This window comes from Eubalaena glacialis, chromosome 18, assembly GCF_028564815.1.
Source record: "Eubalaena glacialis isolate mEubGla1 chromosome 18, mEubGla1.1.hap2.+ XY, whole genome shotgun sequence".
Classification (NCBI taxonomy): domain Eukaryota; kingdom Metazoa; phylum Chordata; class Mammalia; order Artiodactyla; family Balaenidae; genus Eubalaena; species Eubalaena glacialis.
The window spans coordinates 34,120,265-34,263,581 of NC_083733.1; the positions used below are offsets into that span (position 1 = coordinate 34,120,265).

At 48.5% G+C, this 143,317-nt stretch overlaps 2 protein-coding genes across 7 annotated transcripts; one reads left to right on the top strand and one right to left on the bottom strand.

The window, feature by feature from the left end:
- The first annotated feature begins 38,101 nt into the window (after positions 1-38,101).
- BRD7 (bromodomain containing 7) lies at positions 38,102-76,504 on the top strand. Of its 6 annotated transcripts, none has more exons than XM_061173302.1 (18): positions 38,102-38,397; positions 38,845-39,053; positions 51,035-51,164; positions 51,518-51,575; positions 54,242-54,386; positions 55,023-55,109; positions 58,307-58,417; positions 62,872-63,056; positions 64,077-64,200; positions 64,858-64,933; positions 67,420-67,527; positions 68,257-68,392; positions 70,531-70,642; positions 72,587-72,643; positions 75,008-75,122; positions 75,454-75,597; positions 75,811-75,954; positions 76,267-76,504. In XM_061173302.1, exons 1-18 carry the CDS (start codon positions 38,349-38,351, stop codon positions 76,320-76,322), a joined length of 2,046 nt encoding a protein of 681 aa, XP_061029285.1. In that variant the 5' UTR covers positions 38,102-38,348; the 3' UTR covers positions 76,323-76,504. The 6 variants fall into 6 exon arrangements, with proteins under 6 accessions (XP_061029285.1, XP_061029286.1, XP_061029287.1 ...); XM_061173303.1 differs by having other exon boundaries at positions 75,011-75,122; XM_061173304.1 differs by lacking the exon at positions 72,587-72,643.
- A 3,721-nt stretch (positions 76,505-80,225) lies between these two features.
- ADCY7 (adenylate cyclase 7) lies at positions 80,226-105,964 on the bottom strand. Its single transcript, XM_061172598.1, has 25 exons — positions 105,726-105,964; positions 104,183-104,386; positions 102,894-103,055; positions 101,889-102,038; positions 101,422-101,570; positions 100,272-100,383; positions 96,480-96,607; positions 94,903-95,061; positions 94,554-94,686; positions 91,199-91,390; positions 90,785-90,819; positions 90,181-90,264; positions 89,965-90,037; positions 88,612-88,709; positions 87,588-87,672; positions 87,067-87,192; positions 86,118-86,216; positions 84,897-85,090; positions 83,887-83,974; positions 83,348-83,503; positions 82,504-82,650; positions 81,812-81,916; positions 81,317-81,431; positions 80,586-80,710; positions 80,226-80,384 (listed from the first exon to the last, which is right to left on the bottom strand). Exons 1-25 carry the CDS (start codon positions 105,894-105,896, stop codon positions 80,238-80,240), a joined length of 3,237 nt encoding a protein of 1,078 aa, XP_061028581.1. The 5' UTR covers positions 105,897-105,964; the 3' UTR covers positions 80,226-80,237.
- Positions 105,965-143,317: the final 37,353 nt, after the last annotated feature.

Here is a 143,317-nt window from a genome sequence, read left to right on the forward strand (position 1 = left end):
ACCAGACACAAAAGGGCACATATTGTATGATTCCATTTATATGAAATATCCAGAATAGGTAAATCCATAGAGACAGAAAGCTGATTGGTCATTTCTAGGGACAGTGGGAAAGAAAGAATAGGAAGCTGTTGTTTAAGGGATACAGAGTTTCCATTTGGGAAGATGAAAAAGTTTTGCAGATGGATGGTGATGATGGCTGTACAACATTGTGAATGTACTAAATGCAACTGAGTTGTTCACTTTAAAATGGTTAATTTATGTTATGTAAATTTCACTTAAAAAAAAAAAACCTGGGAGACAAACTTTGTTGTTCTTTATTTATTGGTGAGAAATCTAATCCCCCAGGAGGCAAATAACTTGTTCAAGGTCACACAGGTCTTTCTTAGCAGCCAAGGTCAAGAATCAGTTTCTGAATCTAAGGGCAAGCCATGGCTGCCCCAACTTCAGGAGAGGTGACAGTAAAATCAGGAGGATGGGGGAGAGTGAGACACAATTTGTAGACTCCATCTAGATTTTACCAGCCTGGTGGGTTGTTGGTTCTGAGGTTTTTTCAAAGATTTTCCAAGGGCACACTTACCTTTCCAAGGGCACATGTGTATTTCTTGTGCAGGAGCCAAAGTACTGAATGAATTTTGTAAACGTAGGCATAACCCCAGCAATGGCTCCCATAGGAGCTGGCGGGCCACCAGCATGGGGGATCTCATGCACTGTGGCAAAGTCACCCCGCCACTCCCAGGCCTCACCACCCACATCTCCCTCAGTTTATTGTCGCTGTGGGGACCATAAAGTCAGCATTTTATAGCATTAGCCCACTTTTTTTTCCTACATCAGTCACTGCTCTATATTTTTGCTATTTGTGACCAGACTATTAAGAGATTTAAAGGTTTTCATATGCACTGGCATATTTTTATTTTTAAGTTTTATGAAGACATGTTTGAAATACTGAAAAATAGAACAGCAAAATGAACATCCATAAAAATCCCTCTGGAGTTAATATATTTGCTTCAACCAAATTTTGTATTTTTGCTGAACCATTTGAAAGTAGATTGCAGACATCATGACAGTAATACTTCAGCTTGCATTGTCAAAAAATAAGGATATTTTCCCATAATACCATTACCTAGTCTAACAAAACCAACAATAATTCCGTAATAGCATCTAATAACCTGTCCATATCCAAATCCTCATTTGTTCCAAAAATGTCTTTTATGGTTGTTTAAACTAGGACCCAATCAAAGGTCATACTTGAATTTGGTTGTTATGTCTCTTAGGTCTTTTTTAGTCTAGAACAATCCCTTTAATTTTGTCTCTTTTTTTTTTAACCTATGACATTGACTTTGTTAAAGATACTAAACCTTTTATCTTAAGGAATGTGGCACATTCTGTATTTGTCAATCTGACTGTTTCCTTGTGGTATCATTTAATTTGTCCCTCTGTTCTCTACATTTTCTATAAATCAGAGTTAGGGCTAAAGAGTTGATAGAGGCGTGTTCAACATCATTGACAAGAACACCTCAAAGGTGAAGCTCATACTTCATCACGGCATCCCATCCGGAGGAACAACAGAGTTCCCACATTAGCGATGCTCAGTTTGATTCCTGGGTAAGGTAGCAACAGACAGATCTTGCCATTATACAATTACATATTTCCCTTTGCAAGTGGACTTGAGGGTCGGTACCCTGACATTGTGCAAAACTCCAGTTCTCAGTCAACTTTTTACTTAATGCTTCCAACATCCACTGATGATGCTTGCCTAAACCAATTATTTCATTGATAGTTGCGAAACGACCACTTTCTAATTGTCTCATTCCTCCATTTATTAGCTAGAATTGTTCCGTAAAGAGATTTCCCTCCTCAACTGGGGCTATTTGGCCACAATGAAACACAGTTCCTAAAGAAGAAGCAGGATAAATGTTCAAACATAGTAAATAATCTTGACAGAAAATTCAGAGGCAGAGACGGGACACCAGCAGTGGCTCAGTGGGCAGAGCCAGGCCTGGCACTGTTGAGGGGAGGGGAGTATGTGGGAGGTGGGTGCACCCAAGACCCACCAGCATCCTTCATTTGTTTGATAGACGTCTACAGCTCCAGGTGAATTGGCAGATGGAACAATGGTCAAGGCAACAAATTGTCAGAAGTAGCCACTGATTTTCTTTTCTTGCTCTTTTGTTTAATATCTCATGGATTGATTTTTTTTCCACCATTGAATAGTTTGACAGCACTTTAAGCTCACTCAGCTGTTTTCAGAATTTGGGGGGCTTTTGGTTTCTTTAAATTCTACTCTCATACAACATTTTTAAAAAGCACTCGTCAGTCTTTTTGTTCAGCTTTAAAGTTTTAGATTTCAAAATCATTTTCAGGCAGTCTTGGCTGCCCCAGTGGCTTTACAATGTTGTCATAAATTTTAAAATTTGTCTCTAGTGCTAAGTGAAATGCCAAAATGAAAGGTCATAATGAACATTTTCTTTAATAACTTTGGTTACACCCAATGGTTTTTTTTTTTTTTTTTTTTTTACAGCTTTGTAAAACTTATTTCAGGGACTACTATCTGCAATCTATTTTTGCCTTTAAATTTTTAAAATGCATTTAAATCGGGCTTCCCTGGTGGCACAGTGGTTGAGAGTCTGCCTGCCAATGCAGAGGACACAGGTTCGAGCCCTGGTCTGGGAAGATCCCACATGCCACGGAGCAACTAGGCCCGTGAGCCACAGCTACTGAGCCTGCGTGTGTAGAGCCTGTGCTCCACAACAGGAGAAGCCACGACGATGAGAAGCCCGCGCACGGCGATGAGGAGTGGCCCCCGCTCGCCGCAGCTAGAGAAAGCCTGCACACAGAAACGAAGACCCAACACAGCCAAAAATAAATAAATAAATAAATTTTTTTTTTTAAATGCATTTAAATCTAATACTGCTTACTTTATATATTCAGCAATATGTCTCACACTTTTATTCCATATTGACTTTGTATTTAAGTGGTTTCCATAAAGAAAAACAAAACTTCCAACAGTGACAAGGGCATGACAAGCCTTTTATTGGCTACTCCTGAAAACAACCTTAATATTTCAAATGTTATCCTAAGACTGGAACGTGAAATAAAGAGGTGAGAAATCATTGCATAAGTCATTTCCAAGTTCCATTCGTCAGAAGCGTGCCTGTAGCTCCCACCCTGTGCGTGTTCCTCACTGTTGGATGGTGCTGTGACTTCAGTTGGACAAATCATTGTCAGAAAAGCACTGAGTCCTTCATTTAGCTATTCTTTGTTTCAAGCAGCAAAGTCACTATTGTGAAAAAAAATCACTCAAGATGGGACTTACTAAGGGTACCCTGCAGTGCATTGGGAGGTCTGCAGCAGCTTTCCTGGACCTCCTATTTGTGCCAGCTAATTTACATGAGGTCAGGGTTGGGACTGAAGGGCTTTCTAGGAAAGAGCCAGGATCCAGGTTTGGGCATATTCAGGCTGTTAACAGGCTGAGAGGCTTGTGGCAGATGCCAAATCCTGAGACAAGAAGGGTCTCTCTCTCTCTCTCTCTCTCTCTCTCTCTCTCTCTCCCCCCACTCCTTCCTACCCAGAATCCAATGTCCTTCCTATTTTGAAACAACATCCCTTGTTCCTGGACTCTGCCCTTTACATCAAAGGACTCCAACCTTCTATTGATTCTATGAGCAACCAACGTTCTTCCCTTCCATTCCTCATCTGCTTAAGTTTGTCATCGCCCATTTCTGTTGTATGAGACCGGAACCCAGACTGAACTGGGACCCCAAAAATATAAATCCTCCTGAAGGAAAGAAAACTCTGTTGTTGTAAGCCAAACTTGGCAACTGAGCCTGAGAGTGGGAGAGGAATAATGGTTCTTACCCTGCTGGCTCTTATTCAAGCTCCTTCAAAGCCAGTGATCGTGGCAACAAGAGCTGAGACACCCGGGGCTCAAGCATCTCTGCCGTGGGTCCCTCTGACTCGGTCCAGGGGCTGATTTCCCTACACATTTCCTGTGGAACATGAGCCCAGCAGTTCACTGGGTGGCAGCCAAGGGGTGCCAGGGAAGGGGGGCCCAGACCAGCACCAGATAGTGGCCTGAAGACACAGGATACCCTTGAGGGTAGCGCCTAAGTAGAACAGGGACAGCGTGGCTTTCGCAGAGGGCCCAGGAGAGGAGGAAGTAGTGGCCCAGAGGCTATGGCACGAGAAGATTGAGCTACTAGGCGGTGCGAGTTGATGGTGAAGGAGAGAGGCTCTGGAGACAGCCTTCACGGAGTTTAATATCAGCACGGCCACTTCCCAGCTGTGTATCCTTGAACAAGTAATTTCCCCTCTCTGTCTCCATTTCCTCATGTGTAAAATGGGATGATATTGGGTTGGCCAAAAAGTCCGTTTGGGTTTTTCATAAGCTGGTACGGAAAAACCCGAATGATCTTTTTGGCCAACCCAATATGAAGTGTACCTGCGTCAAAGGGTTGTTGTGGGGATTAAATCAACTAATTCTTGTTCAGTGCTTGTACCACATACCTAGCAAGTACTCAGTAAATGTTGTCATTAGGAGTGATTGATAAATGCACTGTTTTAGTATCTATGGTTCTGTGGAGGAAGGCGGGAAGGGAGGAGCTAGCCAGTCAGGGAAAACCCACTAGATGTGTTAGGGTGACCTCGTTTGAACCCACAGGCTATTGAAGCTTAAGGATATTCAGAACACCTGAAAACTCAGCTGGTTGCAACCCTAATGCAGTCTAGAGCAAACGGAACTCTCACGCACTGGGATGGGAACATAAATTGTTTGGCAGCATCTAACTAGAGCTAAACATTTGCTCCTCTAGGACTCAAATATTATACACCTACATATACACCCAACAGAGATTCATGCATGTGGCCACCAAGAGACCCATGTAAGAATGTTCATAGAAGCGTTATGCAAAATAGCCCCAAAAAGGGAAACAACCTAAATGCCCAGCAACAGTGGAATGGATAAATTCAATTGTGATCTCTATCTATCTATCTATCTATAGATAGATATCACAATTGAATTTATTTATTTAAATTAAATTACTAATTTATTTATTTATATATGTGAGACTATGTATATATAGTATATATAGTATTGTATACAGTCTCACATATATAGTGAGGAAAGACACACACACAAACACACACACACACATATATATACACTTCTTCAGTAATGAAAATAAGCAAACTAAAACTATGCCCAACCAACAACATGGATGAATCTCAAACATAATGTTGAGTAAAAGACACCAAGCAAGCACCAAAGAATGCTCACTGATGATTCCATTTATAGAAAGTTCAAGTTCACAACCAGGCAAAACTTATGCTATTAGAAGCCAGGAGAGTGGGAGGTATCTGGCTGAGAGGGGACATGAAAGGAGTTTCTGGGGTGCTGGTGCAGTTCTGTTTCTTGATCTGGGTGCTAATGGGTATGCTCACTTTGTGAAAATTTATCATACTCTGATGATTTGTGTATTTTCCTGTATGTACATTACACGTCAATAAAGATTTACTTTTTTAAAATGGCTGGAAAACATTGCTTTTAATTAGTTCATGCTCAAGCAACTTATTTGCTTCTTCCCATTAAATGTCAGGCACAGCACTAAGCACAGAGGGGATCCAAGGTGGCCCAGACACAGCCCTCACTCCTCAACACGGCACATGTGATTGAGCCTCTGCCCTTTCTGGTCCAAGTCCTTCCCTCATCGCAGGCCTGGGTCTCAGGTTGCTGATTCCACAGAGGAGTTTTCCACCATGGGCTTGAGTATCAGAACTGTCAGAGCAGGCCCCTTAGCCAGAGACACCTCCAAGTTTCCTATCAGCTCCTTCCCCTTCCTGCTCTGCACCCTCCTACCTCCCATTTATTGTGTGCCAGGCGCTGTGCTAAGTACTTTACATGGACGAGCCCCCACTTGAACTTCCTGGACCTTCCTCTGTTGGGCCCAGCCCTCCCCACACACCCCCAGGGAGAGGGATGAGAGTGGAATTCAACTTGGCTTTAAACAGATGTGGTTTCATGTGCTGGTTCTACCTTGTCCTAGCCACGTGACCTTGGGCAAGTCATTCCACCTACCTGAGCCTTTGTTCCCTCATCTGGTAAAGAAAATTCCACTGGTACCTACTTCACAGGGTCGTTGGGATTACCAAGGGGGCTAATACATAAAGTGCTTAGCACAGCACCTGGCACACACTAAATGGTAGTGACAATGGTTCAAATGTCCCAGATATACATTAATTTAAATTTCATAGGGAAAGGTCTCAAACAACAGATGTAAACAGCCCAAACCTCACAGTGAAAGAAAGTCTTAGCCAGAGGATGAGGGCACAGGCATGGGCCCCCTTGCCTCCTCCTTGCCCTCTGAATCAATGACTTGGAGAATTCTGTTAGGAGGACATGGGGGAACAGGAACTCATGGGCATTGCTGACAGGAGAACAGACTGTGTAGCCAATCTAGGAGCAACTGAAGGGACTCAGCAACATTAGGTCTACTTATGACCTGGTTCAGGGGTCTACAAACTTGCAGGCCAAATCTGGCCAGACCCTGTCTTTGTAAATAAATATTTATTAGAACATAACCATGTACATTCACTTACATATGGCCTATGGCTGCCTTAGTGCTACAACGGCAGAGTTGGGTAATTGCAACAGAGCTGTATGGACCACAAAGTCAAAAATATCTACTATCTCACTCTTTATGGAAAATTTGCCAATAGGTACAAGTATATGTATAACTGAATCTCTTTTCTGTACACCTGAAACTAACACAACATTGCTAATCAACTATACTCCAATATAAAATAAAATTTTTTAAAAATAAATTAAAAAAAAAAGAAAGAAAGAAAATTTGCAAACCCTGACCTAGGACGCATTGACCCCACTCCTGCAGGGAGAAATCCTCCTGCAGATCTGCAAGAGGTGCTCACTGTTACATTGCCAATTGGGGCTCCATCTCTAGGGACTCAAAAAGTAAAATGTAGGCAATACGCAATGTGGAATATAATTAAAAGCAAAGAACCAGATATACATACAGCAGTATGGGTGGTTCTCAATATTGGGCTGAGGGATAGAAAACCAAAAAATGAGAAATAGAATAATGAAAATAACTAACACTTTTTGAGCATTTAGCATATGCCAGGCAGTGTTCTGAGTGCTTCGTATTACCTCACTTAATCTTCCAGATAGTTCTACGACGTAGGAACAAATATACCATCCCATTTCACAGGTGGAGACATTGAGCCACCAAACGGCTAGTGAGAGACAAAGCTGGGGTTTTGAGCTCAGGCAGTTTGAGTCCAGAGCCTGTACTCTTGACTGCTACACTGTACAGAACACAGTACTTCTCTCTATATTAAAATTACGTACACCAAAAAGGTAAATTTTATGTGTATTTAACCACAATAAAAAAAAAAAAAGAAACACACATCCACATACAAAGCAACATTATGTATTCAGGATGTTTATGCAACACGCTGAGAAGGCTGCCTCCATGCTGGCAGAATGGGGGGAGGGATGAAAGTGACGGGGTGCGGGGGAGGGGGTGTAAAACGCAGACAAATGGTAGTTGCCTGCTATGAACTGAGACTCCATTCGGCGCACCTGAGATCCATACTGTCTTCAGCTTTAAGATGTTTAAAGAGAATTCTAGCACTCCCAGTCCAGCATGAGGGTCCGATCGCAGACCGTGCCCGGTGTTGCCAGCTGCCTGGTCCCCCACCCTCCTCGCCCTCACCTGCGGCCTGGCAGCTCGGTGGGCCATCCCGGCAGCCACCAGCAGTGTGGGAACTGGGGCTGGCACAGGGGGCCTGGCAGGGCACGGCGGGCTGGCTGCCTTATCGCTCCGGACAGAACAAACAGCGTGGGGCCTGACACGGGCCTTCCCCGTGGCCGCAGCGGGGCAGCCAGCTTTTTTTCCTGACCATCTTTGAGCTCGAGATCAGACACAGGGAAAGATTAAAACAAATATGAATTTAATCAAGGGATTCTGCTGTCCTGGGGTGGAAACAGGAGCCTGCTGACATAAAGAGGGGCTGAAGCGCTGGGGAGCCAGAGTCGAATCAAAGCCGCTTGCTTACCACTAACCGCTCAGATGATCCATATCATAACAACAAAAAAGAAAAACAATTATTTATTCTTTTTGATGTTGCAGCTCAGCAGCAACTTGCTTTTTGAAGAGAGCAAGGTCAAAACCAAGTTATTGTTTTTGCCTGAAACTTTGACAGGAACTCTGAGTTCTTCCGTGTGACCTACTTAGATGAGGGATGTGGGAAACTTGGAGATGTTCATTTCTTCTGGGCCACGGATTAGGGCCTCCTTTCTTCTCCTGCCCTCCCTCCTCCTCTCCGTTCCTCGAGCCCCTCTCTTCCCGTTAAGGACCTGAATAAGATGTCCTGGGGAACACAAAGGCCGCCAAGCAAAAGTTGTCTCCTCCAGGAGAGCCTCAAGCCAAGCTCTCTGGATGCACTCCTCCGGGCCAGGCTGGAGAAAAGTCACCCTTCCACTGCCTGAGTCACTCCCCAGACACTACTACATCCCCAAAGGCCAGGGACACGACCAGGAACAAATCAGATGCGGCCTCTGTTCGAAGAGATCTCACCTTGCATGAGAGCAACGTGATTAAACAACAGGTTATAATCCAGGGGATTACATCACCACAGGGGTTCCTGAGAAAACAGCCTCCTGTAATCCAGACCAGGGATCCAGAGGCACCCGCTCCATGGAAGTGGCATTTAAGCTAAACCTCAAGGATGAATCGAGGCTGGCCAGGGGAGGTGGGAAGAAGTGTTGGGGGCAGAGAGAAAGCAAGCGTTAGGCCAGCAGGTGAAAGAAAGTGAGTCCAAGGAACAGAAGGCACTTCTGCCCCGTGGGCGTGGACCTCCAGGTGTTAAGGGGAGGGGAGAGCCTGGGTCCTGGAGGTTGGACAGGGACCAGCTCCTGGGACGGGGGTCAGGGGGAGCTTGTTAGATCACAGCAAGCAGTTTGAGTTTCCTCTTCATGGAGATGGGGAGCCACAGCCGAGGCCTTTCAGTGGGGAGCAATGTGGCCAAGGTTGCTTCAGAAGGAGGGGTTGCAGGTTCACAAGACTGGAGATGAGAGGTGATGCTGGCAGGGGCCAGAGAGGTGTCAGGGGAGGTGGGGAGAAGTGGAGAGCTTTGGGAAGGATGCACAGATTACCAAAACAAGACCCTGTGGGACCGAAGGCGAGAGGGGATGGCGCCAGTGTCTGCCTTCGTTGCCTGAGAGGAGGTATGCTGGGCGGGGAGGTGGGGGAGGGGTGATAAATTACATTTTGAGCTTCCACCCAGGTGGAGGCATCTGGTCGGATGCCTGGGCCTGGAGCTCAGGAGACAGGGGCCTGGGCATGCAGATTTAAGAGGACGCAGCACCTGTAGACCTCATAGTCCCTGTCTGCCCTTCAGCCTTTAGCTGGTGCCTCCTTGGATTTGGATTTTGAAGTTGAAACCCTGGTGAGTCCCTCATACTGTGCCAAGCCCTGGGGGGGAATCAAAAAGCACCATCAGACACAACTCCCACCCCATCAGATCAGTCTCGTTCAGAAGCCAAGAGGCATGACACACTGTGTCCCAGGATGGGTTCCCCTGAAGCAGAGCCTGAGACAAGAATACGACTAGTCCCAGGAAGCCCCAGTAGGGACGTGGGGAAGTGAGGCAAGAGAAGAAGCCAGCCAATACGAGATGGGTTACTGAGCAGGTGACTGCTGTGGGCGAAATGGGTTCCATCCCGACCAGACCCCTGGGACCTGCCTGAGGGGTGTCCCACCCAAGGCGTAATGAAGCTGAGAGATTCATCCACCATTTGAATCCTCCACTAAGGCTGTCCTCCACTAAGGCTGCTCCTGGGACACTTTGGGCCCGTCCCATGTGGGGCCAGTCTCCCTCTGGCATTCAGAGAATGAGCTCAGATAGTTGCACAGTTCTTTGTGATGAGAAGCAAGAAGTGGGAGCTGTGAGTAGCAGGGCATCCACCATGTCTGCTGCAGGCAGCAAATCACCAAAATGAGTGAGTTCCCAATAAATGAATGGATTTTTGCTATTTAAAAAAAAAGACTATGGAGAGCATTTTCTCCAGACTCCCCAACCGCAAGAAGGAAATATAAGAGGGCATAAGAAAAAGCAAGAAATAAATATAATTGACCCCATTTCCACCCCATCAAGGGCCAGATAGAAGCCCAGAGAAGGGACACATCTGAAAATATTCCAGAGAAACACCTCCACATCCAGAGAACAACAAAATGGTTTCATTGAATATGTTAAAGATGTTTACGCCATTTCTTGCTCGAGGGAAGCAGGTAATGTTTCTTTCAACGAAGGAGTGGTATGCTGGGGGAGAACGGGGTCCGGAAGCTGGTGAGGGGACCCTGGAGGCTGGCATGTTGGACACTTCATTCTTTTTTTTTTTTTTAGAAAAGTGAAATTTTTTTAATAAAAATGCAAAATTCAAGGTTTTTAACTGTTAGAGTAAACAGATATACAATTACTCTGGCAAATTGTTAGCAAAGTTTCTCAATGCTTATTCTTAATGCCATACTTATCTCCCCATGCACCAGTAACTGGCACCTGTCTAAGGACCATATGTTAAAGAGTACATATGCTAAAGAGGTTGTATTATCTCATTTAGCCCTCGTAGAAATCCTACGATGTAGTTAATATTTCCATTCTACAGATGAGGAAACCGAGGCACAAAGCAGTTATCTTGCTAATGAGGCCAAATTAGATCCTTCAGCGGTCAATTAGCTTTGCAAAGAGGAAAACCTCTATTTTATGACCGTGGAAGTGTAGCTCACCTAGTCATTGTAAAATTAAGAGTAGCTTAAGAAAAACAGGATGCTGCATTCTTTGCTGGCGATTCTCCAGTGGCCCCCATGGCAGACCTTACCATTTCCACATCCTCTGTGGCCCAACTGGCAACTTCCAGCCCCTGTGCAACCAGAGCCCCGGCCAGAAGTGCCAGCGAATTACCATCCCCTAGGGAATAGCCCCCACGAACAATGGACAGGGAGTTGGTGGGTGGTTACCCCAGCCCCTCTCCCCATGAGGTAACACAGAGGGCTGTGCTTCACGCCATTTCCAGCCGTCCCAGTGGCACTGAGCTCTAGGGGTTCGCCTTGGAAGCTGGCTTCTGGCCACCTTCCTTCCCTGCCTCACTTACAGAAGTGTGCTGAAGCCAGCTCAGACCAGCCCATGAGAACCCATTCTCCCATCTCTTCCCAGCTCCTCATTCAGGTACATCGTGCCAGTAGCTTGAAATCAACCATGGTGGAAACGTTTACACCATGAAAACTGGCAGACACTAGAAATCAGGGTTTGTTTTTTTTTTTCCAGAGAGCCAGTTTACTAGCACAGCATGGCTCCCCTATCAGTGTTTCTTGGCATTACCTCCCAGATAAATTAACTTGCACCCAAACCCTTGCTCAGGATCTGCTCCTGGGGAAACGAAAACAAAGACAGCTCCCCTGAGTCTGGAGACCAAGAATAGTCATCTGGGTCACACGGTGGTGTCACAGAGGCAGGAGGCCTTTTTCCAGTCCTTACATTATACTCCAGCCTCTTCTCCTGCAGGCCCTCCTTCCCCGCTACCCACACACCCAGCACAGCCACATCTGTCCCCCTCCCTACCAACACCCTCAGTGGACATCTATTGTTTATACCCACTCAGTAACCATTCTCTTTCTGCTACTGAATGTGCCCTGCTTTTCTTTAGGGAAGGTGCTGATTTGTTTCCATGGTCCCAATTCTTCTCCCCTCTCCACATCTAAACCCTTCGCCTTCGGACTTCATAGTTTATCTCATTAAAGAAGCAAAGTGTATATTCCCACCCCTGGAATCTGGGCAGAGTCCTGTGACTTGCTCTGGGCAATGAAATGAGGCAGAACTGATGGTGTGTCCAGTCCGAGCCTAGGCCTTATGAGGGCATCACTGTTTCTCATCTTGTGACTTTGCTGTCACCCCAAGGAGGACATTCTGGGCTGCTCAGCTGGTTCCAGGAGGAGAAGAAGAGAGAATGGGAACAGAAGCATCCCACCTAACTGCCTCAGATAAGCCCAGCCTGAAGCAGAGCCTCCAGCCAAACCACAGACATGAGAGCAATAAACATTTCCTGTTGCAGGCTACCAGGTTCTGTGGTTGTTTGTTACGGTAGGGAACCATCCCCACCCATTCTTAGTCCACGTGGTTCAGGGGGAGGGAGAGCTGACCCCATCTCCCAGCTCCAGAAAGGACAGGTACCAGTACACTCTGATACACAGGTATCAGTACACTCTGTGCCCTGGCACCCTGGCCTCAGTTGCTATTTCACAAAAGGGCATGTGATCCAAGCCAGGCCAATGAGACCCAACCCTGGGACATTTTCTGGGACTCCTGGAAAAGAGGTACTTGCTTCCCACTGGGGTTGCATAGGTGCTGGGAGGTCAACCAATTGCTGTCGGCAGACTTCTTGCCACTACAAAGGAAGTGACTTCTGGAGAATGGAGCCATTGTGTGCTTGTGAACTAGCTCTCCTCCCACAAAGAAAAAAGAAGAAGAAGAAGGAAAGAAAGCCCTGGTTTGCAGCATTTGCCAGTTTCCATGATATAAATACTCCCACCATGGCCAATTTCATGCTACCAATGATTTAACAACACTGCCCAAAATTCCTGAATGTTTTACAGTTGGCTCCAGCGCATGCCTGGAATGAAACCTATACCATGGAAAACAGAGCCAAAAGATGGAGAGATAGACAGTATCCTGGTGATATTATTTGAGCCTCTGGATCAAGCCATGCCTGAAATTCATTAGCGCCCTTAGACTTTACTCTCATGTGAGCCAACAACTTCCTTTGGTTTTTTAAGCCAGTCTGATTTGGTTTGCTTGTATCTGCAACTGAAAGAAGACTGATTAATACACACCCCCTCATGCTCCTCCATGCTTCCATACCTTGAGAAATAATAATAAATAATTTTTAAAATAATAACAGTAACAAAGCAAGCCTTTATTGAGCACCAACTATGTGCCATGCACTTATAGAGAAGTTCAACCTTACAAGATAGACATCATTGTGTCCACTTTTTAGATGAGCAAACTGAGGTATGGAGAGGAACTTGCCTTAAGGTCATCCACTTGAGCCATTCTGCCTCATGGGGGCCCCCAAAGCTCCAGACTCACTTCCTCTCAGCCATAAGTCTACTGGAAAATAGAATTCCCTTCCCCTAACTCACAAAAACAGTGGGCCTGACCTTCATTGCCCCAAATTGGGACAATGGGCATACTTGAACCATATCCTGTGATCACGGGATGGATATATGAGTTAGCTTAGGCCAGGGTCACAATCCATGCCCTAGGTCTGGGTGTGAGGTCAGTCCCACCCAGACTATACAGACTGAGTCTGGAGGAGGAGTGGTGTCCCCAAGGAAAATGGGGACATTCTTACCAGAAGAAGCAAGAATGATTGCTGAACATAAAAACAACAAATTCCCGTGATATCCGTATCCATTCTAGGCCACCATCCAACTCTAGACGGCCATTATTTCTCACCTGGTCTTCTGGACAACTCCCTGACTTCTTCCTCCCCATCTTAACTGTCCTCTACACAGCTCTGAATCTTTCCACTTCACTCCAAAAGAAAAAAACAAACACACACTTCAATGGCTCTCTATTGTCTAACCCATAAAAATCCAAGGCCCTAGACCTGAAACTCAAGACCTTCCCTGCTCTGACCCCAACAAAACTCTCCAGCCTCATTGCCTCCAGGTTTCCTTTCCCCACTTACCTGACATTTCATCCAAACCAAACTAGCTGCTGTTCTTCTAACCTATGTTTTCTCTCCTCTGAGCCTCTAGCTCATGCATTGCCCTTCCCCGGGAATGCTCACCTGTTCCCCTCTTCGTATCTCTGAGACCCTGAAATCAAGCCCATCAGGAGGGTTCATATTCTGCTAAATCCATGCCAACTCCAATTCTCCAGCCCAGCCACTCTTGCTTCTGACTCCCAGCCCTTCATCATCTGGTCCTCCTCAGCGTTCGTTTCCTGGTGTAGCTTCTCTGTTGAGGAAGCTATGAGTTCCTGTGAGTGACAGTATCGAGAGCATGAGATCAGGCCTCCTAGGCAATCAAGCCAGCCTTGCCATTGATCAGGACTCTTTCAATTGCAAGAAACCCAAGTCAAACGCTTTAAGTACAAACAGCAATTGGCTCAGCTGTTTACACACATGCAAAACGGGGATACCTACACAGCTGGATTCAGGGTTTCATTCTCTCTCCCCCTCTTCATGTGTTGTTTCTACTTTCCTTGACCTGATGGCCTCATTTCCTCCTACTATAGCTTCCTTTATGCAGCTGGAGAAGGTGGTTTCTAGGGATTCCAGCTTACAGCATCCTTAGAACTTGGGTCTCAGAAGATGGAAAACCATCTTTCCTGACAATTCTGGCAGCAAAATTCTGGGGAGGACTCTGGCCTGGTTTGGGTCCTATGACCCCCCTTAAGCCAGTCAATCACTGTGGCCTGAGGAGTAAGGTTCTCTGATGGGTCAGGCCTGTGTCACATGGGCCCAGCAGGTGCCACACCCTCTTTAGAACTACACGGAATAGGCCCCCAGGAAAGAGGGCCTGTTGTCAGAAGACAAGGAGAGAGAGAAAAAAGACAGTCGACTTACCCCAGTACCCCAACATCACCCAAGCAGGAGAACTGGTTCACAGCGTGGATTGTCAACTTGGTTGCTGCTGACAATGATGGCTGAAGCGATCTAGATGGGGACAACAACAACAGTAGTTCAGATTTGTTGAGTACCAGCGTGCGGGCACTATTCTAAGCACTTTACATGTCGTTAAGTCATTTATTCTTCATAACAACCCTATGAGCTAAGTACAATTATTAGTCCCATTTTACAGATAAGAAAAGTGAGGCACAAAAAGGGTAAGTCATTTTCCCAAGGCCCCCCAGTTAAGAAGTTGAGGAGCCAGGATTCAAACTTCAGGAATGTGGTCCCAGAGCCTGTGACCCCCCCAATGTGCATTACTGTCCACAAGGGGAGCTTGGTGGTGTCGGGTGTGCACCATACACACAGGAGAGCAGGAGAAATCCACCCCCACACAGTTAGAACCTCTAATCTGCCCAAATTCTCCTTCATTAAAATAGCCCAGGGGCCTGGCAGGCCACCTCTGCCTGGCTCTGCCCCAAGGGAGGAAGAGCGATGTGACATCCCAGCCCTTGCCACAGCACCACCCCTCCCCCCCTCCAGCGAGCCTGCACCCCTCAGTATCCAGGGGTTCTCCACCTCTCAGCACCCCGAGCTCCTCACTCAGCAACAGGTGCAGCAGGGAGATGAGGCACCAGAAGTACTGGGAGGCTATGGGGACACAGGATGCTACAGAGGCCCCAGTGCCAAGAACAAAAACCAGAGCCCCACGGACATGATGGGAGAGGGATGGGGAAGAGACAGGCAGACAGACAAACAGACAAAGTGGGAGACACACAGGGAAAGAGCAAAGGCAGAAAGTAAAAGAAAGAGATGGGATTACCCCCTCCCTCGTCCACCTGTCAACACATCTAACTCTCCCCTCGCTGGGGCTGAGAACAAGATGGGGAAAAAGGAAGACCTTTTAACACCAGCAGGTAAACGTTGGGCGGCTACTTTTCTTTAGTTTCAATTCTCCTCAAATCTCAGATGCACGGCAAGAGCCTCCAGAGGAGAAGTGAGTAAAGACACGCCCACGGGGGGATGTCCCTCACTTAACTGCACCCTGGGCAATGGACCTGATGCTCAGGGAGCCCCAGGAACACCTCTCGGCCAAGGCTCCAGAGGCCAAAGCCCATGGCCACTGAGACCTGCAAAGTGGCAAAGGGAGAAGGCGGACGGACAGTGTGGAGGGAATGTGCCAGACCCTGTCCAACTCTCTCATCAGGATCTGAACTCCCTTCTGACCCCACGTCACACAAGTCCCCCATTCTCGCAGAATATCTGAGTCCTCCTGTGGAACATGGACTTGAGGGCTTGCTTGTCCCTAACCTGCCGTGTGACCTTGATTAAGCCCTTCCCCTCCCAGGACCTCAGTCTGCCACCTGTACAGTGAGGGCCCTTTTAGGGCTGGCACTCTGGGGGGTCTGTGAGTCTGTCGGCCTTCACCAACCTTCAAAGCCAGTGATGCCCTCACAAGGACGCTGCAGCATCCCCCAAATGTCCACCCGGCCCCTCCCCTGGAAGCCCCCTTACACAGTCCAGTTTTCTGCCTCTTTCCTTCCCCGCCTATAAAATCTTAGCTGTCCCATTCCCTCAAGGCCTTGCCAAGGAGCTGACCAACCATCCACAGGGACTAAGATGACCCCTGGGGAAATGGGAGGGGAGGCAGGAGCTGAGTGCAGTCCGGTGCACCACCCCTGCTGGAGAACACGGCGGCGGCACAGGACAGGCCAGGCCTTTTGGCTGATGGTGGGCATTTAAGACAGTACGTGCCGTGGAAGGATGTCTGTAGGCTCCCCCACCCCTCTGAGTCCCCTAGAACAGCGGTCCCCAACCTTTTTGGCACCCGGGACGGGTTTCCTGGAAGACAATTTTTCCACGTGGTGGTCGGGGGCAGGGGTTCAGGCGGCAATGCAAGCGATGGGGAGCGATGGGGAGTGCAGATGAAGCTTCGCTTGCTCCGCCGCCGCTCACCTCCTGCTGTGTGGCCCACTTCCTAGGTTCCTAACAGGCCGAGGACCGCTACTGGTCCGCAGCCCGGGGGTTGGGGACCCCTGCCCTAGAACAGGGCTGATCCCTGGCTGAGAGAGAGTGTGCGGGCAGAATTGCAGGTCAGAAAACCCCTCCTCAGGTCCTGAGAGACAGACCTTGAAGCCTTAAAGAAGGGCGAGCGGGAAGGGAGGCTGACCCGTGGGCACCTTGGCCTTCTTCTCACGGATGACGGGCGTTGGCAGCCAGCGATGGCGCCCGGACCCTTATGTGATGGAACGACGCATCGCACAACACAGCCTGTGCCAAATGTCAGCCACGTGGCACAGCTCCCCGCCCCCATTCCCAAAAACCAAAGGCATCCCTTCCAGAGAAGAAAGAGGAGGGAGCCTCATCATTAACAGCGCTGGAGGCAAGGTAAAGGCACCCGCCCGCTCAGCGCACCCTCGCCCATAATTATGCCAGCCAGGCTTTCATCCCCACGCGCACGCGGAAAGTTTATTGTTGTCTTTCGGCCTTTTTTCAGTCTCCTCTGCCTTTTATGCAAGGGGAAGGGTGCTGAGGGGTCAAAGCATCCTCCCCCAGCTCCTCTCCTTGCTTCAGTCCTTTTAGAAAAACACCCAAAGCCATAATTTGTCTTAGAATTTCTTTTGAAACAGCTACAAGAAAGACGAACGACTGCTCTTTTCCCTCTGTTTCTGATTCCAGCCATCCCTTTATCTGGCTTTCATTAGAGCCTCGGCCGCGCCTCTTTTGTGGGAGAGACTTGAGGGAGCCGAGGCAGTTTCCCAGCCGCTGTGATGTTGCTAAAGATTAAAAAGGAGCTTTGAAGCTGCACCAGTTCTCTCTGCGCCCCCTCGGTACAGGACCTCAGAAAGACCCAAGCCATCTGGCAAACCTGACATAAAGACAAAATAAAGTGATTGAAACAGTCTCTTCAAAGCCACAATGGCAGATTTGTTGATTTGGGCGTTATCTTTCATGCGAGGCCCTCAGAAGTCACCAGAACACCTAGGTAATCTCAGGCAGGCCTGACTGGAGTGGATGGAGCTTCCAGGCCGAGGCTCAGAGAGGGGCCTGGCCATGCCGGGCGGGACTGAGGGATGGATGGAAGGCCGCTGGAGGTGGGCCCTGCGCCCCCAGGGAGACTCCACAGTTGGATCCAGAGCCAGGCCCTGGCAATGGTTTCCAGTTAGGGCTGCTCACCCGGGCCCCCCTATGGTGTCCCACCTCAGGAGGGGCGCCTGACACCGGCCAGACAGAGTCAGGACAGGACGGGAAGCTGATGCGAGGCTGTCCTGAGCAGGAGGGGAGTGGCAGGGAGATGAAAGGCCACTGCCCTAATTGCAACCGACAGCCCGTTAGTAACGCCCTGGCAGCTTCCATATCAGAACCTGCTTCTCACAGCTCCTGGCTGGGCGAAGCCTGGGCAGATGGCTGTTTGGCAGGGCCCTTGGGAGGGTCTCCATTGGCCGACTGAGCCTGGGACAAGCGAAGATCTGGAGGAACAGAACCAAAGGCAACTCTAACCCAGTGCTGCATTAACACCCTGGCTGACATCCACGTAATCCAGAGGCTGGCCCTCTTGGGACCTCAGCTGGCCCTCCTGCAAAAGGGACAGGGCCTACCCTCATAGGCAGAGTTTCTCTTATCCTGTTGGGTAGCAGTGCCCAGAGACCAAAGTCTTGGTCATGGGTGCTCCACTGGCCTGGATGGGGAGCCTGGAGGAGCTGGCACCACAGCCAGTAGTACAACTGAATAGACACCCCCATCCACACTGACTTTCAGTCCAGGAATTTGGGAGATATCACCCCGCATACCCACTACTGATGCAACTTCAGACAAATCATTGCTCTCTCAGTGCCTCGGTTATCCTAGTAAAATCTGAGAGTTGGAGTTCACCAGAGACATTCAGGTGCTGGGAAGAATTGGGTTCCATGAACATTCCTCAGGGGGCCAAGGTGGGGTCAAGAGAAAGCTGAGCGGGCAGTCCTCTGGGTCCCTGCTTCTCTGCTTTTATCTGTTAAACACATTAGGCTTCAGGTAAAATCTCCAGACTTGTTTTAAGGTTCTGCTGATAAAAACACACATATAATTTAAAAGTCGCAGATCTAGAGGGTCTCTGCTCCTTCCTTCTGACCTCCTTGAAGCTGTGACTCTAACTGGACCCTGATGAACTCAACTAAGAGCTACACTTCATTCTACCCAGTTTTAGCAAAATGATGAATTCGCAAAGTCTGACCATTGATCAACAACCAAGAATCTATTGAAGACCTACTCTGCACTCCCACCCAGGAGAATGTAACACCTGTCTGTCTCCAGAAAAGATATCTAAGGGATGTCCACACTCACAGGGGGATGCAATAAACTGCCCTCTGTTTTCTAAACCACAAAGAGAGGGCCACTGGTCACAGGTCTGGGGGACAACTCGCCCATCCCCATCTTTCTTTACCTCCTCCCTCTGACCAGATGCAGGACTTGGGTCCCAGCTCCTCCTCCACTGCCCTGCCCTTTTCAGAGGGCCCAAGAGGAAATTTCTCATCACAGCTGGCCCCCAACCACCCTTCCTTCTTCCTAGAAGCCCAGCTGGCCCTGGCGCCAGGGTGGAGGCTCACAGCACAGACTTCCTGGCATCTCGGCAGTGATGTGCCAGCATGAGATTAGGCTGTGTGTCCTCTCGAAGAGAGGGAGGAAGTCCAGCTCCCGGAAAGGCAGGGCCACAGAAGAGCACATGAGGGAGGGGGCAGCTGCCCAAAAACCCCATATGGGAGTCTTCCAAGTAGACAAAACATCTCTCCTTTTCTAACCATGCCTCCCTATCTTCTTTGTCTGGTGAACTCCTAGTCATCCTTCAAAACCCATATCCAATATCACTCATTCTTTGAAGCCTTTCTCTCCCTCATTTCACATGCCACTTCATACACACCTGTCTTAGGTAGCTCTGAAATTAAATGACAGTAATTTTTCCACGAAGAGGTCCTATGTCTGGAAATCAAAGAACCTCAGTTCAAATCTCAACTCCCTTATTTACCAGCTGTGAGACGTTGGACAGGTCTCTGAGCCCCAGTTCTTCATCTGTAAAGTGGAGAAATAAAACTTTTCCTCTAGGGTGGTTTTGAGGATTAAATAAGGTAATATACATTAAAGAGCCTGAAATTGTGTCCAATGCATACAGGTATGCAAGAAAAGTGAGCTTCATTCCTTCCCTAGCAGAGGGTGAGCATCTCAAGGGCAGAAACCAGGTCTTCATTCATTCATTCATTCATCATTCAGCCATCATCACTGAGCTCCTGTTAAGGAGCAAGCCCTGAGCCAAAAGCTAGGTTCTCCAGCAGGTCGCAAGACAGACACTGGCCAGATGCCCATCAATCTCACAGTTGGTCTTCTTCTCCATGTATCTCCAGCACCCACTTTGGCTGACACTGTCCCACCCTTCCCAGGTGGTTGGCTAAGGGCAGGCCTGCAGAGTCCAGTATGAAAGCTGCCTGCCCCCTAGGATTGTCTGCAGACATTTCTCCTACACTAGACCTCCTTTGCAGACAGATCCTTGTCTGAACACTCTTGGAAGAGAGAGATGAAGAGATGCCATCACCCCACTCTCAGGGAGCTCCTGGTCCGATGCGGGAGACACTCACTTCATCCCTGGGGAGTTTTCAGCCTAATGGAAGAGACAAATACATAGTTCTCAACCTTGAAAACTCCCAATCTGATGAGAGAGTCACATTTTCCTGACTTGGGGAACTCCTAGTCTGAGAGCAGATAGCAGACTCTCATTTTCCCTGATGGCAGAGACATATTTATCCCTGGACTGTAGAACTCCAAGTCTGATGGAGGAGACATATGGCTCCTAATCTTGGCCCAGTCTATCACTGATGGGGACGAGATTGTTCCTGTCACAGGAGGGCACCTCCTCTGATGGGAAAGGCAGTCTGTGCCCATAGATAGCTTGAGAGTCAGATAAAACAACATGCATGGAAAAAAGAGATCAATCTAGAGTCCCTTTGAAAAGCTAGCTGTGCAGTGTCTCTGTTTGTCTGTAGCCTCAGAAGTGATATTCCTGGCTCTGCAGATGCACCATCCTAATCCACAGGGCTGGACACAAATGACAGAATCGTCTGCCTCACAAGCATCCAGCCAAGGCCCCTCACCAGAGGATCCCAGCCAGAGCTGGCCTGAGGCCCCCATCGCTGGCATCTTATGCCAGTCTTGCCACGGGAGCCTTTCTCAAGATCAGGGACATCTGGGCTGGCCCAGCTCCCAGAGGCCACCGACATGAAAAGAGAGGGGTCGGCGGAAACGCCATCTGCACATCATAAAGCCTCTTGGTGGTTCCCGGAGACTGTCTCCAGCTGCGGCTGTGCTGCCCGGAAAAGCAGAGGAAGGTACCAAGTGGCCACGAGGGGGACAGGGGGAAGGATGGCCAAGAGGAGAAAGTTGGGCTGCAGTTCTTCCACCCAGCACCTGACACACTTTGTAAATGAATGTCACCTGTTTGTCTCCCTGTCACTGCCCGGGACCACAGGTCATGCTTATCCCCGGAGGTGACTTGGTGACATGAGCAGTGTACAGGAGTGGTCATGCACTCCGATTTTAGAGTTGTGCTGCCTAGGTTCAAATCCCAGATCCACTCTCTAGGCGAGTGAATGGACTTTGCTGAGCCCGTTTTCATACCTGTACATTAAAGATAATAATCATCACACCCGTAATCATGGAGTTGCTATAAGAATTGCAAGAAATAATACACGTTTGAGCTGTACACTTTATATTCATGCACTTGTTATACTCTGATAAAATGTCATTATAAAAGAGGTAATGTGTGTCCCGTGCCTGATTTAAAGAAGTACTCAGTCTCTACTGACTCTTATTAATCATTGTCTTCCCTCCCAGATACTGTCCTGAGGCTCAGGAAGCAGGCACCTAAAAGGGGTGGAGCTGTTGGGGATATTTCATTGGCCACCCACCCCCAAGGCCTCGCCCCCAGCACCAAGGCTACAGCTGATTGGACAGGAGGTGGGACCTGGTCCAAGGGAAGCTATCTATTGGCAGTTGAGCAGAGCCTGTCAGATTCTCCGTGGAGAATTTGAACTGGGGTCAGTCTGTTAGGTCGTGTGGATCGATGGTCCTCTGAAGAACAGAGGAAGAAGGCAGAGAGGAGGAGAGAGGTACAGAAAACTGAGAACAGCAGAGATGCGAGAAACAAAAGGTTCCTAAGAGACAGGAAGAGATGGGGGGGAGCCCCCGGTTTGGGGTTCTCACGTGATTTCCCAGTAGACAAATCTGTTCCGTAACTCCTGACTTTGGAGCCTGTGAGATGAATCCTGCCAAGAAGCACAAACATATGTGCACAAACACAAGAAGAGTACACACATGTGCACATACCACACACACACACCATGTCCCATCCTACCAACGTTCACGCACTCCTTTTTACTTTTTCTTGACAATTCCCTCCCACATCTGAACAACTTCCAGAATGGTAAATCTCAAAGGAGACTCATTTTGTTGAGTGGGTGCAAAAGCTGAGAGACGGAGATGAATCATTCTGGACAATAGAATTTTTGGAGAAGGCAGAGAGAGAAGAGAGGAGGTGGCTGGCTGTAGGAGACGAAATACCGGCGCACAGAGAGATCTCATGGGGAATTTCATAAAGTGTCTGAACTGTGGTGTGTGATCCTAATAGCAAAACTTCATTAAAATCACCTCACTTGAGTAGCATTGACATATATACACTACCAAATGTAAAATGGATGGCTAGTGGGAAGCTGCTGCATAGCACAGGGAGATCAGCTCGGTGCTTTGTGACCACCTAGAGGGGTGGGATGGAGGGGTGGGAGGGAGGCTCAAGAGGGAGGGGAGATGGGGATATATGTATACATATAGCTGATTCACTTTGTTGTACAGCAGAGACTAACACAATATTGTAAAGCAATTGTACTCCAGAAAAGATGTTAAAAAAAAAAAAAATCACCTCACTTGCCATCTCGGTTCTGCTCACCTCCATGTTGGCTCCATTCTTGGAGGGTCTGCCCCCCATGGCTGGCAAGACAGCTGCTGCGGCATCTCCTAGAGCTGCACCATCCCTTAACCATAGCCAACAGGGGTCTTGGTTTGGGTTCCCCCAGAAGCAGAACCCGAGACAAGTATTTGAATACGAGTCATTTATTAGGAAATGATCACAGGAAATGCTGGTAGGGGAATGAGAAAGTGAGCCAGGGAAGGAAAAGAAGCCAATAAAGGATGTGTTACTGAGCTAGTTATCTCTGCAGGCGTCCAGAGCCTAATCTTACTGAGGAGCTGTGAGAAACAGGGTAGAGCATGCATCCAAAAGGGAATTGCAGCATTTATCTACCAGCTCCCATCAGCCATTGGTTGAGGGCTGCTCCAGGGCTGGGCCTAGGACTCCTTACATTTTACACATGAGGCATGCCACTCTCCTCACCCTAATCCCAGCCCTGGCAACTCCCTGGTAGAACTGACTCTGGTACTTGGGCCTGCTGCACGCTTGAGCACAGTGGGCTCCAGCAGCCTGAGAGAGCCCTCAGGCAGAGTCCCAAGGACTGGCAGTTGGAAGTTCAGTCAGCGTTCATGGAAATGGCAGATGCCAGGGGTCTATGGTGGAGGCACAGACAGCAGCTACACCTACAAAAGTCTCATTGTATCTCAAAGGTTCTGACTGGGTCATATGTTCATCCCTGGACCAATCACTGAGGCCAGAGTGATGTGCTATGCTAATTATATTAGGCAAGGTGTTGGGGGGGAGGGGGGAGGTCGGGGGGCAGGGACATGAGAAGGTGGTAAGGAGGTGTTCCCTCTGTATTTCATTTAAATGGGTGAGGGTGGACCACAGCAGCCCTCAGCAATAAGGCTGATGGATGCTAGGTGGCCAGAAAAACAAAACACGCAAAGGACCACTCCTCAATCACCAAGTTAATTGGAAGGTGAGAAGGTTGTGTTTGGCTTGTCAAAAGTCCTTCTGGTCGAACATTTGAGCTGGCCACTTGCCCTTATCAGAGTATAAAGCATTAATTGAGTGCTGATTTGTGCCAGACACTGTGCCGGGCTCTGAGGGGGCACACACAAAAAGGTGTCACTTCTATTCTCTGAAAGCTCCTGGGCAAGGGTAGCAGTGGGGGAGGAAAAGACAATGACTACTGTTTCAACTACCATCTCATCATATCTGTTCATGAGATGCCCCTGATTGCAATACACACAGTTTTTATGAACCACCAAGCAAAACTAAAAGCCACCAATTAAATTAGGTTACACCACGGATTGTAATTCCTTCCAATTTCAGAAATAGGAAATGTTTAAAAAGCCCATCTTAGAACTGATGGATTACAGTAATATTTTTATAGTTCATACAGGGTTTTTCCCAGGCATTATCCCATTAGATGCTTTCTACAAATATCAGGGGTAATATCGCTGCTATTTCCATTCCATGAAAATGCACTCAGAGAGGTCAAGTGACTTGCCCAAGGTCGTTAAGCTACTAAATGATCAGAACAAGACTCCACCCCAGGTCTGTAGCTGCAGAGCCAGGATACCATCAACCCTGCCTGGCAAACTTCTTTGAATCCTGGTTCTTCTTTTTACCAAATGTCAACTCCTCCCACCTCTGCTTCTGTCCTGCTCAAAACTGACAGGGAGCCCAACCAGCACCCCCTCTTTCTGCTACCACCCACCCGCTTGCCCAAGCTTGAGATATTTCCAGTCCCAGGACCCTTACTCCTGAGAATATCTTCAATTAGAACTGCTTAGTAAAGGTTTATATGATAGTTTACTCACATATATGCCTAAATGGTCCCAGGTTGAGAACCAGGGCTGGCTTCATGAGCAAGGCAGAATAGGCAAGGTCTCAGAACAGATGGTCATGCTGCACAATTACCACCAGAGGGCAGCTCTGCCTGGAGACAATGGTAAACAGGAGGTTAACACTAGAGGGCTGCAAGTGACTCCCAACCCTGCCTCAGAATAGCAAATAATAATACTTACTGCCAACCCTTACTAAGCCCAGCCCTGTCCTAAGCACTTTCTGTGCATCAACTCACTGAATTATCACCCATGTGGTTGGTACATTTATTACCCCGTCCTACAGATGAGGAAACTGAGGCTTTGAAAAAGTTAAGTAATGGGTCCAAGGTCATACAGCTAGAAAGGCGTAAGTCATGTATCTGTTCTACTAAAATCTGAGCCTCCTGAGCTCAGGGGCTGTGTCTTGTTCTTGTCTGAGGCCCCACAGACTCTAACACAATCACTATTTGCTTAATGAATTCTGTTGAAGTGAGAGCCTAGGGGCTCAGGGGCTGTTGCTGCATTCCCCCCCCCTCCCCCCCCAACTCATCCCTGCCCCCGAAGGAGATCACTAGGCTCAGTTCAGGCACTACCTCATCTAGGTGTGCTGTCTCTTGGACAATGATTCTTAGAGCTTGTCCTGGCTCTGTTGTGCCAGAATCTCAGGATCCACAACTCACCAGTGGAAGAGAGAGTTTTACATTTTGCAGTGGCTTGGCAACTCTGAAGTCTCATCCTGTAGGTTGCTATCTTTGCCACTTCCAAGAGTTGCTGGCTATGCAGTTGAGGGGGCAGGGGAAGAGCACAGGTAATGTGAATTCATTCAGCAATCCCCACTGGGCTCCCAATGTGAGCCAAACACCAGGTAAGTGGCTTGAGGGAGATAACAGTAAGTGTGACACAATCCCTAATCCCCTCTTGGAAGAAAAAATCAGTGGTAGCCAGAAGGAAGAACACAGAAGGAAGTCCTGCCTACACTAAGAGAGAACCCCAACTCTCTAATCATTTGGGCAACAAAAATGTATTATGCACAGGCTAAGTGCCAGGTGCAGGGGATATAGCAGTAAACACAAAAGAAAAATAGAACAGCTCTTGCCCTCATGAAGCTCTCTGTCTAATGGGGAGACTGATAATAAATAAACATGCAGTTGCAAATGTGATGTATTTAAAGGAAACAGGAAATGCACAGAGTGGTAGGAAAGAAACTATTGATAAAAGAGGCTCATGTCAGCAGGGCTTAGGGGGTTACCTTTCTGAGAATGATAAGAAGGAACCTACTGTATGAAGAATGTGGGAACAGCTTTCCAGAATAAGAGAACAGCATGTATGAAGGCCATGCATTTAGAAGCATGTGGCATGTTTAAGACTAAAATTAGGGATATTATATCTGGAGTAAAACAAGTCAAAATGGATTATGGCACAAGACTGGGTCAGAGAGGAGGGCCCAGGACAAAAGCTCAGGTTTTTATAATTCAAAGATACATGCACCCCTATGTTCATAGCAGCACTATTCACAATAGCCAAAACACGGAAACAACCTAAATGTCCATCGATGGATGAATGGATAAAGAAGATGTGGTACATATATACACTGGAATACTACTCAGCCATAAAAAAGCACAAAATAATGCCATTTGCAGCAACATGGATGCAACTAGAGATTATCATACTAAGTGAAGTAAGTCAGAAAGAGAAAAACAAATACCAAATGATATCACTTATATGTGGAATCTAAAATGTGGCATAAATGAACCTATCTACAAAACAGAAACAGACTCATAGATATAGAGAACAGACTTGTGGTTGCCAAGGGGGGCGGGAGGGAGAGGGATGGACTGGAGTTTGGGGTTGGTAGATGCAAACGATTACATTTAGAAGGGATAAACAACAAGGTCCTACCGTATAGCACAGGGAACTATACCCAATATCCTGTGATAAACCATAATGGAAAAGAATGTTAAAAAAGAATGTCTATACGTGTATAACTGAGTCACTTTGCTGCACAGCAGAGATTGCCACAACATTGTAAATCAACTAGACTTCAATTTTTAAAAAGCTCAGGTTTTATTTTATTTTATTTTTTATTTTCTTGGCTGCGCTGCGTGGCATGCAAGATCTTAGTTCGCCGACCAGGGAATCAAACCCGTGCCCCATGCTCCAGTGGAAGCTCAGAGTCCTAACCACTGGACCGCCAGGAATTCCCCCAAAGCTCAGGTTTTATCTGAGTGTGAAGGAAGGCCACGGAAGGGTTATGAACAGGGTGAGGTTATGGTCTAAGCTAATCTGTGTTTGTAAGGTCACTCTGGCTGTCATGGGGAGAGTGGATGGAGAGTAGGCAGAGTGGAAGCTGGGAAACATGGTGGCTCTTGCTAAGTCAATGTCAAGGACACATAGATGAGGGGGCTATTCCCTCCTAATGGGGACATATGGGAAGGCTTTGAGGAGGGGATTTTTCCCCAAGTGAAAGCTCAAGAGGCAGGAAAAAAGGAGAAGGCTGCATTCCCCCTTCCAAGCTTTTTCCTCCTGAATAAAGGGAAAACTTGTTTTTCCTTTTTCTGCCTCAGAAACTAGAAAGAGATGAGCATTCATCAATCAGTATCTTCCAAATCACCTACACGGAGGATTAAACAACAATTATAACAAACCATCGGCAATTCCAAGTGAGAATAACCCAATGACATTATCAAATTTGGCATAAATAGATCTGGCTGAGCCTCACAAATTTTGTCCTGGGGCTGACAATGTCAGCAATTCCAAGTCTGATCCCCGCTGGCCTCTGAAAGACAAGATCACAGGAGAGCGAGAGGCAGAAAAAGCCTCCCTGGTTGCATTTCCCTGAGCAAATGGGCACATTTGCCTCTGGGATGAGCAGGGCAGTGTCAACCACGCCGATCAGAATGTGATTAGTCAGGAAGAGTCTTTCTGCCAGCCCTTCATTGGTGACCAGCCTCATGAGGGCCAAGAGCTCACATTTTGTGAAGCCTGTTGTGTTCATTAAATACCGTATGCTTCTGTTCAACCAGGTATTGCCTGCCAGCCAAGTTTGCACAGCAACATGCCTCCAGCCTGCATCCATCTCAGGACAGGTACCAGTCCTCCCTGTTGTCTACATCCTCCTCTCACTGGACCCTCACAACAGTGGTCCCCTCAAGGCAGGTAGAGAAACTGAGTTTAGAAACTGTTTTGTTTTTGTTTCTACTAAATTGCTTTGCCTATCCAGCATCCATTCTCCAATCCTGTGGTAACAGCACCCTAATTTTTCTTGGGGATCTCAACTTAGGCCACATGGTTTAGGTGGCACCGGCCTCCCACCCAAGTTCCAGGGCGGACTTATGATCTAGACTTGGCTTGTCATTGAAATCCACAACGATCAGGGCCACCTCCCCCCACCCTGCCCCTTCATGGTAATTGGTTCAGAGTGGACACATGATCGAAATCGGTTCAATCAGGTAACCCCATGACTTTTTGCTGGGCCCCTGGGGGAAGGAGCATTCTCTTTTCTCTGAATTGGGATCTATGAGGATGTCAGCTTGGAGCTGCTGAAGGCCATGAGAGCCTGTCTGAGAATAGGACCAGTGCAGAGGAAGCAGAGCCAAGACATAGAGAAAGCATGAATTTTTTGACATCATTTGAGCTTCTGAATGGAGCCATACCTAAAGCTCAACGTCATTAGGGGTGGGTTTCTGACACCGCCAAACAGAAGCATTCTGACTTTCACATGAAGGCTAAGCAATGCAAGGATGAGGACCAGGCATTCTGATTTTTAGTCCAGTGCTCTCACCCTACATCATGTTCCAGGTGACTTTATCCAACCACATGTCCAAACTTGACTAATCTGTATGGCTTTACGGTTTACTAAAAGAGAAATATTTTTAAAACAAAAACATCTGATCACAACATTGTTTAATCTAACTGAATCACAGAGCCATGGGAGGGCCCCTGGAGATCATATCATCGAGTGGTTTTCAAAGATTTTTAGCAACTTCTTATTTCAAACGAAATATTAAGCAGAGCTCTTGTGTGTAAAAAATAAAAGCAGTGTCTCTTTAGTGCAAATGTATTTTATCTTTTAAGTTAAAAGTTTTAACATTTACTTTTTTAATAATCAATGACCTAGGGACTTCCCTGGTGGCGCAGTGGTTAAGAATCCGCCTGCCAATGCAGGGGACACGGGTTGGAGCCCTGGTCCGGGAAGATTCCCACATGCCGCGGAGCAACTAAGCCCATGTGCCACAACGACCGAGCCTGCACTCTAGAGCCCGCGAGCCACAACTACTGAGCCCAAGTGCCACAACTACTGAAGCCTGTGCGCCTAGAGCCCGTGCTCCACAATAAGAGAAGCCACCACAACGAAAAGTAGCCCCCGCTCGCTACAACTAGAGAAAACCTGCACGCAGCAACGAAGACCCAAGGCAGCCAAAAGTAAATAAATAAAAAATAAAGAAATTAAAAAAAATAATCAGTGACCTAAATTTCAATGTGTTTGTTTCCAAGGTATAAAAATTGGTTAAATAGAGAATCAATAGAGAAAAATCAATGAAACCAAAAGCTAGTTCTTTGAAAAAAAATAAATAAAATCAATAAGCCTCTAGCCAGGCTAAGAAAAAAAGAGACACAAATTACTAATATCAGAAATGAAAGGGGTGGTGGGAGGAATTGGGAGATTGGGATAGACACATATACACTATTGATACTATACTATGTATAAAATAGACAACTAATGAGAACATACTGTATAGCACAGGGAACTCTACTTAATGTACTGTGGTGACCTAAATGGGAAGGAAATCCAAAAGAGAGGGGAATATGTATATGTATGGCTGATTCATTTTGCTGTACAGTAGAAACATAACATTGCAGAGTAACTATACTCCAATAAAAATTAATTTTAAAAAAACAAAAAAGGAATGAAAGAGGGGATATCATCACAGCTCCTACAGGCATTAAAAGGATAATAAAGGAATACAATGAACAACTGTATGCCCACAAACTTGATAACCTGGATGAAATGGACCAATTGCTTGAAAGACAAAATTTGCCAAACTCACAAAAGAAGAAATAGACCATCTGAATAGGTCCATATCTATTAAAGAAATTGAATCAATAATTAATAACCTTCCAAAAGAGAAAGCATCGGGCCCAAATGGGTTCACTGCTGAAATCTACCAGAAATTTAAGAAAGAAAATATACAAATTCTCTATAATCTCTTTTAGAGGATAGAAGTAGAGGGACTATTTCCTAACTCATTCTATGAGGCCAGCATTAGCCCAATACCAACACCAATCAGAAACATTATAAGAAAACTACACACCAATATCTCTCATGAACATAGATACAAAAATCCTCAACAAAATATTAGCAAATAGAATCCAATAATGTATATAAAAGAATTATACTCTACAACCAGGTGGGATTTATCCCAGGTACTCAGACTGGTTCAACCTTCAAAAATCACTTAACATAATCCATCACATCAACAAGCTAAGGAAGAATTAACATGATGATATCAATAGATAGAAAAAAAGCATTTGACAAAATCCAACACTCATTCATGATTTTAAAATTCTCAGTAAACTAGGAATAGAGGGGAACTTCCTCATCTTGATAAAGAACAGCTACCAAAAAAATCTACAGCTAACACCATACCTAACGGTATGCTCTCCCTCTAAGATCAGGTACAAGGCAAGGATGTCCCTTCTCACCACTCCTCTTCAACATTATACTGGAAATTCTAACCAATGCAACAAGACAAGATAAGAAAATACAGATTTGGAAGAAGAAATTGTCTTTCTTCACAGATTACATGATCATCTGTGTAGAAAATCTGAAAGAATTTTTTTAAAAGCTGGAACTAATAAGTGATCATAGCAGGTTGCAGGAATTAAGGTCAATATACAAAAGGCAATCCTTTTCCTGTATACCATCAATGAACAAGTGGAATTTGAAATTAAAAACACAATACCATTTATACTAGCACCACCACCCCCCAAAAAATGAACTACTTAGGTATAAATCTAACAAAATATGTACAAGATCCATATGAGGAAAACTACAAAACTCTGATGAAAGGAATCAAAAAAGAACTAAATAAATGGAGAGATATTCCATGTTCACAGATAGGAAGACTCAATATTATCAAGACGTCAGTTGTTCCCAACTTGATGTATAGATTCAATGCAATCTCAATCAAAATTGCAGCAAATTATTTTGTGGATATTGACAAACTGATTCTAAAGTTTATATGGAGAGGCAAAAGACCCAGAGTAGCCAACACAATACTAAAGAAGAACAGAATTGGAAAACACACAGGGACTTCCCTGGTGGTCCAGTTACTACTGGACCAGAATCCACCTTCCAATGCAGGGGATGCAGGTTCAATCCCTGGTCAGGGAACTAAGATCCCGCATGCTGTGGGCCAACTAAGCCCGCACGCCACAACTACTGAGCTCGCGTGCTTCAACTAGAGAGCCTGCGTGCCGCAAACTACAGAGCCCACATGCTCTGGAACCCACACGCCACAACTACAGAGCCCTGGAGCCTGCACGCCACAACTAGAGAGAGAAAACCCTCAAGCCACAACTAGAGAGAAGCCCGCACGCTGCAACGAAAGATCCCACGTGCCGCAACTAAAGCCCAACACAGCCAAAATAAATAAATAAATATTTTTAAAACAATAGTTGGAAGACACACTACTCAACTTCAAGACTTATCGTAAAGCCACAGTAATCAAGACAGTGTGGTGTTGATGAAAGAACAGACAAATAGATCAGTGGAACAGAATTGATAACACAGAAATAGATGCCTATAAATATAATCTACTGACAGGAGTAAAGGCAGTATAATGGAGAAAAGAATCTTTTCAACAAATGGTCCTGGAACAACTGAACATCCATATGTAAAAAAATGAATCAGGACAGAAACCTTACACCCTTCGCAAAAATTAACTCATATTTCCTATTTGATCGAGGGCTCCAGGTTTATCTTTATCATGGCAGAATCTGAGTCCAAATGACTTTGCAGTTGTCTGCAATGGGCACCATGGCTTGGATTTACTGCACTTGAGCAAGTGGCTCCGGGGCCACAAGGGCAGAGGCAGCCCAGGATATCTACATGGATAGCTGCCATCTGCCACCTCTCTTTTGTTCACTCAGAGGCAGGCAGCTGGGGCCTCATGAACAGCCCTGGAAGCTGCACCATCGACAGCCTGTCACAGCGAATCACCTCAGGCTGCTGCATCCCCAAAGAGCTGCTCACCGACCCAGCCTCGGCCCCCTCTGGGGCTCTCCCAGCAGCACAAACAGGCTGGTACCAGGTAGGCCCATCCCTGCTGCCAAACTGGGGCACCTGCTCCAGCTGCTGGGGGTCTGGGCTCGGGAAATGCCACCTCCCCCTTTTCCCCCAGGGACAGAGTGCAGGGCACCCCCACAGTATCCAGGAGAACAGCAGTTTCCTGCCCCATTATATTTACTTGGGAAGGCTTTCACTGTGCAAGAAGCCTTTTCACTTACCCTGACCCTCATGCCAACAACACAGGCTGCACAGGGCAGGTTCTGCCCATTCCTCACAGGAGAAAACTGAGGCTCAGACAAAGGAAGACAAGAGAAGAAGTAGTAGCCCGAGGACAACTGGTCATGGGAGATCTTCACCCTGCCTCACTGCTGCATTAGGGGGCTGTGGGGAACACAGCAGGGCAGAGGGGAAGGTCGTGGGAGCCCCTGATGCTCAGGCCTTTCAGTGTGTCTAGATCAGGGGGTCGGCTCCCAGTAAGCCTTTTTCGTCTGGCAGCTATAAGGGGATTCCTGTAAAGGGTCCCCACCAGCTCTCGCAGAACTGCCCCAACCAAGGGAGACCACACTCTATCCCAGGGTCAGGTGTCCGGGACATCAGCTGTGTCCCAGGGCGCCCTCTCCACAGAGGCGCCAAGGTCAGAAAGAAGGCCCAGCTGTGGTGGGAGCCTGGCACACCTCAAGGTAATGAGCCTGCTCAGGGCCTGGCCTGCCCCGGCCTCAGGCCCACTGGGCAGCTGCAGAGAGGCCTGGGCCTGAGAGAGCCGGTCAGAGGCCATTTCCTGGGAATGCCACACCCCCCAGTGGCCAGCCTTCCCCAGTGCCTCTCTCCTCCTCCTCCTTCTCAGATTCTCCCAGAGGCCACCAGTTACCTCCTGTCCCCAACTAAAAGACCCTCGGGGAGGACAGAGCGGGGAAATCATCTCACAAAACAGTGGTAATTATTCATTCCTTCATCCAACAAATATCTCTTGAGGGCCTGCGCTGAGCCTGGCACTGTGTTAAGTGCAGAGGACACAGTGTAAGGGAGACAGACCCAGTCCCTGTCGCAAGGAGCTGGGAGTCCAGTGGGGAGAGTGGACAAACACGCACACAGACGGGTAACTGATACGTAACTCCACAAAGAGAAGCAAAGCCACTCGGGGCTGAGGAGTCAGAAGTGCTGCTGAGGCAGTCACCCTGGAGCCCAGGATGACCCGAGGGCAGGAGCCAGGCCAGGAGCTGAGGGGAGAGTATTCCAGGCACAGGGAAGAGCAGAGGCTGTGGTCCTGGGTGTGTCAGAACAAGTGAGGAGGCCGATGTGGCCCAGCCACGGTGACAGGGGGAAGAAGTGGGGCTGGAGAGATAATGAGACCAGATCAGGCCCTGAAAGCCAAGGTAAGGGTTTGGCTTTGACTCTGAGGAAGATGGAGAGGCACGAGACAGTTCTGAGCAGGAGAGTGACATTATCTGAATCACGTTTTTAAAGAATCATAGAATATTTTAAAATTAGGACTTCCCTGGTGGCGCAGTGGTTAAGAATCCGCCTGCCAATGCAGGGGACACGGGTTCAAGCCCTGGTCCGGGAAGATCCCACGTGCTGCGGAGCAACTAAGCCCATGCACCACAACTACTGAGCCTGTGCTCTAGAGCCCGCGAGCCACAACTACTGAGCCCGCAAGCCACAACTACTGAGCCTGTGGGCCACAACTACTGGAGCCTGCACACCTAGAGCCCGTGCTCCACAACAAGAGAAGCCACCGCAATGAGAAGCCCGCACACCGCAACAAAGAGTAGCCACCACTAGCCGCAACTAGAGAAAGCCCGCCTGCAGCAATGAAGACCCAATGCAGCCAAATGTAAATAAATAAATAAATTTATTTTAAAAAATTAATGCTAGCAGCTGACATTTACTGAGCACTTACTCTACACCAGGTCTCATTCTCGGTGTTTTGATTCTGACTTCCACCCTCTAGCTGTGTAACATAGGTGGCTCCTGTCTGGTCCTGATGCTGCCTCTGTAAGATGGACATGCTATCTCCTCCTCTGGGTGTTGCAGGGAGGACACTGAGGAAGGGTCCAGGCTGGTGAGTGCACAGCAGATGCTCAACAAGCGTCACAGCAGTTATTCATGCCCAAAGCATCAGGGGCTGTGTTCTAGGAATCTGGGGAAATGCATCAGGCCAATCCACCTTGGAAAGAGAAAGCATCCATTCAGCCTCCACGACGGAGGTGCAGCAAACCAGGCTGCAAGGGAAGCGACAGAGGCCCACAGATGTAGGAAGGTGCTGGGTGGGACTAAGCAAGGTACAGAGCCAGCCTTGTCCTCTCCCATTGTGTTCCTCTTCTTCCACCAATAAGGATGCACGAGAGAGAAGCTCCCTCTCCACATGAGGGGTGAACAGCTCCTGGCAAGGAGCCTCCCCTCGCAGCCCAGGTCAGAACCAGGCCCCTACACAGGTCTCACAAAACCTGAAGTCTGGGGAATTCCCTGGTGGTCCAGTGGTTAAGAATCCACCTTCCAATGCAGGGGACGCGGGTTCGATCCCTGGTCGGGGAACTAAGATTCCCACATGCCGCGGGGCAACTAAGCCCGCACGCTCCAGAGCCTGTTTGCCACAACTAGACAGAAGCCCACGCGCCACAAGGAAAGAACCCACATACCACAACTAAGACCCGACACAGCCAAAAAAATAAATAAATACTGAAAAAAAAAAAACAACTGAAGTTTGGCCATTAGAGAGCTGGTCCATCAAGTCAAGCAGTCATCTTTTGTTGGTCAAGTACCCCTTGCTCCATAACAGCAAAACTATTTCCATTCTTCAACTTACCTTCTGATCCTTTTCAAGGCACAAACATCCATTTCTACACGTTTATGTGAGTACATGCATCCTCTTCTGGAATTTGTTTTCATCCAACGCTACTCCAAACACGCAGGAAGGGACTTTGGAGATTATCTGACCCTCTTTTTGAAGAGCAGTATGACCTAATGGTTAGAATGTGGGGTTTGGAGGTAGGCAGACAAGGATTCAGATCCCAGACAGGCAAGCTGTGTGCCCTTGGATAAACCACCTAACTTCTCCAGGCCTCAGTTTCCTCACCTGTGGGACAGGGATAAGAGTGCTCTTCTCACCCACCTAGAAGAGGATAAAAGGGGATGGCAGCGTGGGCAACACTCCAGCCAAGTCCCCTGCACAGGCAATTTCTCAGTTTCTGTCATTTCAGTCCTTCTTATTGACATATGTAATAGGCTCAGAAAACTTAGTTGTATAAACTTTTTATACAAATACTATATAACAAATTACACTAAGACTTGGCGGTTTAAGTAAACATACATTTATTATCTTACAGTTCCTGTGGGTCATGAGTCTGAGCATAGTTTCCCTGGGTCTTCTGCTTTGGGGTCCCTCCAAGTCTGCAATCAAGGTGTGAGCCAGGGCTGAGGTCTCATCTGAATGCTCCACTGAGGAAGGATTCACTCTGAAGCTCAGGTGGTTGTTGGCAGGACCAATGGCTCAAGGGCTGCTGGACTGACAGCCTCAGCTCTTGCGGGGTGTTGGTTAGAGGCTGCCCTCCATTCCTTGCACGTGAGCCTATCCAACATGGCAGCTTGCTTCACCGAAGCATGCAAGCCAAGAAGACAATAGAGTTGGCTAACAAGACAAAAGTCACAATCTTCTGGAACCGAATCACAGAAGTGACATCTCATCACTTCTGCCATATTCTGTGGTCAGAAGTAAGTCTCTAGGCCAGTCCACAGTCAATTGGAGGAAGTGACTACCAGGAGGCAGGAATCTTTAGGGGTCATTTTAGACTCTGCCTGACTCTAAAATGTTCATTTCAACTAGAATTTTCTGGTGCCTTTTAGGTGCCAGGCACTATCCTTGGGCTGGGAATAAAAAAGTAGATGAGTTGAGGTTTCTATCTCCCAGGAACTTTTTTCTGTGAAGTGTTCTCTGCTTCAGGTTCTTACTCACTTTTCACTGCTGTGAATACTTTGGGACCTAGGTAAGATCTCTGTTGAGGAAAGGAGGGAAATTACTAACTCCCTAATGTAAATGAGTTAACTGGGCCCTTTCCCTCCATCACAGGGTGCTCAGAGGGAAGACACACACACACACACACACACACACACACACACACACACAGACTGAGCTAGTTCTGAGGGGCCTTTGCAGAGTAGTGGTCACTGTGCTGGGTGCTATGGACACAAAGGTCCTGTGCTCTCCAGACCAAACCCTGCCCTGGGGGAGCATACTGGGTGATGAGGAGAAGGCAGGAAAACTCACAGGTTCAGCCTGGAGTGAGGCCAGACCCACTCCATATTGGAGGCCAGACCCATAGGGGGAGCTGGCATAGCAGTTCTCCTTAAAGCAAAAACAGTTATAGCCAGTAGTTGAAAAGCTGAAACCAAGCTTTGCTCTATACTTAGGGGGCTTTGGTGGCTTGATTTCAGAGCAACAGAGGTTCCCTTCTCCAACACCCCTCTTGCTCCACTCTGACATCCACCTCACAGATGCCAGAGAGGCTTGTTACAGGGAGCTAACAGACACAAACTCTTAGCCTTTGTGAAAAAGCAGCTCCCCTCCTCTAAAGGAACCTCATCTTCACTGACTAATCACTGGGGTCTGGTGGGGACTGCCAGTCATAGACTCTAACTCCTCTTGGCCATAGGGGTGGACTTGGTATCCAAGCTGGATCAATCTCCCATTCCCTTGCCTATAAAACATGTGACCCAAGCCAAGCCAGTCAGAGCCCTCCCCTGAAATTTTTTCCTGGGTGAAGCTGATAGGGAAGAAAGAGACCCGTTTCCCAATTGGTCAGGATACAGCTGCTGGTAACTGTGTTTTCAGCCATGCAGGGGGAAAAAAATGGAGCCCAAAAAAATGGAGCCCAAGGGATGAGACAAAGAAAGAGAGAGAGACCTCACAGCATCAAATCCCTGGTTCCCATCTTTCTTCAGGCGAGCTTTACTCCTGTCCTTCCTGGACATGTGACCCAATACATCTTTTTATTTACCTGAAATAATTCAAACTGGATTTCTGTCATTATCCAACCATAGGGCTCTGAATTACAAGTCTACCATTTCACCACTGCAGTTCAAGTTAAAGCTACAGATCTTCCTGGGAGAAGTAATCCAGAGGTCCAAACTCTTACTCAAGTATAAATGACTAATGTCAGCTCCTTTCTTGAGAGCAAGCTGTGATTATAGGTTTATCTGAAAACAAACAGGGCACTGTAACTCTAAAGGTACAGACAATCAAGACCTCCTTCATCAGATTCACAAGATTATGATGCAGATTCAGAAAACCTGGATTTGAAGCCTGGCTCTACCACTAACTGGCAACCTACTTAATTTCTCTGGGTATCCATTTCCTCATCTGTAAAATGGGAATAAGAATATTTCTGCCCTTCCTACCTTACAAGGTTGTCATGTAGAAAAATATCAACATCATTTTGTTTCCCTGCAGCCATAATCCCTGGATGTGCTATCTTAAACACACCTTAACATTTTATTTAGGTAAATGCCAGTGAGCAAAAATGTGAATAACTCATCTCACCAGTAAGGCTCAGCATCTAAGGATAAAAGTGAATGAGAAGAAGGGCTTAAAACAGGATTGAGGAGTAGACATCCATCTACAGAGCAATAGTGTTAGTCTGGAGCCCCACTTGGTGTGGATCCAGATATATTTTCATCATTTTTTCAATCTAATTTCTAAATTTTCTTTCTTTTTATTTCAAAAAAATTAAACATGCACATGAGAAAATTTTCAAACCATACAGAGAAGCATAAAACTAAACCAATCCACTCCACCTCCAGTCCTATTCACCGTTAACAGTTCTTGAGTATCCATCACAGCCTTTTAATCCAGATGAGAACATTTATTTCCATAAATGCATCTTACCAAATACACTCTGCTCCATACTTTGTTGATGTTGTTTTAATTAAGGTCTTGGAGGCCTTTACATATCATCACATTAGTTTTTTCTTGTTGTTGTTTTTTAAGTTACAGTCCTTCAGTTACCAAGGTGCTGGATTTGCTGGATCTGGCATCCAGTACAGGGTTCAACAAATACTGTTAAAGGGAAGATAGAAGCTAGGGAAAGTGGGATAAAAGGGAAGAGTCAGGAAAGGAGGAAGGGTGATGAAAAGAAAAAGGAAGAAAGGAAGGAGGGGGCAAAGAGGAGGGAGGGAGGGAAGGTATCAAGGGAGGGAAGGAAGAGAGAGATGAAGAGGAAGGAAGGGAGAGTGACGGAGAAAAAGGGAGTTTCAGAGTGGTGGATCCCACCCTGGCCCCGCCCCCGGGCCGCAGGCTGCAGCGCCACCTCCAGCCGCCAGGGGCCGCCACGCGCAGCCGGCCGCTCTCTGCGCGCGCGGCAGGCCCTCTCTCCCGCCGCCGCCGGCCGCTCGCCGACCCGCAGCCGCTCTCGGGCTCCGGCTGGGTCTCGCGCGCTCGGGCACTGCTGGGTCTCTTCGTGAGAGGCCTCGCGCCGTTCGGCGCACGCCGTACCCCTGCCTCGAGGCGCGGGGTCTCGTGGGCCCCGCTCCCGCCCTCCGCTCGCCTGGCCCGGACCGGAAGCGGCGCCGCACGGCCTGGGCCTGGCGCGGGGGGCGGGCACCGGGGCCCGGTCGGACATGGGCAAGAAGCACAAGAAGCACAAGTCGGACAAACACCTCTACGAGGGTGAGGAGTGGGCCGCGGTGGGGGGCGGCGAGCCCGCGGTGGAGGGTGGCGAGCCCGCGGCGGCTCGGTGGGGTTTTCGTGCGTTCGAGACTACCCTCGAGCGTCCGAGGCGGGCCGGGGGCCGCACCTCCCACGGGCAGGCCCGGACCCGCGAAGGGGGCGCGACCCGCGTGAGCCGCGCAGACCCCAGGCGAGTGCGGCATTCGAACCCGGGACCCCGGGCCCGGGCGGGTCTCTTGTTGAGAGGTGTGAGGCGGCCCGGGAACGTTCGGGGCGTCCACTCGGCGAGTGCCCGTCATTCAACAGGTGCTTCGTGGGCCGCCCACTGCGTGCCCCGGGCCGCCTCGGTCTGTGCGCCTCCTTTTCTCCTGTCCAGCGGTCACTCTTCGTTGTGGATACTGCCCCGCGAGGCCCTCCTTTAATTGAAGCCCTTTTCTTTCATTTAAGAGTATGTAGAGAAGCCCTTGAAGCTGGTCCTCAAAGTGGGAGGGAACGAAGTCACCGAGCTCTCCACGGGCAGCTCCGGGCACGACTCCAGCCTCTTAGAAGACAAAAACGATCATGACAAACACAAGGACCGAAAGCGGAAAAAGAGAAAGAAAGGAGAGAAGCAGGTTCCAGGGGAAGAAAAGGGGAGAAAACGGAGACGAATAAAGGTGAAGGTCGTTGCGTTGCTTCAGCTTTGCAGGTGGTGCCAGTTGCTGAGGGTTGCCGCCTCCCGCTGCCAACCTTGCTTTATTTTCTTTGTGTCTAGTGAGATGCTGAAACGCTTGTAAAATCGGACTTGTCTTGAGCAGGAGCAGGGCAGAATAGAAACATGAATCATCTGTGAGCTTCAACAACTCTTTCTTTAATTATACTCTTAGTTGTACTCACACATCAGGTGAGTGAGCAGCTAAGTCCTGATTTTCAGGAGCTGCTTCCTACCATCTAGGAAAGGTAAAAGTCATGCTCAAGAAAGCCTCAGTGTTCGAGGTTTGTGGAAAATAGTCATTTCAAAAGTAAATGGGATCTATTGGGATTCAAATTTTCTTCTGAAATAAATACTACAGTGCCAAATACATAATGAACAGCTTTCATATTTTAGAACAAAGTTTGAGTCTATTGATGGGATAATTTGATCAGAGACCTTTAAGGGATATGACACCAGTGATAAAAATAAGCATTTTCATAACCATTTGCAGTTAATAGAAAGTAAAAAAGAAAGTAGCTGCCATCTCTATCTGTAAGCTGGGTAAAATAGTAATAATAATTAACTTTCCTTCCAAGGATGATCACATACCTACCTGGAATTGTCCTAGACTTCTGCACTTCCCAAATTTAACCTGTCACGAAGTGACTTGTTGAATCAGTTACTGGATCTTGAAGCTAGATTTCTGTAGGTTTAGTTTTATAATTTTTTTATATTTATATATACAACAGAAATGTTCTAGTCCATGTGATTAAACACATCGGTAAGTCACTAAATCGTAGAGATTCTCTTTTTGGAATTTCTTAATTATGTGCCTTTCTGCCCCAATGTCTATTGCCTTCGTCTAGATTGTGACAATATATAGAACTGTCTAACGTTTTTTTTTCCCTAAACTATAAAAGCCATATATGCCTATGATTTTTTTTTTTTTTTGAAAGAAATTCAGGTAATACAGAGGTGAACAAAATGGAAGGGAAAAAAGTTTTGCTCACTCAGGTACCTCATTTAGTCTTCCTCTTCAGAGGTAACCAGTTTTGTTTCATTTTTTTTACAATTATTTACTATTAGGAGTAAGGTAATTCATGAGTAGGTTTGACATAAATACCATGTGTGAAATAGATAGCTAGTGGGAACTTGCAGTATAGCACAGGGAGCTCAGCTCAGTGCTCTCTGATGACCTAGATAGGGGGGAGGGGGGGAGGGAGGTCCAAGAGAGAGGGGATATATGTATACATATAGCTGAGTCACTTCGTTGTACAGCAGAAACTAACACAACATTGTAAAGCAATTATACTCCAATTGAAAAAAAATTGTATTAAAAAAAAAGTCAAGAGTACTACAAGGCTTTTAACATAAAAGCGGTGTCCTGCTCCATCCTGGAGTTTTACTTCCCAAACTTTTTTTTTTCTTTGGATGTTTATCTCCATTTCTAAATGTAGGTTTATATTGCTGTTTACTGATTTATGTGTACATCTTTTACTGACATCATGTTGCACAAGATGAGAATTTAAATTAGCATCCTTATATTGCTCCACGCCCCCAATTTCCCTTCCTGCATTCTCCCCGTGTAGATACAGCTCAATATTCAGTGTTTATTTCTAATTATTGTTCACTGGAGACAAATGGAATGTACAAATACAGATCTGATCTTGACCAGTTGATTAATTGCTTTCATTTGTTTGGTTATCGTGTACTGATTCTTCCCAAACTTCTAACAGATTTGTAAAACCCATCTGATATCTGTTTTTCACATGGTCAGACACTTCTCCTTTTTTGGAAACATCCATCTTGCAGCCCTCTGTCCCCTCCTGCTCTAATCTGGACTAGTTGTTCTCTAGGCCTCCTTTGCATTCTTTCTGGATCCCATGTCTTCCTCTTGACTTACTCCTTTGTTCTGGTGGAGGCTTAACTCTACGAACTTCCTAAGAAAGCATTCATAGGAGGTAGATTTTTGTAAGTTCTTACATGTTTGAAAATCTTTATTCTACTCCCATATACTCTCCTCATGTAGATTGATGGTTTGACTCAGCATGGAACTCCAAATTGGAAATTTTCTCCCAGAATTTTGATAGCGTTGCGTGCTGTTTTCTGGCTTCTAGATTTGCTATTGAGAAGTCTGTTGCCTTCTGCTTCTTAGTCCTTTGTACATGACCAGTATGTGCTCTCTCAAAATGTTTAGAATCTTCCCCTTTATCTTCAGTGGTCTGTTGCACAATGGATATTCTTGCCTTCAGGTCTGAGATGTTTGCTTGAAGTATTTCTGTGATAGTTTCCTTCCCTCCGTTCTCTCTCTTCTCTCTTTCTAGAACCCCTGCCATTTAGATGTTGGACTTCTGGACTGATTCTCTAATTTTCTTATGTTTTTTTCTCCTCTTTTTCCTCTTTGTTTTTTGTGTTCTTCCTTCAAAGAGAGTTCCTAAACTTTGTCTTCTGGCTCTGCTCTTGAATTTTATTTCAGACCTTGTATTTTGAATTTCCAAGAACTTTTTCATGTTTTCTAATTGTCCTTGTTTTAATAGCATCCTGTTCTTGTTTTTACGTGCAGGATCTTTTATTTCTCTGAAATATTAATTGATGAGTTTTTTTGATATTTTTCTTTTAAGTTTTTTTTTTGCTCCTTGCACTGTCTCTATTTCCCCTCAAGTTCTTCATTTTATTTGGTCTCTTCCTTTTGTGTTAAAAGCATCATTTAGTTATCTGTTGAGCGTTTGTAATCTATTTGTATTTAAATGTAAAGCACAAAAAGGCTGATTATATGCTTTGTGCCTAGACAAAGTTTGTCAGCTGATGGACTTCACTGTGGGCATCACTAAACAGAGACCTAATCATTTTGATTGGGAGGCGCCAAAGTTTTGCGCTTTTCCAGGTTTCTGGGGTTAGAACTTTTCTCAGAGGTGTCTCCTTCCTTGCATGCAGGAGGTATCTTGCTTTCTCTGATCTGCAGACTCCTCCACTTGCCTTTCATCTCCCAAGTGTGTTGACATCTTTCACCCACTGTCGTCTCTTCTGTACTCTTTTTTTCCCGCCATCATCTCGTTTAACTGGAAGTTGAGGTAACCCCTTTTAACCACTTCTGGTTTTAGTTCTGGCAGTTACTGCTATTATGCCAGCTGATACACTCATACTCCTCGTTTCTTGTTTTATCAATTATCTCATCTTTTTATTAACTACATTGTATTTGGTTATATTGCTGTGCCATATTTTATTTTATATAACTTTTAAATGTTACAAATAATGCTGCATTGAACCTCATTGTTCACATCGCTTTGTATACTTTTATAAGGATATCTTCAGGATAGGTTCCTGGAAGTCTCCCCCTCTGCCCTTTCTTGACGGTGGCTCTAAGTATCATTAGCCACCTATATATTTTTATTTCATTGCAAATTAAGATGCTTTCGCATCCACAGTTTCATTTGGAAATAACACCCTGCAGAGTAGGGCAGGGAGGTGGATGATTTCCATTGTACAGAAGGTAAAGTGGAAACTCAGAATTGAAGTGAATTTGCCCAAGGTCCCACTTCCCCAGGACTCAGGGCTAGGGACTGTGGGATACTTCTGGGGTGTCACTGGTTCTGTAGAGCATGTTTGGGTTATCCCTTTTTTCCAGGCTGGACTGGGGAGGGGGAAGAGGGGTTCCTTTGCTAGGGAGACTTCAGAAGGACACTTTTCTTTGAGCTGTACTCTGGATCTCCAGGGAGTTTTAGGAACAGCAGTTGCTTCTGGTCTTTTCTTGGGAAAGTCTGCCGTGTGACACCTGTGGGCCTGAAAGGGGCTAGAGTATGTGTGGTTCTGAGGGACTGGTGACTCTTCTGTCAGTTCATGTAGCAGGAAGGGGGAAGGGCACAAGAAAAAGATAAAACATGCCCTTTCCCTTTTAAAGTGTTTTTCTAAAAGGCATTCATAACTTCTGCTTATATTTCATTAGTCAAAACTTAATCACTTAGCCACCCTTGCTGCTAGGGAGGCTGGGAAATGTCTTTTAGTTTAGGGAAGGGGTTGGGGGCATTATATCCTAATAAAAATCAGGAATCTTTTACTTAGGAAGATAAGGAGAAGATAAAGTTTTGGGGAAGCACAGATGCTTACAACACAAAACCCTGTAATTTTTCAAAGATGTCATATAAAGTTAAGTAATATTCTTCTTTTGAGTAGGAAGGCTCTGATTATACTAGTTTAAAATACCCCAACAGATAGGATCAGTATTGTTTCTCCCTGTAGAGCAGTGGTATTTAATACCAACCACAGCATTAAGAGCACACCATGCTTTAGTTTTTTTGGGGGGGGGGGTTGTTTTTTGTTTTTTTAAGATTTTTTTGATGTGGACCATTTTTTAACGTCTTTATTGAATTTTTTACAATATTGCTTCTGTTTTATGTTTTGGTTTTTTGGCCACGAGGCATGTGGGATCTTAGCTCCCTGACCAGGGATCGAACCCATACCCCCTGCATTGGAAGGTGATGTCTTAACCACTGGACTGCCAGGGAAGTCCCCATGCTTTAGTTTTAATCAGACCATAATCTGCACAACACCGAAGTGTGTTGGCTTTTTTTTTTCTTAAGCATTTGAATGCCAAGCAGTTGGCAAAGAATTTGCCCGCTGGCATAACTCTAGTCTTTAGAAATCAGAGTACAGTGATGTTAACACTACAGTCAACATGGGGTCAACTATATATTCTGAGCTATTACTGTAGTATAGTAGAAATATTCTTTTATATCGAACTATTAAACATAAAGGATCATAGGTATAAAGCCATGAGTATTATACTTTATGGGCTACTTCAGATATTTTCAAAGGTAACCTGACAACCCACTTTTCATTTATATGCTGACTTGAGAAGCTGATCCCTGAACAGAATGGTACATTACTGCAGAAGTAAGGAAGCTTGCACACCGTGTGGAAAACTAAGAACAATAGCATGAAAGTGGGCAAATGTGAGGGTGTGTACAAGGGACATAAAGTAGTTCTCTTTTTGAAGCACAGAATACGTGAAGAGGAGTATGGAGTACGATCTGAGAGGCAGTTGAGATGTCAGAGTAGGGAGTTTGAACTTGAATATGTAAGCAGTAGAGAGTCAAAAACTTTCTGAGTGGAAGAATGATAAAAAGTTGAGCCTTAATAACAGTAATCTGTTAACAGTATCTAGCAGATATTGAAGAGAGTAGAGACTGGGTGTAAGGAGACCTACTTAGAAGGCTTTTCATTGAAATAGCTCAGATGAGAGGTCTAAATTCTTTCATTGAAACTCAAACCTGTTCTTCAGAAAAGCATAATCCTAAACCGAATTCTGTCTTAACAGCTTTGCGAGTCAGCTTTAGGTTTAGATGCTCAAAGAAGTTAGGCTAGTCCCGTTGCTAGGGATGTTATCAGAATAAAATGACAGGTGTTTTTCTTTAATTTTTTTAAAATCATGAGCATTAAATATATAGGATATTATTCACAATGCTAGAGTTAAGTAAAATTTTGTTTTATTTTTTATTGATGTAACATTAGTTTATAACATTATATCAGTTTCATGTGTACAGCATTATATTTCTACTTTTGTATACAGTACAGCATGCCCCCCACCAAAAATTTAGTTTCCATCCATCACCATACAGTTGATTCCTTTTACCCATTTCACCCTCCCCCACCTTCCCCTCTGGTAACCACTACTCTGTGCTTTGTATCTATGTGTTCAGGGTTTTTTTGTTTGATTTGTTCATTTATTTTGTTTTCTTGTTTGTTTTTTATATTCCACATATGGGTGGAATCATAACAATATTTGTCTCTCTCCGTCTGACTTGTTTCACTTAGCATAATATCCTCAAGGTCCGTCCATGTTGTTGCAAATGGCAAGATTTCGTCTTTTTTTATGGCTGAGTAATATTTCATCGTGTATGTATACATGTATATATATGTGTATATATACACACACACACGTGTGTGTGTATATATGCATCCTTTTTTTTCCATTCGTCCATTGATAGGCACTCAGATTGTTTCCATATCTTGGCTATTATAAATAATGCTGCACTGAACATAGGAGTGCATATATCTTTTCAAATTAAGTAAAACTTTTAAATTTTTTATTTATTTACTTTTTTTGGCCGCGCCGGGCGGCATGTGGAATGTGGGATCTTAGTTCCCTGACCAGTGATCAAACCCGCGTCCCCTACAGTGGAAGCGTGGTGTTTTAACCACTGGACACCAGGGAAGTCCCAATGTAAGTAAAACTTTTAATGAAAATTTAAAACTTACTCATATACAATAAATTCCCGTTTTTATTAAATACTATACTAGGTCCCAAGGGGCATACATACTCATAAAAACTAACATTTGAGTGTTTACTATATGCTAGGCATTGTTCTGACTTCTTTATATTTACTATTTTAATACTTAATAGCTTTATGGGGTAGGTACTATTAGTATCTCATTTTGTTGTTGAGTTAACTGTAAAGTAGCTTATAACTAGAGAGGAGAAATGAATGACTGTAATTGTTGAGCAAAGTGGGAATTCTCTCAAAACACAATTCATTGACTTCTTTCATATGAATCTGCCACACCCAAGGTCTCAGGGCTGCTATGGCTTATTTGGGCTGGCAGAAAATCCTCCCCACTTTTTCCCATTCTGCTCTTCCCTCCTGAGGTGGTCCTGTTTCTTTTTTTTTTTTTTTTAATAAATTTATTTATTTATTTTTTTGGCTGCATTGGGTCTTCGTTGCTGCGTGCGCTTTCTCTAGTTGTGGTGAGCGGGGGCTACGCTTCGTTGCGGTGCGCAGGCTTCTCATTGTGGTGGCTTCTCTTGTTGCGGGCACAGCTCTAGGCTCGCGGGCTTCAGTAGTTGTGGCTTGCGGGCTCTAGAGCGCAGGCTCAGTAGCTGTGGTGCACGGGCTTAGTTGCTCCGCGATATGTGGGATCTTCCCAGACCAGGGCTCGAACCCGTGTCCTCTGCCTTGGCAGGCGGATTCTCAACCACTGCGCCACCAGGGAAACCCCCTGAGGTGGTCCTCTTAATCACAGAAGATCTCCCCAGAGAAGAAAGGACTCTGACTAAGGGCATAAGAGTAGTGTTCATCCTCTGATAGAAAGATTATTTATTTGTTTGTTTATTCAACAAATGTCTACCAGAAACCTATGATGCGCTAGACTCAAATGATAAGTAAAATATAGTTCCTACTCTGCAGGAACTCAAAGTTAGGCTGGGAAATCAGACACAAAAGGATAAATAAACTTCATGGCCTGGTAAATTCTAATAGAGGTATGAATAAAGTGTTCTGGGAGTCCAGAGGAAAGTGTTTCTCATTATGCCTTGGGGAAGTAGGGGAAAGCATCATAGAGGTAAGAGCTGAATTGTGTGGCAGATGCAGTTCTCAACCGAGGGCCAAAGATGAGGTGTAGCTTCAAAGTAATAAAACTGATTTTCTCAGTTGAATTCTAAAATCAGCTGTTAAAGCAAAGTTCTGAAATTGTTTTGTACACTGGAAGCATTGTTTGAATATAGACATAGATATCTATGTATATATATCTCTCCTACAAAAGTGACCAATCTGAAGGATAGTACCTAGAACTTCAGCTGTTACTTCTCATGCTTTCACGTTCCTATTTCACGCTGTCTCTTGTGATTAATTAATTCTACAAATATGTATTAGGCATTATTGAGCTTGGGGGTACAGAGCTGAATAAGACTTAGGCCTCTGCCCACCAGGAACTCCAGAAAGAGGCAAATGTGTCTATGACATGCAATGAGTGTTATAATATTAATAATATGAGCGAAGATTTACTTCAAAGGTGTTATGAATTAATAAAATAACTTGCCATTGAGTCATGGATAAATTAGAATCTAGTCTGACATAAATGCAATGTGTTTGTAGTTATGGAAATAGCCACTTTTTCTCTCCTGCCTCAGACCTTCATACACACAGGATATTTACTCTCCCTGTAATTCTGTTCCCACCCCCAGCCTGGCTAAATTTTCTCTCCTTCAGATCTCAACTCAGATGTTACTTCTTCATAGAAGCCTTCCCATACTTCTCCAGTCTAAATTAGATTCACCCAACAATTATTCTCTCCTTGAAATCTGTTTGGGTTTTTTTACTAAGTTGTTTGATGTCTGTGGCTTTTTACACTGTTGGCTTCCTAAGGGCAGGGCTGTGTTTGTTTATCCACCAGTACATATCCACACAGTAGAACCTCATTTATTTATTGAATGCATGAATGAATGAGTATTCACCATGTGCTAGGTAGGCACTGTGCTAAACATTCACATACACTATCTTATTTAATCCTCAGAACACTCTTCTGAGGTAGGTATTGTTGTGTCTATTTTAGGGATGAGGAAAGTAGTCCCCCCACAAAAATTATGTAGTTGATCCATGATCTCATAGCTAATAAGTGGCAAAGCCAGAATTTGAACCCATTTTATAAACTGAAATTATAAATCCTCCTACCTGAAGTTAAATGGCTTTAGTATTTTTGTTCAGTTTTCTCTATGTAATTAGCAAAATAAACTGCTCTTAACCAGAACTGTGCTAACTTCCGGTTTTATGTATCTATTACTTTCAGTAAGTGACATTAACAATAGGGTTCTGTGGTATTTTGGAATCATAAAAAAAGAAAATTGGAAGGTAGGAATCAGAATGTTAGGTAGAGAGAGAACTATAGAGATCAAAGCCTCTTGTTTTACAGGTGAAACTGAGACTAAAACAGTGGAATAACTTGTTCAGGTTTACATTCTGGTAAATTAGCAGCTAGATCTCCTAATTTCTAGTCTGGCAATAACATGTTACAATATCTCCTTTCACTTTAGGGTAGTTTCCAAGTATATGTTTTTTATATTCTTTTTTTCTTTTGGACTGTGGCCCAGAAGGCGGTATTCTCTTGCCATACCAAATAGTAAAGTGGTCACTGTAAACCAGTCTAACTAGATAAAGTTACCAGATAGGGGTAGTTCAGAGACATTATACCTTCCTTTGGTACTTTTTCAGCTTTTCTGTTTCATGGTCATTTCACCATCTCATAAACTCTAAGATAAATAAGAATCAACAGTTGAATCTCTATCTTGCAGGTGATAAAGAGGGCTAGTGAGAGTAAATGAGTGCCTAAGAAGGTCAGAGTGTGTTAAGGGTGAAGCTAGAGCAAGAACTTGAGCCTCTAGACCATGTGTCAGCAAACTAGAGCCAACACCACCTGATTCTGTAAATAAAGTTTTATTAGAACACAGCCACACCCATTCATTTACATATTGTCTGTGGCTGCTTTCTTGCTATACCAGCAAAGGTTAGTAGTTGTGACAGACATTATGGACCACAAAGCATAAATTATGCTACCTGGCCGTTCACCAAAAAAAAAAAGTTTGCCAACCCCTACTCCAGACTTCTTATACTATGGCCTTAGTTCTTTCCACCTAGGAGAGTGCTTACTGCCTTTCAGGCTGTCCTCTATCCACAATTTACATTTAATAGGAAGAAATCTTGTCTCTGAGGGTCTTTTTTCCATTGAACAGATGTTCTAAACCTGCCAACCTACAAAAGATTCCTGCTAGTTTTTCTGGGGAAAAGATACAGAACTTTCCTGAGTCAAAAATTGCTGCTCCAAAATAAGTCATGAGGCCATAAAAAAGACAGCAGTCAACTTAATGGAAACTGACATCAGGTGCACAATGAGTACAGTTTATAACATTGTTTTCTGGAGCTTCAGTCAGTCATGTATTCTGTATTAGATGCTTTGGACTCTGAGAATAGAATGTGAAGCTCTGTATCAGTGATACTCAAAAGTGTGATCACTGCACCGGCAACACTCACATATCCTAGAAACTTGTTAGTAATGCAGATTCACAGGCTCTACTCGACCTACTGGATCGGTAATTCTGGGGACAGGGCCTAGTCATTGGTGTTTTAACAAGACCTTCAGGTGATTCTGATGCACACTGAAGCTTGAGAACCATAATGAGACCTCAGAGTTTGCATTTCTAGCAATTTCCCAGATGTTGCTGGTCTGGGAACCACACTTAGAGAACCACTGCTCTAGATACTAGAACAAGAAATTTGGACATGGGCCAAGAAAATTAAGATCCTATTGAGAATATTGAGCATAAAATAGACATTTTTGGACAATTTTACTATAAAATTTAATTTTTAAAATTCAGAGAACAGAGAATTAAAAAAACAAAAAACAAAAACTACCACCTGGATACCAACCATTCAGCTTTAACAAATCGTAACATTTTGCCTTTTGCTCGTATTTTTGGTTTTTTTAAGAAATTGGAGTACAGACACAGATGAAGCTTTCTGTGTACCCTCCCAGAATCCATTCCTCTTCCTCATTCCCTACAGAGGACCATGAATTTGGTGTGCATCACATGAAAACTTGTTTTTATAATTTTACTCCTTCTGCATACGTTTGTAAAATACACTAATATATTTTTAAAACTTACATAACTGATCTTGTAATAATTCTCAACTTTTTCTTCCAGAAATTATGTTTCTGAATATAATACATGCTGATACAGTGTAACTTTAGACTATTAATTTTACCTGCTGTGTAAATATGCCATAATTTATTAATCCATTTTCCTTTTAGTAGGTTGTTCCTAATTTTTTACTATTTCACAGAGTCCTGTAATAAACTTGCACATGTCTACATGTACACTTGTGAAAGGCAGTTTCTCTAGGGTATATGCCCAGGAGTAGAATAGCTGAGAAGTAGGGTAAAGGTAGCTTCAGCTTCATTAGATATTGTTCTCCTAACGGTTGTACCTATTTACTCACCAATCTGCAAGGTATGAGAGCCCCATTTCTCCACATTTTCATCAAAACTTGACATTTTTAGACATTTTAATTTTTACCAATCATAGAGATGTGAAATGCCTTCCAGTTTTTAAATTCATAATTCCCAGAGTTCCAGGAAACCTGAAGCTAGTTTTCATGTTTCTTAACATTTCCAGTTTTTTTTCTGGGAATTACTTATGATACCCTTTACCCATTTTCTATTGGGTTATTTACCTTTTTACATGAATCTGTAGGTGCTCTTTATGTAATCTTTGCTAATACTTTGAGTTATTTGTGTTTCTCAGTCAATAGGCTAGTCTTTTAGCTTTATAGATAAGAAAATCCCTCCTCTTGAGTCATAAGATTCTTTTACTTTATCTCAAGTTATAAAATTAAGTCTTTAATTTATCTGAAATTTACTTTTGCATGTGGTATGAGGTGGAGATCTAATTTCATATTCTTTTTAAATGTAGATAACCAGTTGTCCCAGCACTACCCTTTTGTCATTGATTTATAATGCCAATCTGTGATATATCAAGACTTTTCTATGTGCATGGGTCTGTTTCTGGGCTCTATGATAACGTTCTGTAGGTCCGTTTGTCCCTGTGTCAGACCCAGATTGTCTTAATTATCACTTTATACAAATACTTAATATCTGATAAGACATTTTATTGTGACCTTTTTCAAAACTGTTCTGACTATTCTTGATGATTCACTCTTCAAGATAGATTATACAATTGGCTTATCAAATTTCATGAAAAATCCTGTCTTACAATTTTGATAGGCATTACATTTTATTTATAGATTACTTTGGAGCAAATTGACTATCTTTCAGTTCATGAACATGGTATATCTCCTTTATTCAGATCTTCCACAGTGGCCTTTCAGTAATGTTTCATAATTTTTCCTAAAAGGTATTAGTCATCTTTTATTAGATTTACTCATGGGTATATTATCTTGCTTTTGTGAATAGTATTATTTTTCTAATTGGTTATTTCTACCATATAGAAGCACTTTTTCCCCCCCTTTATGAACATATTATTCTCTCATTTTCCAGTAGATGGCAGTAAAATACATTAAGATTTCATTATTAGTAATCTTTTCAGTGGTGTCTTCTTTTTTTCCACTGAAATTAAAATGATTTGTTTTAGAGGTATTGATTCTGGAGTATTTCTAAATTATCTCCCTTTGTTCCATTTAGGAAGATAAAAAGAAGCGAGATCGGGACTACGTGGACAATGAGGCAGAAAAAGACCTCCAGTGTCAGGCCCCTGTAGGATTAGACTTGCCTCCTGAGAAGCCTCTTGCAAGCTCTTTAGCCAAACAAGAAGGTTGGAATAACTCTGAATTAACTGTCCTGAATGAGGAGGCTGAAATTATTTTAAAGATGATAGCCAGGGAAAGTGACTGGGTTTTTAGCTTTTAAGTTAAAGTTTAAAAGCTGTTAAATTAAAATTTTTTTTAAGTTTTCTTATTTATATCACTGCTTAAGAGCTTTAAATTAGCTTCGGTTTTGAACTTGATATTCTCATACTTCACCATATTTGAAAGATAAATGGAATTTCTCTATGAGATATTTAATGATGGGTATGAGATAAGTCATATATAGAAAGAAAATAAGCTAAACAATACTCTCTAGAATCTTCCTTTTAAAAACACTCTTTTCCTTTCTTCTTTACTTCAGAAGTAGAACAGACACCCCTTCAAGAAGCTTTGAATCAACTGATGAGACAACTGCAGAGGTGAATGTTTTTTCCAACATTTTTATAACATGGAAATTGAAATGGGAAATACAGGATCCAGACCACGTCTTTTTATTATTGTTATTTGTTAAAGCCATATTATATGGCCTGTATCCAAATGTACTTGATTTTAAAGTGGATAAATATTTTGCCTGGCAATAGAAGTACTCCAAGAGGCTGACTTTTAGATGTTCTCATTTGGTTTGTTTTAAATGGCAGCTTGAAGAGTGTTACTTAATACTCTTAATGGCAAATTTCTCCTTAATCTAAAGTAACTTCTGATGTTAAAGCTTTAAACCAGGATTAAACCATATAGATATTTCCATTTGCTAATACATAAACACACCTTCGGTATGTTTGTGCAGTGCTTATCACTGCTGTGAATATTCAACAACTACCAAGTCTGGGAGAAGAGACAAAATGCCATAAATAAGATTTGTGACCCTCTCTTAAATGCAGAAATTTGATCTAAAAATTACAATATCTTGATAACACTAATGTTAAGTTCTTAGAAAAGAATAACATGATCTTCATTAAAATATTTATTTTGATACCTCTCTTTACTCAGAATTTGAATTCTCAGCTCAAAGACATTTACATTATTGGAAGAGGATTCATGGGTATAGGGCATGCATTCTAACAATGAGCTTTCTTCTTACCATGTTGGCCTTACATGTCAACCCCAGAACATATCATAAATAATTTTTTAAGGTAAAGCCTCTAGTGCTATCTGTATTCAACACCTATTCAGCTTTGCAGTGAAAATCAGAAATTAGTGGCCTCTCTTCTTTTTTGGTGTTACAGAACAATTGAGATATTTACATCTCAAGTCTTTACGCTTGAGTAAATCATTCATTACTTGTCCCAAAGGAGTGAACAGGTAAGTATTAAGCATTCCAACTCAATTAGAATGTATGACTATAAAGCATTTTGGCTACCTTTTAATTTTGTTTCTTACAGTGTAAGACCGGAATGTAGGGTAATGACGTCTCCTTAAAAGAAATCTACTTATCAGAGTCTCTCTTAGTCTAAGGATGTTCACATTGCTCAGAACATTTTGGGAATTAGAACCCAGAGCCACATTTTTTGGAATAGCCTTAATGATTCTTCATCCTTGAGGCTCAGTGCAAATGCTGGTAAAGAATATAATTGACCAAGTTTAATAATAGCATTTTTGGTCAAACCAAGTGGGACTCTATATTAAAATGACTAATTTTAGGAGGTGTAGATAATTTGCTCTGAAGAGGCCCTCCAGAGATGCTTCATGGTGTTATTCACAGTAGCTTTCATGGACAGTATGCATTTGGATGTATAAGTTCCAGACTGGACATTTTTGCTTATTCTTGGTACTTTTTAATCTCACTGCTTAGGCGTCCTGCTGGGAAGAACAAAGGCAGATGCACACACACCTAAATTCAGCTTCCATCTCTATATTTTATCAGATTTATGACCTAAAACAAATCATTTGACCTCTGAGCCTCAGTATTCTCATCTCTAAGCGAGGATACCACCTCCTTGATGGCTTTTGTGAGGATTAGATATAAAATACCTCAATTACCTACCACTGGCCTTGGCATGTGGTAAATACATTTTTTAAATTGCTGCTATTATTATTTTTTAATAATAATAAATATATTTATTTAATAATAACCATTTTTATTGCTGTGATTATTTGGAGTAAGAAAGCTTTGATATGCCAGATTTCCAGAGGAAAATAACAATCTAATGAACTAATCTTATAGAGCAGTGGTTCTCAACCCTGTCTATCCTGGAAATATCAAAATTCAGCCCTAGGAAAACCATTGCCTGCACCACCCTCCTATAAGAGATTCTCATGTAGTGGGTCTAGGGTAAGCCTCCCACCCCACTGGAATTTTTTTAAAGCTCCTCTAATGATTCTCATGTGCAGCCAGAGCTAAGAACCTATGATGGAAAGCACTGGGTCTCAAGTTTGGGGGTATTATGAGGACCTTTTTAATGTCAGTTTTTTGAGGACCCCCCCCCTACACACACAATAGAAGTTGTATCCACTGATTAAGAAAATATATATAGTCATCCCTTGGTATCCACAGGGGATTGATTCCAGGAGCCCCCATAGATACCAGAATCCAAGGATGCTCAGGTCCCTTATATAAAATGACAGCAGTCCAGTGAATACAGCCAGCCCTCCATATCCACATTGAGAAACCCACGGATACAGAGGGCCAGCTGTACTCATGAGGAAGCAACAGCTCTGTGGCCCAAGAGTCCAAGCCTAATTAGAAACCAATATGGAAGATTGCAGATGTGCATTCATTGTTACTATTTCTGCTTTTTCCTCTATGATTGATAAAAATACATAGTACTAATCTTCCAGAGTACAAGATATTGGTTAGTTAATCTAGATTTCTTATTTTGTTTAATCTTTCCCTGTGTTGGAGATGCTATGAATTAATTAAGCTGCATTATTTTAAAAGATTCTCTGTCTTAAGGGTACAATTTGTATGTAAAGCATCTTAACCTTGTTAAATAGTTATTAGTCTTTAAAATGGTTACTTCAGTTTTCAGTGAAAAACATATTAGCCTACTACAAATTCTACATCTGAAGGATTTCCTCTGACTCATGCTCCTTGACCAGTAGATTTGTTTGTGGTAGAAATAAAATGGCCTTTTTCCTATCTTCACAGGAAAGACCCAAGTGCTTTCTTTTCATTTCCTGTGACTGATTTTATTGCTCCCGGCTACTCCATGATCATTAAACACCCAATGGATTTTAGTACCATGAAAGAAAAGATCAAGAACAATGATTACCAGTCTATAGAAGAACTAAAGGTAACTCCAGTTACTTACCTCTGTTGGAGAAATAGACTGAGCTGTGCTACAAAGTAACATCTATTCAATTGAGAGTCAGACTTTTGGATCCTATATGTACAAAATCCTGGCAGAAATCTGCATGTCTGGTATTCAGAATCTTTCTCAAGTTTATTTTAATACCTAAAATCTGTATTTTTTTGTCTTAGAAAACATCTTTGAGCTTGGTGATAAAAAACCAGACAAAATAAGCCATCTGCTGTCTTTTATTATTTTTTGGGTTTTGGTAAAATTTTGAATTTCATGTGTTCTATAAAATATTTTCTCAACCTTTAAAATGAAAAGATGTTTGATTTTTAATTTCAGATCAATGCAGGTAAAATTGATACATTTTTTAATTGAAATATAGTTGATTAACAATATTGTATTAGTTTCAGGTGTACAGCAAAGTGCTTCAGTTACATATTTTTTCAGATTATTTTCCATTATAGGTTATTAACAAGATATTGAATAAAGTCAGTATTTTAATGGAAGTTGATTTAGAGTAGTTTCTTTTTCTATTTCTAGACATCTTCCTAATAGAGAATAAATTGGCTTGTCTAGAAATACTAAACAGAAGTTTAATTACATTTTCTTGGGGCTTCCCTGGTGGCGCAGTGGTTAAGAATCCGCCTGCCAGTTCAGGAGACACGGGTTCAAGCCCTGGTCCGGGAAGATCCCACGTGCCGCAGAGCAACTAAGCCCGTGAGCCACAACTACTGAGCCTGTGCTCTAGACCCCACAAGCCACGACTACTGAGCCCGCGTGCCACAACTACTGAAACCTACACGCCTAGAGCCCGTGCTCCGCAACAAGAGAAGCCACCGCAACGAAGAGTAGCCCCCGCTCGCCACAACTAGAGGGAGCCCGCGTGCAGCAGTGAAGACCCAACGCAGCCAAAAATAAAAATAAATAAATAAATAAATAAGAAGTTTAATTACATTTTCTAGTTTGATGAAAGTCAGTTGCTCCCTGAGTTCACTTCGGCTATACTTGTTTAGCATATTTTCTTCAACTTTAAGAAGAAAGAAATTTATAAATTACAAGTAAAGAACCTACAGGCTACCAAGATGATACATATTTCTTCAACTTTAAGAAGAAAGAAATTTATAAATTACAAGTAAAGAACCTACATGCTACCAAGATGATACATATGCCTAATGTTATAGTTGAAGTTTTTTCCATCTTTAAATAGCCTTGGTATATGTGTTGGTTTCAGAGTTATACTTTACATTTTAGTCATCCGAAGAAAAGGAAACATGTGTTTTCTTTTTTAATTTCCTCTGTACCAAACCATTATGAACTTAACTGGTTTAGATAATATCTATTCTATCTTTGTTTTTTCTGGTTGAACATTGTAGTGTTCACCTGACCTAAGGGCTAGACCCTAATCAGTTACAGAAGGAAAATAAGACAGTAAACGTTTACTTGGTCTCTTTTTTTTTTCATCCACATTGATCGGTTGAAATTTATAACACTAGCATTTAGTTCTGTCTTTACTATCAACTTGAATGTATAGATAATATTTCACTCTGAAAAACCTGAATTGTATTCTCTTGTGTTCAAAGAAATGGAAACTTTTCTCAACTTTTCATCTGGTGAAAATTAGGCTAGAACTGTTTATTCAGCATATTTCGGACCTTATATATTGCTTAATGGAAAATTTTTCACAGTTTTTTTTCCTTTTTGTGAATAGTTTTCCTTGGATCTTTCCCTTATGATGACATGAGGGAGTAGAAGTATGCCCCCTAAGTGTTTTTGAGCAAATGGTTAAGATTTATTGTAATGGAAATGAACAAGTATTTTTGACTTTTTGGAGTTTTCTACATTACTACACTTTTTTCTCAGGAAAATTCAATAGCCCGATGTAGTATTTATTAGCTTATCCAGCTCATTAGGCTGTTCAAGTTTTTTTTTTTATTATTACATGAAAAGTATGCAGAAAGGTCATTCAGCTTTATGAATGATGAAGTGCCATTACACAAAAGTCCAGTAAAGCCTAGCACGTGGCAGTTAAGATTCATGGAATCAAAAAAAAAAAAAAAAAAAAAAAGATTCATGGAATCTACAAATTGCCTTAACAGATCACACCGGTAATCAGAATAGTCCAGTACTCTCTTGCCAGTTATAGACCAATGGTCATTTAGTGTAATAGTCATCTAGTGTCTCCCCTCATTTGCCTCTCCTACCCCCAAATATATATTTAATAATTCTTAATGGAATGGAAGCTTTTCAGAATATCTGTAACAAGGGTTTTTAACCTGGGGTCCTTTGGGTAGCCATGGATGAGCCTTTAGGGGAATCAGGAACCTTATAAAATGACATGAAAATTTTGTGTTCACCTTTGTATTGCATGTGTGTGCTTGAGGAGTGGATCCATAGCTTTCATCAGATTCTTAGGGATCCAGGACCTAGCAAAATCCTAACTGATTAGAGACTTGGCCAAGAACTGAGGATCCACATATACTTTGTTTCATCTCCTTTAAATTTAATACCAAATTTATTGTGACCCTTGAACAGTCTTCTCATATGCTTTTAAATAATATTCAGTCTACCTATCTTCATTACATTAAGTGTTCTAAGCTGTCATCACTCGGTATTAAATAATGGGGCTTGAATGTTCGTTTTAAATTCGGAGGAGGATTTTGGGGCTCAGATTCTTTTTTGTTGGGTTTTTATCATTTTAACTTAGTAAGGCCTTGGCATAATCACTCTCACATTTATACAATGTAAAAATTACTTAACCATGAAAATATGCAGTGGGATTGAGTTCCCCAGCACATGTGCATGCTTTGAAATTTAAACCAAAAGTACAGTTTTGATAATTTGCCTACTGCAGTTATATGTTGTAATTCTTTGAGGTTGTATGGTTTATTTCAGGTTGGCATGATTTTGCAACATTCTGCAAATTATGTTTAGCTCATAGTAGTATCCAAACACTTAAAAGAAAATTAGTGTAAATGTTCTGCCATTTTTGCTCAGTTAATTTGAATCTGGTAGGAAATATTGTGATAATTTAACATTGTCCCAGTTTTTAGTCAAGATCTGAAGTAAAATATTTAACTCGTAACTGGAGAATTAAGATGTTTGTTTTAAAACTAAGAATATTTTTTAATTAAATGAAGTACACAGTTAAAATTATTAAATATAAGATAGAAGTATTTTTTTCTAATTCTTTTTTTGTGCAATAAGATTGTACTGAAGAAACCCATTTTAAAATTTTATCTCAGGATCTAAAATTTATATAGTTACTATAGAATGTTTAAGAATTTGGAAAGGAATATAGTAGGATATTTAAATTAATTGAGCAGTATTCGTTTTGTTAGTGAGTTTTATTTTTTTTATTTTTTTTTTAAGTTTTTATTTTTTCTTTCTTTTTTTTTTTTTTGGCTGTGTTGGGTCTTCGTTGTGCGCAGGCTTTCTCTAGTTGCAGCGAGCAGGGGCTACTCTTCGTTGCTGTGTGTGGGCTTCTCATTGTGGTGGCTTCTCTTGTTGAGGAGCACGGGCTCTAGGTGTGTGGGCTTCAGTAGTTGTGGCTCGCAGGCTCTAGAGCGCAGGCTCAGTAGTTGTGGCGCACGGGCTTACTTGCTACGCAGCATGTGGGATCTTCCCAGACCAGGGCTCGAACCCTTGTCCCCTGCATTAGCAGGCGGATTCTCAACCACTGCGCCACCAGGGAAGCCCTGTTAGTGAATTTTAAAACTTAATAAATTGCTATTAATGTTGCTTAGTAAACAGTAAAAGGATGGGAGGGGGTTTTGTTGGTTTGTTTTTGTTTTTTTGGGGTTTTTTTGGTGGTGGTGGTTGTTTTTAATTTCTTGAAGACCTGCATGATTTCAAACCAGGACAGGAGGGTACTTTGTTTCATTTTAATGCATTCCTCCCTAATATTTTCTCTGCAGGATAACTTCAAACTAATGTGTACTAATGCTATGATTTACAACAAACCAGAGACCATTTATTATAAAGCTGCAAAGAAGCTATTGCACTCAGGGATGAAAATTCTTAGCCAGGTAAAGGAAATTCTTTGTCATAAATAATAATTATTATAAAAATCTATATCCCTTTGTTTTTTGGTTATAGTGATACAGATCCAGTACAGTACTGGTTTTATTTTATAGGCAGATGATATTAAAAGTAGGAAATATTAAATGAAAAAAAAATTTTAACACAGAAAAGAAAATTAAAGCAGGAAGATTCTCATTTGGAATTGATACAAATAAATATTGGCAGTCACTTGTAATTATTTACTTAGAGGCTGTTGAGTTGGTATTCACCAGATAGACTTATATTGGCTGTGAAACAAATATCAACATGAATTCCAGGACAGGATAGATTACATGAATTATGAGACCTTTTAGAAGGAAAGCTCTCTATTTCCCTTTGTAGGGATGGAATCTAATGTTCTGGTGAAGCACAGGAACTCCTTCGAGTAGAAAGAAACAAAATACACAAATGAACGATAATTTGGAATTGTCTCAAAGCCACCTCCCCACAGGAGCAGACTTTCCTTTGAAGGATAAGAACTGGTGCACATAGTAAGGCATTTGACATGGGAGAAACGTGTGCAGAGACACAGACACATCATCATCATCATCAAGCTTCATGAGGGAGCTTAAACTGATAACTTATTCAAAACAGAGATACTGTAGATAGTGGCAGAAAGTGACGGGAGTCTCATCTCGGAGCGATGGCTGATGAATGACCTTGAAGGGCAAATTGAGGTGATCATGTGCATCTGCTGGGAGAAGAGGAGAGCTCACAAGATAAATCACGTCTTTTGAGGTTTTACAACTCTGCATAGGACGGAAAATTAACTGAGACAAAACTGGCACCTTGTCACAGCGGGAAGTCAGAAGACTGAGTTCTAGTTTTAGCTCTTTTCCACTAACTTGTGGACCTTGGCCCACCCTGGGCCCATTAACCACCCTGGGCCTCAGTGTTCTCATCTGTAGAGAAGAAGGTTTAATCTGAGATCTCAAAGATAATTGCTAGCGTTAATGTGCTGATTTTAGAAAGAGCTAGAGTAAGGAGGAGATCAAGAAGAACAAGATGTGAGAGGGATTTTGCAAAGAAGAAATGAGTGGGTATGAGGAGAAAGAAATCAGAATCAAGGGCTCGGGTTCAAATTCAAGGGAGTTAGAGGATAGTAGAAATGAGTCATGTGTAGATGCACATGGTTTTCCAATTTTTATGGTGATCATTTGTATCAGTTCTACATTTAAAGAATTGCCTTGGTGTGCAGATGTCTTAGTGTCTGTGTGCTTGGCTCTGAAAGATTCTTGTATCCACTTAACTGAGGAAAGAAAAACATTTGGATTGATGATCATTCTTGCACTCCTAATATTTAGACAACATCAATTCCCACCCTTTCCTAGAGACTTGGGAAACTGTAATGTAAGCCAGTTACCCATCTTTGGCAAAATATGCAGAGGAAAGGGGAATATAAAATGTTTATCCCATTCTTTGCAGAAAAACTCAGAATCCAGAACCAAGCCATATTCCAGTTTTAAAAACCTGCAAATACTTGCTATTTTTGTATTTGAAGTAAAAGTGCACCCAACATATGCAGTGTTTTGTCACTCCAAAATATGTACATTGAATGTTTAGGATAAAGTTTAATTCGCAAACATAACATATCCAAGTAAAATTTTCAACTTTAATCTACCACTGTTTTCTCATCTTTAAATAATGTAGTTAATATAACATGTAAACGACTCCAGTATCTCTTGTATTTTATTGGGGATGGGATGGTTGGAAGCACAGAAAAAAAAACTTTCTTTTCCACTTTCCCTTTTCTCTCTCTGTTGTCTTCCCTCTTTTCAGATCTCTTCCTGTTGAGGAGCCCTACGCATCCTGTGTTATAGCTTCCTGTTGACTGTTCTCTCCACCCTAGATGGGAGAGACCCTTACAGTAGTGATTTTTAAATGTTTAAATTTAGACCTTCTGAATTAACTCTTTTAATAGCACATCTCCCAAGAGAGCCCAGTACACCCTTCTGTGAATGGTGTCTTTTCAAAGATAACTGTTTTTGAATTCAGTGTAGAGATTGTAGAGCAGTCATTCATCATTTTTTCAGTTGCACACAAGTAGTGACTATTAGGTGACTATTAGTAGATGTGTTGTTTTTATAAAAAGTGGACATATGCAGAATAATTCTTTTGATCTCCCGAATAAATACTAAATGCTGCATTATAGTATAAACAGTACTATTCATAGCATAGTGGCTTTGGATCAGACTAATCAAGGTTCAGGTCCTGGCTGTGTTATTGAGACTCTGTGTGATCTTAGGCAGGCCATGTAACCTTTCTCAGCCTTTTTCCCATCATGTAAAATGGCATAACAGTAGTACTTAACCTTATAAAATTACACCTGCTGTGTGAGTGAGCACTCAGTAGGTGTTAGCTGTTATAATGGCAAAGAATCAAACCCTTTAGTCATTTGTAAAATTGAGAATTAATGAACAGTATGCTGATTTGGAGACATTTTAGTTACCAAAAAAGAAAGACATTGCTTTCAAATTAAAATTAATTAAACTCAATTTTTTTCCATGACTTGTGTTGAAATTTAGAAAATTTCTCTAATTGAATTATTTTAATTTTATGCATATTATGTTTTTCTAAAAATCTGAAAATGTTCTTAAATGTAGGTTCTGATTTATAAAACTCTAGAATGGAAATTAAAAGGTTACTGAGAACTTTGTGATCTAAGCCCATTCATTTAACCAGCATTTATTGAGTGCCTACTATGTGTCAACCTCCATTTCAGGTGCTAGAAATAGATGAGTAAGAAATGGCTTAAGTGACATGCACAGGGGGAAACACAAATGGCACACAGAAAGAATCACACACTAATATTTTTTAAGTGTGTATTAAAACCTGTTTTTAAAAATCAAATTAGTAATTTTTTTTTAATAGTACTAATCAGTTTGCCAGGGATTCAGAGAAAATTTCAAACACTGGTGAAACTTTCAAATACTATTAATTGTTACAGTTTTTCTAGAAAGCAGTTTGGTAGTAGACATCAGAAGCCTTAAAAATACTCATTCTCTTTGACCTAGTATTTTTACTCCTAGGATTTGTTCTAAAGAGATAGAGATTCCCGGAGACTTTTATTTATAATAGCAGAAACTTGGAAATAAGCTAAATGTCCAGTAAGGGTCATTAATTAAACCATGAGATGCACATGGGATGAAATACTATACAGTTGTTAAGAATATTTTAAAGAATATTTAATGATACAGAGGGGAGATACTTGCAATTTATTAACTGAAAAAAAAAACTTTGCTGTTACAAAATGTTTATTGTAATTCCAATTTGTTAATATGTGTAATGCTTAGAAAAATACTAGAATGTTAAACCTGTTAACACTTTTCCTCTCTGGATAATAAATTAACAAGGTATTTATTTTCTCCTCTACCCATATCTTTGTCTGCCATAAAATATATTGCTTAAATCGTTTTTAAGATTATTTTAAAATTATAGTCCAGTAAAAATAGCAGGGTCCATTTCTTGAGGCTCTCAGTCTGTACTGCTAATACAGCAGAGTATGATGAGGAAAGTCCCCATCGTGAGAGACAAGAGGCCTGGTCTTAGTCACTGGTTCTGTGACTTTAGGTGAGTCATTTAGCATTTCTGGGCTACACTGTTCTTATTTGAATGACCTCCGGTCCTTTCCAGTTCTAGTTTCTATTATTCCACAGAAGTCTACCCTGCTGTTGCTGTGCAGCCCTGAGGAGACTGCAGTCCATATTTTATCCAGTGACAACACTCAGAATTAAAAGGCAGAATAGTCACTGGGAACAAATCTGCCTCTTTAACATTTGTCCAGAAACCTCAAGTCCTTAACCACCATGAAAATTTCACAGCATATCAATGCAGTGGAAAATTCAGCACGTTTCACAAAACAGAAACAATACTTCTTTGGTTAGAACATTATGCACTCTGAAAAAGAAACTATGCTAGCAGCCTTTTTATTCTCCTTGAGGCATGTTTTCACACAGAGAAAAATGCCAGAATCATCATTGATCATCCCAGGATACCAGAATGTAAGGGATCTTTACATGTTCACATGCTCTAGGTTTTAAATACATGATAATTCTTAAATGTCAGAAGATAAAACCATTCTGTTAAATATAAAACTTTAACATCCTATTAAACTAAATTTTACTTTTTAAATTTAGTACTGCAAAGAATACTTAGTATTTATTCACACTTTCTCTTCTGTGAACTTTTTGATGATGCAACAGAGTTATAAAGCATTCTCTTACGTTGGAAATTATCTGCATTGAAGGAATAGACTTTATTGTCCTGGTTCCTAAATATTCTACTCCGTTGGTATGATTACATTTAATTTTTTTTCTTCCCTAGTTAATAGGGTAAGTGCAAACTCTTGTGGGGGAAAAAAATGCATTACTTTCAAAATGAATGACAAACATTCAATAAGAATATCCTTGAATATTTTTAGGAGAGAATTCAGAGCCTGAAGCAGAGCATAGACTTCATGGCAGACTTGCAAAAAAGTCGAAAGCAGAAAGATAGAACAGACACCTCGCAGAGTGGGGAGGACAGCGGCTGCTGGCCAAGAGAGAGGGAAGACTCTGGAGACACTGAGGCACAAGGCTTCAAGAGTCCCAATAAGGAAAATAAAAAGTAAAGAATCTTTGGAATATTAAGGTTAAGCTGTCTTTTTCACACCAGTATCGGGAGAAAATACTGATTGGGGGCCTGCCTTGGGTCCATGGTTGGTTGGGTTTTGTCCTGAAAGTCCATTTTGATGATTTGATACCCCTCTTCTCATACAAAGCATTATATGGAATTGTCCAAACACAGTTCAGAAAATAGTTCTGAATGTCTATTCTGTATGAAAGTAGTTTTAAAACCAGTAAATTACCTTTAGGGACTCATATTATCTGTGAGTTTATTTTAATAGAACTATTTGTTTAAGAAAAAAGTGTGTATTCATTATTTCATTCCACAAAGGAGTTGAGACCGTACTTAAGCCTAAGCACAGTTAAAGCTACCTTCTAAACAGATGGGCTGTCACTGAGATGTGTGCATGTTTTCCACTCAGTGTCAACTGGTAGGAGCAGTAATGAGCCACTGGTCCTACCGGGCAGCAGCTGGCATGGCCGGACGCAGTCGTGTATATCCCGCTCACACCACTGCCTACTCTGATGCCCAGCACCTCGCTGTCAACTCTGGGAGAAGGGTTTAGTTAGCAGTGTGGGATTTCTGCTGTCATAATGCAAAGAAAGGAAACTTCTAACAAATTTTTGTTATATTTCTAAGATTTATACATTTTAAATGTACGTTTATTTTAAATTTTAATTTTAAAAATTGGACTTAATAAAACAAATTGTAAAACAAATTGTGTGCCCCTCCCCTTTTAAAACATATTTGAGGTGGAGTTTCATTTTTGTGAATCTTCTAAGAAAAAAGTTTAAAGCAAGTAACACTGGACACAAAAAGGGAGGGAACTAACCAACCTACTTGGTTTGCCTTACTGTTGGTGTGTTATTAGGTCCCCTTACCAGGTCATTAAGGAACAAAGTTTTAATTGGTGTCAGTAGCGCAAATTTCTCCGCTTTAGTTGTATTCATATTTGGAATTACATTTTAATGTTTTCATCTTATCTTTTTTTTTTTACTTAGTACTAATGTGTGTTTTCAGGAAAGACAAAGATGTACTTGAAGATAAATTTAAAAGCAGTAATTTAGAAAGAGAGCAGGAGCAGATTGACCGCATTGTTAAGGAATCTGGAGGAAAGCTGACCAGGCGGCTTGTTAATAGTCAGGTGATCAAGCTTTTCCTTTCTTTTCATTACCTACTGATTCAGGTGGTCTGAAACTTTCAGTTTTTAAGTTGCTTGTGTACTTTTAATCCATATCTGCCATAGAGCTCTTAAGGAGAACACTCACAGAAAGAAAACGTAATAATATACTTGGTTTGTAAAGTACATAGTATTATCCTCTGTCACTGGATAGAGGGATCTGGGTTTGTTTTTTTTTTAAGTGATGTTAATGTGTTCTAAAGTTGGAAAATGAACCACAGACTTAAAGCTTACAAAGAAAACATTTATGTACTGGTCTTTTCAAGTCATATTGTATAGCACGTTGGTTCTAAAACCAAATGAATTAATACATGACTTTGGGCAAGTCACTCCCCTTCCCTGGCCTTCAGTATCCTTTTTTAATAGAGTGAACAGAACTCGGTGACCTTAAGGACCCACACAGCTCTTCAAAATTCTGAGATTTCTCTTACCTTCATTTCTTTAACCCTTCAACACCTGTGTGCATGGAGACAGGTGTGAAAGTTGATATCTGAGTATAATGATGATCGCTACCTGTAATATTAGTTTGACTAAACTAAGGTAAGGTTTTCTGATGAGCAGCTTATGTACATATGGTATATAAAACTGTTCATGCCATTTGAATACTTTGGGTCATTGCAGTGTGAATTTGAAAGGAGAAAACCAGATGGAACAACAACATTGGGACTTCTCCATCCGGTGGATCCTGTTGTAGGAGGTAAGTTCACAGAATTAGACTGTGCATGAACTTGATGCTAATTTGGCAAAGAGCAGTAACCCGGGTTAACATTTTAAAGCAACAAGTCTGAATATTGATAAACCTAACTGTATCATCATCCATAAAGAACTTGGCTAGGCATTGTGTACTTCATGCTAACAGCTAGCCTAACTTTATTTCATCCCAAATAAGTACTACAGATCAAGTTTTCTTTAAAATATAAAGTGCCTGGAATATCATACCCACCATTAACAAAGCCAAAATATTAGGCAGTCATTTCTAGCCCTGGTTTTAAGAGACTCTGGTATAAAGGCTCAGTTATTTCTTGAAGTATCTCAAAACCCTCAGACTATGGCATAATAAATTTAACTTGACTTTTTAATTTCAGGGAATAAAATGAATACATATGCCATGTAGTACCTTAATGGGAATGGAATAATATATAGTTAATGACATATCTTTCACTGTGGTTGATAGAAAGTCTATAAAGGTTGGGAATCACTGTTTTAGAAACTCAAGTCATACTTACATTTTCTCAAATGATATTTTAATGGAAATAGTATAGGGAATATTTTAAACCTTGGTGTAAGAATGGGAAATTTATGTCATTCATCTGAGGGGGGAAAATCATGTGATAAGCATGAGAATATTTTATAAATATCTGTTATCCTACTACCATTAGGAGAGAGTTAATTGGAGATACAAAAATGAATAATGACAAAATTCCTGCACTTCAGGAAATAGTCTCCATTATTTATTGTTTGCTATAAGCAAGACACTGTCTTAGGAGCTTGAGGTGGAGCTAGGTGTAAAAAGGGAGCAAAACATGAAGAGACAAGTCCCTCTTACGTTCTGTGGAGTGGGGAAAGGAGGACACAAACAAAAAGAATCATGTAAAGAGATGGCAACTTGTCCACCATGAATCAGTACATCAGAGGAACAGAGCAGCAGAGTAGTAACAGGATATACCTACCTAGTGTCTGGGGGTCAGAGAGGTTGATCCCAAAATGGTGAGTAAGGGATTGGGGAATAACAGGTAAAAAAAACACCTTGAAGCAGAGAAGAGCTTGATGCATTTGATGCAAGCCTGTCAATGTTCTCTTTGAGCATTGCATTCCACTCTTGAAATGCTGAAGGAGAGCATTAATAGCCTCCTTTACTTAGAAGAAAAGGAACTGGTGCTATGTTTTCAAAACAAAACTCATTTTTTACTTTTATATGAACTTTTCATAAGAATTTTTTAGGGTCTTGGGTCAAAGAAAATACCACAGGGGAGAAAAATAAAAAGAAAATGCCACAGGATTGAGAGCATTGCTCTCTCTAGTATAGCCGTGATGAAAATTTGGTGATGCAACTAAGTTGATTTAGGTCACACCTTAAGATCTGCCCCTTTCTTTGTACTTGGGGTCTGGTCTCTGCTCTTGGTCTGGTTTTCTGGATTTCCTGCTTCTGTAGGCGTTATCAAATGTGGCCAACGCTGACTTGACTCCTCACACACACAGCAGCTCCCCCAGGAGGCCAGTTTACTGGTTTAAGGTAGAAGATGCCCCTGTCTCAGCTGCATCCTCCTGGTTGGAGGCACTAGTACCAATTGGGACACCAAATTCCAGACTGCTTACCAAGGAAAGAAGATCTGATTTAGGTGTTTGAAGTTTCTCACAAGTGCTTTTATTTTATCACACTGATCACATGTGGCAGTAGACTCTATTCCAGGGTGGTCATGCTACAAAAATCATCTCATCTCTTCTTCAAGAGAAAATGTCCTTTCTGTTGGATTTTGTTAGAGACCACGTTTTCTCCTGATACCATCCTTCTCAGTTCTTATGCTTGTTGCATCACAGATTTCTAGCAGCATTACAGGGTTCGTTCCTGGTTTACAGACATCACATCTTTGAAGCCTATTCTTCCCTGCAGTGCAAGTCTTCCTCAGATTAATTCAGATTAACTTATCCTGAATATATTATGAGTTCTCGTCTTTAATCATGTATTTTCCCTTAGTCTTTTACTTGACCTTTTCTACTGGTTTACTTCCATCATCTTAACGTTAAAAGATCCGACCTTCAGGACTTCCCTGGCTGTCCAGTGTTTAAGACTCCACGCTCCCAATGCAGGGGGCGCAGGTTTGATCCCTGGTGGGGGAACTAAGATCCCACATGCTGCGGGGTGCGGCCAAAAGAAAAACTAAAAATTAAAAAAAAAAAGTCCATGTTTAAAAAACTTTAAACATGTTTTTTAAAGTGAAGTGCGACACAATTATAAAGAATTCCAGGATGCGGTAGAGTATAATGAAAAGGACCAGATTTTGGTCCCACGTATATTCCTTCCTTTCTAAGCTCAGATTTTCTTGTGTTAAAAACGGGTAGAGCAAGGGCTGCCCAGAGTCACGTGGATGGCATGAAGCAGTGTGCGCACAGACGCTGAGTGAGAGCACCGTCTGGATCACTGCCACATGAGCTGCCTCCACCGTGCTCACTCTTATGTTTTAGAACCAGGCTACTGCCCTGTGAGACTGGGAATGACAACTGGAAGACTTCAGTCTGGAGTGAATACTTTGCAGGGGTTCAAAGAAGATAAAAGGAACAAGGTAACTCCAGGTAAGGCTCCCACATGGTAGTCAAGTTTTTTCTCTTCTTTCTCAAGGAGCTGAGGAAAAGAAGCACTCTCTTTATGGTATCTTTGCAACATTAATTAGCTATTTTATTAAGAAGAAACTGAAAAATCAGTATTTTTTTTTTCTAAATTTATTTTTGGCTGTGTTGGGTCTTCGTTGCTGCGCGCGGGCTTTCTCTAGTTATGGCGAGCGGGGGCTACTCTTCGTTGTGGTGCGCGGGCTTCTCATTGCGGTGGCTTCCCTTGTTGCGGAGCACGGGCTCTAGGCGCGCGGGCTTCAGTAGTTGTGGCATGTGGGCTCAGTAGTTGTGGCTTGCGGGCTCTAGAGCACAGGCTCAGTAGTTCTGGCGCACGGGCTTAGTTGCTCCGCAGCATGTGAGATCTTCCCGGACCAGGGCTCGAACCCGTGTCCCCTGCATTGGCAGGCGGATTCTTAACCACTGTGCCACCAGGGAAGCCCCTGAAAAATCAGTATTAGTATTCAAAATGAGCTTTGTTATTTCTTTTTTTTCCTCTCCCCTTTGTGGGCAAAGATTCACCTGAGTTGTGACTTCCCAAATATGTTTTGGAGAAAATGTTTGCCCTAGATTTGTATGCCAGTCAATGAAGTAGCAAAGTTAGAAGGGAATAATCTTTAATAAACAAAAAAATAGATTGACATACAAGTTAAAGATTGGTATTGTGGTTTTGTGTGTGTGTGTTTTTATCAACAGTGTTATACTTGAATTATGGACCCTACAGTTCTTATGCACCACATTATGACTCCACATTTGCAAATATCAGCAAGGACGATTCTGATCTAATCTATTCAACCTATGGGGAAGACTCTGACCTCCCGAGTGATTTCAGGTGAGTCACCAGTTCATCAGTATTCTGAGTGCTACATTGTCCTAAAATACTGATATACATAAGTGATCTATTGATAGACTTACAGAGTTATTCAAATGGTAGAAAATGTGTTCAGTAATTTTTTTAATTGACAATAATCAAATAGACCCTTAGTTATCATCGTTCTTTAATAGAGACTATATATTTTAAAGAAAGAATGTATCTCCCTAATATTTTCTGATGTTGGCATCTGTAGTATTTTAATTCTTACAAAAATATCTTTTTAAAGATGCTGTGTACCTCCACTTACTAAAATTCAGGAGCTTGTTGCTTCAAAATGTTGACGTGCCACCTGCTTTACTGTAACAGTTTTGTGTGTCAGTGAGTTGTTCCAAATTTGATCAATTTGGGAAGCCAAAACCCATTTTCCCCAAGATAAGAGGTAGGACATGATTCGATTCCTAAGGCAACCCACATCCCAGCCTGTTTGACCCATCACGTACCAGTAGACCATTGCAGTTACACTCAACTATCCCTTATTAAATGTTTCTGTTGGAAGATAACTTTGTGTTCTTATTTAGGATGTTGGGTACTTTGCATCCCATCAACATAATGAAATGTCCTGATTTACTGGGATTCTGGCTTGGGGTGGGGCACTGAGCTTGGGTTATTCCTCCTTGGCACTGGCACTTTGTTAACTTTCGTTATATGTAAGAATTTAACCCAATAGATTAACCAGTCTCCTGGTGTTCTGACAAAGGGGGGATTGTTCACTTTTATATATGTATGGTGGTAGTGGTGGCAGTGTTTTTATAAGGCAGGGTCCTTAGTCACTGACTGTGGTTTAAGATCAAGCCATTTGTATATCCTTTAGACCTCTTCTCACCAGCTTGAATAAATTCTTTCTGGATTATTCATCCATGCATTCCACATACAGGCATTGCAGGTGCTTTATTTTCCAGGCAGTCTTCTAGATACTGGGGATTCCCCTGGGAAACAATGCTGACAAAGACCCATGCCCTCCTGTCAGGTGGTAACAGGTGTTTTGAAGAAAAGTAAAGAAGTAAAGGAAGATAGAGAGTACTAGGATTGGGAGAGGGGTGCTGTTTTAAATAGGGTAGTCAAGGAAGGCTTTGCTAAGTGAACATTGGGCAAAACTGAAGGCAGTAAAGAAGCAAACGTTGCTGCCATCTGAAAGAAGAACATTCTAGCCAGTGGAATAGCTGTGGGAAGGCCCTGAGGTGGGAACCTGCCTGACACATTTAAAGACCAAGAAGAGCAGTAAGGACCAGGAAGAGTAGGGGAAATAACTAGTGGGAATAGATCTTTGTAAGGACTTGGCGTTTTATTCTAAGTGAGATGGGAAAATATTGGTGGCTTTTGAGCAGAGTAGTGACAAAGTCTGGCTTATAATTTTAAAAGGATCACTATGGCTGCTCTGTGGAAAACAGATTGCAGGGGGGCAAGGGAAGAAACAGAGGAACTGCTGTCATAATCCACACGAGAACTGGACCGTGGGAGTGGTGGCTGAGGTGCTGAGAAGGGATCAGTAGTCAGCCAGTAGGATTTCTTGACTCACTGAAGTGGGGTGTGAGGGAGCAAAGTCAAGGAGGACTCCAGGGTTTCAGACCAAGCCTAAAAGGATGACACTGCTGTTTACTGAGAAGGGGAAGATTTTAGAAGGACTACTTCGGGAGGAAGATCCAGCAACTCAATTTTGGACATTTTGAGCCTATTAGACCTCCAAATGGAGCTGTCCAAAGAGTGTGGTCCAAACTGGAGGTGTGACTTTTAGAGTCTTTTAGTATCTGTGAGAGTCCTGAGGTGAGTACGATCACCTTAGGGAAGAAGTGAAGGGGAGAAGCAAGGAATTCCACAGACTGAGCCCTGATCCCCTCCATCACTGAGGTCTTGTTCTTCTTTGAAGTTTTCCCCAGGAGCATTTCCTTTTCATGGTGTTCTTGGTATTGTTTAATTCTCTTGTGATGATAACTTGATCACTGGTAAATATGTAAATACAGTGTTGTGTCTAGATGGAAAGTTTCACATCATGGGGTATAAATTAAGGGCATCTAATGAAACAGTTGGCTATGATAGGAAGATTACGCCAGTGGAGATGATTTGTATGAAAGTGACTTTCCCAACACACTCTCTTTCAGCATCCATGAGTTTTTGGCCACATGCCAAGATTATCCATATGTTATGGCAGATAGTTTACTGGATGTTTTAACAAAAGGAGGACATTCTAGAACCCTGCAGGAGGCGGAGATGGTAAGAATGCTGCTAAAGAAACAGTGATTTATCATTGGCCCTCAGGTGTTAGTCATCAGTGTTATGAAACCATGGGATTAACCAGTGTGACAGCTGAACTCCATTGCGCTGAAAAGACAGCCCAGCCCGGGTGGAGACCATGGGTGGAGGACAATGAACGGAAACGAGTAACTCGGCGATCAGGATCTGTGAGGGCCAGTGATTGTCATTATCTCCTCATCTTGGAAATGCAGGAATCAAAATGGGGGTTATAACTCAGAAGTCAGCTCGTGTTATGTACCCTAACAAAAAAAGGAAGTCTTGCGCACTGGTTTGACGTTAAGTTGACTAAAATGATAGGGAATGTCCTTTTCCTTATTACATAGTAATAATATAGTGGTGGAGCCTCAAGTAAAAAAGTAAAAAGCTTCCTCATTGCTGTATTTTATTAACACTTGTAAACTAGCTCCAGTTCAGTTGGACATAGTTCATAATCTGGGATAATTCAGAGACTTGGTTCAAAGATTAAAACCAGAAAGTGTTCCTTCAGTGTAGAGGAGAGTTGGTCTCCAGAATGTCCTTGTCACCATAGTTAGAGGAACCCTGTATCTCCTGGGGGTCATAACTCTTCCTGGTGGCTGTGACTGTAGTTGCCTTGTCCTCTGCCCTCGCTGTACCTGTGGCTGCTGGTCCTTGGGTGACCTGTCAGCAAAGCTGAGTCAGCGCCTGAAGTTCAGTGAGAATTGCTGTAGAGTCTTATATCTTAGCACATAAACTGCTTTCTTCACATAACCTAAAAAACATTCAGCTTTACATCCATTCAAAAATATTTTTACTATACCCTTCCCAGCAATTAACCTGAATTAATTAAAAGTCTTGAACTAAAATTGCATATCTTTCATTTTGTTGATATGGCAATATATTTCAAATTTAAAGTTCCTCTGCCCTTTGATCCAGCAGTTCCTCTTAGAATTTATACTAGAAAATTAAGATAGAAGTTACATGTAAGCAATACAGTGTTTATAATTTTTTAAAATTGGGAATCAGTTAAATAAATCACAGTATAACCTTTCAAGAAAAGATAACAGGGCTTCCCTGGTGGCGCAGTGGTTGAGAGTCTGCCTGCCAGTGCAGGGGACATGGGTTCGAGCCCTGGTCTGGGAAGATCCCACATACCGCGGAGCAACTAGGCCCGTGAGCCGCAATTGCTGAGCCTGCGCGTCTGGAGCCTGTGCTCCGCAACAAGAGAGGCCGCGATAGTGAGAGGCCCGCGCACCGCGATGAAGAGTGGCCCCCGCTTGCCGCAACTAGAGAAAGCCCTCGCACAGAAACGAAGACCCAACACAGCCATAAATAAATAAATAAATAGTAAATAAACCCAAAAATTTTTTTAAAAAAACAATGAGATACAATTTAAAAAAAAAAAAAAACAGAAAAGATAACAGATCATGATTGATTTTTGTGCATGATACATGTATTATTTATATACGCACTATCTCTGAAGACTAGGATTATGGGAAATTTTCATGTTCTCTATAGCATTTGAATATTTTACATTCTCTCCTGTCTGCAAGTATTGCCTCTTTTCATGCAGAATACACCCTGGAGTACTCCTATCTTCTCTTTGTCAGAGATTTCAACCACCTATTGCTAAAAATAAGACTCCATTTATTTAGGTCCTTGTATGCTATTACCGAGTACCTTCTTAAACATGTATGTTGCTTCTTGATTGGTCATAGAACTATCAGTCTTAAAGTCACCAGTAATATGTACTCTGGACTCACAAAATACTCTCAAAATGCTAATAATTATATCTAATTCATTTTTGGTTTAAAAAATTATATTTTGATAATCCATATTCTTATTCCTTTTATCTTGCCGTGAAACTCTTGATGTTTTTCTATTTTCCTTGATATTAGCCTTTTTATATATCTTTTAATAAAGTGTTTTTCTTTATCCTTATAGTCATTTCCTGAAGATGAAGGCCAAACTAGGACAATTGACACAGCAAAAGAAATGGAGGTGATTATATTTTTTACTCTTTATAAGAAATATTTAAATGGCGAATAAGCTAAAAAGCCTAAATGATAAAGCTTTTATTTTAAAAGAAAAATATTTATTGAGTGTCTCCTGAGATCAAAGAACTTTCTTTGCGTGTGGGGAATGTAGTAGCAGCGAGTGCAGTAGATAAGCACGCACGTAAACAAGGGAGCCAAAGCCAATTACCGTACAGAGTAAATGTACATGTTGTGGGAACGCAGGTTGGGGAAACCAGCTGCTTTGGACAGCTGAGGAGATCCTCACAGAGGGACTTCCGGATGAACTGGGTCTAGAAGGATGAACAGGGTTCCCCCAGCACAGGCCCAGGTGTGTGAAGTGGGTAGAACTTCATGTGTAATGACCTGAATAGATCTGAGCAGGCAAGGCACATGTGCAGAGCACCCAGAAAGTGAGTGACCACAGGGTACCTGGAGAGAGGAGGAAAGGTATTGAGGACCAAATGATGAGTCATATATGCAGTGCTTAAGAAGTTGAGATTTTATTTTAGAAGTTAGACTGCTGTGATCAAATGTGGAGGCGAGAGAGGGGCTGGAGGGAGAGGACCAGTGAAAAGCTATAGGACTTATGCTAGTTAATTTTTTGCTTAGATAACAATACTGTGGAAGAGAGTGAAGATGTACAATAAAGAGAAATACAGTAGAACTAAAACTGACAGGACCTGCACGAGGTAGATACTAGTATTGTTAGCTCATATTGGACATACAGGAAAAGGAGCACAGCTTTGGCAGGGAAAGAAATTTCACTCGGTTTCAGGGCTGGTGAGTGTGATTTGAGACATCAATGGAGGTGTGGATCTGGAAGTCATTGGTGTCAAGGTAGAATTATTGTAGGTATTAGGTGACTGAGATTGTCCAGGTAGAACACGTAGGCTGGGAAAAGGCCAAAGAACAGAACCTTGGAGAGACCAGTAGTTAAGGTGGGAAAACCACGGAAGACTGATGCAGGAAAGAGTCCAGCAGTGTCAGATGCTGCACAGAAGCCCAGTAAGAGGAGACCAGCAGGTGTCATTTGTAACCTTAATCAGAGTAATTTCAGTAAAATGGTGGGGACGAGGTAAAGGTACCGTGAGTTAAATGACTGGAGGAAAACTGGGACATTGAAGATCAGAGAGATGTAAGCTCTTTGAAGGGAAAGAAAACTTGAAGATGTGAGATCAAGTAAAGACAGATGCAAATGTAGATGGTACTGACAAAATCATGTCATTTTCCAAGAAAGAGGAGCCAAGCAAGGTCATGTACTTGGTGAGCCGGCAAGAATGAAAGAAAACTTCAGAATGGGAAAGAAAGCTGGGTAAGAAGTTTATTGAATAGAGTTGTAAGGGCCCAGCCGAAATGGCAAACCGTAAGTATCAGTATGTACTGATACGGTTTTCTCCACCACACACTTTTAGCCCGTATGTCGGTAGAGAAATAGGATGTTCAGACTGTCCAAGCTCGGAGTGCAATACCGAAGTACAAAAGGAACCATTAACTTTTGTTTACTCATTGTCAGGATTGATCTGTTCCTAAAAAGCAGTGTTGGGGTTATGGAAACTCCGAGTCTTGTGATTCCAAAAATAAAACTCCACCTTTTTTAGGATTTTGTTTCTCCCATGCAATACTACAGCCTGGCTTTGGGGCCTGGAGGAGACCCAGGAAGTATCTTTTTTAAAAAAAATTATTTATTTTATTTATGGCTGTGTTGGGTCTTCGTTTCTGTGTGAGGGCTTTCTCCAGCTGCGGCAAGTGGGGGCCACTCTTCATCGCGGTGCGCGGGCCTCTTCACTATTGTGGCCTCTCTTGTTGCGGAGCACAAGCTCCAGACACGCAGGCTCAGTAATTGTGGCTCACAGGCCTAGTTGCTCCGCGGCATGTGGGATCTTCCCAGACCAGGGCTCGAACCCGTGTGCCCTGCATTGGCAGGCAGATTCTCAACCACTGCGCCACCAGGGAAGCCCCAGGAAGTATCTTATTATGTTCAAGATCTACCACAGGGGAGTGCAGGTGTATAGACTGAAACACTGCCTGTGAACCTCAGAAACTGCAGCCTTGTCACAATCACCAAAAGCTCTTCACAGAGTCGGCAGTAACGAGGCTTTTATCTTTAGAGTGGTGATGAAACAACTGATGCAGATTGTGTAAGACACACCATTCCATTACCGAGAAGTGTGATTTATGGACACTTTTGCCAGGATTTGGGAATGGCATTTTAAAGGTTTTTATAGGCATCAGAATTATAACTCTAAATAGGTGAAATAGCTTGGCTTATAAACACAAGCCATCTTCTTAATTTCTCATTCTAGCACTGTCAGGGCTTAGCAAGCTCAATTAATCTTTTTTTTAAAAGCAGATTACAGAAATCGAACCAACAGGGCATTTAGACTCCAATAATCAAGACAGGCTTACAGCACTGAAAGCAGTAACAAACTTTGGAGCTCCAGTTGAAGTTTTTGACTCGGAAGGTAAGTGTCTCCAGAGGGTTTGAAGGAAATACTTCATGACACAGGGAGTCAAGATTTAATGTCACAGTAGCACAGATTAACATAGCCATTCACTACAGGAACATCTTGACTGGCCATGCTTCAGTGGAATAGTAAAGCGTGTCTGTGGTGTTGATTTCATTTGAGGGGGATTACTCCTTTGAGAAGACTAACCAATAAATAGCAAAACCCCAGAGCATAGTACTCAATTTATTGCACAAGATCACGTACAAGTATGTCCATGTTGTCCTTACAAGATCACGTACAAGTATGTCCATGTTGTCCTTAGTAAGTTATTTTTCTTACCACACAGAAGCTGAAGTGTTCCAGAGGAAACTTGATGAGACCACCAAACTGCTCAGAGAGCTCCAGGAAGCCCAGAATGAGCGTTTGAGTACCAGACCCCCTCCCAACATGATCTGTCTCTTGGGTCCCTCATGCAGAGAAATGCATCTTGGTATGTTGTACCTCTGGTAGGAGAATAAGGGTGCTTAAAGGGAAAATTTCTGAGTAGTGATACCACAATAAAGTAACACTGAAGTGAATACCATGGACAGTTTATTTTTTTCCACTTATATATTTATTGGGCTTTTTTTTTTTTTTTTTAAGTTATCTAAAGGAACCACATTTCAGTACCTTGAACTGTCTTTATGTTGATTTTTCTTTCCAGCTGAACAAGTGACCAATAACCTTAAAGAACTTGCACAGCAAGTAACTCCAGGTGATATTGTAAGCATGTATGGAGTCCGAAAAGCAATGGGGATTTCCATCCCCTCCCCGGTGGTTGAAAACAACTTTGTAGATTTAACAGAAGGTACGTGCCCTGTGTCTCTGGTAGAGTGGAGGGCTAAGTGTGAGTAAAAGTAAACATTGGTCTTCCCCCTCCAAGTAACATCTGAAAGGTTTTGTCTCTGCTGTTAACATATAAACTGTTTAGTCTTCCTTCCATCTTGTCTAAGGAATAAAGACTTCACACATTTGCCAAAAAAAGCCACAGTGATGCACCTAGTCTTTAACCTTGAACATAGTAAAGAAGGGCTGTCAACAGTTAACTCTTTTTACCTTCACATACGTTTTTTAATTAAAAGGAAAAAAGTACTGAATGAAGGGGGTTTTTTTCTTCCAGATTTTGAAGAACCTAAAAAGACTGATGTTACTGAGTGTGGACCTGATGGGATTTGAAGCTAACTGGTATTTGATTATATATTATGTATATATTTTTTTCATTCTTAACTTGGAAATGCTTTTTCAGAAGATATTAAATATTTGTAAATTGTGTTTTTAATTAAACTTTGGAACAATTAATTTTAATGTTCCAGAGATTGGACTTGTGTTAGGTAATAAAGCTGAACCTGGGACTGTGAGCTGTATTGTGCATATCAGCTAAGTTACCCCTTCACCTTTCCCTGGGGCTAAATCTGAGGATGAAATGATAGAGAAAAGCTCAGAAAATAAAACAGCCTTTTTATGACCATCCATTAAAAGAAGTTCCCCAAATAACTGAAATCCCTCATTTTTCCACATTTGCCGTACTTCTCATTAAGGAAATTATAACCAAATGGTTCCTGACTTACCAGATTTCACCTTGATAATTTATTTAAAAAGTGGCCTTGTGAGGAATGAATGATTTTGACCTGTTGCCATACTGAGCAGAAAGTGGGTGCGAGTGGACCTGGGCAGAGTTCTCGCAGAGCAGTGATAGTGCTGCTTCCTGATGTTTCACAGGTGGCACCATGACTGAGAAACTCTTCTTTAAAATCCCCATCCAGTGAGATTTTCCATTGTTATACCATGAAAACAAATACACTTAAAATACCTTTAGAATTTACTAGTGTGTCCCCTATATACCTGTTGGGAATGATGTCCTTATGTAGAAGGATTAGGGGCTTCCCACCACCACAAAAACAAAACAAAACGTATCAGGAGTTTCATAGCACTAACTTGTCTAGTGTTCCTTTTTGGTTTGTTTTTGCCATTTGTCAGAGGGTTATTTGGAACTACGGTAAAAGGATAAGCCAGATAAGATAACAAACTAAATCATCCATGAATACATAAGGAAATCACCAAGCTTAAAGGAAAGTTTACGTTTCTATTTACTGTTTCTCACAGGTCACCTCTGCCTCTGCCGTGCCCCCTAAACTAATACTCATTTACTTTTCCCTGAAATGCAAAGGTCAAGTGCCCGAGCAGTCTAATTACTTAAGTAGGAGATGATGATGTGGTCCTCTTCTATAACCAGGCACTAGACTGTAGCCTAGTTCAGTGAACAAATTAAGCTTAAGACCCTACTCAGACTGCATGGAGCCCTTCTGTAAAACACCCAGGCAGGAAGCTACTTTATTAGTTTCTTGACTTTGAAAACTAACACTTAACAAGTAGGGTGAAGGAAAATTCAGTCTCTCAAGAGAGTTAAGATGACCTAATCTTTCAAAAACATACTTGAAATCATATGCCAAGAGAATTAAAGAATCAGTTCAAATATGTATTTATCAAGTCTTTTTAGAGTTTGTCTCTCAAATATAATTCAGGCAGTAACCGACTCAAACTTTAGATCTACTTAGCTAATAAGGTAAGTTCCCGAAGACCAAGAAAACATTTAAATTCAAAACAAACACCTTACAACGTCAGGTTTTCCAAATTGCTAATTTAATCTATGAAAAGCCAAACAAAGGAGAAACACTGTTGCTTTATAAAAATGAAATTATAACATTTTGAAACAAATGTTACAGTCTATAAATATTCAGTATACAGAATAACCCCTAGTCATTTGCATGTACTTTCTCAAAGCATATTTCTGTACATATACACAATGTATACAGTGGTTAATGATCTTGTCTGTTAGGAAATTTTCTTAATAAGTAAACCAGAAAACTTCAGGTGTGATTTTCACTAGCATCAGTGAGGCCACCTCAGTAGAAATTTGAAGCAGGTCCCTGACCCATAGAGAAGGTCATTGTTAGGAAAGATACTTGTCATAAAGCAAAATGACACCTGTGAAATGACTTGGTAATTGGAAAACAAATTTATGAAAAATAAGTGATTTTTATGGTCAGTTAGTTATACACTATGATCTGATCATCAAAAACTCAAAACTTAATATTCTCATCTGAGCACAGTGAAAGAAAAATACATGAATGGTAACCAATTATTTTTTAAAACTCCCAACTGGGATTTCTTTGCTGGAGGAAAAAAGTAATTTGCATATTGCAAGAGCAGAAGTATGTCCACCTCAGAGAGGCCCAGCACACTGATGTGTGTCTACACCATATCAGTGACAGAACCTTCCCGACTTCCCAGGAGAGCCCCGTTGAGCAGCCCTGGTCACTCCTGATTTTAAGGGTACAGATTTCCGCATAGTTCTTAGATGAAGAATTGGTGTGTAAAAAAGGCAATTTAAGTACGGCTTATTTCCCTTACCAGCGTTTTCACAATGAAATTCCTTTAGGCCAGCAAGTTCTTGTGATTTATTCCTACCTATTCCAGTTTCATGCAGAGCATCAGCGCTGCCACGAGCCCACCCAGCCCCCAACAAGACACAGCACCAGCAGGCAGCAGCTTCGGCTCCAGTCCTTCCCTGCCCGTGGCTGGGGTGCCAGGTCACCCCACAGCCCTCCGTCCCAGGCAGACCTGGCTGCTTAGTCACCTGTCTGCAACGTTGTGTAATCTTTTGAAGCCTCACGTATGCAAGATTTTCTGTGTAATTTCAGGGGAGTTCAGGGATGACTTCTGGCTAAGAATTCCTGCTATATAGTGAAATTCAGCTGTATTTATTAGAAACCCCGGGGATACTGTGGTTACGAGGTAATGAAGTCAGTTCAGAAAAAGGAATGGGCAGTTGGGTTATTATTTCTCACTTTGAAACAACATAGGTAGACTTCTTTCCATTCTTTTGGAGCTAAAGTGCTGTAAGACACCACTTCACAGACCTGGCTTTTTCACTTGCCTTGATTCATTCAGTTCAGAACAAGAACATCCGAGCACCTGTGAGAGGGCTGGCTTCCCAGATACAGGAACCTCTACACGTGCTGATGCTGAGTAGATCCTCTTAGTGTTGAAGCTCTGCAAAGCTAGCTATGAGGACTGAAGGAAAGGAAAGAACTACAGGCTTCTCTCCACACGGACTCCATTCCTTTCCAGTATAAAGCTAAGAGTTGAAGGTTGCAGCGGGTGCTCAAAAATGCGTGAGGAGTCAAGGAAGGGCTAAGAGCTTATACCTTATTTTCTAGGCTTTTCTCATTAAACCTAATCTCAAAATTCTGGCTTCAAAGTTGTTTGATTCAAAGCCAAGGCTGTGACACTCCTTGCCTTCCTGCTATGAGCCACATTCCTCTGAGCTCCATCCCACAGCTGAGCTGATCCCATATGCTCACACTGGACAGTGGTCCCACTTATGTGTCAGTGGTTACAAAGGCAGAGACTACACTGCAGAGAAGATAATTTGTCTAGCATCTCAGAAGTCATTTAAAGGATAATAAATACCTCCATTAACAATGTATCCATTTACAACAGACACATGCCAAAGATGACAAGAAGTAAGAAGTGTCCACTGTGGGGTTTTTCTCCCTATTGTTTGAAACCATTTATAGATTTAAAACAAACAAACACCCTTTCAACTCTTTACCAGAATGCGTGTATGAGAAACGTGGACTCTTGTAGCTGTTCTGCTGGGGAGAAAGGAGTCTCCACCCATCCTGGACAAGAAAAGAAAAAGGAGTCTCGCCTGTGCAGCTCACAGGCCAAGGGGGAGTAGGGGTGGGCGGGGTTCTCCAGGTCATGCTCTGAGGTCTCCGCCACAGCACCTGGGGAAATGAGGGTCTAAAACTCACAAATGAGCCGTTCTCTGCTGTGCTGGAGGCCAAGTTGCAGACCCCAATAGCACAGAGGTTCTGGCTGCCTGTGTGTAAGGCTTGGTGGTCGCCTCAAGCTGAGAAATCCTCTAGTGCCAGTTCAAGGAAGCCATGCACAACCACCTGCTAGGGGTGGTAATGGCCAAACCCTTGGACTGCCTTTGTGACTGACGTGGGGCTGAGCCTTCCCCCTGGCTTGCTTCAGGGAAGGAAATCGGCTTCCAGCATGTTCTGCACCTACCTAAAGCTCTCAGTTCAGCCCCAACCCTTGAAACTTGGCAGTATCCGTACAGACAAAGTAAGTCCGCAGTTCGCCTTTGCCTTTGACGTTAATCAGTCCACGGCATTCACAAGAATAACCTAGTCCCTGGAGGATGGTACATGTCTCTTCAGTAACCTGAAAAGGAGAAGAAACCTAAGTCTTCAGAAGCAGAAAGAAAATCTGCTGTGGGAGGGATGAAGAGAAATCGGCCGACAGGGTCTGGTCTCCCTCAAGAATTTTGTGGCTAGAATCCCACAGCTGACTGATGCCCGGGCTCCCTCTCCTCTGGGAAGTTCTCTCCCCCTTGGGCACAGGTTTCCCCAGGTGAGCTTTTACCTGGATTTTCCCAAGTTCTCCGGTGCTCTCCATTCGACTGGCAACATTGACCGTGTTTCCCCAGATGTCGTACTGAGGTTTTCGTGCCCCAATCACTCCAGCAATCACGGGCCCATGGTTTATGCCTAAAGAACATGTTTGCAGTTAGCAGATCATAGAGGCAAAGCCTCAGGCTTATAAGGCCACAGAATCCACCCGGCAACCACAGAAAGCGTTGACAAAACAACTAAAATGAAGGTTGGAAGGGTGCTTCCTGAGGCTGATGGGAGGCGGTACTTGGGATGGGAGGAAAGCGCTCCCTCGGCAGTTTTCAGGCTGTGCTGGATGTGAAACCTGCGTCCACTGTGAACACTTCCTGTATCTACTCATCTCCTCTTGAACAGTAAATGGGCTTTGAGCACTGACCCTGTTAGCTAACAGTGACTACTTAGGTTAATGATTTTGCTTTGTTCTCAATGTATTTAAGGTCACCTCTTTACGGCCAGGGATTTGGGCTTTCCATTCCCCGCAGTGATATATTCCTATTTACTTAAAACTTGCCAAGGTAACTTCATAAATAGTATGCAAAGAATTATTACCCAGTCACTGGGGTTTTAAGATCAGAAAGGGATTTCTAAAACTTTTCATAGCAGATGGCAACATACACCGGACTGAGAGTGGGTTTGCCAGGAGGTGGGAGCTGCACAGTCCCACCCAGAGCTCAGGCCCAGCCTGCCTTCCCAGGGCCTTACCAACTCGGAGGCGGAAGGAGTTGAAGGAGTGCCGGTTGATGCCATCCAGCTTGCTCATCAGGGCGGTGCTGAACTCCACCATGATGCCGATGTGGGCGTGCTGCCGCTCCAGGTCCTGCAGGACAGAGCACTCCATGGGGCCAGGGCCAATCACACCCCGTCTTCCTGCCTCCACCGGCTGTCAGACGGACGCTCCAGAGCACCCTGACCTGCTGAGCGCTGTGTGCCAGCCTGGGCATGAAACCCACGGGGGGACCACTGATGGGCAGAGATGTACCGAGGCTCCTCCACAGAGGGTCTAGGACCTGCTCCCCCACCTAAGCTCCCCTCCTGGTGAGGGGCCGCCTGCCCCAACCCCTCCACCAAAACGCTCCCTCAGGCTGAGCCATGAGCTCCTCTGCCCTTCCCTCATAGGAGGGGGTACGGAGAGGTGCCCCCTTTAAGTACAGTGTTGGTCTGGGGCTGGGACATGAGACCACCAGATTGCCTGGGTACCTGGTTCTCGTGCCCTGAGGGGATGCTGAGCCCTGCAGCTGCCATGTACGTGCTGCCGATGGTCTTGATCTTCTCCACACCACTGAACTTGGGCTTTAACAGCAGCTATAAGACGAAAGGAAGCAGGCCATACAACACAGCTGCAGCCCAGGCCTGTCCCAGATTCTGAGAAGGGTGTAGGATTCCCTCCCACCACCACTCCTAATGCAAACATTTCTCATGCGGGGCCCTTCCCACCTGAGTTCACACCTCCGTACAGGTGGGGACACAGCCTCTGGGTTCTCTCCCTGCTGCTCCCTCTCATCTCTGTTCCCTGACATTCCCTGTCTCTTCCATTCTCATCTGGTCTCATTCCTGCTAAGGAGCAAACACCCCTGCCCAACAGTATCTACACAGGAATGTCGATTATTTGCAGCTAAGAGTTAAGCCCAAACTGAGTGACTTCCTTTGAAACAGGTTGCTAGCAGGGGCTTAGCAGGAAATCAAACTATTCTACAGCCTAAATCTAAGCAAGCTGCCCCTCACAGAGAAGATAAATTACATAGTGAAAAAACAAAACAGCAAACGCATAGGTACTTTTTATAATTTGTGTACCATGTGTTCTCCCCAGGGGCGCCGCAGCACACGTGTTCAGTGGGCGCAGGGTGCCCCCGGCCCCACCCTGCCCTCTCCAGGCTGTGTGGAGGCCTTACCTCGTCAAAGTCAGCTATGATCTCGTTCAACAGGCGCAGGCACTCCAGTCCTTCCTTGTTGACGTCGCACTCCGTGTAGAATACTTTGAAGTCCGGCACGGATGCAAACATGACACACACGCAGTCGTAGGACTGATGGTACCAGTCCTGGATTGGGGGTGGGAAGAAACATGACCCTGTGGCCACCAGACCTCGTGGGGGGCGCGGGGCAGTGGGAAGCAGACTGGGGAGGCAACTCCTCGCGCTCCAGGAGCAGATGCTGGCTGTACATGGGACTCGAGTGGGGGCCGTTACAAAACAGGAGATCCCGAATCGAGCTGTTGGGGAGGGTCAGACTCAGGTTGGTTTTGGGCTCCTTTAAGTACCCTGGGTCTGTACAGCTGGGTTTGAGAACACCTGGGTAGCAGAAGGTAACAATCAGGAGGCCTGGGTTCTATGCTCACTGGGCCTGAGTTTCCATAGATATAAAACTCTCTGCTACATAGAATTGGTAAAAACGCATGTTTTCATCAACAGATGGTCCAGACTGCAAATACCTGGATATTTGATCCTTGCAACAATCCTGCCAGCCAAGTACTATCAGCCCCATTTTATAGATGTGAAAATCAAGGCCCAGGGCAGTGAGATATCTTGTCCACAATCACCGCTGAACCCTGGTCTCTGATCCAAAGCCTGTGTTCTTACAGCTAACACCACACATTGTCTCCTGGGCGCATCAGTGAGGCCAAGAGCCATGGAAACCAAGTGCAGAAAGCACCTTGTAGCTATAGCGCGTCCCTCCACAAGACTGTATCTGTACCTTCAGTCTCCCTGTCCTAGTGACTGAGCCCCTTCTCACCCACACCTCATTTAACTTGTCACCAATGAAGTGGGCGGCCACGTGGGCTGGCAGGACATTCTCTAGAAGAAGGCGGTTCACATTTTCCATGGTTTCAAACTCCTCGTGTTCCTTCTTGAACTTCTTCTTCCACAGACAATCCAAGCGGCAGTAGTAGTCAATCTGCGGACAGAAGGGAACATCGGTGTCCTGGCAGCAGCGAGCGAGGGCAGAGCACACTCGTAACCCTGGGGGCTACGGAGCCAGCCCATCAGCACTCCACCCTGTGCCCCTGGCCAATGTCTCCAACTCAACAGCCACTCCCCAGTCAGCCATGACTCCTAATTCTCAAGTGACCCACAGGATTAAATGTCACTCGTGTCCTGATGGGAGGTAAGGACACTTACTCAGGACCCCGACCCAGGGACCAGAGCTCCCCGAAAGACTGCAGTCCTGTGTGCTGCTCCAAATCTGAGGCAGCCCCAGCCCCACCCCCCACCTCTCCAGAAAGAGGTACAAGCAGCCACGCTGAGCTAGGGACGCGGTGGGCGCCTCCTGGGCTGTACCTGTCTGGAGAGCATGATGAGGGTGGTGTAAAACAGGACCAGGTAGAAATTGATCATTGTCTTCAGATCCCATGAACAGGACGGGGAGCTGCGGATATGAAGGGGAAAGGCAGGCGTCATCTCCACTTCCGCCCAAAGCCCCCCGAATTCAGGGGATGGCATGAGGCCCAGATGCAGGGCCAGCCCACGGGAAAGTAAGCAAGATGGGAGATCGTTGTTGTTGCCCTCGGAGCTCACGTTCTTGTGGTTGGCAAACAGGACGCTTCAGGTTGTAAAGAAAAGAGGGACGTACAGTTGACAGGGAGGTGACATCTGAGCTCACACCTGGGTCTCAAGGAATATTCATGGCAAAGTCTGAACGAAAGCACTCTAGGCAGGCAGGGGAGCAGCCAAAGGCAGCCAGAGCTCCTCGAGGTGAGCAGGGCTTGCAGGTCGGCAGAAGGAATGTGCAGGTGCAAGCCAGATCCACAGGAGCAGACCTTGTTCTGGGTCCCCAGGTTCCTGCCTTTTAGTTCAAGGGGGGCCAGGCCCCCGCTCCTCGATCCACTTGAGGCCCAGAGCCCCCAGAACTACGCACGCGCCAGCCCCTCGCATCAGTCTGGGAATAGACCAGAGCCAACTGCTCTCTCCAGAGCTCTGGAGACCCAGGACATGGCTCAAAGCAGGGGACTGGGCTAGAGCTGAAGCCTCCGCCTCCCCACCCCCAGACTGGCCTAGAGACAGGATCACCCAGGTGGCCTCCTGGGACCGGGGACACCCCCTGCAAATGAGTCACACTCAGCTCTGAGTGCTGCAGACCCAGGGCCTGAGCCCATCACTTCCCCTTCTGTAAAGCGGAAACCATGCCACCTGCTGGTCCAGCCCACACGGTGTCCAGTCCAGAGGGGACTGTGAATGCAAAAGCACCTTAGTTTGAAATGACACTGAGACAAAACAAAAAGTGCTACAATGGGCCACAGTCGAGAAAGGCAGTGGGCAGGGGTCCCGGCAGTGTGGGATCTGGGCCCCACCTGAGGGTGCCATTGGTCTTGGTGAGGTTGCCCAGGCTGTGGCCACAGCAGTCCCACTGCCAGCACGGGGAGATGTTGAAGAGCACCAGGTAGGCCACCAAGGCCACTGTCAACAGCACGACCTTCAGCTCCAGGCTCATCCGCAGGAAGACAGAGCAGGCGATGAAGGCCAGGATGCAGCTGCAGGTGTAATACTGGGGAGACGGGGATGTCAGTCACCCCACCATCTCCCGTCACCAAGAGGCACCTCCCGGATCAGAGGTCACCCAAGGGAGGGACACCTTTAGCCACAGAGGAATCCGTGAAGAGCCAGTGTGTCTTCAGCACCACTCTCTTGCCTCACTGACCTCCCTTAACAAAGAGCAGGCAACGGAATCTAAAACTTTCTATATTGTGTTGTTTTCACTATATTTTTACTTCCACTTATGGCAAGTGAACTCATTTAAAGGAAAAAGAAACACAGTAAATAAAAATGCAGGTGCTGGGGAGGCTGTCACAAGGTCCAGGCAGTGATCTGAGTTCTGCCATGAGCTGGTCCCTCCCAAAGTGCATCTCTGCCCATGTTACTCTCCTGCTCAAGAGCACTCTGTGGCTCCCTACTGCCCCCAGAATAAAGACCAAGCTCTTCACCCTGGCACTCGTGCTCCACTGGAGCTGGATCTAACCTACCTCTGGCTTCATCTCCCAATCCTCCCCCACCCCCTCCCCGTGACACGACCACCTGAAACCTACTGTGCCCACTACCTGCCTTGGCTTTTTTTCACTGTTCCCTCTTCCAACCCCCGTCCCATAACCTTTCTGCCCTTTAGAGACCAGCTCAAATTCACCACGACCCGCCTCAAGTCCCACAGCCCTCATCCTGTCTGGGAGGGCGCTCCAGGCACAGCTTCTGGTGTCAGCCCACCTGGGCCCAGTCCTGGCTCCGCCGCCTATGAGGCAAATCCGTCGGCCTCCCCGCGCCTGCTTCCCCATCCATGAAGTGGAGATCATGACGAGCGTGGTCAGGAGACAACCACCAGCGCAGGGCGCTCCCACCCTCTCGCCTTGGACCCAGGCGCCAGCACCGGGACCCTTTAGCCCCAGCCGGCCCTGCTCTCTCGCCTCGCCTGGGAGAGGGGGGACTCGGCTCTTCCATGCCCATGGGCTCAGGTGCTCAGTGTGCTCTGAGCATGCAGGGACAGTCCGCGTGAGGGCACAAGGAGCCCCGAGGGACACACTCACCGGGAGGGGCTTGCACAGGGTCCTCTCCCAGCCGCTCACGGCCCCCGGGCCCGTCTCGTTCCCAGCAGGCAGCCCTGGGGCCGGGAAAGGCATCAGCGGCTACGGAAAAGACAGGTCCCCGTGAGGGGTGGTCCAGGCACTCCAGGGTCTGCCCCGGCTGAGCGGGGCTGGGGACCTGGAGGGGGCAGAGGGCAGGGCCGGGGCCTCCGAGAGCACCATGGGCATCTCCTGCCAGGCCCGGCTCTAAGCCTGGCCGAAGCCTCTGTGCCCCCGACGTCCCACCGCAGCTGGCAGCTTCACTGCGGGAAGAGGGAGTCCAAGGAAGGCACAGGGACGCCACCCCAGCGCCTGACTCGGGGCGGGGGGAGAAGCTGGGAGCAACGTTTTCAGTGAGCCCCCTTCTCCCCAGGTGACGCTGAGGGAGGTGGTCACAGAGTCCCGAGGGCAGGGGACACGGAGATGGGAGAGACTCTGGCTCTAAATGTCGGAGGGGGGAAGACCGCGTGGGACAAGTGCTGTCTGAGCCCAAAGTACACGAGCCCAGCCCGAGAAGCAGGGCCCAGGTGTCCCCTCCAGCTTGTGCCCAGGGCTGCTCATCCCCAGTGAGGAGACTGGGTCTCAGAGAGGCCGAGACAGGACCTCCTCAGGGACCGGAAAGAAAGACTGGGACGTCAAGGACGCCGTGGTGGCCCTGTGGGGTCGGCCACGTGAACGCTCTGGGGGCCCCCAAGTCCTCATGTGACAAACACAGGGTGAGGAGCTCAGAGCCGCCACGGGAACCTCACAGGGCCCGCCCACAGGGGTCACACCAGATGGGCTTTTAGGCAACAGGATTATAGGATTCTAGAATCCGGAGGTCCCCAGGGTCAAAGACTGCTCCCTCCTCCCCGGAAGCGTGCACGGCCCGAGGGGTCTTTGCCAGGCCTGCCGTCCCCGCCGCAGAACCCACCAGGTTGATGACGGCGACAGTGAGCAGGCTGCCGATGGTCAGGACGGCCAGGGACACCCGCAGCAGGGGCTGCGTCTCCACCCTCTCGGAGATGGCTCGGAGCGCGCCCCGGGCCGGGCAGCACCTCTGCGGAATCACGGTGTCATCACCCAGCACCCACACCCGAGGTGGACGGAGATCCCGCAGGAGGCCTGGCCCGGGGGCCCACAGCCCAAGGGCCCAGCAGAGCGAGAGCTTCTGAGAGCTCCGCTGGGGAGTCAGGGGTGCTGTGCCCGCCCGGCCCAGAGCTCAGGACACGTGTGGTGCACAGACAGAAGGGACAGTCCCACCCTTGGGGCCGGGGACAGCCACAGCCGCTTGCGGACTACTAGCACCTAGGACGGAGACGCCTGGGAGAAGCCTCCGGACCATGCTCCAGGCTGGAGGGGCAGGGGTCACGGGGCCGGGGCTCGCACCACCACAGCCCCGACACCCGGGGGGCCCGGCCTGCCCGCCGCCCAGTCGGGGGCCTCCCCACTCACCAAGAGCTCACGGGCAAAGCACAAGCCTAGTACCAGCCCGAGCACACAGGCCACCAGCCCAAAGGACACACCCAGAGCCGCCATCCTGGAGAGGAAGGAAAAACCTAAGTTCTGGGGGACCCTCTGCCCAGGGCCAAGCCACCGGCATGCTCCCCACCCCCCAGCGCCTCAGTTCACCTTCTCCCCCTCCCAAACGGCTACTCTGCACTCAGCCGAAGGGGCACACTGCACACCGTGGTCCAGCTGCCCCACGAACAACACACAAGGCCTGGCCGAGACGCGAGGACCAAGATCAACATCATGCCCCGCTTTCCGGGCCAAGTTTACAAGAAATAACTGATTATACTACAGCCTTCAGACTCTTGCCCAGCACAGAAGCACCATCTAAAAGCGTTCCCTATTTCGTCTTTATTAAGCACATCCTGAACCACGATCCTAGTGGATCCTTTGGCCTAACTACCCTTCCAGAAGCCGCCAACTGGCTGACCTTCCTCCCTCCCTGTGACCTCAGCCCCCTGCCCCCGCCCCCAGCAACAGAGCCCTTTCGCAGAAGCGTGAATCTCAGCAGCTCCTGTGTACTGGCCACACACCCTGGATAAGGCATTAAGCCCCCTGGCCTCAATTTCCCACACCTAAGAGGGAGGTGGTAGCAGCTACGGTTTTAGGAGTCTGCCCCTCTAGGACTCCAAATACCTCAGGCAACAGTCACAAAAAACTGAAATGCCTGAAGGGCCATACAGAAAACAGGTGACTTTGAAGGCGAGAGGCATCTGGGAGTGGGGAGGTCTGCGGCTTGAGCGAGCAAGCATGTTCAACTAAAACTAAAAATAAACGTTGGCAACTCCAGGTATGGGGGCCACAATGCCAGGTCCAGTTTCTGGGGCTCTGACGCCTAAAGTGACTAAAGGTACTAACTCTAACAGCCAGCCCCTTCCTACAGGTTTTCTGGTGGGATCTGCAAGGTCACCACCCCTCCTAGCCTGACCCCAGTGTGCCTGACCATCCGGCCCATCCCCCGACTGACCTGGGCATCAGCAGGGCATGGACGAGCAGGATGCAGATGAAGACAAGGCTGGCACAAGCAAAGTAGTAGCGGGCCCGCGGGATGGGTGCCAGGCGGTACTGGGGGCGACAGAGACTGTGAGGGGTGGCCGGGCAGCCAAGGCCCCGCCTGCAGGGCAGGCTACTTGCTCTGACCCCTTCCTGGGCTCCACCCTGGCTCGAGTTAATCATCTCTAAGAAAAACCTTACACCCCCTCCTTGACTTCCTCCCCTCCTTGACTGTTACATCATCATGAACAAACAATTTTCATCTGTTTCCATTCTGCAGTCTCTCTTTTATATTTAGAGGCGATACCTTCCCCTCCCCCACCCCGCCCAGGTCTCCAACTTCATTTCCAAGGTCCCTGTAAAGCCCATAGCCCAAGTCCGTAGGCGAGAACCAAATGGGAGCTCTGGGGCTGCTGCGACTGGGGCTAGTGGCGGGTCTGTTCTCACCCCAAACCGAGGAGCACGGCCAGGTCTGAGCCCCAAGCCATCGGGCGGGGGGCCTGTGCTGCCCGCCCCTCCACACCCGGCACCATCTCAAGATCTCAGCCCACAGGGCTCCTGCCGCAGAGGAGCAAACCGAGGCTCAGGGAGCCCGGCAGCCTGTCCAGGTCTCACAGCCAGCAGGTGGCCCGCCAGGCGGCTCTCCTGGTGACCACACCTGCCTCCAGACCCCAAGCTCCCCACACACTCAGGGAGCCCCCCCAGTCCTGGAGGCTGAAGCGGCAGAGCGGTCCCAGCACCAGAGGGCCGTGGGCTGGGCCACTCCCTCAGGCCGCACCTGAGGCCAAGACGCCCCAAACCTTGGGGTCTGTGAAATGGGTACCGTCGCCCACCTTGGCCAGCAGGTGAGGGCAGAATGACACACGCGTGCCTTGGATGTTGCCAGAACCAGTAGGCCCTCGATAAATAAGTGAATGGTCACTAGTGGGACACAAGCATGGTGTTACAGCAGCCAGAAGGGGGAACCGGTCAGGCCCCGTCAAACTGATACTGAGTTTGGGGCTTTTTTCTAAAAAGTGCAGAGCCAAAGGTGCGCACTGGCCCCTATCAGCACTGGCTGAGGTTTGGCATTTGAAGGGAGCAAAGTCTCCCAAACCCAAGTGGGGGAACCACTAACAGGGGTGTCAGGTGCAGGGGCGAGGCCAGTAAGAAGAGAACCCAAACAGGCCGCATTGAGCCCCGTCCCCACCCCAGTGGCAGCTGGAGCGACTCCCCAGCGCCCTCCCTGAGCAGACCTTCTGGGGGTGTTGGCTGCCCTGTGGCCAGCACCCGCCCCCCACCCCAGGCCTTGGAGCCCCTGTTCCTGGGGCTGCTCAGAGGTCCTCACCTCTCGCTCGAAGCCCTTCTCCAGGAAGATGGACCCAAAGGTGGAGAAGTCATCAGACTTGGAGCAGCAGGGTCTGTGGGGTGGAGACACAGGCAGTGAGAGGTGGGGCCTGGAGGAGTTGGGGGGAGGGCGTGGGGGGCCACCCTCAGGAGGCAGCACCACGGACACAGCCACTGGGCATGAGGCACAAGGCGAGCACAGGTCTCGGAGCCTCACCTCGTGGAGCTGAGGCCCTCGATGGCTGACAGCATCTCATCATCGTATGAGTCATCCTCTGACCGCCCCTTGGGGGACGCACTTCTGGAATCAGACACCCACAACGGCATCAGCCCAGGAACATACATCTACTTGCCCAGAGGCAGGGGTGTGGACGAGATGACTCACCCAAGTGGGGTTCCCAGGTGCCTGCAGGAGGTCCCAGGGCCTCGTGCAGGATGGAGGAGGGAAAGGCGGGTCCCACTGAGGCCCAGAGAGGACAAGCGAAGGCCCAGCATCACATAGCATCACCCAGCCACCAGCAGCCCAGCAAGAAGCAGAGGGCAGACCCCCCAGGCCCCGGTCCAAGGTCTCTTCCACTAAACCCCAGGGTTCCATCACACCAACCCCACTGACCCCACTACAGGGTGGGTATACAACAGCCACTCGATCATTGTGAAGTTCTGGTTCCTAAAAACACTCTGACCCAAGCCATGGCGAAACCCATAGTCAGGGCTGGGCCTTGTGGAGCTGCCCTCCTGGACAGAGGCTGGTCAGGGCAGCCTGCCTGGAGGAGGTGACTGGGGCAGGACTTGGCCAGGGAGGCAGGGGACAGGGCACAAACCTGTCAGGGGTCCGGTGGCGCCGTAGGGGAATGGCCTGGAAGGGAAGGGAGAGGGAGACGGTTATTCTCCAGGACCCAGGGCCCTGATGCGCCTCACTTGACCGGGTCTATCATCTCCGGCACTCTCGGATGCAAGGACTGGCCAAGCTGCAGGCACCCAGAACTGAAACTGAACTTGGTCTGGGGAACCAGGAGGCCAGGGACATCCCCCGCCACCCTGGAGCATTCTCCAAATGCCTTCACTTCCCCAAGGGCCCCAGGAGGGAGGGAGGGCAGAGCCCGGAACCATCCTGCAGATGCGGAAAGTGAGGCTCGGACGGAAGGACACCCTTAGTGGAAGGACACCCTTAGCATGTGCTCTCCTGCCCTTTCCCGCGGCCCCTGCTCCCAGCTCTCTGGGAGGAGAGGTCCTACCTTGGGCCTCCGCCCGTGTGGCACAGGGGTCTCGTTGCTGCTCACGCTCTCGCGTTGGTTGAGGTGTGCGAAGGGCCGCGCCGCCCCCCAGGACTCGAGGTAGCGGGTCATGCGCACGGAGGCCCGCATCTTCAGGGTCGCGTCCCCCTTGGACTTGGTGAGGTGTAGGCTGGGCGGGGGCGGCTGCTGGCTCTGCAGGCAGACACAGACACGGCCCCTCCCCTCTCAGCACAAGAACGGCCCGCCCCCATCCCGCCCCACCAGAAACGCGATGCTGCCCAGAACGCTGGCCCAGCTGGCGAAAAGGGAAAATGGCAAAACAGCTGCTGGGTCTGCAGCCCCTCGGGGACCGGCGGAACCCCAGTGCTCTCCCTGGCTGGGCTCCCGGGAGGCCCCAGCTCGGGGCCCTGTCCCTGCCCCAGGCACAACTGTGCACAGCCCCTCAGGCCCTTCTCTGCCTCCCCAGGGCAAGAGATGGGGTCAGGCCCCAAGCCTGAAGGCCCCACTTGGCCCCTGAAGCTCCTTGGGTCTGAAAGCCCATCGGCCCCTCCCGGTGGACGCACCCCAGGGAGATGGCACCCAGGGAAGAAGCCACAAGCATCCTGCCCTGCCCACCCACATGTGGCAGCACACGTCCTTCGTGTGGGAGCAGCCAGGAAGAAGGGGAGTGCTGGCCAACCCAGGGCTGCTCCCCAAGGAGCAGCATTCCAGGGAGTTCCACTTGTACAGACCCCAAACCACAGCATGGGTCCACTATCTGCCACAAGCCTGCCGCGGCCATGCCAGGGACATGGTGGCTTAGCCAGGCCCTGAAGGAGGGGCCCAGCCCTGCCTCCTTCTCCCCCAACCCCCCGCCAAGAACAACAACCCGCCTGGGACCATCCTCAGCTGGCGAGGCCGGACAGGACTGGAAAAGGGGGAGAGAAGAGAAAGACCCCCAAGGCCACCAGGGACAAGCTCGGGCCATCTCGAGGCCTGTTGAGTCCCCCTCCTCCCCTCACATCCCTGCCCTCCAGGAGTCCCAGTCTCCGGCGGTTCCCACAAACACCCACATGGGCCAACACCTACTGCCACAAACACTCGTTAAGCCATAGGCAGCAACTTTCCTGGAAACTTCTTGCCTCCTCCTAGAACAGAAACATTCTTAAACCCTGAGCCATGTCTGTCTGCCAGGCCAGAGGGAATGGCATGGAATTCAGCCCTTGTGAAGAGTCCCAGGGTCCTGAGAGTGAGCTGTGCCCTGTGGTGAGTGACCTGCCCTGGGGGTCTGGGGAGGTCACGTTTCTCTGCCTCCCCTCCACCGTCAGCAACTCTGCCTACACGGCAGCCAGCTCTTCAAGTTCAAGGTCACTGCCACTTCTCTCTTAGGGCAGGGAAGCCAGACACTGTCCCTAAAAATTAAATGGGTCCTGAAGATCCATCAGTTCTGAGCAAAAATGCATCTGTTCAGAAGCAGGGCCCAGGGAGGGCACCTGCAACCTGCACCGGCCACGGGCCCCCTACCAGCCACCTCTGGACACTCATCCCTTGGGGCACCTCACACACACGTAAGCCTACAGAAGCCAGAGCTGGGAAAGGACCTCCCCACCACGCCTCCGTGCGGTGCGTGCAGCACAGTCATGAGAAGAGACGAGGGTGGTCTCTGTGCACAGAAGGGAAGGTCTCCAAGTTACGTCGCTGGTGAAGCAAAGTTCACATTGGTGGAGGCGCTACCGCCAGCTCAGCCAAGAGGCCAGAGGAGTCTTTCCCTCTACTTAGACGCGCACAGACACCTCTCACCACAGGGGTCCCCGGCACGGGGGACATGCCGGCGGCGAACAGGGATGCTCGGAACACTTTCTATAGCACACCCTTCACGCTTTTTGAATTTTCAACTATGTGAATGAATAAAATTAAACAAAGATGGGGGAAGGTAGTGTTGCCAGATAAAAGACAGGGTGCCCAGTAAACCCTGCATGAGACACTCGTACTAAAACCTTCTCCCTTGTTCATCTGGAACACGAGTCTGACTGGGCGCCCGCGGTCATATCTGCTGATCCGGCGGCCCTGCGGGGTGGGTTACCAGACTACGCCTGCCACCACCTCGGGGTCAAGGGCTCTGCTTCATTCGTTCACAAGCTATCTGGGGCCCTGCTCTGTACCAGGCGTTGTCCTAGGACCGGGGGTTCAAGCCTGGAGAAGAGGGACCCCCACCCCGAGCCTGCCCAGGTGGAGCTCACACTGACAATAAACAGTAAAAAGGATAAACAGGAGCATTTGGGACAGAGGGAAGAGGGCTCTGGGCGGAGGGGGCAGCAGTGACAAGGGGTCTGCAGTGGAAAGAGCCTGGCAGTGGAGGGACAGGAGGCTGGCACGGGGCTGGGGAGGAAGGAAGCGGGGGGGGGGGGGGGGTGCGGTGTCAGAGGAGTGGGCGGGGCCCAGAGCTGCAGGGACAGGGTGAGGGGCTGGGCGGTTTCCACGATAGCGGGCTGGGAGCAGCCCCAAGGTACCAGGAGGGGTTCCCCCGATGCTCGCTCAGCATGGCTGACCCACCTAGGGCGCAGTGGGAACGTCGGCAGGATGAAGCCCGAGGGGGTCGGGGGAGGCTCACAGGCTGGCCCGCGGCTGCCCCAGAGACTGGCAGGCGGGCCAGCCCCGAGGACGGCAAAGGCCAGAGTGAGAGGGAGCTGGAAAGAGCCAGCCACTGCCGACATTCTTGAGCAAGCCCCAAGGATGATTCACTGAGGGCCCAGACGAGCTGGCCTCCCACGGGCGGGAACGAAAGGCCCCTGCCGGCGCAGGCAGGCTGTGGGCAGGACCGGGGCCCACGGCCCAGAAGCAGGCTCACAGCCTTCCCCACCACGGGGTCCTGAAGGAAGCGGGGCCAACCGAGAACCTAGAGGCACCGGCCGGGCGGGCGCACGCGGCGGGTCAGAGCCCAGGACACACAGGGGCTCCTGCCTAGTGGCCCCCTGGCCATCCCTTGCTTCCCTGACTCCCATCCAAAGCGTGTTTTTAAAACGTGTCTTTTGAAAATCTGGACGATTAGTGACAACCTCATGGAAAATAAACTAACAGTGACTATTACTTCTAGAACGCTTATGACACACCCAGTTGACGGTGAGGGCTTCACTCAGATTAGCTTTTTCTCCTCTTGAGGTAGGCGCTGTTGTTATCCCCGTTTCATAGAACAGAACACTGAGGCCCAGAGAAGTTGTCCCTTGGGGCCTAGAACATACCTAGTAACGGGGCACTGCCTCCTACCCCGGGCAGGCCCCACCTCTCCCTCCATGGGGGCCATGCCCCGGGTGTGGACCCTGCTCCCCAGCACAGCCCCAGCGCCGCCCCCCCAGCCTGCCACAGCTGAGCCTCGTACCCGGGGGTCAATGACCAGGTAGGTGCGGATGTTCATCTCCTTCAGGTAGGGGTCCCGCTGCTGCCCGTGCCCGTCCTCCACCTCATACGCCTTGTCCAGGTGGTTCAGCGTCGCCTCTGTGATGTGCACCCGGCTGGGGGAGATGAGCGTCAGACAGCAGCAGGGCCCAGCGAGGGCAGACACCCACCCGGGGGTGCACAGCAGGCAGGGCTGAGCAGGCCGGAGCCCGGGCAGGCTCCCCCCACCTTCAGGTCGCTGATTCCCTCTCTGACCCCATGCTGACACCCCACCACCGCAGCCCAGAGTCAGCCCGGACCTCTGACCCCACCGCCATCCAGCTGAGCCTCACCCAGGGACTCCAGCTGCCTCCATCCTGTTGGCCAGGGACACGTCATGGGACCACACGTCATACTGCCACTTGCGCAGCCCGATGACACCGCACAGCACATTCCCCGAGTGTATGCCCACACGCATGCTGATGTCCACGCCTGTGGCCTCCCGCACCTGCCTGGGGCAGAGGCCTGTCAGCCCACCCCAGCCAGGGCTGCTGGGGGGCCCCGAACCCTAGGACAGGCTCAAGGTCCCTGGTAGGGGGTGTGGCACGGGGTGGGGGCAGAGCAAGGGTGCGGGGAGCGTATGGGAACAGGGCAGGCCCAGCTCACAGGAGAGAACGTTCTCTGTCTGAGGGGGCTGCCTCCTCGAAAGGGGATGAGCCCCCCATCTCCAGGAGTGGGCAAATGGATGTGGCCGCCCCAAGCTCAAAGGCTGTTAAAAGGAGGAGGAATTCCAACCGTCACTGGTCACTGTGGCTCACGCTGGAGGCCCTAACATACTATCACTGGGTGTTACCCCTGCCTGGCAGCCCCAGCTGGAGTCTGCAGAGGGATCCAGACACTGCCCCAAACCCAGCAGAAACAAGGAACATGGGGCCAGCCCTGGGGGGCCTTATACACCCCCATCTCTGGGATCTGGGAGCACTGGGAGTTGCTAGCACCACGTAGTACAAGGAGCCCCAGCTTAGAGCTCCCTGGGGCGCAAGGCACCCCCAACACGAGCAGGCCTCCGGCTCCCTCTGATAAGTGCGTGAGGGCCTGGGGAGCACCGGTGCCACGCGTCCGCCAACGGGCTAGGGGTGGACCGAGCCTGCCGGGGTCAAAGCCAGGGGCAGCAGAGGGCCCCGCACAACCTCCACGTGCTCCAGGGAGGGAAGTAAGCCCCAGGGCGGTGGCACCAGCCAGAGGTCACACAGGCGGTGACGCAGAGCCAGCCTGTGACCTGGACCGACTCCCTGACGGGGTTTTTTTCTGGTGAGATTTCAGGAGGAGGAGAAGCTGGAGCTGGGTTTGCGCGGAAGCTGTGCGCTGCCCGGCAGCCCAGCCGCGCCCTGCTCTGCCCCGGACACTGGGCCGTTTGGCCAAGCCCGCCCGGCCCTCCGCCACCCGCTTGACGGCCCCGGACCACGGCTGCTCGGGGCTCCAGAGAGCCTTGTGGGGAGCTGGGATGTTGGTGGCAAGGAGCCGCAGGAGGCTGGGGGTCTCCCTGCAGCTCTGAGGGCTAGTCCCCCAACTCCAGGGTCTTCACAGGGGGAACAGGAAGCAGACGGAGGCCTGGAGTCCAACGCTGCGTCTGCCAGCTCCCCTGCTGCTGCGAAGGCTCAGCCTCCGGAGAAACGGAGCCCAGCTGCCCGTCCTCATGGCCCTCAGCTCTGAGCTTCTGACACTCTCTGGAACTCGGAGTCCCAGTGGGCCCAGAGGGAGGGATGCAAACACATTGTTGAGTGGTCCAGGTAAGCCTCCTGCGCCCCTGGAGCCTCAGTTTCCTCATATGCAGAGCGGGGACAATGCATTCCCCAGCATGCCTTGGGGAGCAGGAGGGGCCCACCGTGGGAACAGGCCCCAGTGCCCCAGGCTTGTGCATGGTACCTACTTAATGGCCTCACACATGTCCAGCCCCATCTTCACACAGTTGCGGGCGTGGCTGGGCAGGGACACGGGCAAGCCTGACACGCAGTAGTAGCAGTCGCCCAGGATCTTGATCCGCATGCATTCATTGGCCTGCAGGGCAAGGGGAGGCCTGGTCAGCAGATGGCCCAGGGGCCAGGGAGCAGGCATGCTGGCCACCTCCCCACACCCTCCAGAGTCAGCCAGCCTCTCTTCTGGCCAGGGGCTTTCTCCTGGGGCACCAGCCACCAGCAGCTGCCTCTGGGCCCGGCAAAAGAACGGGGAACACGGGGGGTCTGCAGGACGAACCCCAAGCAGGTGTCAGGGATAAAAGCAAGTGTTACCAAGGGCGGCCACCTGAGGGCCTCTAGGGAGGTGCAACCTTTGTTTCATTCATCCATGCAATGTTTGAGCATCTACGGAGTGCCCTGCCCTGCCCCAGACACTGGGACACAGCAGTGAGCAAAACAGAAAACAATCCCTGCAGCCAGTGGCAGAGCTGGACACACTAAGCTACATAAATAAAATCTGTAGGGCTTCCCTGGTGGCGCAGTGGTTGAGAATCTGCCTACCAATGCAGGGGACACGGGTTCGAGCCCTGGTCCGGGAAGATCCCACATGCCGTGGAGCAACTGGGCCCGTGAGCCACAACTACTGAGCCTGCGCGTCTGGAGCCGTGCTCCGCAACGAGAGGCCACGACAGTGAGAGGCCCGCGCACCGCGATGAAGAGTGGCCCCTGCTCCTCGCAACTGGAGAAAGCCCTTGCACAGAAACGAAGACCCAACACAGCCATAAATAAATAAATAAATACATAAATAAATAAATTTATTTTAAAAAAAAAATAAAAAATAAAATCTGTAGACACCCATGATAAGTGCTATGGAGAAAAATGAGGAATGGGAAGGAAGAGGAAGTTCCCAGGAGGCCAGAAAAGCCCTCCCAGTGAAGGTAACATTCGAGCAAAGTCCTAAAGGAACTGAGGGAGCAAGCCATGCCAGGATCTGGAGGAAGAGCATCCGGGCAGAAGGAAGCAGCATGTGCAAAGGCCCTGAGGCCAGAAGGGTGTTTGAGACATAGCACAGCAGTCAGTGTGGGTGGAGTGGAGAGAGTAGGGGGGATGAGAAAAGAGAGGTAGCAGGTGCCATAAGCTACGGGGTCAGCAGGTGTCAAGGTAACCCAAGAGATGACCCTGCTGCTAGGGATACAAGGTTTGGGGAGTGGGGGAAGAACAGAGACGAAAGATGGGAGTGGGGAGAAAGGGTGGGGTCACGTAAAAAAAATGCCCCTGGAGGGGAAGGGGAGGCCCAGGTAGGATGTCTGAGGTTCCATCTGAGGTGGTGCTGCAGCTACTTGACCCTCCATAAGCCCTTAGCAAAGGTGGCCATACATATCAAGGCCTTGAGGGTAGGGTTTTAGGGAACAGGAAGGAGAAGCTGCCTACTGGGCTCCAGTGAAGCCTTGCCCCAGCTCCCTCCTACCTTTTCCCAGAGGGCTGGCTCCTAGAACCAGGGTACCCTCTGTCTCCAGATCCAGTGCCCACTCCCTGGCATACCCACCAGGCCTGTGGGTGACCAGCCAGCGCCAATGACCAGGCCAGGCACCGTCCCTCCCTCGAGGTCCCCTACCTGCCAGGCCTTTGTGAGCAGTCCCCTTCCTAAGCCCTCCTCCAATGGCCCATCTGAGTGTGTGCCAGCTGCTTCCCGGTGGGCTCCGTCTGGCACATGCTGAGTTCTGAATGGCCTAACGGAGATGGGTGAGGACAGTGCTTTCCTAGAAAGCAGCAGAAGCTTGGCAAGGGCTGGGACACCCAGGCACAGGCTCAGGGCACCACTGTCCTTATCTCCTCCAGGGCCAGGCGCAGGATAACAGTCTGGATCCAGCCCCGCTGTCAGGGATTTACAGAAGGCCACATTCCCCAGGCTGCTCCTCCCCGTGCCCCTGGCACTTACAGACTGGAGGAGTTGTGTGAGTGTGTTGGGACAGAAGGTGTCTGAGCCCAGACGCAATGCGGACACCCCTGAGAGCAGACCCTGGCTCTCGCCAGGAGGGTACAGTTCTGGAATCTGATTGCTGATAGGAGAAAAGGCTGGGACCAGCTCTGCCTGCTGTGTCTGCCCAGGGACTGGACACTCTGGCCTGAAGACTGGCACCTGCCATAGCCTCCCTCTTCTCATCTATAAAATGAGGCTGCCTCCTGGGCCTGCCATGGAGAGCGGGCTGTGTCCAAAAGGGCAAGGGCAGGTCCTTGGCTTTGTGGCAGGGGAAGAGCCAGCTGTGGCCTTGTGTAGTGAGGATGGAGCCTGGGCCCACATAAGGCCCAACCTCTAGGAACCTCCAGCAGAGAAATCATGAAGGAAGGAAGCTCCTAAAGGAAGGCTCCCGGCTAAACAGACCCTCAGAGTCACTCAGTCCACAGTACCCAGGGGGGACAGTTCTCCAGAGCACCCGTGGCCAGTGGTGTCCAACTGTAGTTTGGTTACCTCCTGTGACGGGAAGCTCATCTCCTGAGGTGGAGCTTGCTCCTGGTGAGGCAGCCCCTCCCAAGATTGAGCAGCTCTTCCTAGTGCGAGGCCAGAACTTGTTCCCATCAAGTTCTAAACCATCGATTCTCTGCACATGGAGTCACCCGGGAGGCTCTGAAAAACTCTCATGGGTGCGGGCATGGGTACTAGGGTTTTACTTAAGCTTTTCACGTGATTCAAACACGCAGCCAGGACGGAGAGCCACTGCCCTAAATCTTACACTTGGGTCTCTACTCAGTGGCTACCACTTCCAGGAAGCCTTCCTGACCACCGGAGGCTGGGCTAAATAAGCACCCCTCAGTCCTGCCCCCTGTACCCCTCTTCCAACCACATAGCACGTAGCCCGGGAGCAACCTGAGGGCAGCCCAGGGCTGCTACTCAGCAGGTCTCCAGACCAGGTGGTAAATTAATGAATAACTGAGGCTCCTCCCCAGCCCCCTACACACACCCGTGGAGCTGGGTGTTGCTTGTGGAGACAAAACAGTGAGATCTCAGCTCAGCCTTCTTTGGTCTCCAGACTCCTCCCGCCTTGGCTGAACCCTGGAGGCTCTCCTTGCCCAATGCCCTCCCTGCTTGGCACCTGCTATGCTCCCCAGGGTCCTTAGGTCAAATCGCGCTCCTCACCTCAGCCCTCAAGTCCTTGAATGTCTGACCCTGTGACCATGTTCCCCACCGACACACTCTGTCCCACTCACACTGAGCCACGTTCATTGCATGGGCACACAGAGCTTTCTTTCTTCTCTAGGTTTTTGCATATGCTGTTCCCTCTGCCTGTAACAGTGTTCCCTTTCCTCTTCAGTTTCTTTTTAGGTTTCTCAAACTTTAATGTGCAGACTATTCACCCTGGGATCTTGTCAAAAGGCAGATTCTGGGTGAGGCCTGGCATTCCACAGTCCTCCCATGCTCCCAGGTGAAGCTGAGGCTGCTGACCTTGCGTAGTGAGGATGGAGCCATCTCCTCCTCCAGGCAGCCTTCTGGAGACCCCCTCTAAGCTCGTGAAGCCCAGTGCATTCCCCAGTGTGCACTGAAAGTCTCCCCAGAGGCCTCACACTCTGGGAGACAGGATCCTGGCTCAACCTCCACTCTGACCATGGGGCACTTGAAAGCTTTGCTGACTGAATGCTAAAATTCAGCCCAGGCCTCCCCACACCCATCTCAGCACAGTGCTGGACACAGGACACCCCGTGGATGCGGTGGCAAGGGCTCCTGACTGTACCATCAGCGGAGGGGAGGCAGCACAGGCCAGTGGGCTCACCTTGGCAATCTGGTCGAACTTTCCGAAGAGCTCGTTCAGCACCACCACCAGCTCTTTTGGGGAGCAGTCGCTGGCCAGCTGCGTGAAGCCCACGATGTCAGCATAGAGGATGCTGGGGGTGGGGTGGGGCCAGCAGGAGGGTCAGGGCCAAGAGCCCCTGAGCATCTGCCAGCCCCACACCCAATCACCCCTGCGAGCCCTCTGCCGCCAGGGATCGGAGAGAAACCCCCCGCCATAAGGATGAATTAAAGTTCCAGAGGCTTCACATCAAAGCAAAATGGAGCAAGCCCCAGTTTGCAGGGGCCCTCTGGAACCCCCAACCCCTTCAGAGCCTCACCACAGATGACTGAATGGAGCCCTTACAGGTGGATTCTCAGGCACCTGGGAACTTCTCCCCTTCCCTATACCTGGATTTCACCTCTGCGCAGACTTCAGAGCTAAAGCCCTGGTAAGATGTGACTGCACGCTCCCTCCAGCTGAGCTCCACACCCAGCGCTTTCACACATCTAGTCCTCATGCTGCCCTTGTAGGAACCCCATTCTACAGACGAGCAAACTGAGGCCCAGGGAGGTTAAGACTTGCTGGGAAGCCAAAGCTGCATTTTGCACCAGATCTCCCCGCTCCTGAGTCTACAGTTCTGGACCATCCACAACCCAGAGGCAGCAGGCCAGTCTCGGGGGTAATGCTGAGCCTGCAGGCAGAGGACCGGGTGGAGCTCACAGCGCCCACATCTACGCTTCACTCAGGTCAGCGCCGCTGAGTAAGATTCTACAGCCCCTTCAAATCAATCAAAGACAGGTGTCAGGACTGGGGGGCCCCTGGCAGTCACCTGGGTGGGGCTTCATCTCCTTCTGGGGGGCCTGTGCCCCTTTGAGAATCATCTGAAAAGACCCCTTTCTTCCCAACAGTCACGTTTGTGCACAGAGTTTGACAATTTTAGGGGGCAGTGGATCTCCCCCAATACTAATCAAATCTGCCCCCACCCCCTGGGGGAACAAGTGGGAGACTGAGGCCCAGGGAGGGGCCTGGATTTACCTCTCCCCAGTCCCCGTGCGGGCTGGGACCTGGGCCTCCAGGTAGGAGGGCAGCGGGCCACCTGCTGGGGCCGCCCTGGGAGACACTGTGCATACGGGCCCGGCCAGCCGCCCACCTGACGTTCTGGTGCCGCTTGACATAGAGGCTGTGGAAGTTGTTGTCAGGCAGGTAGCGGCGGTCCCCACGCTCCTTGAGCCGCTCGATGATGGCCAGCTTCATGCCCATGGAGATGTGGGCAGGCAGCACGGACAGCAGCAGGTTCTCCTGGCACGTGGGGCACAGGGAGGGCAGCGTCAGGCCCCGGGTCTCCATCCTCTCTGCCCTCCTGCCCCTCTGCCCACCACGTGCCCCATCGCTGCTGGCCTACACCTTGCTACCAACCCGGCAGGCACACACCCTCCCGTGCCCCCAGCAGCCCCCGGGATGACGCCAGCACAGGTGTCTGGCCAGGTGGCCCAGGTGCCTCGCTGTGCTGTTCAGTGAGCACATCCTCAGAGAAAGGATGCAGGGCGGGGGGCCTGGGGGACAGCCGGGGGGCCGGGCAGGATCAGGCTGTGGCTCCAGGGGGAGGCGGGTCCCCACCTGCTGGCGCTTCTCGATGCGCAGCTTACGACGGATCTGGATGCACTTCACAGTGTAGGTGAAGAGGTCTCGGGAGGCATCCTGCATCTGGTGCTTGTGGAAGGCGCCCGTGAGGTTCCCGCACAGGAAGACCACAGCATTGGCCAGTAGCTGCGGGCGGGCCATGGCGGGCTCAGCATCAGGCCTGGCCCGTGCCCCAGGACACCGGCCCCCTTGGTGGGCTGGTGACGGCACCCCCTCCCCGATCCCTGGCCTCCCAACCCACTCGGGCTGCAGCCTCCCTGGGGTGGGCAGGCAGGGAAACTGAGGTCCAGACTCACTGGTCTCCTAGACTCACTGGTCTCCTAGTAGGTCACTGTGACCACAGGACCAGGACTCAGACCTGTCTCAGCATCTGCCAGACATTCCCTGGTGCAGAAGGGCTCAGGCCTCAGAGACCAGAGCAGCCAGCCACTTCCAGGGAGGCAGGAACACATCCCCTCACAGAGCCCAGAGCCCAGAGGGAGCGCCAAGGACAGCCACGGAAGGCACAGAGCCAGGCTGACTGCCCAGAGCTCTGGCCCCCACCTCCCAGACCAGACACCAGGCCCGATCAGGAGGAAAACACATCTGTGCATCACCACTAACTGTTCATAATCACTCAACACAAAGGTCACCAGACGGGATGTCCAACCCTGTCCAGATGGGGCTCTGGGCTGAACGAGCGAAACCTCGGGAACAGGGCCTCACCCAGCCGCAGTGCGCTGGACCCAGGAAGGAGGCCCGAGGGTCAGGGCTCGAGGGAGGGGCTGAGCCTCTGGGGTAGCCCAGGCCAGCAAAGAAAAGGCTGCAGGGCAGGGCACCTGCCGACTTGGACGAAGCCCGGCCTCGAGGCCACCTGTCAGCAAACACCTCTGTCTCCAAGGCCTCCAACTCACCCACTCCAGCCCTGGCCGCCCTCGGCCCAAACCAAAGCCCCACCCAAGGCCTTAGCCGGCCCCGCGCCCAGACCCACACGCCCCTCACCTGCAGCCCTACCCGGACGCTGGGCGTGGTGAAGGCCCCCATCAGCGCACCGAGCACCAGGAGGTGGGAGGTGCTGGAGACGACCCCGGCCACGATGGCACCCCGCGTGCTTAAGGGCAGCAGCGTGTACACCACGAAGACCACGAACAGGAAGAAGGGCACCTGCACACAGCGGCGTCATGAGCGCGGCCATCACGCCGCCCCCGCCCAGGGCTCAGCTGGGGTCACTCCGCAGCCCTGGCCCGTGGGGATGGCCCTAGAAGCCTGAACTCTAAGGCTACGCCCCCGGCGCCCTCGGCCCTCAGGTCGGCCCCTTCTCCCACCCTGTGTGGCGAGAGGCAGCGACAGACACAGGATAGAACGAGAAAGTGATGCCCGGCCAGCATCATTTCCTACAAGCTGATTTACCGTATGGGGCCGAGGCTGGGCCTCCGCCGCCCTCATGAGCCAGGGAGCTCTCGCCTGGTGCCCACTGCCCACAGCTCTCCCTCCGCAGGAAGGGTAACTACTGGAAGGCCGGGCAGGGCCCGCTCACCTGCCACCCCCAGCAGCCCAGCCCACCGGCCCCGCCCACTCTCCGAGCTGGCCCCTGGTGGGAACGGCACCCTCCCCCGAGCTTCCCACCCGCATGGCTTGCCTGAGCCTCACCCCACCCCAGTCACAGGACCCAGCCCCAATGGTCAGAGGGCCCCCCCCCGCCCCCGGTGACAATGACCGTCCAGGGCTGGGCCCAGGCCTCAGGCCAGCCAGTGCAGCTCAAGCTGGTTGAGAAAGGGCTGCCTCTTTCAGCTGGCCTGGGTAGGCTGGTCGACGGGCAGCCCGGAGGTGCCGCAGGCACCTCTGTCCCGAGCTGGGGGTGGCCTGACAGGGAATGAAACAGCACAGAGGAAAGCAGAGCCGGGAGAACTCGGGATCTGGCCATCCTGCTGAAGCCCCAGACCAACCCCCGGGCCTTTCCCGGCACGTGAGCCAATTTGTGCCTTTTTGCCTCTTTGAGTTGGAGATGTGTCATTTCCAGAAACACCACAGCCAGACATTCAAGTGGACACGCTTCTCCCACCTCACCCCCATCTCATCAGCACAGAGCTGAGAGAACAAGATCAGCCCAGGGCCCGTTCTCAGTCACAGAACCACAGCCCGGAGAGAGGGAGGGGCCCGTGGCTGGCACACCCAATGCGGGCCCAGTCTCCAGAAGGGATCTGATGCCCAGAGAGGGCAGGAGCTACCGAGTGCACAGCTGGCTGGCAGCACCCAGCCCCCAGGGGCGCCAGGGTCCCCTGCCCTGTTACCTGCTCCCAGTCACAGGCCTCCTTCATCCATGAGTCAAGCACCAGCACGTAGCCCAGCGTCACAAGGCAGGCCCAGATGAGTAGCGCCGAGGCCCTGAGCCACCGGCGGACGAGGCACTCAACATACACGAGCGCGTAGAGAGCCACAAACACGGCAAGCGTGAAGAACGCCGTCCCCAGGACAGCCTGGTGTCTGGAGGGGTCCTGTGGGGGGGGGGGCGGGGGGGTGAACATACACAGAAATGCCATAGCTTTCCCCAGCGGGGTGCCACCTCCTCCAGAAAGCCTGCCAGGTTAGCCTGTCCAGCCTGCCCTAAGCAAGGTCACTTGCTGCTTCCTCCACGTGGGTGGTATCCATCCTCCCTCTAAACATCAAGTTCTTTCTTACCTCAGGCTTTGTGCTGTTGCCTCTGCTAGGGGTGCCTTCACCACCACCTTCCCCCAGTCACCTGTGGGGCCCAGTCCTGTGACGTTCTCACTCCCCCCCCCACCTCAGGCATCCCCCGGGGTCCCCAGCAGCTCTGTGCACACCTGCAGGGCACAGGTACAAGAGCACAGGAGCAAAGCTGTGGAAAGCCTCCTGGGGGAGAGGCCACTGCTCCTAACTCTTAAAGAATGAATGGATGTTTATGAGGAAATACGACCAAAGGCATCCCAGACAGGGGAAGAGCTGAAGGAAAGGTACAGAAGTGCGACAGTGTGGGGAGAAGAGGTAACAGGCAAGACGTTCACAGGTGGACAGCACCTGGTTTCCCCCAGAGGCCCATAAGCTCCATGAGCACAGAGACTAATCTGGGGCCAGCACCCAGTGGGTGCTCAGTAACTATGTGCCGAATGACAAAACAAAGGCCCTCGGGTTTACATCCACAGAGATACAGGCAGCACCGGCAGAGCACCTACTGGGTGCTGGCCACCTTACACATATCACCCTGTTAACAGCCTGTAGTCTCTGATGTTTTCTTCTAGAACTTTACTGTCCCATACAGCAACCACTAGCCACATGTGGCTACTCAAAATTAAATTTCCAATAATTAAAGATAAAATTGAAAATTCAGTTCCTCAGTCATACTAGCCACATTTCAAGTGCTCAACAGCCACGCATAGGTCATGGCTATAGCAGGACGAGGTCTAAGTCAGAGATAATATTAGTGGTGCCCGCTGTCATAAGAAGGATTCTGAGACACACACACCCCCCCCCACCCCGGCCGGCTCCGTGAGAAAGAGTTCTGGGATTGATGCATGATGTCTGCCACGGTACTGGAAGTGGGAGCAGTGATACACAGGCCTTCAGTAAAATCAAAGTCCATTGTGGAGAAAAGTGAGGGTAATTTATTTGGCCAAATTAATGTAACATCTAAAACCACCCCAGACTTAAAAATTAAAATAAAAACTGTGTCTTCCCTAAATATGCCAGCCTAAATATGCTCCATAGCACTTTACAGATGCAGACACTCAGGCTTAAAGAAGATAATGACTTGCCCAAGGCCTCACAAGTACAAAGCATCAGAGCTGAGACCTGGACCCCAGGGAAGCCCCCACTCACCCCGTAGCTGAAGGCGATGACGATGAGGACGGCGCAGGCAGCGATGGCCACCAACAGGAGCGTGAGCAGCAGCGGCCCATGCTGGCTGGTGAGGCGGTACTTCTCGTAGAGTGCGTCGTGGTTGGGGTCCTCCTCGCCCTCGTTGAGGAAGTAGCGCCCCTTGGCCGGCATCCTCCACCTTTGGCACAGCCGCCCAGCAGTCCACGCAGGAAACCCCGCAGCCTGGGGAGCATCTGTCTGCCGACACCCACCCCTGTGCGCCTAGGCCTCTGGTTTCTCCGAGCCTGGCAGGCAGAGCTGGGCAGGAGTCCCCTCGGCCAGCAGCTCCATGGACACACGGGGCCTGCACTGCTCCAGCTGCCAGGCCTTGCTCACTGCACCGCCCGCATCTGCCTTTGCATCCAGGCCCAAAGGAACAGACATGCAGGGTCCTCAGCTCTGCAGAGACACAAAACAGACCAAGATCTGACCTGGACTGGGAAGGCTGGCATCGGGCGAGAGCAAGGCCAGGCCTCATAGCCCCAGGTCTGATTTATCAACCTTCACCAAACCTAACTTTTAGGTCTTTAAAGCTTGGCCCACCCCAAGGTCATAAAGCTAGTCCCCTGTGTTTCCGAGAACTGCGCGGTCCAATACAGTAGCCACTAGCCACATATGACTATCAAAAATTTAATTTAAGTTGATTAAAAACGAAATTAAAAGTTCAGTCCCATATAGAGGCTACTTGGAGAAGATAAATGGCGGCAGGAGGTGGCAACCAGCCAAATCTATGACATGGGCTAGTCAACAACAGTGGTACCCAGGAGAGATCCTGGAGGGCTTGTTAAAACACAAATCACTGGGCTGCATTCCCAGCGTCTGTTTCAGTAGGACTGGAAGGGGCCTGAGAAGGAATGTGCATTTCTCACATGTTCCCAGAAGATGCTGAAGCTGCTGGTCGACACTTTGAAAACTACTGGCCTGCAGGACACATAACCCATTATTAACCAGTCAGTACCATGAGAGAGAGTGGGGATGTTACAGAATAAAATAAATTTAAAAGGCTTACAAACCCAATGCAATATAATGGACTTTATCTGGATTTTGATTTTAAAAAGCTGCAACTACAAAAAAATTTTGAAACGACTGGTGAAATCTAAATGTGAACTGAAGGTGGGATTAAGTTAATAAATTACACTTAATTTTTTTGAGTATAATAATAGCATGATGATTACATTTAAAACATTTTTAAAGTTAAAAAAAAAATTTCAGCCCCTCAGCCACACCAGTCACATTTCAAGTGCTCAACAGCCACACACAGCTACTGTCTATTACATTGGGCAGCACAAATATAGAGCCCTTCTATCATCCAGAAACTTCTACTGGAAAGCACTGCTCTAGAAGTTTGAATAGTTTACTTTCACATGTAGGTCTCTGATCCATCTCAAGGAATTCTTGTGTATGGTGTGAGGCAGGGATCAAGCTTCTTTTTTCTGAATGGATATCTATCTTTTTTTCTGAATGGATATCTCCCCACCAGCCTTTCGTGGAGCCACCATCCTTCCTTCAAGAGTTTTAGTGGAGGCACCTTTGTCCTAAGTCAGGTGGCCATGCATGTGAAGTCTGTTTGCAGGCTTTCTTCTGTTCCAATGGTTCTTGTGCAAAGACCTCACTCACTCGATTACTGGAACTTTTCAATGAGTCCTGTGTCTCAGACACTAACGCCAGCTTCACTCAGAGCATACCCCTTGCATTCATATTATGTTAAGCTTCCACATAAGACTGAATTTTTCTAAAAGGGCCCACTGACAAGAATTTAAGAACCTCGCAAGCTCCGCTTCATAGATAAGGAAACTGAACCTCAGAGAAGAACACGGTGGACCCTTTATGACAAAGTTGAGAGCGGACCGCAGGCTTGCAATGCTTAGCCCAGAGGGGCTCCCTCTTTCCCCAGCACCATTCATTTATTTGCCCATTCGTTTATTCCCAAACAGCTTGTTAACCATGCCTATGGCACACCAGGCCCATTATATCTCCTGTGTGTCAGGCTAGCTCCCTCTCCCCCTAGGGCTCCCAGTCTCCAGGGAGAGAAAGTTACCAAAACAATGTGCAATCCCTAGATGCAGCGACTGGGGCTTGGGGTGGCTGCCGTATTCCCATCAGGAACCTTGTGTCAAGGGAGCAGCCCTGGACCAGGAGTCCAGGCCCCCAACATCCTCCAGGCCTGCATCAGAGATAGGAACCAGGACAGGGCAGGGGGCAGGGAGGTGGTAAGACATGGGAAGGCTCAGTGCAGTCACAAAGGGTGCAAATGGCCACTGGTGGAAGCTGCGAAGGAAAGTTGGTCCAGAGCCCCCAAAGGCAAAACAGCAGGGCACCCAGAATCCCAGAGTCTGAGTGAAGTCCCCCAGTGAGTGCCAACTGCCTTGAGTAACCTGGGGCCACCTTGGATCAGGAGTCACCTGTGGCACTATTCCATCTGGGAGCTCCTATTCCTCAAATCCCAGGAACAAAATGGAAAAACCACATACTTGTGGGTGGAGGAAGGGGCTGTTTGCCAGGAGTTCTGGCCCCTCTGCTCCTTCTGGGCCCAGGCAGGTGTCTACAAGCCTCGGCAACTACCTGTTTAACCCAGGCAACCCTGAGGGGGTTGGGCCAGGACCGCCAAAGTGTGCAAAGTGTTTGGACAAAAGCTACAAATCTGATTTCTACATGAAATACTGATTTCCAAATGTTGCCAGCTAATTTTTAAAATTTGCTTGGTGCCAATAGCCAAAACGTGGGAAAACCTGAATATCCATCGACGGATGAATGGATAAAGAAGATGTGGTACATATATACAATGGAATACTACTCAGCCGTAAAAAAAGGATGAAATAATGTCATTTGCAGCAACATGGATGCAACTAGAGATTATCATGCTAAGTGAAGTAAGTCAGAAAGAGAAAGACAAATATCAAATGATGTCACTTATATGTGGAATCTAAAATATGACACAAATGAACATATCTACAAAACAGAAACAGACTCATAGATATAGAGGTCAGACTTGTAGTTGCCGGGGGAGAGGGGACGGAGAGGGATGGACCGGGAGTTTGGGGTTGGTAGATGCAAACTATTACATTAAGAAGGGATAAACAACAAGGTCCTACCGTATGGCACAGGGAACTATATCCAACCTCCTGGGATAAACCTAATGGAAAAGAACATAAATACATGTGTAACTGAGTCACTTTGCTGCACAGCAGAGATTTGCACAGCACTGTAAATCAACATTACTTCAATTAAAAAAAATCTATAAAATTTGCATAGTGCAGCCCACTAGTTTGCCACCTCTAAAGCTATACTCACCAGTCTTTGTTCCACAAGAGGCATTTCTTGCGTACTAACCATATATGCCCAGCCCTGTGCTAAAGGGGTCACGAAACAAGGTAAGGTCCCTGCCCTGAGAAGCCCCCACTCCAGGGCACGTGTAAAACAGCTGTCATGCTGTCACGCCAGGTGCCTGCACATACATCTCCACTCTCGCCTTCATAACCTAAGGCCAAGGTGTTACAGCCATTTTACAGATGCAGAATTGAACCCAGAGAAGGAGAGTGCCTTGCCTAAGATTACACAGCTGAAGCTGGTTGGTAGAAGGGCTGGGATTCAAACCTGGGTCTGCCAGCTTCCAAACCAGGGCTCCTCGGCCCAGCCTCACTGTCTTACTGAACTGAGAAAGGCTTCCCCATGGAGCTCCTTCCAGAAGCAGCAGGTCCCAGTGACTGAACCAGTTGTCAAAAGTATACACAACACTGCCTGTCCCTCCGGCCTGGTGCAAACACCAGTGCACCGGGACTGCCAGGCCGAGAAACCCCAAACTCCAAGGAGCCAAGGCAACTCCCCGCAGCTGCCCCATCCCCCAGGCAAAGCCCCCGGAGCAGAGCTGTGGGTGGCCAGGACATGCACAAGTGTGCATGTGTGTGCACGTGTGCACGCACACACACACACACCATGGAGCCTTTCACCCCCAGATGCCAACCTGCCCTTCCAGGCACACAAAGCCGGGCTGAGCCAGGCATGGAGAGAGAGGGATTAGCTGAAAGATTCCGAGAGTCTTGGGAACTCAGGCCTGGTAAACACTCCTCCTGGGGATCTAATTAGGCCACTTCCTGGGCAATGGCAGGCGGGAGAGGAGGCAGACAACGGGCAGTACCGGGCACGGAGACTAGGCACCCAGGGACCCCGTCCAGCGCCGGCAGTACAAGGCAGGGCTGGGAGGAAGGGCCGCACTTCTCCCTCCTGCAGACGACCCAGCATCAACAGGCATCTCCACAGGCCAGCTCCTCTCCAGGAGCCACCCCACAAAGTGAGACCCAGAGGCCCCCTCTGTCAGGGCAGGTTTCAAGGCCCCTCTGTCCAATCTCCAGTTCCTCTGCCAGTTGCCAACTCAGCTGATAACTGGGAGGGCCCCTATGAGGCCCTGGATGAACTCCTCTGCCACGTCTCCAACAAGTGTCGCTGCAACCTCAACTTGCAGGCCTCGGTGATGGGGAGCTCATCCCCTCTCAGGGCAGTCTTCTCCAGCACTGGGCGCTGCTCTGGCTGTAAGTCCGACCTTAGGTCAAGCCAGGCCCTGCCTCCCTGTCACTCCCTCACCCCCAGCCCACGGGTCCTTTGTGAACTCCAAAGACACAAAGAGCAGAGACGTCGAGGCCCTTTTACCTGGAGAGGCTGGACTCCCAGGGCTCCCTCACTGTCACTCACACCTCACGATAACTCTGGTAGGGGAGCAGCCCCATCTTACGGAGGAGGGGGACCCCAAGGGTCCAGGTGGGAGAGTGTTTCCCGCTTCTGCTGGACATGGTCCTCTCCCCCTCTCAGCCCTGGTTCAGGGGCCACATGACCCAGGTCTGGCTCATCAGCACAGTCTCTCCCAAGCCGCAGTGACTGGTTTAAGGATGGACATGTGACCAAAACCATGTCAGTGAGAATACTCTTTGGGACGTTTGCTGGCCCACGAGGAAAAGATGTTCTCTTTGCCAGCGGCCTGGAGCTGCTGGCAGCCACCTGAGCCACCACAGTAGACAGCCCACCTGAGAAGGAAGCCCACACGGAGAACTGGTGAGAGACAGAGCCCTGAACATACCCACTGGGGCCCCCAGATCCAGCTCTGTCTGAGGCTCAAGCAACCCCCAGATATTTACTCCCAAGGGATAATCAATACCCCTCCCAGCTGAAGCCAGGGTGAGCTCCTGGCACTTGCAACCAAGAGTCCCAAGGTCCACGTTGGGCCTCCTGCCCCAGTTTGCTGTGTCCAGAAAGCCCTCGTGGCCCCTTGATGAGTCCAAGTCGGGAGAAGTTAGCTCAAAGGTGAGAGTGGGCCCCTGCAGACGCAGCCAGCCCTGGCTAAGGCCTCCTCTGGAGGGGCGCCGGCCAGGGAGGGGAACCCTTCCCCATCCCCACCCCAGCTCATACCTCTGTCACCGTGTCCCAAACTAACCAGGGCAGCAGGGGGCCCAAGGCTGCAGGAGGCCAGTACCCTCCAGAGATTCCTCCCCTGCGGGAGGAATTAGGGAGCGGAGGGGTATACTTAGGTAGAAACTGATACCGGTGGAATCAAGCTCTTCCCCCAAGCAATCCTGGTGGACTCAGCTCCCCGCAGCCGCAGGGCCTGTGATTGAGCAGGACAGACCATCACAAAACCTACTGACCTCTTATTGTGTACCCAGCACTGTAGTCTCTCTAAATCTGCACCCCTGCCCTGTAGGTAAGACGGCTGTGTCTGTTTTATGGATGTGGGAGCTGAGGCAAAGAGAGATTCAGTTACTTGCCTGAGGCCACAAAGCTAGTAAAAGAGAGCTGGGATTTGAATACAGGCCACTCAGGGTCCTGTCCGTCACCCTCCCAGTGGTGACATTCCCAGAGCCCATAACATCTCAAAATGTCAACCCCTTTCTGCTCTCCCCCTTCAAGGCCCCTGACAGAGGGTGGGGGGCAAAGTGGACTCCATCAAGGTACCTCCCTCTGCCTTCCAGGGGCAAGATGAGGCAGCCATGCCAGGGAGCCTCCTCAAAGCCAGCAAGATCCAGGAGGGCCTCTTCCTCCAGGAAGCCCTCTGAACTACCCCATACACACCATCTTCTCCCTTCCCTGCAACAAGACAGGACTGGGGTCTTCTTGCCAAATACTGACAGGCGGGGTCCAGGTTCCTCAGCTAGAAGACTTGCTGGAGATAGGGCGCTGGGACCTCGAATTATGACTGCAGGACTGGGCCCTCAGGGGTGCTCAGGAAGTCCTTCCCCAGCGGAACTGGCTGATGTAGCAGCACCCCCAGCCCTACCACACCCCTGGGGGAGCTCTAGCCCACCCCAGCTTTCACAGACACAGACAGGATACCCACTTCCTCACCCAAGCAATACTGGCAGGAACCCAGCCCGGCTTCCTCTGGCCCTGCCCTGGCAGGCCCCGGAGCTGTACAGGGCCTGGTGGCCCCAGAAAGGGGAAGTGGGGCCTTGGGGTGTGAAGCGGGGCAGGCAGGCAGGCCTAAGGAGAGGAGAGGGCCCACTCAAGCCCCTCAGGCCGGACCCTGTACCCACGCCCCGCCCAGGTGACCGTACTGCGGCAGCCAGGAACCCACCAGCACAGTCTTGTCCCCTAGGCCAGCCCAGTGCCTGGTGGGCTGGGTCACTGGCAGACTTTCTGTTTGCTGAGGGACTCATGTTAATGCCACCTCCCTCAGGAGACCCAGAGCTCTGTGAAGGAGAGCCAGCAGCTGCTCCGCCCAGCCCCGGCCTGGCACCTAGGGGCACCCAGAAAACCTCATGGGACTAAGGGCCTCCCCAAGCCTTAGCTCGTGCCGGGGCCTAACCTCCCTCCCCACACCATTCTCTCCTGGGCATCTGCCCCCCTCGGGAGGCCTTCCGAGACTCCTATCAAACATCCCCGCACCTGCCTCACCAAACTGTTGTGGGATTTAAGTCTGTGTCCTGCAGCTAGGCCCTGGCAGATGCTTGTGGGACGGACAGATGGATGAGCCAACCAGCTCGAATCCTGAGCCAGGCAGAAAGGCGGCAGAGAGCAGGCAGGGCGGCTTTGGTGAGGGGGCTGGGGGGCGGGCATCAGGGCGGAAGATGATGAAAACGGACAAAAGGGTCTCCCCCAGAACAGGAAGCACCTGCTGCATCACACCTTTCCGCAGACCAGCTGTACCTGGGAAGGAGCAGGCTGGGTTCAAATCCCAGCTCTGCTGCTTGGCCATAGGAGTGGCAGAGTCTCTCACACTCCGGGCCTCAGTTTTCTCATCAGTAAACTGAGGTGCTGATACCCAAGTTCGGGGGAGAGCGAGGCACAGGTCCTCACAGCCAACAGGCCAAGTTTGTGAGGACAAAAGAGCAAATGCGCCCAGAAGGAAGGCTCAATTCCTAGAGCTGAGGAAGCCCACCCATGAGGTCCAAACAGGAGAGACAGAGGGGCACAGGGGGCAGAGCCCCTAACGACCCTCCACTTCATCTCCCCACCTCCTGGTGACAGTCTGCAAAGCCACCAGGCAGGAGCAAAAGCCGAAGCCCCCAATAGCATATGCCCCCAGACAGCCCTGCTCCCCAAGAACTCCCAGGCTGACTCTACCCCAGCCTCTAGGGACCACAAGCTGTCACTCAGTCTTGGGGTCTAGAGACCTGTGTTCCAGTCCCAGCTCTGCCACTAACGTGTTCTGTGACCCTTACCTGATCCGGGCCTCGGTTTTCCCTCTTGCAAAGGAGGTGGTTATGTGAAACCTCTGAGGCCCAGCTCTGGGCTGGGCTAGCAGCGGAGGCTAAATCATAAAACAAAGAGAACTGAGGAAAAGCTGAAAAGCCTGCGTGTTGTCATCTGGCCCCAGAGGGCTAATTCCAGGGGTGGGGTAGGGAATTGTTCTTTGCTCCTGAAATCCTCCCTTCCACTCTTCCGTCTGGATTAGGCATTACCCTAGTCAATCTCTCCTCTAAAACACAAATACCTTGTCACCCCTCCCCGCCAAGGCTCCAGCCGCCAGGGAAAATAAATCCAGTTTGCCATCTCCTGTGCCAATTCTAATGATGGTTAGTGATTGCCTGGAAAGAGTTCATCTATTCATTCACTCATCTTGACAGAGATTCATGCATTCATTCCTTCAGCAGATGTGCACTAACACCTTCTATGTGTCAAGAGGAAACTCAGCTCCAGGCACAAGTTTTCAGAAGGCAGAGACCTTGGTGCCCCCTTCCCCCAGGTGTCTGCAAAGGGCTCTGCACACAGGAGGTGTTCAGGCAACAATGTTTATTAACTGACCAACTAAACAACCAGGTTCCCATATTGGAAAGAACAGCTATATCTTCCCCCAACTCTTGCCTGAAATTCCACCATTAGTTATTCACTCCTTTAAGCACTATCTTCACTAGGCTCCCCCTTTAGAATGAAAACACTTTCATGCCCATGTTTCATTCCTGATCCCTTTCCCCTCGATAACAAAGAACAGAAAGGGGAAGTCTAGCTGGCCTTCAGGGACCTCATGTGGTGCTACTTCTGCCCAAGATGGCAGAACACTTGGCTTCCCACGGCCCACCCAGACAGTGGGTCTGCTGGTGACAGAAGATTTAACCCAGAGTAGCCACTGTCCTGGAAAGGGCAAGAAAGATTTAGGTTTAAGTCTTAACTTCTGCACTGCTAGTTGCCTGTTTAAAAAGTCAGCAGAGCCCAGAGGAGGGAGAGAAAGCTGGAGGCATAATTTATACCAGGATGATTTCCAAAGAGCAAGAAACCATGAAAGAATTCTCATATAATGCTGTAGTGAATAAGTGCTTTCTAACCTGACACAAAACCTAAAAGCCATAATGAAAAGACTGATAAATTCAATTACAATTAAAAATTCTTTTTCTACATAGTAAAAACTATCAAAAGCAAAATCAAAAGGTGAGCGAGAGATTATGGGACATTTGCAATTTTTATCTCCCTAAAGAGCTAATCTCCCTCATATGTAAAGAGTTCCTACAAATCAAAAAAACAATAACCCAGTAGAAAAATGGGAAAAGAGGATGAACAGAAAGTTCACAGAAAGACAATACAAATCTCTTAAATATTTGGAAAGCAGCTGATCTCACCCATAACAAGAGAAATGCAAATTAAAACTACTATGGAAAACCATTTCTACCTACCCAATTGACAAAGATCAAAGCATTTCATAAATCTGTGTTGGCTAGGCCGGGGGGAAACAGACACTCACGCTCACCCCTGGCGGGCGTGTGATTCAGCACAACCTCTGGGGCAGGCAGTTTCATCATATCTAACAGACTCACTAATGTACACACACACCTTTTGACCTAGCAAACCTACATCAAGTAATTTATCCTACAAACACTTTCACATGTGTGAAATTTCACTTATGTACAAAATTATTCATTGCAGCATTATTTGTAATTGCAAAAGACTGAAAACAATGTGTGTATCAGTCTGGGGAAGATAAATCACAATACATTCTTACAGTGGAATACAATGCAGCTATCAAAAAGATGCAGCAGCTTGAACCATACTGTGGAAGGGTATCCTATGAAAAATCCACATGGTGAAGGTCATGCCTAGAATGGATTAGGACTGAACCAGGACACAGAAACACCAAAACTGCTGCTTTGTCAGAGTGAACGAATCTTACTTCTCCTCATTTTCAGTTTCTATTTCTATTATTATAATGTAGCTTACGCAATTTTTTTTAAGTTTTCAGTAGAAAAAACAAGATCGACCACATACATAGTGCCTATCGTTAACAACACTGTATTGTATACTTAAAATTTTTTCAAGGGACCTCCCTGGTGGCGCAGTGGTTGAGAATCCGCCTGCCAATGCAGGGGACATGGGTTCAGTCCCTGGTCCAGGAAGATCCCACATGCTGCAATGCAACTAAGCCCGTGCGCCACAACTACTGAGCCTGCACTCTAGAGCCTGCAAGCCACAACTACTGAAGCCCATGCCTAGAGCCCGTGTTCTGCAACAAGAGAAGCCACTGCAATGAGAAGCCCACTCACCGCAACGAAGAGTAGCCCCCGCTCGCCGCAACTAGAGAAAGCCCGCACACAACAACAGAAACCCATCGCAGCCAAAAATAAATAAATAAACATTTTTTTAAAATTTATAAAATATGTATGTGAATACACAAAAAATAAATAGAGCCTATAAACGAAAGAAGAAGAAAAGGAAAACGAGCCCCAGGTCCATCACGTCTAAGATGCATGACCCTGAAAAAGTTACTTATCCTCCTTGAGCCGCACTTTCGTCATTTGAAAGAAAGGGAGAATAACATTCAGACCACCCAGGGCTTTGAGGGGATTCAGTGGAGGTGATGCAAGCAGAGCACGGTGGCGGGGGGCGGGGAGGGGGCTGCACCTGGCACAACACGCCAGGTCAAGACGACAAGCACTACCAAGTTGGCAGAAAGGGCCTCAAGGGCTGTGGGTGGGCCCAGAACCTGCCCCTTCCCCTTCAGCCCACTCTGTCATGGGCCTCGGCACCAAAGAGGTCAAGGTGCCCCGGCCCCCTCCCTGCTCTGGAAGTGGCCTAGCCTCTGGGGTGGATACAGCAGCGTCAGCACCTCGGGACTGCTTTCTGGGTACAGGCGGCGTCATCATCGCATGGGCTCACACACCCACGCAGAGCCTAGCTGGACCTCAAGCGAGCAGCTGTCCACTGGGTCAAGGAAAGCGGGAAGGTGGGCCTGAGCCAGAGAGAGCTTCCAGGTAGCACCAGGTCCTCACCCCAAGGCCTCCAGGGCTGTGGAGAGGAGAGGAGAGGAAACACAACGCCCGGCCCTCCAGACGTGCCCTGCACACTCTGAACCCCACTGGGAGACAGAGGCAGGAAACCCGACGGGAGGCGCCCCTGCCATCAGCCTCCAAGCACCTGCTGGGAAGAGGCAAGGTCCTTGCATCCGGACCCCCAGGGCGGGTTAGGGGTGCTCTCCCTCTGTTTCCAGCCAGGGGAACCAACTCTGGGATCCTAAGCTCCTCGTCCAAAGCCTCCTGGCTGGGATTCAAACTCAGAGCTGCCCACTCCAAGGCCCAGGCTCCTTCTTAACCCTGTGTCTGCATTTCCTGAGGTGTGCTCTGCCCAATAGCAGGGCCGTGAAAAGCCACACACACGACAGTTTCTGGTCACAGGCAGTGCTGGGCTTAGCATTCTCTTCCTCCTTCTCTAAAGATACCCTGTGCACATTAGCAAATTAAAGGTTCTGAGAAGTCCTGCAGGAAAGCAAGCTGCTGAATTAATGAACACAGCTAAGCATCTCCCAGTCTTTTTGGTTCACGAGGCCCTTTTTGCATTAAATCTCTAAGGAATCCTCTTGGGGAAACGCTGACTTTGGCATCTCCAAGACTCGGCTCAGGGATCCTCCCCCAAGAAGACTCCCTGGGCAACTGTGGCTCACAGAGGCCACTATCTGCCCCTTTTCTGACAGCCTGGGAGCTCCCTCAAGCTGGACCCCGACTCCCCCACCTCCACCTTCCCCTGGGCTGGGCTGCGTGGGCACACAGTGACCAGCCCTGATCTTGGCCTCCAGGGTAGCGACAGGGGAAGACTGGAGGAGGCCCCGCCCTAGGGCAGTTTTCTTCTGGGGAAGCAATCTGCCCTGGGGAAGAGAAAGTGGGAAAAGGCACTAAATACCAACCAGGAAAGACCCTCCTGTCAAACTTCCTGCCTCTCCCGTGCAGGGCTGTGAAGTGCCCCCTGCCTCAGTCTCCTCACCTGCCAAAAGCAAAGCAGTGCGCGGGATAGAGACCTAAGGTCCAGCCCCGCTCTGCCTCTCGCCCTCTATGGGCCTGATTCCTCCAGGGGCAGGGAAGGCCCCCAGGGTCTGCGAGGTCCCTTCTCACTGAGACTACCAGAGAAGCTAGCCACAGAGAGGGCAGCGGGAAAGGCACATGGAGAGGCACCTCCATGCAGAGCTCAGCAGGCCCTGTCGGGGCCGTGGCCTCCCCAGCACCCGTGAGGCATCACTGTCTAGTCTGGCTCCCAAAGCCATGCCTCCCCCAGAGATCCCCCCTCGGACTCCTGCCACACCAGCCACCAAGAGTGCCCGGCCCTAATCCAAGATGCTAAGACCCCCCCTTCCCCAAGGCTTCCTGAGAACTGTGCAAGGTCAAGGGGGCACACGGGGGGCAGGGGCGGGAGGGCTGCCTGGTGAAGCCCAGCCCAGAGCCCGGAAGAGCCCTTCTGCAGGGGAAGCAGCCCCAGCCGACCTCCCCCACACCCCTAAAAGCCTGGCTTCCGGAGCCACAAACACAGGGGCTCGGGAGCCCCTCCCCACGGCTGTCCCCCGAGCCCAAGCTCCCCATTCCTACTTGGGCACCCCTTCCTTCCAGGCTCCGCTGGGCACAGGAAGTCGCTGTGATGGAGGCTCAGTCCACGGCAGCCACATGCCCCCCAAACCCAAGCCTCCCCTGGGATTTTCCACCAGGGCTCCCCACACCTGTCCGCGACCCCAAAGACAACGAGCCCCGTCCTGCTCACCCCTGGCCAACCAACTCCTCCAGGGCTTCCTGAGACCTTCTTCGCGGCTGTGTGATTTGACTTATTTCGGTTCCCCAAACAAGCCCCACCCTTTTGTCTCCAGGCTCAGACAGCCTAAAAGCACTGCCTACCTCCCCACCCCCAAACTCCCTCTGCCTGGCAAACTCCTACCGGCCCTTGAGAGCCAGGCTGAGCTGCCACCTCCTCCAGGAGGGCTGCCCAACCTTGACTCAGTGCCTGCACTTCCCACCACAGAACAGGGCCCCTGGCCTGTCGCTGCCCGATCACGCAATGCCTCTACCAAGGCCGATGTCTGGCCACGCGCTGCCCTGCTTTCAGGACCCAACGGTGCCTGGCACATAGTGGACACTCAAACCCCAAATTCATGAACTGAGTCAAATACAGCCTGCCCTGAACTGCAGGGTCTGGCCCCCAACCCTGGTGTCCCTGGTCCCATCTGCTTGAGCTTTGGCAGGTCACCTGCCTCTCAGGCCTCGATTTCTCACCTGAGCGATGGGGACGAAAACATCCCCCCACTCCCCGGCCTGTTCTGGCAGTGAAAGGACCTCGTGGCTATAAAAACTCCTTATAAATCCAGAAACTTCGCACATGGAAGGGGGCCAACCTTGCTGTGCTGTTTCTACCACAGGAAAACAGGCCCCAGCCTAAGGCTCCCGCACTGCCATCCAACAGGTGCCCACTGGGCTCCTGCCTGTGCCAGGTACCAGGTGAAGTACTGAAGCAAACAAGATGGACGCAGGGTCCCTTGGGAGCCCATGTTGCGGGGAGGGAAGAGACGTGTGCCAAAGAAGCCACACGAGGCAAAGAAATGCCAGGGTGGGAGAGGGCCCAGCCTCAGGCCGCAGTCAGGAATGCTGGAAAGCCTAGTGGTTGTGAGCACAGGCTCTGAGACCAAACAGGCGAGATCCCCAGCTCCACGTCAGAGGAGCTGTGTGACCTGAGGCACGTTAATTAACCTCTCTGGGCCTCGGTTTTCTCATTTGTAGAATGGACTGGTGACGGTACCGAATGCCCAAGGGCCTCACACAGAGGCTGGCACACAGGGAGTGCTGTTACGTGGGTCCGCCCCAACTGGCTCCAAACAGGAGGGGTGGGCGTGAGAAACTCTGACATCGCTCCCACCCCATCATCTCCAGCCGGGCCCAGGAGAGAGAGAGAGAGAGAGAGAGAGAGAGAGAGAGAGAGAGAGAGAGGAGGTGGGCCTTGGGGGGCAGGAACACGGCCGAGGACTAGGGCACCCACAACAAAGACCTGGGGGACACACTTCGAGTCCCAGGGGTCTCAGCCTCACTTCCTGTCAGCCCCCAAAAGGCAGCTCTTCTCTTCTCCTGCTCCCCTGCTCAGAAAGCAGGGTCTGACAAAGGGATGCCGGGGTGCCAGCCCCTGTCCCAGGCCTTGCCTGGCACTAAGGCACCCCTTCCCCAAGGGACCTGAGCAGTGGCTCCAGGGAGTCTGAATATTTCAAAAGAGGACACTTCCCCATTAGCCCAGGACCCCATTAAAGCAACGCCTCCAGACGACTTATTCAAAGGGCACCTCCTCCCCCAGGCGGATGGGGCCCGAAGGAGAGGCCAGGGAGTAGGGCTTGGGGAGCAGGGATGGGCAGACCCGGGAGGTCCCTGGCCCGCACAGCAGGGAGGTGCGCAGGAATAGGGTCAGCCTGACTACTGCAGAGATGAGGAGACTGAGGCCAGGAGGAGAGGACGACCACCCCAAATCCACATCCCCCACTGAGTGAGGCCAGGGAAATGTGCCTCCAAACAGCTCTGATCAGGAAAACACACTCGCCCCGAGGCTGTGGAGCCCTCTGGGCCTCAGTTTCCCCATCTGTGCAGAGAAAGGCCGCACCCCTGGATCCTGGGCCTCCCCCTGCTCGGCCAGCCAGTGATGCCAGGAACCGTCGACCCAAGTCAGCTGCACCTGAGGTAGTGAACTAAGCCACTTCCAAGGGGCAAGAAGGCCTGGATTCCTGGAAGACAAAGAGGCCTCCAGCAGGTACTCCGGGTCCTGAAGGTGGGTGGTGGCACCACTGACCGCGTCACCCCCGGGGGCCTCACGATGCCCGAAAGCCAGGCCTGCCACGCTGCCACCCCCAAGTGGGCACGAGTTCCCCCCTGGGTCATCCACCCCATCACCTCCAGCCCAGCTCAGAAGAAAGCAAGAGAAGGTGGGCCTTGGGGGCCAGGATCGCGTCTGAGGACCAGGGTACCCACAACAAAGGCCTCAATTTGTTTCTTTTTCCTCAGGCACAGCTGCAGGGTAACTTCTTTCAGAGCTCAAGGCGGGGGGTTGGGGGGGGCAGACAGAGGCACAAAGAGGAGGAGAGAACAAGGAGGGTGCTCCTGGTGCTCCCAGCACCGGCACCAGCAAGAGGGGGTCTCAACACAGAGCCAAGGGGGCAGGGGGAGGCTGCCAAGTAGAGCAGACACACTTGCACCCCGTCTTCTCCTGAGCCTGAGGACCCCGGAGGGGGTGACACGAGGCAAGAGGGGGCTCGAGGTGGGGAAGCACCCTAAGCAGAGGGGATGCATGGCAAAGGGCAGAGGAGGCAAGCCGACCTGCTGCCCAAGCCAGGGGGTGGGCCCAGAGTGCCTGAGACATAGAACTGGGGGCGGGGGGGTGGTTTGCCAACACAGCGAGGGGGGCAAAAGCCAGGAGAAGGGGTTCAAACGTGACACCAGACAGGAGGAACTAATTGACGCGTGTGTAAGAGGAACCCAGGAACCCCACGGGCCTCCTCTCCAGGGCTGTCCCAGCCCATCTTCACAACAGGGTGGGCTCAGGTCTATCCCCCAGCACAGCACTTAGTGCCCCTGTGAAAACGCCTGTGAAATACACCCATCAGAGATCAGCAGATGCAGGGAGAAACGACGATCCCAGGCATCACGGGGAGAAGGGTAACCAAAGAGGGAATGAGCCCACCTCTGCCCAGGGCTCACGTCCCACCCCATCCCGACACCTTGTTCTCCTTCGAAGGCTTGGGGTGGGTGTGGGCGTGGGGAAAGGGGAGCCCAGGGAATGGAGGTGCTTCAGCCCAGCAGGTCTGCGCCTGGGACCGGGCAATGCCCCAGCCATGACGTAGCCCCTTGTGAAATGCATGGGCAGCGGCAGCTTGAGCCAGATGCCAGTGGCTGTCAGGTGTGCACCGTGCCACCCTCCTTGGGGGGGTGGCAGGAGGAGCCACAGGTGGGCAAGTGGAGACTCCGCAAGCAGGCTCAGCTGGGAGGGTGGGGGCAGAGCTGGAGGAGCCCTGGAGGGGCTGGCAGGATTCCACACACACAGGCTGGGGGGCTCGCCACTGCCAGGGAAGGCCTCTAGGCCTCAGCTTGCTGGTCTCAGATGCCTGGGAAGCATTTTTCACACATTTAACTTTCCCAGCAACCTGCCTGGGCGCTGCCATTTTACAGATGAGGAAACTGAGGAATAGAGAGACAGTGATTACCCCAAGGGCTACCGGCTACCAGGGAGGCCTCTCAGTGACACCCCTCAGCTGGCCCTGCCCATCCTCACCTCCGAGGCTCCCTTCCCTCCCACCCAAGGCAGGACGGGGCAGTAATGACAAACACCTCCACTTGGGTAGTGGCTTCTCTGTGCCAGCCGTACCACGTGCATCCCTTCGTTTAATCCTACAACTACCTGGCACGTTGGGTAGCATGAGCAGCCCATTTTATAGATGCAAGAAACTAGCTCAGCCCCTTGCTCATCTCCTACACTGCCGGGAGGAGGCACAGTGCGGTTGAACCCAGGCCATTACAAAGCTCTGCCTGGAGACAGGTTGGACGCAGTGACCTCCAGAAGACCCAGCTCCTCTGGCGACTGTTCAGACGCCAAGGCCTCATTCACTGAGCCAAACTAACTTCCATCTCTTTCTACACAGGCCTTCTTAAAGACAGTAAACGCCCCAAAGGTCCACCATCAGCACTTCCCTCTCATCCCTAAGACCCGACCCCACAAAAGGCTAGAATCGGCCACTCGGACTCAGGTGCCCAGTGTGACCCACTCTGCCTGCTCCCTCAGGGGGCCCTGGAACTTTCCTGGGCAAGTTAAGCACTGCCCTTGGCCTGGGAATGGGATGTGGAAAGCTGCCTTCAGCTCAGTGCGAATGTGCCCAGGACAGGAGGAGAGAGGTGAGGGACAGGCCACCGGCCACCCCTTGATGATCCCTGGTAATGGTGGGATGGCAAGTCATGGAAAATGCAAAGGGCTGGGTCATCCACCTCCCTGCTGAGGCAGGACTCGAGCACGGGTCCAAGAACACACGGCCCAGCTGGGGCGCGACCCCTGACTCAGCCCAGCCACCCCGCAGTGAGGGCAGGCAAGACCCTCCGCCAGGAAGGCTCCCCCGCACCAGCCCTCCAAAGTCACCCAGAGCCCCTGTTCAGCTGTGCTGCCCCCCACCAGCCTCCCCAAAGGCACAGCGTCCCTACCCAACCCCAGGCCTCGAACGCGGCGGCTCTCCGTGAGAGGTGGCGTGTGCAAGTGGACGCCCCCGGGGACCAACTCCCTGTGTGGCCCAGGAAGAGACGGTGCCCTGCTGGGCCTTGGGCTTCTCCTCCGTCAACTGGGGACAGACGACACTACCACACAGGGTGGCGGGGAGGCAGGAAATGAGTTAGACCAATAGTTACAAACTGTAAAGGGGGGTGCACATGCCCAAAGTGATGTCAAGTCGGGCCTCTGTCTCCTCTTGAGAAGCACCTCTGGCTTGTGTGGAAGCCCCACTCCTGCCCCATTCCCCACCCCCTACCCCCGGCTCACTGAGCCTGCCCCCAGCCCCGTAGGGCCCATAGGAAGACTGCCTCTCCCCAGACCCACTCCTGGCAAAGAGGCCCCGTGAGACCACCCTCACCCCCGACCCCTGGGAAAACGGCCGCCAGTAAACAGTCACTTCTTTTCGATGAATGACCACTGGCGACTTCCCCACTGAGGGCAGAGAATGCGCACAACCTGAGTGTCCCCTCCCCTACACCAGGAGCCACAGGAAAACTCCAGGGAGCCCAAGGCCCATCTGGAGCGGGGAGGCCCGCAGCCTGGTCAGAACAGAGGGCGCTCAGACGGGCCTTCCAGACTCCGCGCCCCGCTAGACGCCCGCACTTCCTGTGGAGCCAATCCCACTATACTTCCTCTTAAGTCTACCCGTTTCATTTCTGTGTCTTCTTCGGCCTTGTCCAAGGCAAAAATACATGCATAAAGTCACAGATCCAATGTCCTGTTTCAAATTTTTTTTCTGAAATGTATTAAAACGCATACCTACATGTGAAGCATGTTCATCCACATCCAGACTAAACCGTCCGAGAAGCAGGGTCCCCACCCTGAGAAATGCTGGTCTGGTCACCCCTCACATCGTCCACCTGCATGTCTGTGGCAGAGAGAGCCGGTGACAGCACACGGTGTCACAGCCATTCCAGGCAGAGCCAGCCTGGGCTCCGGCCACCCGTCCAGGCCTTGGGGACCGGGGTTCTGTCTCCCAGAGGCCCAGCCCAGGCCTCTGCTTTCCCACCCCCCCCCTCCCCTCCCCCCCTCCCCTCAGGGCTGGCCAGGGAGGAAGCCCCCAGGGCCAGCTGTCCTGAACCCCATGTGATGACACGGACAGGAGATGCCTGCTTCGCCCTGTGTCTGTGCACGTGTGTTTGGATGAGTGGGCAGAAAGATCCAGAAAGACCCACGCCCCATGGTCCACACTGGTGGTCCCGGGACCTTAGGCTAGGAGGACTTGGAGGGAAAGAGAGACTTTTCCATTTTCTTGAGGTATCTTGGTTCTTTGCCTCATGGGCATGCATCACTTTCAGGGTTTGGTTTTTGTTTATTCTTTTTTAATCTAACAACATAAATTCAGCTGCACTTCCCCAGTTACCTTTTACTTTCATTGAGAAAAGTAAAGTGTACTTGTAAATGTAAAATTACAACCCTGTAAAGAAACGTGGGCACCTGAGAGTCAGTCACGGCAGTCTAGGTGGACCAAGCCAAATAAACACCACCACAGTCATAACAGCACCTTCTGGTCAGGCCGGGGAAAGCCGGTGACAAGGCATCTCTTTCTTGTCCAGAAGCCCCCCCACCTTGCCGTCTGCCCAGCAGCCTCCAAAGCCTCCCCCACCTCCAGTCCAGACCCTGTCCATCCACTCCCAGGCTGGGCCCGCCTGGTGGGGAGGGGCGCCGCCCCGCGGTCCCCTCAGGCCCAGGCCACTAGGACACATGGTGCCCCACCTCCCCTCCCCACGTTACCTGGCTCTCCTCCAGGGCCCCTCGGCAGCTGGGCAAGGGTGAGAGCCAGCGTGGAGGTGGCTGCCGCCTGCCCCTCCTAGGCCAGCATCCAGGCTCACACGTGTGAAGGCTCGTTCCACCAGCTACCTAATGAGAGTGAGTCACATCTGGGACCCACAGCTTCCTGCTCTGGCGGTGGGAGCAGCAAAAGCCTCACGTTCAACCCTCAGCTCAGCGCCTCTCGGGGTGTGCAGTGGGGCTCTCCCAGCCACAGAGAGCCCTCAACAGGAGAGGGGGGAGCTGTCAGGCCAGGCTCCTGACTCCAGTGACTTCATGGAAATTGGAAGCTTTAAGCTGGAACCATTTTCAAAAAGTAAAAAATAAAACAAGCACCAAAAGCCTGCATTAGAAGCCCGGCGACAACTTATGGAGGCAGGGAGTAAACGCCTCCCTAATGAGCAATTAGAAGCAAGAGCGTCCTGGCAGGGAGTCGCATCCCGGCTCCGCCACTCACACAAGGCCCTGAGCCTCAGTTTCCCCACTGGGATCATGGGGTGCTCAGTGGTGAGGCAGGAGACTAGGAGGGACCGGGAAGCAGGGTGCACAGACCTCCCAAAACAGAGGGGGAAAGCACCTCCTGGTCCTCAGGGAGCCCTCTGAGCATGTGACATGGGCACCTGGGATCATCTTCTACCTTTTATCCTGACAGTAAACCCTACTGTTTAGTAACAAAGTAGGGAACGGAGCCCAATTTTCCCAGCTGACACGTCCTGCCCTCCCCAGGTCTCCCTTCCAGCTCTTTCCTCAGAGGAAGCAGACTCTTCTCTGCTGACCTGCTGCACCCCGAGGCCCAGCCACCCGGCACTGGACACCTCACACCACTGCGAGGTCCCAGCAGGCAGGACCTGTGCACACAGGTTAACACACCCAGGATCACTATTTAAACACTGACTGTGTGAGGGGCACCATGCACAGCCTCATGAGGAGGTCCTGCTATTATGCCCATTCTATAGAAGAGAAAACTGAGACTCGGGCTACTCACTTGCCCAAGCACACAGAGCTTAAAAAAAAAAAAGCAGAGCCAGGATTCAAACTCAGGTCTGTCTGACTCTATGGCCTATGCTCTCTCAACCACTCACACATGACCCTCCCCAGGAGCAAAGAAGGGCTTCCCTGGAGACAGGCTGATCCAAATCCCACTACGCCCTCCTTGGCAGGTGCCCTCGCCCGAGATCTCCAAGCCCTGGCACTCGGTGCTCCCAAACCTGCCAGCGAAACTCCCCCAAAGGAGGGGCAACTGCGGGCTTTCTCAGCATCAGGCAGGGAAGACTGGTTTCTCTTCGCTCAAGGTGCCAGGCACAAAGCACAGCCCAACCCTCTCCTGTTCCACTCAGCAGCACCCGCCCTCCGCCCTGTGGGCAGGACTCCTCTCTGGTGCTGGGGACACAAGCGCGACTTGGACACAGCGTGCCCACCACCAATGACATGGCACAAAGATCTGGGAGAAGCATCTGTGAAGGCAAGATATGTGGTCCGGAGCTCAAGGGAGAGAGACCTCACCCACCTGGGGGAGGTTCAGGGCCTCCCTGAAGGAAGGGACCCAAGAGAGGGTGTCCCAGGCCCGGGAGATGGCCTAGCCAATCCCTGACTGCTGCATGGGAGCAATAGGCTGTAGAGAGTGGCAAGGCCGTGAAACAGTGGGCAAGAAGGAATAAAACTGCAGCAAAAACAAGGCAGACAGTTGGCAGTTGGCCAAGAGACAATGCTGAGCTCTGAGCACATCGTTTGGCCCCGTTTGACAAACCCAGATGTCAATCCCTTTCCCCTCGGGAAGAAACCCCACAGCACCCCAGCGTGTTTCAAACTCCAGGCAGATTTCTGAGAGGGAGTGTGAGCACGGAAGCCATCGATACTACAGTCACCACACCCCAGAGCAGCCCGAGAGGGGTCTGAGCCATCAGGGCTGGCGGTTCACCCCCAACCCAGTCCCTTGTCCCATGAATGTGGGACGAAGAGGCTGAGAGCTCTGCAATCAGAGTCCCCATCAAGTGACCTTGGCCAAGTTACATGATCTTGGCCGCTCAAGGAGCCCATCTGTAAAGTCAGGACAACATCATCCAGCTCCTTGGGAGGCTGTGAGGGTTAGTGAGAAATGTGTATAAGGCACACAGTAAGTGCTCAGTTATAGCTGAAGACAAGGGAGGCTGGACAGAGGGTGTTCTCTCAGTTTTAAACCCTAGATCCTGGCTCTACTGTAGGCCTGTCCTGTTCAAAGAACTTCCATGGCTTCACGGTAGCTCCTGAGTCAAGTCCCGGCTCCCTCCCTTGAGCCTCCACACCTGGCTCAATTCATCTTTCCATCCTGATCTCCTTTGACCCCATGATCCAGCTGCTTCACCCTGCTATGCCTTGGTTCAAGCCTTTCTGCCACCAGGAATGGTCAAAATGCTACTCATCCTGCCAAGACAAGTACAAATGCCACCTCTTTCAGGAAGCAATGCCCCATCGTCACCTCCTCTGGGCCACAGTGCCACAGGCCTCTCCTGAGAGGATATACACTGTTACCTTCCTTCTGTAGCATCCATTTCCACTTCTAGTAACAGCTCCCTATTCCTATGGAGAACCAGCCCTTCAGGGGTGGGCTCCTGATCAGTGCCCATTGAGGAATGGGCATGTGACTCAAAATGTTGAATTCTGGGACTTTTGTTGGAACTAAATGGAAAAAGAAGATGCTCTCATTTCACTAGGCTGGGAGGATATGAGCTGGAAGCTGCTGGGCTCGTCTCTGCCACAGCGGTAGTCAGCCTCCAATGACCCTTGCCTCCTGGTGTTCACGCCCTTGTATGGTGTCCTCCCACATTACCTGGGCGACCAACAAAATACTGCAGAAATCACATGTTTGACTTCTGAAGTCATGAAAAATACTGTGGCTTCCACCTTGCTGCCTCTTGGATTACTCCCTCTGGGGGAAGCTAGCCAACGTGTTGTGAGACACTCAAGCAGCCCTGTGGTGAGGAACTGAGGCCTCCTGCCCATAGCCAGCACCAACCTGCCATCCGTGTGACTGAGTCACCTCGGAAGCAGATCCTCCAGCCCCTGTCAAGACTGGACTGATGCACTCTCACTGTAGCATCCCTACCTGATCAGGAGTGACAGAGGGGCACTTCTTCTCTTCCAGCAGACCCACCCATCCCCAGTACCAGGCACTCAAGAGGCCTTCATGACATTTCTGCCAAATTGATCTGCACCCAGAATCTCCTAACAAGAACATAAAGCAGAAACACAGAACCCACTGTGCAGACAGCAGCACTCCCCCTGTCTAGGAGGACAGAGCAGTCTGGCTCGGTACTGGTGTCAGGTCTGCTGGCCCCACTCCTCCAGGCCCCCAGCTCTTCCACGCTCTGGGCCAGGAGATCCCCAAGGAGACAGCCTCACCGAGGCAGGCACAGCCTTGTGGTCCCGTCACTCACCCTCCTCCCAGAATGATTTTTCACACTGGGGGGGGAGGGGGTGGGGTGCATTCCAATGCAGTGACTCACCTCTGGCCCCTCTGCCATCATCTCTTCCCAGTCGACTGCAAGCTCAGGGATGTGCTAGGATCCCTTCCTTCCCCAGGCTGGGAACATATGGAGATGCTCTGGCTCACTCCTTCAGTCCAGAGGAGAAGGGGCCGACTGAGGTCATGCAACCAGTTACAAGTTATAGGATGGAACAAAGGCCTTCACTCCTAATCAGTGGTGGTCCTAAGGGGTGACCTGGGGTGAGATACAAGGCCACTCCAAGAAAACACATGTGTTAATAAGTAAACAGCATCTTTGCAACCAAACTCAGCTCCCTTAGCCACTGCCCCTCCTATGTAGAAATCTAAATAGCTGCTGCTTGTCTCAGTTAGAATGCCAGACAAGGAAAAACGAACAACCCTGCATCATGTTGGTGGTACAGCCTGCCAGAGGGCAGGGGGCTGGCTCCCATGACCCCCATGGCTCCAGCCTCTGCCAGGCCTCGGGGATAGGGCTTTGGAGAAGGAAAGGGGCAGCCCAGGTCACAGTGTGTTGAGTAACTGCAGAGAATCCTAAAAGAACAGATGTGAAAGCAACTGCCCTGCCAACCAAAAGTCCTTATTTCCTTTGAAAAACTTGGCAGCTGGGCTACACCAGCGGCCGCCTGTCCTTCCCCACACCCCGTCTGGTGTGAACTACTGATGGACAGGGAGGGAGACCATGACCCTCCCTACAGATCCTGGGAAGCAGGTTATGGAGGTGCCACGAGGTGAAAACAGACCTTTCCTTTAACAATATCACAGATGTACGTATATTTTTTTACACACAGGAAAATCCGGAAAAATATACTCCAAATCTTAGGAGTTATCGCTAGGTGATAAAATTTAGCACAGTTTTAATTGCATATTTTCTTGTTTATGCCTGTTTTCCAATTTTCTCTAATGAAAATATACCTCCCATGTAATTAAAAGATAACAGGGAAAAGCGACTACTATGAAGAAAAAGCAGGAATAAGGAAAAACAATGGCCTGAGACTGGAAGGTCTCCACCCAATGCCAAACTCAGCACCACCTGTAACCAAGTGAAAATGGAAAGTTTTTATGATAACTTAAAATATTACTACCTTAGGGACTTCCCTGGTGGTCCAGTGGTAAAGAATCCGCCTTCCAGTGCAGGGGACACAGGTTCGATCCCTGGTCAGGGAACTAAGATTCCACGTGCCAGGGGGCAACTAAGCCCGCGTGCCGCAACTAGAGAGAGAAAACCCGCATGCCACAACTAGAGAGAAGCCCGCATGCCACAACGAAGAGCCTGTGCCGCAACGGAAACATCCTGCGTGCCGCAACTAAAGATCCGACGCAGCCAAAAAAATTAAAAAAATAAATTAAAAAAAAAAACAAAAACTACTACCTTAAAGCCATTGAAGATCACAAAAAGAGATTGAACCAGACAATGTGAGCCTCCCAGTAGAAGTTTGCAACCCCATTTCCAATGTGCTCTTGTGTGGAAAAAAAGTCAAAACTAAATTAGATCAAGGCTCCAGATACAACTACCAATCTACATATAGGAGGTTCGGTGGATAAAAAACACATTAAGCATTATAGGAAGCAAAAAAAAAAAACATGGCACGAGACACTGAATTAATATCAGTCATACAGATGAAAGAAGACTTGAGAAATATATCAACCAATCTCATTACATAGACCTCATTTGGATGCTGATTTTAAAAAACTAAAATAATATTTATATATTTTTGACATTTATGAAACAATTGGAAATTTGAACACAATACACTGCATGGATAGCTATGATCTTAAAGAATATTGCTAAGTTTTAGGTGTGGTAATAATACTCTGGGGTTTTTTTGTTTTGTCTGGTTTTTTTACTCCTTCTCCTTTAGGAATAGTTCCTTGGTATTGCAGGTTCAGTTCCAGATCACTGCAATAAAGCAAATATTGCAATAAAGTGAGTCACACGAATTTTTTTGGTTTCCTAGTGCATATAAATGTTATGCTTACACTATACTGTAGTCTATTAAGTGTGCAATACCATTATGTCTAAAAAATGTACATACCTTAATTTTAAAAGACTTTATTGCTAAAAAATGCTAAAGATCATCTGACAAGGCAAGGTGGCCACAAGCCTCCAATTTACTAAAAAAAAAAAAAAAACACGATACCTGCAAAGCACAATAAAACGACGTATGCCTGTACTACAATTTTTACCGATGAAGTGATATGAGGTCTGAAGGAGGGAAGTGTGTGGGAGGAGAGATGACTCCAGGTTGGCCAAGAGCTGGAAACCGTGGCATCTAGGGGATGGGTATATAGGGGTGGACATGCTATTCTGTCTTCCTTTGTGGGTGGTTAATTTTTCCATAATGAAATGTTGAAACACTGTCACTATAAGAGCTCTGGCATCTGTTGTCTCATTTGAGTCTCACTCAGTGAAGGCGACATGTTCAGCCCCTTCCTACAGATGAGGAATGCCCCCCACCCTGCCCCCAGGGAGTCTCAGAGCCAGTAACACAGAATCAGCCTCAGCCCTGCTGCTCCCGACTGGGAGGGGTGGATGCACTCTCAGCCTGAACCCCAAGCACAGGCAGAGACGCCCCCAGGCCCCTCTGCGGAAGCACAGGAGGCTACAGGGCTGCAGGCTCCACCGTTGCGTACCAGCCTGGAGCAGCGGCCACCTTCTCCTTCGCCTCCACCTCCACCCAACTCCCGCACAGGAGCTTAAAGGCTTCCAGTACCAGCCTGGGCGGCGGCATCTTAACCCCTCTTCTGGCAAAGCCCTCCGGTGGGAGCCCCTCCCCGTCGCATCCTCTGACCGCAAAGCAGTTTACCGGGGGAGTGGGGCGCCCAGGACCTCCACGCCTGCAGACATGGCCCAACCGCAAACCTGCATCCAGTCTGCAGTGCCACAAACCCTACAGAAAATAATCCCCAGTGTGTACAAAGACTTACTTATGGGCTACTTAGCGCAGTGAGCTAACTGCAAAAATACTGGGAAAAACCCTAAATGTCCAGCAATAGGGGACAGAGAAAATCAACCAGGGCTCCTAGTACACCAAATGCTGGAGCGGGCCTGATACGTGTCTGAGAACTCCAGCAACTCCACTCCCAAAGCCTGGGGGCAAGCAGGACAGACACAGTAAGAAATGTTCTGATGCTCATTTTTTTTTTTCTTGTCATATGTTTAAAAAAAAAAAAAAAAAAACAAGAAATCGTCTGGAAAGACGTACACCAATACACTAATAGGGTACATTAATGGGTACAGATTCTGGTTTTTCTCCCCACTTCACTGCTTAGGTTTTCTGATTTTTTAGTAATAAGTGTGAATTATTTGGGTAATTAACACAAAATTCAAGCCATCTGAAAATAAAAAATGAGCTGAACTTCTCCTCCTCCCCAGGAATGCTGCTCAGTCTTGGCCCAGGAGGCAGAAGTTGCCTGGCTGTGGGACTTTCTCAAGGTCTCACGGCCTCTCTGGGCCTCAGCTTCCCCATCTGTCAGACACCAAATCCACCAAGTGACCTCTTCCCACCTCCTCACAGAGCCTGTTCCCTCCTCTGTGAGATGGGTACAACAAGGTGCACCCACAAGGCCACATACACGACACCTGCCTAGCCTCCCCTCCCCCGCTCTCTGTGGACTGGTGCCCTCATTTCCAGCCTTTGCTCATTCCTCTGCCTCTTGGGCACCTGGTGACCCTACACCCAGCGTGGTGGGGAACCAGGGGCGTCAGAGGCCAAGCGTGGAATGAAACAATCCCCACGACCACACCCCCAGATCTCCACCTGCTCGAGGCTGACATGGTAGCCCCTCCAGTCCTCTGACCTCCTTCCAGGAAGGTGGTATAGCCCCGATTTACAGAGAAAGAACCAGAGACTCAGAGAAGAGAAATAACCGCCCATCTACATATACCAAACCAAGATGAAGACTGCAGCCTGGGGGCCCTTCTGTGAGTTCCTCCTATACCCTCCTCATGGGCTATCAGCAAACCACCCTGTACCCTTTCTGGAGAGTCAGGCGCACTGCTTAGGGCTGCGGGCAGGACCAAGGGAAGACAAGGAACATGGTAGGACACACCAGGCTGGAGCCACAAAGCTTCCGGCTCCTCCTCCTCCTCCCCTGCAGCCCCCCAGCCCCTCTCCACACAGCTGGTAGGTGCTCAAGTATAGGTTGAGCAAAGGAGGTGCAATGATGCACCCTCTGGCTGGAGGAGCCGGTGGGCGGAGGGGAGAACCCAAGGCGGGGCATCAGGAAGGAAGGGAAGAACCCAAGCCTTGGCCTGGCACCCTGGGATCAGGTGCACAATGGCACTCTCCCAGGACAGCAAACTCAGAGCCCCCAGAGATCAGATGGGACATCAACCAGTGATGCTGGCTGGCTGGCTGGCTGGGGACTAGGGTAAACTGGAGGCCCAAGCTCTGTGTAAAGAGAAGCTGCTGCCGAGCTTCAGCCAGTAGCTGCCACAAAGGAATGTGGCCAGTGTTGCAAGCCTTCTGAGTTATCAAAGGAAATCAGAAATCTGGGTTTTTACAGAAACAGACTCACAGACATAGAAAACAAACTCATGGTTACCAAAGAGGAAAGGGTGGAGGGGTGGATAAAGTAGGGGTATGCGATTAACAGATACACACTACTGTATATAAAATAAACAACAAGGATTTATTGCATAGCACAAGGAACTACATTTAATATTTTGTAATCATCTATAGTGAAAAGAATCTGAAAAATATGTATTTTTAAAAAATTTATATATATATAATTACATATATATAACTGAAAAAAAAAGAAACCTGGGTTTTTTTTTACATAAAATCTCATGGTTGCAGATGCTGGCAATTAATCCAAAATAAATTTTAAGCAGTTCTCCTATCAGTGCTCTGGACTCACTGCTGTGTGGCCCTGAGCAAACCACTTAACCTCTTTGGGCTTCAACTATCATCCGTAAAGTGGAAAAATAACACAGGGTATTGTGACAATGAAGTAAGACAAAGACAAAGATGTATACTTTGTCCATATTAATGATAACAAAAAGCAACACTTACAATAACAGCTAATGTTTAGGGAGTGCGAGGCACTGTTCTAAGTAACATCAGTTAATGTCATTTCATTCATACTATTAGATAGGCATTTTTTTTAACTGTATTTTGAAACAGTTTCAAACTTTCAGAAAAGTTAGATGAAAGCTACAAAGAACTCTCCTATACTTTAATTCATATTTGCCTATTTGCACCATTTTGTCTCACTTTCTTTATTATCTGTCTATACATATGTTTCTCTTTAATATTTGAGAGTGGTTTGCTTATACGGTGAGCCTCTACCCCTAAATACTTCACTGCATGTTTCTTAAGAACAAGGACCAATATAGTTATCAGGTCATTTAATATTGATACACTACTTTAATGTATAGTCCCTATCCAGTTTCATCAGCTGTCCTAATAATGTCCTTTATGTAATTTTTTTCAGCCCAGGTTCACATACTGCATTTGGTTGTCACGTCACTTTGGTCTCTTTTAATCTGGAACTGTTCCTGGTTTTTGAAATAAGTAGTCTTATTCTGTCTCCATTTTATAGATAAGAAACTGAAGCTCAGAGAGGTTGAAGCACCTGCCCAAAGTCACACAGCTAGGAAATGTTGAGCTTGGACTCAAGCCCAAGAGGTTCCCTCCAGAGCCTGTGTTCTTGTCCTCCAGGCATAAAAGCTTGCAAATAATAGCCTTTGTTGTTAATAACTGAGAACAGCGGCTCCCTCTGCAAACAGGTAGATGGCTGCTCATAGCCACCTCACTCAGCAGGTGGTCATTAACTGAAGGGGTGGGCTCCTGTGCACACACTGGCTGGACCTCCTGCTGCCAGCTCCCCACACTTGGCAATGGCCCTGGCCCAAGGCCCACCACCCCACCCTGTGGGGCCCCATTTAGCTCCCTCTATACAAGCTGGGCGGTGGAGAGCTGGAGGGGACCACAGCTCCTACCTTGCTTTTTCCCCCTCTTAAAGTGACAGTCCAGGTACAAATGCCCATGTCCCAAAATCAGAGCAAGGCAAATACCCCAGGGACAGAGCCTGAAGTCAAAAGGGCCCTCAGGCCACGTCCCTGACCCACAGATAACCAGACTGAAGGGGACCCCTGAGGTCAGTTGTCCAAGAGGGGGCTGAGCACATCCTAAGACACATGACAGAGTTGCACTGGAGAGAAGGGTTTATAGGAAGAAGGAATAGCAAGAGCAAGGGCTGGAGATGGGAGTGGAGCTGTTGCAGCAAGGACTCAGGACTCCAGGGCATCACGCAGCCTGTGTTACGTGCAAAGAGGACCAGGAGGCTGTGGGCTGATCCTGCAAACTCAGCTTCCTCAGGGAGGACCCACATGAATGTGGACTTGTCCACTCTTCTCTGGCCAAAGTCCCTACCCCCAATTCCAACCTAGGCCGGGCAGCATCAGCTTAAAAAACCACTCTCTTTGGTTCCCAGATGGGTGTGGCTCAGGGCCTGGAAGCTGCCACCAACCTTGCCTCCATCACCTCTAGCTCTTGCCCACCCACCAGCTAGGCCCCATCAGATAGCTCTCCAACAGTCGGTAGTGAGCCACAAATACCAGCAGACTCGCAGTGGGAGAGGCAACACTGTCAACAAGAAGTTTGCAACTTCTGCCTGAGTTCCAGGCCATTCTGGAGACTAATTTGTGCTGAAATATCTCAAAATCCGGGGACCTTCCCTTTGGATGCCCTATTAAATTCGGAAGTTTACCGACCTCACCTGCAAACCCAATTCCAAGTTTCAGAAGCAGAACAGCTCTTGAAAATTTTCCAGAACAAACAATAACGGAATAGTTTTGCTTTTCTTCTTCATTGTAGACAATTTTGAAAATACAGAAAGCATGAAGAAATAAGAAAATGACCGATCGACAAACTCCCCCAAAGATATCACAATGAAGACCCCTCCGTCCATCCTTCTAGTGCACAGACTGGCCTGCCTGCTCTGTGAGCCTCTCTCTACAGAGGTGTTTGGGGTCAAGGTGCAACCACTCTGTCGCCCCTATTGGCAGGGTGCAGGGACCACGCCTAACTCGCTTTTCTGCCTCCTACCAGGGCAGGCCAGTCGAGGCTCCCTTGCTGGAGTCAGCCACGGAGGCAACATAAGCCATTATCCCTCCATTAGCAGTCCCTTTGAGCCCAGCTGCAGAGGAAGGGAATCCAAGAGGTGAGGTCAGCAGCAAAGTCCAGAGCATCTCCTGGTAAGGAGTAGGAACAGGAGGAAGAGAGAGATGGGCAGGTAGGTGGGCAGGCAATGTGTTTTACCCTTGAGGGGGATTTAATGGGCTCACTTAAGACTGCCTGCTGGGGTGGGATCAGGCTCCCAATGGGTACTTAGTCAGACTCCACCAGAACCAGGCCAGAACAGGATGGGAAGACCAGAAGGCCAGGCCCTAGCCCCCACTCCAGGCCTAACTTGCTACAAGACCTTCAAGGACTTCAGCTTTCCCACCCATAAATGATGTTCATCATTCTGGCCCTAACTCACAGGATCAAATGGTACAAGGGACATGCCATGGCTTTGTAAGCCATCTGGCCTCAGAAACTGGAACTCTCCCACCTCTTCCTGCCTTCCTCCATAAAAGGCCCAAGAGCAACCGCTCTCAAAAGCCCAAGGGCATCGAGGGCTGAGGAAGAAGACCCAGCCTCTGAGGATCCCAAACATTCAGCACTGGGGGAGGCAGCTCCAAAAGTCACCCTGTGGACCCAACTCCACGCCCCAGACCCAGCTGGCCACTCCTGTGGGGCTTCCTCACTACACTGGGGGTCTGCCCCCATAGCTCCAGGTCCACAGCGGGACACGCTCACCTCTCCTAGGAGGGTACCTGCCCACGTGTGAAAGAGGTGATTGATTGAATGCCAGAGGCCCTCATCTCTGAGCCCAAAGCCCCAGCCTGCCAAGTCCCCTCAGCCTCACGCCCTGAGACCATTGCAGTCCTGCTGGTCATTCATTCGTTCATTCATTCATTCATGCTTCTGTTGACCATCATCCTGGACCAGGTCTGAGGAGGCTTCAGCAAGCAATGAGGGCCCTGAACCTAAGGCCAGTCCAGATCTGGCCATTCCAGGCACAGCCTAACCACCAAGGGCACCTGTGGTCCTCACCTTAAAGGCTCTACTTCTAGTAAAAGGGCCCAAACTCTCATTTTCCAGCTCTGGCTCTGGGACTCAGAAAGAACATGAATTCTTTGCCTTTGAGGAAGGGGACCCAAGATATACACCAGGAGAGAGAACAACTCCAGCCCACACTGAGAAAGGCTCCATCATCTCACCCCCAACCAGGGATGGTTACCATGCCGTTCGCGTAAAAGGCTAGGTTTCGGGAGTGTCCCAGTGGGGACGCAAGCCAGAGCAAATGCCTCACCGGCTCTCCCATCCACACACCGCCCCCCTTAACTGGTGAGGCGTCCTGCTCACTGTGGCTGTGACTGGACTGCTTCCAACCCCAAGCCGTTGTCTTGCCCTCACCTGAGCCTTCTCCCTTTGAGTTATTTTTTACTTTAAACAGACCATATTGACCCTCCTGGGGCCTCTGCCTTGCCTGAGTCTGAGAAACCTGACAAAACCAGCCCCTCTTTTTACCATCATAAGCCAATGGGCGTTCCAACTGAGTGGTCGGAGCGTGCCAGAACCAGGGGGGACGCAGAGCCATGTCCCTCAGTGAGGTCTCAGTCTTGTCATCCGGAAAGTGGGGTTGGGCCCCAGTTCCTGCGCTGAGGTCCTATGTGGGACACGTCTCCCCGCAGTGCCTGAGCGAGGGGGCATCTGAGAAGACCCACCCCAAGCTTGGGCCAGAGAAAGAGCAAGACCGGGGAACGGGGCGGGGGCGGCCCCGCGGGGCGGGGGAAGGGGGGAGACGGCCTGCCCCGCGCCTCTCCCCGGCTCCCGAGGCCCGAGAAGGCAGGCCGAGCGAGGGGCCCGGCTGCAGCCGCCCCCGCCCACACCCACCCCTCCGCCCGGGTGCTGCCCGGCGGGCGAGCAACGAGGAAGCCGCAGACGCCCCCCACGCCGACGCCCTGCCACGCGGGGGTCCAAGGACCCGGCCGGCGGGCGCGTCCCCAGGCCCCGAGCCGCGGCGCGCGCCCCCTCGGCCCGGCCCGCCCGCCGCGCCTTTCCCCGCCAAGGCCGTCCGGACCGCGCTCACCTGCCGCCGCCGCCGCCGCCGCCGCCCCACTCCTGCGCCGGCCGTCGCCGCCGCCGTCGCCGCCGCCGCCGCCGCCCGAGTGGGCGCGCCGCCGCGGGCGGGATCGGGCTGTGCGGGCGGGGGCGGCGGAGCGGCCGCAGGCGCCCCCCGCTGGCCGCCCGGCCCAGCCCGGACCTCCGGGCCCCGGGCCCCGCGGCCGGGAGGGAGGGCGGCCCCGACGCCCCGGCCCCCATTCGGGCGCCGCGTGCCGCCACCCTGCTCGGTTTTCACCAGTGACGCTGAAAACGCACAAGCATCCCACAGCCGCCGCCCGCCTTCCCACGCGGGTGTGGGAGCGAGCGGCCAGGCACCCTCGGAACGTGAGCAGGAAACAAAACCTTTCCAAAACACATTCTCTTCCTCAAAGCCACGCACGTGTTTGGACGCGCCAGGTGCAGCCCCACCCCCAGAGGAAAACACTTTCTAGCAAATTCTTTCAGCTGTTTCTGCCCCAGATTCCCATCCCACCCCCACCAGTAACGCCGTTTCTAGAAGGACGCATGGACTGTGGCCTAGTGCCCTCCTGCCAAGATGAGGGAAACTAGTCGAAACCTACTGTCTCACTCAGGCCTTAAACTCCTAGGGGTCCGAGGCGGGAGCTGCCCCAGCACCTGCGAGAGTCAGGCCTTTATTGACCTTCTTCTCTGGCACCAGGAAGACCAAGCCCGCTTCAGAAAGTAGTTGTCCTCAGAAAGTAGGTGCCGTAACCTCGTCGTGACCCCACTCACTGCTGCCTACAACCCGGGTGAGGCCCCAGAGCTGGCAGCAAAAAAATCTTGTGCTGTTTCCGAGGAACCCAGGCTGGGAGAACAAGAAAGCCCTCCTCTGAGTCACCACTGGGAGGGACAAAGGAGGCTGACTGAAGGGGTAATCAAGACCAGGAGGCGTTTAACTCATAGACCTGCATGAGATTCTCCCTTCCCACTTGTCCAAAGCGCCCTTATGCCCACCGTGGAATCCCGAGGCTCCCACTTTGCTGAGAGGAATCACGTGAGCATCTGTTATACCCATTTCTCTGGTCCAACCTCAGAGGCCAGAGCCCCACAGGAAAGATTCCTGGGAATCTGCAGTTTAACGAGCCCCCAGGTGATCCTATGAGAAGCAGGTTGATGAACTCTGGTCTACTTGGGACCCTGTGGTGGAATCCTGGAGCCAGGTACCAGAGCTTACTCCAGGGGGAAGAGACCCTGGATGTGTCACAGCCTTGACCCTGCAGTGGGCCTAGAACCCAGCCCAGAGGCCACCTACTTTGGAACTATTATGAGGCATCAGATGATGGGACGCTGGAAGGTGAACATCTGATTTCCATTCCAGATGGCAGGTGGGAAGATCCCAGCTGAAACGTCTGTCCTCAGCAGCAAGCCCTCCCTGGTTCCCTGGAGACTGGTCAGGCACCTCCTTGGGCTCCCACAGCCTCTGGGTGTCCAGACAGTGGCCCTTGGCCCTCTAGGCTGGAGCCCTGGTGCGGTCACTGCTGCTTCCCGAGGGCTCACAGGGGAAGGTCTTTCCCAGCTGCTGGGACTTCCCTCCGCAGGAAATGGGAAGCCCTGCAGTGCGCAAGATGGTGGGCACACCTAATGCTCAGCAGAGCTGACTTGGGAGCTGTGCCTGCCTACCTCCTGCAGCCCTTCCCCCTCAACCACCCAGGAAGTCAGGGAACCCACCTGTTTGCCCCAAGGCCTCAAGAACAGTGAGTGTCTCAGCCCCGCAGCAGTGTGTTCTGCTGCGTGAGGTCAGCCCTGGAGAGTGAGGTGGAGCCCTGGGCATGGGATGGCCCAGCTGGGGCTTGCTCTCAGCTATCTCCCTCCATTGGCCTCTCCATGCAGAGCACTAGAAGCCTTATGCCCTTCGTGATGTGTGGGGGGCGGGGAGCAACGCTATGATTTCCCACCCTGTTATGTGTGTCATCTTTATGCAACTCTGTGACCAACTCTCTTGACAGCGAACAGGAAAGCAGAGCCAGAGAAAGTGAGTTAAGCATGCTGCTTGCAAAAGTACTCGCCATGAACTGCCAGAATAGCTCCATCACCCCATCAGTGCTGTGGTCACCTCAGTGGCAGTCACCTCCTTGCATACTCAGTCCTCAGTCAGTGATTCTCAAACTATAGCCCGCATGAGAATCACCCAGAGGCCTGGTGAAAACACACCCTGACGGGCCCCACTTCGAGTTTCTGATGCAGCAGGCCTGGCATGGCCACCAGGAGTTTTACCTTCTACCCAGCTCCCAGGTGACGCCAATGCTGTTGGTCCTCAGGCCAGCCTGTGTAGCAAGGCTCTAAGGCACTGGTCTCCAAATATGGTTGGATCCTATTCCCAGAGATTCTGATCCTGGGGTAGGTCTGCGAATATGCATTATTAAAAAGCCCATAGTGAGTTTAGTTCATGACGAGGATGGCACTTGAAATCAGAAAGGGAAGGAATAGCTCCTTCAATCTATAGTGTTGAATTGGCTACCACTGAGGCAAAACTATTAGAAAGCACCTCACACCATACTAAAACAGCAGTAACAACAACAGTCAACCAATAGAATCAGATCTTTGTGTATGAAAACAAACCTTATAAAAGAAGATATTTTAGTAATTTCGGAGTGGACAAGTCTGCATAGGAAATCAAATCCACACTGAAGGGCTGCAGTTAAAAGTTGAAAGTCTCTCTCCAGGTGAGGGGTCTCCAAATGTCCACTTCGAGTATGTTTGTGATTTTAATTATCCACTGTGTTGAAAACCTCCAGAGCACGTTTGTCTGAAGAGTCCCTCATTAACTGCCCCAGGGACAGAGTCCCCCGTGGAGGGCCAGCATCAGCCGCTAGAAAACCATCAGCATTTGTTGCCTGAATGAATTTCTGTGGTAGGCAACAGTTCAGGGGCCTTGATTCTCTTGTGTAGGGAGAAGATTCAAAAACCTAAAATAAATCACTACAATGGAAGCTATGATTTGCTTATCTCAGCAAACTCAACCCTTCTCTTTATCAGGCCAAGCAGGACAGCATGCCAAGTTGGTGCCTGTCATTGCAGTCCTGGTACAACTTCTTCACTCATCACCACGTGGAGCCGCGTTAGCCTTCCCAGCCAGATGGTCCTTGTCACTTACCGCTAAGGAAGAAGGAGCCTTCTTCTTGCCCCCTCACTCCCCCGAGTAGCACGTGTCATGGACAGGTGTTCTTTGAGTACCTGTGGATGGGCTATGCAGCTATCGATTTTTAATTAGAAAGGGGATATGTACTTCACAGTAGAAAAATGAAACAATCCAAAGATATGAAGGATTGGAAATCTATCCTCTCCTTCATGCCACGCCCTGAGAGAATTGACTCTCAAGGCTTGGGATATATTCTTTCTACACCCTTCTCCTTGGCAACCCAATTTTACGTTAGAAAACTCACCAGATTAAATCATTAGGCTATACACCTTAAACTTATACAGTGCTGTAGGTCAGTTGTATCTCAATAAAATTGGGGGGGAACAATGGTCAGAAAAGATGGTGGACTGAACCCGCTATCTACTCCTGCTGCCTCCTTACACCTACTAAAACAGCAATGAAAGGATTTTTTAAGGCCCATAAAAATGAAGAGAATGAGAGGGTAAGTAAAGAGTACAAATTTGGAAGGTGGAAAGCAGATGGACCAGTGGTACTGACTTGGCAGACACAAGAAACTGAATCATCCACTGGCAGTTGGGAAGTAAGACTCAATCCCAGTTATACTGGGGTAAGCTCCAAAGTCTCAGAAAGTGGAAGTGCTGGGTATCTCAGGAAGCAAGGTAGAGCTCAGGTAAAGAAGGTAGGTTGAAAACCTAAGAAGCAATTAAGAGGGCCAGTCTCTCCCCCACCCCTGACTACCACCACCCAGCTGAGTACCCCTCCCCAGGCAAGCAGAAATCTGCAGGGTTTTTCTCTAGAAAAGCTAAAATAGTCTCTGGATTGGACCACACCAAGCCCAGCTGTGGGAAAAGAGAAATTTAAAGGGCAAATTTATACAGGAAGCTGAGACATACCCCGCCCCAAGCCAGCCCTCTTCTCCACTCAGCTAGTCCCAGGGTGTTGGCAGCCAGACCATTACCCCCAGGCTGGAGGGATTCTCTGGGGAACCCCTGAAGATCCTCTCCTCACCCCCATCAAGCCTGATCACCCTGAGAGAAGCACACAGCTGGCTGCCACACTGAGTCCAGAGCTTCCCACGAGCTTGTTAGGCCCCATTCTTACACATGTGCAGGCAACCAGAAGACATCAGGAATCCGAAGAAAGCCTCTAACCCAAGAAAACAGAGTCCAAGACAGCAAGAGGGGGAAAAAAGTTCACAGAGGCTATACAGGCAGACAGTAACTGTATCATTAATATCTTCAGAGGCTCAAAAAATACATTGTAACCATGAAAACAAATAGGGTACTATTTTTTGACAAGGAACATCTGAGAAAAAAAAAAGAATCCTCAAATGAAAACATGATAGCAGAAATGAAAAGCCAACAGAAGCTTTGGAAGATAAGGTTGAATAAAAAGTCAGAGATGGAAAATAGGGAAGAAGAGATAAGAAAACGAGAGATCGGTCCAGGAGACACAATATCGGAATAATTGTGGAGTTCCTGAGAAAACAGAAGAAAGGAAGATAAGAATTCAAGATTTCCCAGTACTAAAGGTCATGCGGTGTCAGATCAGAAGGGCCTGTACTATCTAATGCCCCAGTACAAGTGACAGAAATAGAACCACCAAATTTCCATAGTAGTGAAATTTCAGACCACTGGGAACCAAAGAGAAGTTCTTAAACGTTTCAAGAGAAAAAAAAAGAAAACAAACAAAAGGTTACAACTAGCTTTTCTCACAACAACAGTGGGAGTGATGAAGGAATGCTTTCAAATGCTGAAGGAAAAATGTTTTCCAACCTAGAATTCCATACCCAGCCGAACTATCAGTTGAGCATAAATGAAGAACAAAGACATTTTCAGATGTTTACTGTCTGTGCACCCTTTTCCAGGGTACTGGAATGTGTGCTAAGGAAAGGAGAGAGTTTATCAAAAAGAGGGAAACAGGGGATACAGAGAACAGGAGCTGCAACACAGGATACGTGATAGGAATGTCCAGGTGGAGGTTGGACAGACCAGGGTGACGTGTGCACAGGCACAGCAGGCCAGAAGCTCCAGGAGAGATGCCTCTGATGCACCTGAGCATTTAGAGAGGCTTAGAAAATTGGCAGAGTTTAAGGTGAATTAATGTGGAAAACTAAAAACAAAAAACTCCAGGAAAAACAAAAAAACTTGTGCAGAAAAGGGAGTCATATTATCATCCAGCTCAATGGATAAGAACAGCATCTACACAGTCACGATAATGCAACCACTGTATATTCTGCTAAGCAAAATTCAATATAACTGTGTTGGGAGGTTGGGGCACAGAAGTTTGGGGTTGGTGGGAAGTCAACACACAATTTCAAGAACAAAAAATCAAGAAGTGTATTAGAGGTATATTATTTAGAGACAAGGAGGTAAACACTCCCCCCCACCAAAAAGCGGGGAGGGAGAAAGCAGAGGGAGGGAATGGGAGACAAACTTTTAGAACTATTGGTTTTAAACTATAACACAACTCCTGCTCTGTCCCTATCCACCTGCTTTTCACTTCCTTGGCAGGGCCCCCTCATGCCAGCCTGGCTGCCTTACGCACCCCTATCTCCATAGGCTGTTCTGTGTCGCCTTTTCCCCTTCACTTGGGTCTTCCTGTGGAGATGTCTTGACTACTTACATGAAAGCACTGTTTTCCTGAATTGGATTTTAAAAAACAAAGATGCATGATGTAATCACCTTTCAACTATTTTGAGTGCTTGCACAAAACCACATTCCTAAAGATACCTGCTGAGTGATTTAAGTACAAAAGTGGTTTGCAACCCACATTGAGCAATAGCTCTTTTGAATATTGATTGACACACCATTTGATTAGGCCACTTGATACTTTTAACCCTCTCCTTTCCCTTCATTTTCATGTTGGCATTAAACACTGACATTTTTATCTCTGATGGGTTTCTCTTCAACGTTTTAATCCTGTGTTTTCAAGTTGGAGTTAGTTACTCACTTTAGAAACACACATATAACACAAATTTATGCTATTTCCCAAAATAGATTATTTCACATATTAATTTGGGTTGTTGATGAAGAAATTTAATAGTCAATCTAAGAAAGAAATGGTAAATTTTACT

Coding starts and splice junctions, on each gene's coding strand:
- BRD7 (XM_061173302.1), top strand. CDS start 38,349: ATGGGCAAGAAGCACAAGAAGCACAAGTCGGACAAACACCTCTACGAG. Junction 63,057..64,076: donor CCCAATAAGGAAAATAAAAA/GTAAAGAATCTT, acceptor GTGTGTTTTCAG/GAAAGACAAAGATGTACTTG. Junction 75,123..75,453: donor TGAAGTTTTTGACTCGGAAG/GTAAGTGTCTCC, acceptor CTTACCACACAG/AAGCTGAAGTGTTCCAGAGG.
- ADCY7 (XM_061172598.1), bottom strand. CDS start 105,896: ATGCCGGCCAAGGGGCGCTACTTCCTCAACGAGGGCGAGGAGGACCCC. Junction 88,710..89,964: donor AGAAGGGCTTCGAGCGAGAG/GTGAGGACCTCT, acceptor TGTCGCCCCCAG/TACCGCCTGGCACCCATCCC. Junction 83,504..83,886: donor TCATCATGCTCTCCAGACAG/GTACAGCCCAGG, acceptor TTCTGTCCGCAG/ATTGACTACTACTGCCGCTT.